General features: G+C 40.3%; 7 protein-coding genes and 1 long non-coding RNA gene across 16 annotated transcripts in view; 4 read left to right on the top strand and 4 right to left on the bottom strand.

Annotated features, from left to right (window-relative positions):
- Window positions 1–17,406: 17,406 nt before the first annotated feature.
- Window positions 17,407–19,635, top strand: LOC133469313 (uncharacterized). Its single transcript, XR_009785669.1, has 4 exons — window positions 17,407–17,535; window positions 17,640–18,329; window positions 18,442–18,565; window positions 19,503–19,635. It is a non-coding gene; the product is annotated as an uncharacterized LOC133469313 (long non-coding RNA).
- On the bottom strand, window positions 17,445–21,918 carry LOC133469312 (5'(3')-deoxyribonucleotidase, mitochondrial-like). Its single transcript, XM_061756211.1, has 5 exons — window positions 21,152–21,918; window positions 20,455–20,555; window positions 18,584–18,644; window positions 18,378–18,492; window positions 17,445–17,594 (listed from the first exon to the last, which is right to left on the bottom strand). Exons 1-5 carry the CDS (start codon window positions 21,413–21,415, stop codon window positions 17,455–17,457), a joined length of 681 nt encoding a protein of 226 aa, XP_061612195.1. The 5' UTR covers window positions 21,416–21,918; the 3' UTR covers window positions 17,445–17,454.
- A 739-nt stretch (window positions 21,919–22,657) lies between these two features.
- On the top strand, window positions 22,658–39,519 carry cops3 (COP9 signalosome subunit 3). 3 transcript variants are annotated; one of them, XM_061756209.1, is made up of 12 exons: window positions 22,658–22,846; window positions 24,709–24,838; window positions 27,739–27,851; window positions 28,057–28,106; window positions 29,508–29,600; window positions 33,094–33,273; window positions 35,161–35,283; window positions 35,958–36,131; window positions 37,427–37,513; window positions 37,648–37,761; window positions 37,842–37,922; window positions 38,715–39,519. In XM_061756209.1, exons 1-12 carry the CDS (start codon window positions 22,792–22,794, stop codon window positions 38,766–38,768), a joined length of 1,254 nt encoding a protein of 417 aa, XP_061612193.1. In that variant the 5' UTR covers window positions 22,658–22,791; the 3' UTR covers window positions 38,769–39,519. The 3 variants fall into 3 exon arrangements, with proteins under 3 accessions (XP_061612193.1, XP_061612192.1, XP_061612194.1); XM_061756208.1 differs by having other exon boundaries at window positions 22,659–22,846; window positions 35,161–35,301; XM_061756210.1 differs by lacking the exons at window positions 22,658–22,846; window positions 24,709–24,838; window positions 27,739–27,851; window positions 28,057–28,106 and adding an exon at window positions 28,194–28,749 and having other exon boundaries at window positions 35,161–35,301.
- A 238-nt stretch (window positions 39,520–39,757) lies between these two features.
- Window positions 39,758–67,160, top strand: usp22 (ubiquitin specific peptidase 22). The gene is made up of 13 exons (XM_061756409.1): window positions 39,758–40,251; window positions 42,889–43,021; window positions 48,325–48,438; window positions 49,198–49,299; window positions 54,414–54,580; window positions 54,692–54,839; window positions 56,357–56,459; window positions 57,852–58,010; window positions 61,155–61,281; window positions 61,355–61,446; window positions 61,598–61,660; window positions 63,877–64,026; window positions 65,186–67,160. The coding sequence occupies exons 1-13, from the start codon at window positions 40,132–40,134 to the stop codon at window positions 65,226–65,228; spliced, it is 1,521 nt and encodes a 506-aa protein (XP_061612393.1). The 5' UTR covers window positions 39,758–40,131; the 3' UTR covers window positions 65,229–67,160.
- LOC133469401 (tumor necrosis factor receptor superfamily member 13B) lies at window positions 67,130–74,666 on the bottom strand. 3 transcript variants are annotated; one of them, XM_061756411.1, is made up of 6 exons: window positions 74,549–74,666; window positions 71,235–71,362; window positions 70,757–70,873; window positions 69,340–69,585; window positions 69,025–69,271; window positions 67,130–68,482 (listed from the first exon to the last, which is right to left on the bottom strand). In XM_061756411.1, exons 2-5 carry the CDS (start codon window positions 71,347–71,349, stop codon window positions 69,036–69,038), a joined length of 714 nt encoding a protein of 237 aa, XP_061612395.1. In that variant the 5' UTR covers window positions 71,350–71,362; window positions 74,549–74,666; the 3' UTR covers window positions 67,130–68,482; window positions 69,025–69,035. The 3 variants fall into 3 exon arrangements, with proteins under 3 accessions (XP_061612395.1, XP_061612396.1, XP_061612394.1); XM_061756412.1 differs by having other exon boundaries at window positions 67,130–69,271; window positions 69,340–69,525; XM_061756410.1 differs by having other exon boundaries at window positions 67,130–69,271.
- Window positions 74,667–82,056: 7,390 nt separating this feature from the next.
- sstr2a (somatostatin receptor 2a) lies at window positions 82,057–93,722 on the bottom strand. Its single transcript, XM_061756629.1, has 4 exons — window positions 93,481–93,722; window positions 91,619–92,088; window positions 90,451–90,776; window positions 82,057–88,613 (listed from the first exon to the last, which is right to left on the bottom strand). Exons 2-4 carry the CDS (start codon window positions 92,007–92,009, stop codon window positions 88,182–88,184), a joined length of 1,149 nt encoding a protein of 382 aa, XP_061612613.1. The 5' UTR covers window positions 92,010–92,088; window positions 93,481–93,722; the 3' UTR covers window positions 82,057–88,181.
- An 18,120-nt stretch (window positions 93,723–111,842) lies between these two features.
- Window positions 111,843–114,181, bottom strand: LOC133469653 (somatostatin receptor type 5). Its single transcript, XM_061756950.1, has one exon. The coding sequence runs from the start codon at window positions 113,782–113,784 to the stop codon at window positions 112,786–112,788; it is 999 nt and encodes a 332-aa protein (XP_061612934.1). The 5' UTR covers window positions 113,785–114,181; the 3' UTR covers window positions 111,843–112,785.
- A 7,948-nt stretch (window positions 114,182–122,129) lies between these two features.
- Window positions 122,130–144,179, top strand: part of LOC133469206 (zinc transporter ZIP11-like) — an 85,215-nt gene continuing 63,165 nt past the window's right edge. For 2 of the 5 annotated variants that reach the window (XM_061755985.1, XM_061755987.1), the window contains exons 1-4: window positions 122,130–122,195; window positions 123,424–123,541; window positions 125,814–125,852; window positions 141,982–142,140. In XM_061755985.1, coding sequence (XP_061611969.1) covers window positions 123,434–123,541; window positions 125,814–125,852; window positions 141,982–142,140 — 306 coding nt within the window. In that variant the 5' untranslated portion in view covers window positions 122,130–122,195; window positions 123,424–123,433. Of the gene's footprint in view, window positions 122,196–122,243; window positions 122,265–123,423; window positions 123,542–125,813; window positions 125,853–141,981; window positions 142,141–144,179 lie in introns of those variants that run through there. The other 3 variants (XM_061755988.1, XM_061755989.1, XM_061755986.1) reach the window with 2 other exon arrangements.

The raw sequence follows: 144,179 nt of genomic DNA on the forward strand, positions 1-144,179 counted from the left end.
CCCACACCACATAGAAAGAATGAGCTACTGCACATCTCGCCCCATGACGACTGGTTGTGGAGTTAGGAGAATGAATAGGCAAGCAAGCAATTTATAATTGCCCAGAGTGTAAGAAAAAAAAAGTGAGTGCACGTAAAGAAAAGAGAATAATTTTTACTCGTGGAAACAGCAGTTCATAGAGTACACTGTGTGTATGTGGCAGGTGGGCACATTGGCAATCACAAATATGTGGATGTGCCTCACCACATCTTCAGAGATGGGTAGCTAACAAAAGATTTACTTGGTTGCTTCATTTCACATTTCATGGCACTATTTGGATACAAACAAAAAGGAAAATGTCTTTTTTAAAAATCTTGTTCTCAATTTTAACACAGTTGTGTAGCTATTTTATATGCATTGCATCTTGTGTTCAATATTATTCAAAATGCATTAATATGGGAAGAGATATGTCTCAAAATTATTTCCACGTGCTTTTCAAATCCACAAAGATATCCGCGATTCACACGTGTTTTGCAAATCCACAAATATATCTGCAATCACGTTTTTCAAATCCACAAATAATTTGCATGTGTTTTTTCAAATTCAGAAATATATCCGCGACTCACATGTGTGTTTTGCAAATCCACAAATATAGCCGCGATTTAAACGTGTTTTTAAATATTGTGTGTGCATTTATCATGACTTATCATTTGTAAATATTCAATTTTGCTTGTGAATTGTTGAAGGTGAGGATCAGCTGGCACATGCATTTATTTTTAAAACAAACGTAATGCAGATTAGATTCACACGTGTAGGAAGGCCCGCCCTCCATCCGCTAGGTGGCAGTGTTTCTGTCTCCGTTGATGACTTGACTGCAAGTCACTTTTATAAGAATCCAAGAGTCTATAGTCCGACCCTGCCGAATCCCAAATAAATTGACTATGGCTGAACAAGGTGGACAACCAGCAGCCCCGTCATTAGGAAGTCAATTATAAAGAAATCACCTTCATTATCTGTCAGCAAGATACAAAAAACAACTTATTGTTACAGTGTTTAAATAATAACAGTGGCTCGCTCTCAAATATATATATATATATATATATATATATATATATATATATATATATATATATATATATATATATATATATATATATATAGTCTATGCTCTGAACGCAGACATCAACACTGCCGCCTAGCGGATGGAGGGAGGACCTTCCCACACGTGATTATTTTTTGCAACTCGAAACTGTGTTACGTTTGTCTCCAAAATAAATGCGCGTGCTCGCTGATCCACGAACGCCCCTTCAACAATTCACAAGCAAAGCTGAATATTTATAAATGATAAGTCATGATAAATGCACACAATATTAAAAAAAAAAAAAAAAAGTGTAAATCATGGATATATTTGTGGATTTTAAAAACGTGCAAATTATTTGTGGATTTGAAAAACACGTGAAAATAATTTTGAGACATATCTCTTCCCATACATTAAGCTCTTTTTAATGTTTCATGATTCCTGGAACTCTACCCTCAAGGATATCCTTGTGAAAATGCCACCCACTCAGTAAATCCTGGAAGACTTAACATTTTCACGGAATGGATGATAAAACTTATTTCGAAGATTAGAGATAAAAATACAAATCTAAATCTCAAACGTGAAGGGGCTTTGTCACTTTCAAGTGAGTCAAGCGTGGATCTATCCCACAGCATCCTCTTTCTGACACACGTGATGACACGTTTGCGTCAAATTGCTATTCCCATTGTGCTGATGTATGTTGCCTCTATTTTGCCTCTTGTGCTTCTTGCATTATTTAACATATTTCATGGAGGGTGGTCATTGGAAAATCTAATCTAGATTCTCCCATTTTTTCCTATATTTGTGTACATTTTCTCATGTATCATTTTATTCAGGATATTTTCATGAGTTTAAAATCCCTCCCAACCTTTATTGATCCAAAACATATATTTTACAGTACAAAAATATCACACCACACTAAGCAAACATTTCACAAAAGGTATACTGTTGTTTTTCAAAGGTGTAATCCCTTGCAAGTCAAACCAAAAGACAAAAGGGAAAAAAACCAAATGAACAAAATATGGTCAAAATGTGTCCTCTGTAAGTTGAATTTAATTTATTTTATTTTAAATTGTTGTGAAAAACGTTTCCCACCTTTAATGTGAACTATAAGGTGAACAATTCAATTGAAAAACAAACCTTAGCCTGTGTCAACCCGCAATAAACCACTCTAAAAATCTACTCCCTCTGCCTCAGTCTGCTCTTGGGTCCAATCCAACTCACATCAGACTTCGCATCGTGACATAATGCACGTAGTGCATAAGAATAAACATAGTTGTTTTTTTTCATGCATTTAATATGACCCTTTGAAAACTTCATAAAAAGTAAAATGAGTTGATAGCAAAAAGGGTCACCACCCTTGGCCATGATAAGTTTCATTCTCTTTGCATTGGAATTGATTACTTCCAGCCACTTAAAGCATTTCATGCATCTTTTCTGTCACTTCTGGATGCATAGCGCACATATACTACACAAAATGTTCTCTGATTTGAGGCCTTGTGTACGAGATTCGAAGCCGTCTTGAGTCTTTATTTCCTTTTCCATTGTCAATATGACTTCCATGTGGACACAGGCCAGCAGCTCCTCAAAGTTCAAAATGTCCATCACTGAAAGAGCACGAGTCGGAACATTTTTACGATTTAGGGCTCGCCACTTGGAAATATAACCAAAACATTGTTGTACCTAAACAGTTCAATTTGGATAAATTGCTGGTGTGTGAAGGAATATAACAGACAGACTATTGAGCCCGGTTATTTGTGGTTATGTTTCAGTTCAAATACAATTAGCGTGTTCTTTTCATAAATTATTGGATGGGCAGCGCAGACGTACAAGTACGTGTGCAAGACGTCACCGACACTAATGGGAAAATGTTCCAGCTTAGTTTCACCGCACACGTCGACAGCAGTCCCTGCACATTTAGTCAAGATAAATGGCAGAGAGATAGGGTGGCCTTTGGAAATTTACCAACTTTGGCCAAATACACACACACACACACACAGTCAGAGACACACCTAGTAGGTGAATGAAGCGCAGACAAACAAACAGCTTGTGCTCTTCTTTCCTTTTACTGAATAGATTGTAAATGAATCATGATAAAGCAATACAAACAGCTTGCACTGGCTTAGAGTGTGTTTCCTCTTTGTTCTTTTTCCATTGCGTCTGAAAATAAAAAAATCCAATAACTATGAAATCATCTTCTCAAGTTCCCCCTCACATCCCTCATCTGCCTTTCCTTAAAAAAAGATTAAGCCGTAACGGGAGTTGAATGACGTTTCCTGAGATCTTCAACGGAACGCTTCCTGATCATCAAATTTAGTGTTGTAAATTCAGTGTTTCTTGTGGTCTGGCATAAATTTCCACTTTCACTGTCTTTTGCAAGCTAAATGTGTGAGTCATAGTTATCCCATTTAACCATTGTGCAATTTGTTTAATATGCAAGTACAGTCAATTTGAAGGTAGAAAAATGCAAGCGGAAAGACAAAAATCTGGTTAAATGTCACCTAAACAATAACAATACAATAACAAAATAATAAACAATACAAAAACAATAATTTTGTACATACTTGGCGTCTTAGGTCACAAACAAAAACTACAAAACAATAATTTTGTACTGTACGGTAATATGGGTGCACAAGTGCTGCAATGTAATGGAAAATTGGCTATATCGGATGAGCCCCCCCGCCTCCCACCCCCAAAAAATTATATTTTTATTAATTATTTATTAATTCAGCTTTTGCCTCCATGTTCAATGTGGCAACAATCTGCCACAATCTTTTCTAATGAAAAGTACAAAAAAAAGGTTAACAAACCCAGGTTGACCCAAAAAGCCCAGATCAGATTGCCTCAGGCTTGAAAAAAAATGGAAATCAAATAGAACTATACTGATAAAAGAAAACAATTCCCATAAATCCGATGCGGCGGACAGCGCAAATATGTGCCAGGGGCGGGTTGATAATTTTGTGGAAGAGTGCAGACCGGTGGATCTGCAGGTGGGCAGGCTTCGCCACCGTGGGAGTGTCTACAGCCTTCAGTTGCCGCCAATTAAAGCGGCTCCTCTCATTCCCTTTAAATGCGGCGCACTCACAGTCTCACATGGAGACGGACTGAAAAGAACGATGCGAAATTGCAGCGATCTGATTGTGAGTGGAGCATTGTCAGTGTTCTAGCCATGGTGCAGCAACAGACAATTGTCTGCATGTGCCCTGATAAAATTCACCAAAATCGCGGTCGACCAGCCGGCCAGTATTTACACGTGGTGTGAACAGGTATAAATTTAGCTCGACTTTTTGTTACGAAGTCAGGCGCATCTCCAAGGACACACCCCGCTGCATGGAATGGAATAAATTGCCAACAGAATTGTTTTTTTTCTCATGCTTTTTAGAGCATTTCCACTTTTAAATAACATTTCTTGCACAGTACGTTGTTTTAATTGTAATTATAATTTTATTTTATTTTATTTCTCTTTGTTTTAAATGTTTATAAGCTGTTTTTTCCTTTGTTTTCAATTGCTTTTAATCATGTAAAGCACACTGAGTTACCTTGTGTATGAACTGCGCTATATAAATAAACTTTACTTTGCTTTGCTTTGCTTTTCTTAACCAATTGTAATAGTAATAGAGAGCTTGCCAGCTTTAAAGGGGCAGTAGCTACTCCTTGTGGAAAAATGACTGGGTAAGGTTAAACTGAAAATAACAACCATCATCATCATCATCATCATCATCATCATCATCGATTTCTACACATCTTTGGAGGCCCCTCAAGGACACTGTACAGTCTCAATTGTAAGGGAATGTCGCAGTTCACTTTTGCCCAGGGAGCTGTATGTGCATGCTAGCATCGTAGGCTTGTTTGTTTTGTGTTATTTTCTTGTATCATTGTGGTATCCATCCATCCATCCATTATCTGAGCCGCTTATCCTCACAAGGGTCGCGGGAGCGCTGGAGCCTATCCCAGCTATCATCGGGAAGGAGGCGCGGTAGACCCTGAACTGCCAATCACAGGGCACATACAAACAAACACAAGCACTCACATTCACACCTACGTGCAATTTAGAGTCTTCAATTAATACATGTTTTTGGGATGTGGGGAAACCGGAGTACCTGGAGAAAAGGCACGGGGAGAACATGCAAACTCCACACAGGCAGGGGCGGGGATTGAACCCTGGTCCTCAAAACTGTTTGGCAGATGCTTTAACCAGACGTCCACCGTGCCGCCCTCATTGTGGTATTGTGGATTCAAAAGTTTAATGCAAACACCACCATCCGTGCCCAAGCTGCATCATCCCTGTGTTCCAGCATCCCTCTACAGCAGTTGTTAGCAAACAGACCAACAGTAATGTTATGTGCTTGAATTATACAAACACCAAAAACATGATCTAATTCATAACATATAAATGGAAACAGAAACATGCAGGTGGATGACTTGTAGGTGATTGTGTTCTGTAATCACTTGGAGCTGATCGGTGTATTATATACTGTCGACGAGCGTCGGTGTGTTTGTTCAGTAATTACTTACTTTGTTTGACTAACACCCACAGTGCTAGAGCTCAGCAAAAACACAGAGTCCTGTTCCTGCATGCACACACATTTATGGAGAGAGATGACAGATGCGCAGACAAACAGACAGTCGTGGCGGCATAAAGCCAGGCCAGCAGACTGTCAGAAATGTGCTAATGTATGACTCATCTGCTGCAACAATGGAACACAAACAAGCTGCAAAACTGGCTCAGATCTAACAAGTCAGCATGCACGTGCACTCATAAAAGAAGTATAACTCTAATCAACTAACTAGTACAGTAATTAGAGGCTTGGTAATTAATTCCATAATATGCATATTTTTCACAATTTGGATAAATAATATTTTTGAATTTATGAAAAAGCAGCTGCGAAGAATAAAGTTTTCAAGACAGAATAAAATCTTGACTTTGTGCAGAACTCAGGTGTTCAGGAATTTTTAATGGGGTGGGGGAGGGGGTGGGGTTTGGGGGAGCCGATTGTCCATTATATTGAAGCCTTTTTTGTGGCAGTACAATACAGTACAATATTATTGTTTTGTACTTTTTTCATGTTATTTCAGGTCATAGTACAGTACAAAGTTATTGTAAATAAATATAAAAAAGCTTGAAACTATTTGAAGTTTGAAATGTTATCCTAATTTACCATGCTGGTGTGGTTGTTGTCGTAGTGACTTGTGGCAAGTAGAGGTGGAGACTAGGAGGAGGTGGGAATTAGTGTGCTTCCTATTTCCAAAATCAGTTAAGATTAGATGCCATAGATGAACGGCTTGACAAAAAAAAAACGTTATTGTACCAAAAATAGCATGTTCCAGACTCCAGAGACTTGTGTGTCGTATTCCTCTCAAACACTGTGGCCATGCATGCTCTCTCTACGCAGAGCTCGATGCGCCAATGGATAGCACTCCTGCCATCATGGCCGCACCGTCAATGCCTTGTTGAATCTCGCCACATTCAACATGGCCACCATATGTCAATGCGTTGCCTTTGATGGAATGTTGCCACATTCAACATGGCCGCAACAAATGGAAACCATTTTTATATATATTTATATCAAGGTTCCACTGTATAAGCTATTTCTTGTCATGCTGTAATTAGCTCGTTCTCGGGGAAGTTCTGTCTCATACAAGTGATCCAGGCCTCATCCTGCCCCATATACTGCTGGGTGTGTCCAGCTATCATTACCATGACAACCGGGGGCAGAACCTGAGGTTCGCAAGCTGCCTCTTGTCATCTTACCGAGAAGTGTATGCTTTACAGTGGGCTGGATCTCACCTGTCTACCAACTGCCGTTTGGAGAGCCCGTAAAGACAATTAAAGCATTTTAACTCATGGAGGCAGCAGTTCATACACTCTTGCTCTTGCCTGAAAGTGGCTCTAGATCTTCCCCCAGCCTAGCTGGTGATGTCGTGGGCGGCTAAACTCGGTGTGGAGGCCATTATTATTATTATTATTATTATGTACATTAGCCTACGTAACACTAGAGTGGAAATGTAGAAAAAATAGGCAGATAAAAGATTTACGTGGTTGTTTAAAAAATGAATTAAGAATATTGTTCAATGAAAATATTTGACAAGCTCTGTTTTTCAATATAAATACATTTTTGTTGATCAATAGACGTACAATTTTTGAACTTTTAACAGTAATTACTGTGCCATGTAGAATAAGTCCTGTATGTATCTGTAGCATCCATCCATCCATCCATTTTCTGAGCTTCTTCTCCTCACTAGGGTCGCGGGCGTGCTGGAGCCTATCCCAGCTATCATCAGGCAGGAGGCGGGGTACACCCTGAACTGGTTGCCAGCCAATCGCAGGGCACATACAAACAAACAACCATTCGCACTCACATCCACACCAATGGGCAATTTAGAGTCTCCAATTCATGCATGTTTTTGGGATGTGGGAGGAAACCGGAGTGCCCGGAGAAAACCCACGCAGGCACGGGGAGAACATGCAAACTCCACACAGGCGGGGCCGGGGATTGAACCCCTGTCCTCAGAACTGTGAGGCTGTCGCTCTAACCAGTCGTTTTCTGATACGTCGCAGCTCGAGTGAAGTGGAAAATACGAGAGTCACTTTCATCGACGTACTTTCAGCTGTTCATTGAATGGCCCCAACAGTCAGACACACAAACACAAAATGAGAACACTACTAATGTTCCTGACGTCACCCACTATGCCATGCCCCTTAAAGGCACACAGCTCAGGCACACTATTGTTGTGATTTCCGGCATACAATACAGTGGTATTTTTCTTTATTAAAAACAAACAAACAAAAATAAATGTGGTGGTTTTTGAGGGCTGGAACAGATTTATGAAATTTCAGTTCATTTCAATGGGGAATATTGATTTGTCGTACAAGTACATTGAGTTACGAGCCTGGTCACACAACAAATTTAAGTCAAAGGTACCACTGTAGTGTTTCAACACCAAAGCGATGTGCCTCTCTCAACTGTGTGCCTTCATCTGAGCCGTAAACCCAAAGAAAGAGACACACGACTCCCTTTGTAACATGTGCAGTGAGTGTAAAATGGCTTGTACAGTATCACGGTCGACTATGTTTCTCATCTTTCAGCTAGTTGCTGAGACAAACCAGCATTGTTCATACTAGAGCAGTTATTTTTGGCTACGGTGTCCGTGCTCATTGCGACATGCTCTGCATTAAGGTTCTCCACGTTTCCATCTGGCTGTTCTTCAGTTTATAAAAATGATATGTCACTCACTCCACTGCATGTGTTATCTGTTTGCCAAGAAATAGGGCAACGAGAAAAGTTCAGTAACAAGATGATGAAGTGTGATTTTTATGTATTATTTTAATATAATTGGTTTGCGCGGTGAACAACTGGTTAGCACATCTGCCAGTTCTGAGGACCCGGGTTCAAATCCGGCCTCACCTGTGTGGCGTTTGCATGTTCTCTCTGTTTTCCTCCCACATCCCAAAAACATGCATGGATGATTGAAGAATCTAAATTGCCCATAGGTGTGAATGTGAGTGTGAATGTTTGTTTATATATGCCCTGTGATTGGCTGGCGACCAGTTCAGGGTGTACCCCGCCTCTCATCCAAAGCCAGCTGGGATAGGCGCCAGCACACCCGCGGCCCTAGTGAGGATAAGCGGTTAAGAGAATAGATGAATGGGTTTTAATATACTGTAATTAATACATTAATCTAAAATAACTCATTGGCAAAGAATAAGCTTAGCATGGACCCAAAACACTATTTTTCTTCGGGGCAGAGAGAAGATGCATGAAACCTCAGTCAGTTTACAACCTTCCCACTACCTTTTTTCTACTTTACTATTGTACTTACTGTGTTTTCATTCATTCCTTGTTTTGTTTCTTTCATTGTTTGTTTGTTTGCTTGTCTTTTTTAATTCTTTCTCTTGGTTTCTTACTTGTTTGCTTTCTTCCTTTCTTTCTTTTATTTTTAAGGGCCAGTTGAGAACTTGAGCGCAAGCTCTCTTTTCCAATGATGCCCTGATTCCGAACAATTCATTGCAAGGTGGGAACATAAATCATATATACAAAAACAAAAATTCCAATAGGTACATTTACAATACATGCTGTCCACGATAAAATACTTATAGGAGATCAAGTGTCCACCTGGAGCTTTGATAAAAGATTGTTCAAATTGAATGGTGCAAAATACTCACAATTTTCCAACCTCAGTCCTAACGTTAATAATAATAAAGTTGGATATTAAGAACCGAGGGATGGAGTAACTGAATAAGTTAAAGCTAATGATACTTGCTAAACAGGCTTTTAGATTGTGAAGAAAGGCCTTATAAATAAACAATAAACAGTGTTGCTTTCTTCTCAGAGCAAGTAGGTCCAGCTGACCTTCGGGCACAGTTGACAGTGATAGGTCATAAGCCCATCACCACTAATAAATCTAATTGCAGAATGATAAACTGTATCAAGAAGTTTTATGTAGAGGGGGAACCATGCATATACAGCTATTTGCTTTCTACAATACTGTGGAAGACAAGATTTATTAAAAGACAGCTAATAAATGTTTCAAGTTGTTTAAAAGTTCTGCTAGATGTGTTTCACAGTAAAAAACAACAACAATTTGTTATCAATCCAGATGCCCAAATACATATAACAGGAAGCCCTTTCCAAAGTATAGTCCCGTCAACAATAGTAGTCGTAGTAGATTTTTGTGAAGATGGTATATTTCAATTTGCTTGGCTTTAACACCAATTTGAAATTAGCAAAAGTGCTTTTGATTACACCTAAATACGACTGCATGTTTTGCTAAGCTAAGTAAGATCTAGAAATTGAGTGTATAACTGAGTCATCCTTATACAGATGAGTTAAACTGTTTTTGATGCCAATTTTGAAGTCATTCATACATAGAGAACATTTCAGGGGTCCTAAAACAGGCCCTTGCGGCATTTACTATTCATTTGCGTCTTGATATGCATGAGAAAACCCAAAAGATGCTAACTGAGACTCTGAGAACTGAGAGGTCTCCTGCAGCCATGTACAGGTATATCTGGTTTTATGTTCATTTGAAAGTGTTTATAATCTGTTAGTCCCACTGCTGGTCAAAAGCATAATATACACCCGTAACAGGACTTCCTGGCAAGCTGGAAAAACAGAAAAATACCACCTCTGTAATGACCATATGTGAAAATGATATTACAACATGCTCTGTGTGTCTCTTTCCATTGCTGCCGTAAAACAATTGGATGGAGAAGAGTGTGAGAGATGAGGGGGAGTGCGGGCAAAGGAAAGGAACACAACAAATGTCAATGGGAAAGAGTATCAGTAGCATGTGGTTAACCATAATGTTTGGTCTTCTCATATGCTGAGTGTAACCACCAGTGCTGACATCTGCTTTGTGTTTTGGTCTGGTTTTGGCTTTGTTTTGTGTTCCTGCATTTCCTGTTTTTGCTCGTCTGCCTCTCTGTCATGTCTTTGTCTCCACCTGGTTTTGTCAGTTCTGCTCCTTGTGTATCAGTCAATCAGCTTTCTCCATCCCCTCATGACTTGTCCAGTCCATCTGTCTGTGGTCATTGTTCTTTGTCACGTCATGTCGCCTGTCGTTTGTGGAGATGAGACTGTTCCTGCACTTCTTCGTTCATGTAGTTTCTCAGGTTTTGGATTTTGCCTTGACATCTTTTTTGCGCTTCTATCAACGGGCCTTTCGACTGCTCTCTGTTCATGTTTCTCTATGATATTTTTTTCTCTTCACCCTCTGTTTTACCTTGTGACGCTGGTGCAGGGCATTGGGATGCGGCTGGCGACTCGGGTTCTGTTCCCTGGTTCTGGTGATCTGCTTTTCTGCCCTGCCTGTCCTCCAGTTTAAATGCACTACATACACACATCATACGGGGGTTGCGCCCTTATTGTGTAAACTTTATGTCCTCTGGTTTGCACTCACTTTAAAAGTGTTTTGGCACTGCAGAGCCAGTTCCATCACACACCGAAAGTAATGCCCAGCTCACTACCTCTGTCCTTTCCTGCCCTTCCCTGGTACTAGCTGGGGGGCGGGGGTGCGGGCGTAAACCGTGGCACCAGTCACATGTCCATGTTCTGACGGGGCGAGTGGAGCCGCCGCGCCAGTCACCTACTTTGGTGGAACACATCCTGCAGACGCCCTGCTTCGGCATTTTGTTTTAATCGCGGTTTGCTTTTGTTTTGTGTTCCTGTATCACATGCCACTTGTAATGTCTTTGTCTCTCCACCCGTTCGGAACTTATCCAGTCCGTTTGTCTCTGGTCATTGTCTTTAGTCGCTTCATGTCGCCCGTCGTCTGTGATGGTGAGACTGACAGAATGTGTTTAATTAGATTTTTCTATCCTGCTACTCAAGATTTTTGTTTACGTTTTTTTTGGGTGAATAAATACCTTTTTTAGATGTCCCTGCACACCTGCCTTTCCCTGTTTGCTTCCCTGCGTGGTACACCTGCCTTGCACCTGCACTCCACCCTGATGCATGTGACGTGAAATTACTGGTACTAAAACAATCACAAACTACACTGCTGTCAAACAACATCCATAGATCTATTTTCCGTACCGCTTATCCTCACTCGGGTCGCGGGTGTGCTGGAGCTGACTGGTCGCCAGCCAATCGCAGGGCACAAACGAACTGTAAAACAACATTCATAACAAAACAAAACAAATAATAATGCTTAGTATTCATTTTTGAAATACAATGCGCTGTAATAATGATTATTGTTAATTGTAGTAGTGGTATGTAAACTCTTATGATTATGATGATTTTACTATTTTTATGAATGTATTATTATTATTATTATAATAAATGTGGGAGGAAACCCACACACGCACGGGGAGAACATGCAAACTCCACACATGAAGGCCAGAGCCCAGATTTGAACCACCAACCTCAGAATTCTGAAGCAGATGTGCTAACCAGTCAGCCACTGTCATGCCAAAACACAATGTGATTTTAAAAATCAATGTTTCATTTGTCTGGAGAAATCGGATTTGTTTGTAATAAGTGCAAGGCATCACACCAATAACTGCTTCTTTGGCATTTTTGTTTGTTTGTTTCTTCAATCTGTCTTTCCAATGATGGCTTTACTCAGAAGTTGAAAGTCCACGAAAAGTTTGAAATGTGCTCAATCTGAAAAAAAGCAGTTAAGATGAATACCTCATTTAAACCATGATTTCTTTGTGATTACAATATTTCCAAACATTGCCATAAATGAATCCAATCAGTGTGTAATCGCCATCTGACAACAACAAGACTGGTTGTCTGTAATCTTCTTCAAATCTTCTCAGGTTTCCCCTTATGTGATGTAAAGGTTGATTACATGATGTTTATTCTGGGCCAAATTTACTCTCATGTGATTCATGACCACGCAGGCTATCCAAAAACAAGCGGAACACAAAATCCAGCGAAAAACCCATTTTTCAGTGTAGAGCCGCCATGCATTTATTTTGTTCAAAGCACTTCTCAACCACAGCGCTGGCTTTGTTTATAATTGGGAGGACGTGATACAAGTAAAGCATCTGTGGCTAGCCTAGGTTTTAGTTTAAGCTAACTTTTTAAATTAGCCTAGCGCAGACGTACAGTGGTGATTTATCTCCTGGACCATGCTGGACAAAAACACAGAGCACACCTACGTCAAGCACTGTACATGCCATCACATCCTCCAGACATCTTCTGAGATATGAAAGCAGAAAATAGATTACCACCGGTCACATGACCACAAAATACGGCAGCTGTCACGTGTGGGGAGTAGCTGGACCCAAGAGCAGGCGGAGGCAGATGAAAAATGATGCTTATTAAATGACAGTTTATTGAGGAACGGTTATGGAGGTGGTCCTGGATGTGCTGGCGGGCGGCGGCGTGGACAGAACAGGCAGCTGGCTTGGTGGCAGGAATGACGTGGGTCAGGAACACAGCGGAGCACTGGGAACGAGGAGACACAAGAGTTCACATGGGAACAAGGAGTTAGGTGGTTTACTTGAGTATGGTGGGCCGTGGTACCGCTAGGAGAGGCTGCAATACTTTCTGGGAACAGGCAGGCTTATATACACCGGTGGTGATGAGGCTGATTGAAGACAGGTGTGCCACAAAATACAAACCTGGCATGAATTTGGGTCATTGTAATGATGAAGATGTACATGAATTGATTAGCGTTGTAAAAGGGAAGATGCATCAGGGAACTGTGGTCAGGCCTGGTCAGATATGTGAGCAAGTTCACACAGAGTAGAAATAGCGAGTTACAAAGTTCAGACAACAAACAGAGATTTCCAAGAATCGCTGACGAAGAACAGGATAAGACATGAAACGTCAGCACCATATTCACCTTACCAAAATAGCAACCCTTCCCGCTGCTTCCCGCGGCTCCTCAAAAGGATGGACATGGAGCAGTATGCACAAACGAAAGACATTCAAGGTACTGTAACGCTTGCCGATGCAAGCACATTGATATCAAGTACCACTAGATATGGGAGACTGTAAACGTTGGAAAAATGCTCTTGTCCTGCTGAGCAAATGCTTGCCGATATAATGACAAAACCATCTACTAAGGTCAAATGTTTGGGACATAAAAAAAACTGTTTAGACCTATGCATATTGAGGTCTAATGTGTTTGTAATCGTTGCAATGTTCTCAGGAAACCCAACAAGCGAAAAGCGCGTGGGGGTGTTAAATGTCGCGTTATAGGAACACTTTTCCCCATTGAGTTATGTACAGTCATTTTTAATTTTGTTAAGTGCTGTGGGAAGCGCATTCGAAAACGAGGCAATTGGTCGGCCTGTGTGAAGAGAAGCCATGTTATGTGGATAAATAAATGCTTTATAAATAAATATGTCTTATGGCTAAAGAGACCCAGTGTGTTTACCCCTAGTTGCAAGACAGAGTTTATACACGACTCTTTGACAATGCCCCACGTCTTATGTACTGTCCCCGCACGTTTCGTTGTCGGGTTGGGGTGAGTACAAGTGCAGCACACAAATATTATGATTCATAACTTTCTCATGTAACTAATTGCGGTAACCTACGTTATAACTCTCAAATGTAAGGCATCAGTGTTCGACACCCCTGTAACCACAATAATAAACTAAATATTGTTCTCTGACAGTGCCACAAAAATTGAGCATTATTAACTTTGCAGAATTTTGGATATCATATTACATGTATGTATATATCACATACAGTGTATGTGAAATGTGCTTGCTTTTCTCGTTCATGTCTGCACTTGTTATAAACACTTTTAATGCTAAAAAAGAAAAAGGAAATAAAACCAATTATAAGTCAATAGCTGTCCTTACTAAACTTTGTTGGGCTTCTGTTCTCCACTAGCACATACACTAGCCCCTACAAATATTACAAAAGTAGTGTATATGCATGGCCTGTTGCTTTATCTGCTATCTTCTCGTCCTCAGATGACCACAGACAATTAGGCTGATTGAAACATCATCCATTGCCAGATGCTGTTCTTAAGTGGTTACCAGCAAAAATGATGCTGTAATGCAATGATTCTCAAAGTGTGGTCCGTTGGACCACTGCTGCTACGCAGGCTCTCTCTAGTGGTATGTGGAAGAATCACTGCTTATGTAAGTTCCGTTATACTGGATTGAACTTCAATTCACTACATTTAAATCTTTGACCAAAAACGGTGACACGCGTGGGCTGTTTGTCCAAGAGTTAACTCAGCTTCCTCGTGTCCACAACCCGGCCATTGGGAAAGCGCTCGGTTGGAACGATGCACTTCCGACGACTTCCTTCCACAGTTTGCCTAGTTGGCCAGCTTTTTGACCACACCACAAAATACAGTGCCTACGCATGTCAGTAGTTCTTTTGTTTTGTTTGTAATTTAGCAGAATCAATTATGTCAGCTGTAATGTCTAGCAACTGAAATGATGGAGAGAAAATAAAGAGTGAAAAATTGCTATATAATTGTGGTATGTGGTATAGTAATTGATAAAGCCAAGTAGAATAACAATTGATAGAGCTACGCTGGTTGGCAATATAGTAACAAATCAAATTGATTATAAAATAGCAAAGCGGCGCCCGTGTGAACTTTTCATGTTCTCGAGCTTCACCTCTCACATCCCAATAACATGCATGCTCGGTTCTCTTTAAATTCACTTGGGATAGACTCCAGCTCACCTCTGACCCCAATGAAGACAAGCCGGACAGAAAATGGATGAATGGATGCCGGAATGGATGTTAATTTCATTTTCACTGCTGAAGTGATAAATGCACCGTGCTTTAAATAGGACAAGTGTTCAGAGTGCAGCTTTTCTTTGGGAGTTTGCTACCATGAATGTTCTGGGTGGCCTTGCCATGACAAATAAAATAAGTGCATGTTAGGCTATTGCGAGTGATAAGTCCGCAACCCATTTAATTTCTTCCAAGAATCGGTTCCCTGCTCATAAAAAACCAAAACGTGCCTTATATATATTAATAAGTAAGACTCAATGTCCAAATCCGATGATTTATAATGACTTTTTTGTGCTAATAAGTGGAACAGCTATTCATAGTTCATATTCATACACTTTCCCTTCGATGTGTATTGTGCCAGCTGTATTCCTGTGATGCCAGGCTATTTGATTAATGCATCAATAAAATAAGATCAAATAAAATATCAGTGGCATGCATATTGTGGATAGTATAAAAAATAAACCAATCCAAGAGAACTACCCCCCAAAATGTTGTTTTAATCACTCAAAATGTATAAGCTTTGCTGATTATGTTCTAAATACGTTTGTGTGCAAGCGTGTGAGACTGGTATTAAGCAATATTATACTGCATAGAACAAAAAAACAAACAAGGCAAAAACAAAAACAAAACTAAACAAATGATTTATAAGACACTATACATGCCTTCAAAGGAAATTGTAATTTCACTCTGCTGTCATTCCGAACCACCCGCACAAAAGGTGAAATCCACGAAGGAGTGACCACATATTTTTGATTATACATATTTTAAAGCTGTATGTACCTCCCCGGACCTTTATTAATCTTCCCAGCACTCCTATTAACCTCTGTCATATTCTTATAAACACTTTCTGTCCTCTTTAACACCGACTCTTAAACATACAGTAATGCACAAGAGTCCTGTACACCATATACATTTTATTTCTTGTAACGTGTGATAAGGAATGTTTCTTTTCTTTTTTTTTTTTTTTTACAGTTTTAGGCTAGAAAGCATTTATTTGACCACAAAAAAATTACAACATACACTCCAAATTCTGCGATACGGCAAATTTTGCGCATTATGAATATGAAAACAAACCTGCACTGCAGTTTGGAAAATAATGAAAATAGCAGTAGCAAAAATAAAGCACTGCATACATTATAGGACAATATCCAGACAAACTAAAGACGCAACACAGACAGAAAACTGCAACAGGGCTAAAATGTGGACTTATTGTAGACAATCTTCAGTAAAGACATTTTTGACATAAACACAATAACAAAGGTCTTTGTGAAGGTATTTTACCAGTCAATGGTAAATCATATTAGAAATAACCTAATATGGTTCTTGTAATGGAAGACATGTTACAGTACTTTGATGTTTGAAGTAAAACTCAAAAACACAATAAGAACAGTACATTTCAGCATGTAAATGTAAAGCACAGGAGGAAAACATCCTCGTTTCGAAACAAACAAAACAAATTAGTATTAGTAATATTAGTTGATTTGAAGCTGATTTGGTATCATTAGTGCATTAAATATCAAACGCTGAAAAATAATCAGTCCTTATTTGAACTGCCTCTTATTCTAAACTAACACGCGTTCCTGGATGCAACTCTTTATCTCAACAAAAGAAAATGATGCCGCTTATTCTGTTCAGTGTCCCGAAACTAGACCGGAGAACTGCTTGGATGTGAGGCCAAATAACAATCAACAAAATGTACCTTTTCAGCTAAATGCATAGATGTGCCAGCTAAAAAACAGGCAAAGTAGCACCAAAAAGAAAAGAAAATCATCTCTCGCATCTATTTACACACTGAATAAAATCGAAAAACAGGTATAAATTGTTATGTTTGTGTATTGTATACACTTATTGGTGCCTTTAAAATCCTAAGCCGAATACTGGTAGGTAGCGCGGTGCTTCTTGTAAGTCCAGTGGCTCATTCATGCACCTCTGCAAAAATCTGTTAACTTATAAACCATTTTTCTTATACGAGCACATGCATTTGACATTTAGCGGCTAAAAGTGAGTTCATTCTGGTCTATCTCTTACAGTACAGCATTTTGTTTTTGGCTTGGTCAAAACATGCTTCGGTCTTAAGAGTGCCCATTTGTGGTCTACTAAGGTGAGACATGTTAACGTGTGTGGTTCGTGTGGACTCTGTTCTAGGCTCAGTGTAAACTTGCCTAATTGAACCTCGGCACCCGGCTATAAGGCGACGCTGCTGGTGATTTCGGGCCCTGGAGCTTGTAGTTAAGGGCGTCACTGCCTTTTGCTGTCCAGGATGGCCCTCCAGTCATCAGACCAGGACAGCAAGCGTCTCTGCGAGGGGCTGACAGGAAGGTGCTTGTTGTGGCAGGCGGTGAACAAAATGTGTTCCCAGGTCGGTGTGGGCTCCACACCTGCACATTGAATGCGGTCACTTATTCAATACTCTATTACGTTAGAACGCACAAGCTGTGGTCTGCGTTATGCTGGCTGCCTAAGAAGACACCAAGATGATGGAGCAGCTGTCTTTAAAAGGTGCTGGTGAATCACTTGAAACACCCACACGGCATTACACGAGCAGCATTATGAAATAATTCTCTTTTGTTTTTGTTTTTTCATCCCCTTAGAACGCATTGCTGAATCCCTTTCATGTTTGAGACAAACATTTACATTTGTGACTCAAAAAGGATCTACACCCCTGTTCAAACGCCAAATTTTTGTAATATAAAAACACATTGACAGATAAATGTGAACAAAGACCTTTCTTTCTGACGCACATGATAATTTGCCAATGTGTCAAACCGCCGCAGTATAGCGCCAACTACTGGTGAGAAGGACTGACTCTGTCAGATTTCTTTGCTCAAAGTATCGGAGGGTGGTATTGGCAGCCTTCACGTGTACCCGATACCTTGATGTAAGGCCGGTATCGGTCTGATACATATACCTGGTATTCATTAATTTTACAACATGAAGACTAATTAATTTTGCCTGCCTAGGACATGTAGTTACTCACACCCTGTATTGCAAATACTATTATTACAGTAGTCTTGGTTTGGTTTCAAGGTTTCTTTCTATTACAGGAGCTTTTCCATGCATCTGTGGCCAAAGTGTTTGTGAATATGGGGAATTGATAATTATGTTAAAATGAGGTTTGTTCCACTTTGGTTCTATATCAGGGAAATGAATGAAAATTTCACCTAAAATGTCAGGCTTGTCGTCGATAAGGATGTCTCCGCTGACCACCGTCTTGTCTCTGGTTAGGATAACCTGCTCCAGAAAGTCATGACCCAAATGCTTTTCCACCCACGCATACTGGAAGAGGACAAACACACGAGAGGAAATGCCATGCCGTAATAATTGCTCAAGGGAAGAAAATGAGACATTGGTGAGCAAGCGAGCGTACCTTTTCGTACGGGCAGTGCTTGAAATGCTTGATCGGGCTGGTGCAAATAAAAACATCTGTGCTGTAGAATGACAGAATGGGGTTGGGGGGGGGTAAATGACATAAAACGCCAGTATTTGTACTTACGCTATTTTGAAGTTTTCGTTAAGCTGATGACCCACAGAAAGTGGAGTGAACATTGATAATGCTGCGGTTACCCTATTAAGAAATGCAGAAGGCTCATTCTCAGAATAATATCGACCAAATCATTTACTGTATACAATTATATGTAATCTAAAAATTATGCTTCATAACTTCATTGATGGTGGCACTATGGGCGACTGCTTAGCACATCTGCCTCACAGTTCTGAGGACCCGGGTTCAAATCCGGCCCCGCCTGTGTGGAGTTTGCATGTTCTCCCCGTGCCTGCGTGGATTTTCCTCCAGGTACTCCAGTTTCCTCCCACATGCACGCTAGGTTAATCGAGGGCTCTAACTCCCCCGTAGGTGTGAATGTGAGTGCGAATGGTTCTTTCTTTCTATGTGCCCTGGGATTGTCTGCCGAGCAGTTGAGGGTGTACCCCGCCTCTCGCCCGAATATTGCTGGGACAGGCTCCAGCAACCCCACCAGCCGAGTGAGGATAAGCAGTACGGAAAATGAAGTAACTTTATTTTTTTTTTATGTTAGTCGCAATCGTGGTCTGTTTTATTTTATTTTTTTAATTAACTGATCCTTCCCCAAAATTTTGTTTTCTGGGAGGGAAAAAGTCACCTGCACAGGGAAGAAATAGAAATTCCCTTGGAAATAGTTTGGGATGTTGAGAGAGTAAGCACATTTTAGATGTGTGGACAGTACAGCGCAACTTGATTGGACATTTAAAGTGTGTGTTCTTTGACTGAGTCAGAGTCAAGTTATGCAAATATGGTTCAATATTTACAGCTACACCCTGGAATTCCACAAGATGGCAGCAGATAAGCATGAACATTCATGAAGATGCAAGCTCCTTTTACACAGCCTCGTCAAGCAGATCTTCCCACCCCTCCACTTATTTTTTTTTCAGGTTGCTTCTCTGCACAGAAGGCACAGATATGCAAGTACCTTGAATATTTTGATGGTAAAGAAAATTCAGTGTTGCTAATTCAGATTCAAAAGCTGATGGCACAGATATACACTACTTCCATACCATAAACAGTCCCAAAATGAGGGGATCAAAGATGCTTTTTCTTCCGATTCCCACTGAATTGCCGCGATTGTGTTGTTTCACAGAGAAATGGAAAACTTACTTTTTAATGACTTGTCAACAAGTAGTCCCTCCATTAATAAAAAAAAATATCCTATCTCTACATAACAGTGGGGCTAATGTACATAATAACTGCCCCCACACCGAGTTTCTCTGCCCATGACAGGATCAGTTAAGAGACAGACTAATTTTTGCAATACGTATGGTGTGTAAAATGTACTAAAATAGTTGTATACAGTGGTCCTAACTTTTGCATTGTCTTGCAAGCCAAAATTTGAGTAACAGGCAAACAAAATAAGCCGTCGTTCGAGTGAAATGGGTAAAAAAGATGGTGCTGTAATGCCCTCGCATGTGGGCAAGGACGGCCGCGGTTGATGATTCCCTTTCAGTCGTTTATTGACAGGCATTTGTCGGGACAAACTGTCAAACGCACAAATACAAAATGAGCACACACGCATTGGGCTGGTGTAGACACAATTGCTACTCGCTAGGGCACACATCCAACACACATATACTACAGTATGTACAGTAATTACACCTTAAAACATCAGTTTATTCATTTTATGGTTTTTTTTATACAATACAGTGGTACTTTTCCTTATTTAAAAAAAACAAATAAAATAACCTGAGCACACCAAGCGTGAAACCTACTCTTCCATTTTGGCCATCTGCTTGACTGCCTCTACCCCACCAGGGAGGGGCTCCAGCTCTCCGAAGAAGTCCTTGGACTCCCAGATGCTTATGGCTTTCTCCTAAAGATAAAGGACACGTGCATGCTGTTTATTATCAGGAGATAACATTAACTGCGTACACTTAGACCAGATTTCCCTCGTGCTCGTTATGCACAATTCCTATGGTGCAAAACCCTTGGCTGAGCTCTTCTTACAATGTGGTCAACTGCGAAATCCGATTTGATTCTATTTATATTGTATTCTATTCCACGTTTTACTTGGTTTATTATGGTGGTTGTTGGTGTACAACTGCAGCAACCAATGCAAATGTACAGCACTATAATAATAAACATTTGCTATACTGTAGATATGATACAGTATGCGCACGAGTGTGCTTTATCAGTCATGCGTTATGTATTACATTGCATAGCTATTCCTATATCTACTCTTGACAGCGTAATATCACGTGTCAATGTAGAACCTGGATGGATTTCTGGATTTTGAAAGTTGAACTTGTGGATAAATGTTCAATAAACAACACTTGCTTTGCAGACCGAGATGTTTCAGGTGATGGGGAGGATGTTCTTCATCGTCTCCATCAATCTGTCAACATTATTGGATGGAAGCCAAGTGTTAAGCGATGAACAGTAACTAACGCAGCATGTCGCTTCACTTACAGAGAGGTCACTCCGAAGTCGTCCGTACTGCGTGGACACCCAGAAGCCTCTCCTGTCCTCCAGGTTGATGTACGGCTCGTCTGGGTACCTGGCCCGGTACTTCTTCAAGAAGCCCCCCTCAAAGTCGGCCAGGACGCCGTCCATGTCGACCAGAACTCGCAGTCTCTTACCGGTTACGGAGCTGAGCGTCATGTCCTGCTTCAATTGCTTAGGGAGTAACGCTTTTCTTCTGCCCAGGAGACGGCTTGTGGTCGTCCGTAACATTATAGCGGACTGAGGGGCACCGCTGAACTCTCGTCAAGTAGCGAGTGGGGAAAAGTCCGCATGGAAGACAAGGTTTTTGTTGTTGTTGTTTTTTTTTTATGCACGTTGCATGGTTTGCATTCGTCTTCTGTTGAGGTTTTGTATCCGCATAATGTTTAAACGTCTCTCCGTGTCATGTGCACAGCTCGGATGCTATGTTGACGTTAGCTTTGAAGCAGCGGACAAGTCAAATGCGGCAGGCCTGTGCTGCTGCTGCTGTTTGCAATTGTCCGACAGCTCCCCATAACCTAGCAAGTCGTCAGCCTTGGAGAAACTTGCTGGTTTGGGGCTGCCCGAAGAAAGGAACACAGTAGACTACTGCATTGTACACACTACGGTCACAGTACATGAGGAAACACCACAGTGATGCTGAACGAGGGACAAACTGTATTGTATTGGAATGCCGAGAACAAAGATATTCTATATAACGACGATGACTCACTATGCGTTGCCTCTGCTCTCCCAAACCAAACAAACGTGACAAAGTGGCAAAACCTATTATTGATGAATCTATATTTATCTATATTTACCTACCAGTATTCGGCTTAGGATTTTAAAGAAAATTGTTAATTTCCATCAATTTATTAAAAAAATAGGACTATTTACATTCTATGTATGTATGCATATATGTGTGTGTATGTTGGATTATTTCAAATTTATAATGCAGAAAATTCTGAAATGCAGTAACAAAAGCAATTGTGCATTGATATTTATGTCTCATTCAAAACACTGTTTCACAGGAGCATGAAACACCAGTAAACTGCATTTATCTTGAGGCTTTTCATTTTCTTTTAGAATTTAACGATCAAATCTATTAACAGGGAGTTTTCTGTTTGTTGTTTATTGTTTTGCATCCTGTAAAACGCAGCACAGTAGTGAACTTGAAATTCGTTGCACAGGAGTCCTTCAATTTTTTTTATACGATCTTTGTCCTAACCCTAGTAGACATGACGTCAATTCCTGTTTTTCTAATGCCTGAAAAAATTAATGCGATAGCGAAGATTAAAAGCCAAAATAGTCCTGTGTGGTCCCTTACACTATAGGTACATATTGGATGTGTTAATATTTCACACGGTGAAAGATGTTCCGAGAGCGACAGAAACTATTGTTCTGTGTGAATAGTATAATGGTCTCGAAGTGCAAATGATGGCCCTTTAAAAAAAAAAAAATTATTGCTTGCTTGACAAATCTCGCTGCGGTTCGTTAACTTCATAGGATCTCGCGAGAATTGCACCCCAGTGGCGGCTGTGTGGCCCCTGTCTCAGTGCGGACGGAATAGTTTCTGACGTTTGAATGAAAAACAGTGAAACTTACCTCCACATTGGATCCATGATATAATGGCTTCAGCCTTGGAGCAATTTGTGAACAATGTGCGGCAGCTTTCCGCTCAAGGTAGGCTTTCTTAACTCATTCGTATGGGAAATACAAGCTAGGTTAGCCTGCATGCTACCCTATGCTTTGCCGATAGCCCAGTCACACACTTCTTTTTGCCTCATCATGTAAACACATCGCTAAAGACTCTTTCGCTGGCAAAAAGAGTATGTGAAGTATAACCACTGTGTGTGTTGGGGACATTTGATGAGCGTGGGGACTTAGTAGCTATTTAATCAAAATGTCAAACTGATACTTTTCGTTTGGATCTGGAAAATATTTTCTGGGCACTGTCTACAGGAAGTCCCACCCTGCCTTTGCCTGATTGGCTGTCGGACGGAATCGACCCTTTTGTTTGGGTGTAGGGCCCTGTCAATCTCTCTTCAGTTGCCGTTTTGCTCAGGCCTTGACAGGACAGTTGACCGATGGACTGGTTTATAATTTTATCGACCTACTTAATCACAACACAAAGGTTCTAAACAGCTTTGTAAGTCAAATAAGGGGCTCCCGGTCTGTTGTTTAATGATAACTTAAATTGTGTTCATGATTCAACGACATTAACACAATGTATGCATTCCCCTCTCCTGCCTTGAAGTCATAAGTTCATTTAATTCTGGGTGTCACACTTTTTCATCTCAAGAGATCCTGGTAAAAACTTTAAAAAGAACATACAGTATTGCCATAAACATTGACAGATACTAAAAGGATAAAGAACACATGATTTTACCCAAATTAAAAATGAATTAAATGTAAATACACACTTCCTATTATAATTCAATAGTTAAATGCATTTTGAGATGACTAGGGATGCACTGGTATTGGTATCTACTGATACTTTGTCTTTACTCGTACTCTTAAAAAATATTGAGATACTATGACACTGTTACCATTTAGCCAGCCTGACATATGTTGTGGTCAGGTGGAGTAGGAGCCATGTCAGCCATGTAGAGATACTTTAAAGTAAGAACAGATGACAACACTGTTAGTCAACTGCTAATTATGCTCTACAAAACTGATGATTAACTCTGTCTGCTTGGGCAGCGACGGAGGGGGCTGCTCTGTTAGTTGCGACGTCTGGCCATTCGACAAGCACCAATGTTCTCAACCCCCGTTGCCTTCTATGCTATTCACTGCTTGGCTCTGACTGAGTCAGTCGTAATATCACGAAGCCGTGGTGGACGCCACGCTGCACCTTGATAGTTTTAGGAAGCAATGGTGGGGTAAAGAATCACTGAAGTTCTCCTGTCACAGTTTTATTTTATAACTTGTGGTATTCTCAATAAGCAGTCTTCTAATTCATTTTACGTACTTTATTCTGTGGGTAACAGACCGCGGTAACATGGCATTCCTACTTAAATATCCACCTGACTATGTTCTGTGTCTCTTATGTATGTACGCCTTTTACATCGTGCCACTAGTGTTAGACTGAGACACCACATAACTGAAATACCTTGTGCTACAGGTTACATTTTAACTCGGAGGGCTGGCAGTTAAGTTTTAAGTGAATTATAGGGCAAGACAGTTGGATGTTAAAATGTCAGCAATGACAGGGTGTTACTCTAAAAAGTGTGGTATTTGAGTGAAACTCTGCAAGAAGCCGTTTTCAAGAGATTTTTCTTTCTTGGTGTTTTTGAACAATATTTGATTAACACAAAGTACATTTTCATCACAACTGCCAGCATTATCAAGTATTGGTACTTGGTATTGGCGATTACTCAAATGTAAGTACTTGTACTCGGTCTAAAAAAACACAAAAGAAGTGGTATCAATGCATCCCTACAGATAACTGTTATTTTCTAAGAGCTCATTATTACATGTAAAGATCCAACATGGGTTAAGTTTCTCTGTTATTGTACTTGTCACAGTCATTTCTTCCTCTTTAGGCCAGATGACTCAGCTGTGCGAGTTGATTAACAAGAGCGGGGAGCTGTTGGCCAAGAACCTGTCGCACCTGGACACAGTGCTGGGGGCCTTGGACATTCAGGAGCACTCCCTCGGCGTGCTGGCCGTGCTGTAAGTGCTCGCTGTGCAAGTCGTGACTCATTCATTGTCCCCAGGGAGGTCTGCTGTTGGTTTAATGCAACAAATAGTACAGTATTATGCTCACCTGTCATGCCTTCACATTCCATCCTGTTCTTGCTCTTCTTACTGTTTACACTCTAGTGATGATTTTTTTTTCCTTCTAGTAGTATAAAGATGGTAGGGCTATATTTGTTCTCATATAGGCTTGGAATTAGTGTCACTTTCACATTCTCAAAAGTATTTCTTTTAAAATGACCCTTTAAGCAATGAGACATAAGTGCCTCATTTCCCTAAATACTGGCCTCCCAACTAATGGATGCCGTGCCCCAATTAGTCTCTGTGTGCATCATCCCCGCAAGGCAAATAATCCCCACCCTCAAATAAACAACTCCCTTTCCCCAATCAAACTGTACGGTGGTAACTGTACACACCACAACACCACAGATGCTATCGTTTACACACGGACACCAAAGAGTTAACCGCAGAGCCCATTGTAACTTTGTTGCTAACCAAAACAGGAGTACCTACTGAGGGACGTAAACAGTCGCACATGAGATAAAATGTGGTGTCCCAGTACCACGTTATAACGAGTTCTATCTTCAGTATTAAAGGACTTACACACATCTTTAATGACGACTCATTTTCCAGTAGGCTCTGACGTGATCCATGTTAATTTTCTGCAGAGCCACACGACTTCTTATTTTTATTATTTTAAACTCTAGTTTCCCTTGATATAAACTGGAATATACTGGTAATGTTGTTCCAAAATTGCAGATATACAAATAAAGGCCTCCCGCCATCTGCAGTTACAGTGGTGTGAAAAAGTGTTTGCCCCCTCCCTGATTACTTTTTTTTGTATTTTTTATTTTTTTTATATTTGTCACACTTAAATGTTTCCCATCATCAAACAAATTTAAATATCAGTAAAAGACCACACAAGTAAACCCAAAATGCTGTTTTTTAAATGAAGGGAGAAAAAAAATCCAAACCTACATGGTCCAGTGTGAAAAAGTGATTGACCCCCTCCCACCCGCCACCCCCTTTCAAACATAACTGTGGTTTATCATACCTGACTTCAATTTCTCTAGCCACACCCAGGCCTGATGATGCCACACCTGTTCTCAATCAAAAATCACTTAAATAGGACCTGCCTGACAAAGTGAAGTAGATCAAAAGATCTTCAAAAGCTAGAAGACATCATGCTGAGAGCTAAAGAAATTCAGGAACAAATGAAAACGAAAGTAATTGAGCTCCATCAGTTTGGAAAAGGTGATAAAGCTATTTCTAAAGCTTTGGGACTCCAGCGAACCACAGTGAGAGCCATTATCGACAAATGGTGAAACCATAGAACTGTTGTGAACCTTCCCAGGAGTGGTACGCTTCATACTGCGCCACACATTTTCAAAGGGAGACAGGTCTGGACTGCAGGCAGGCCAGTCTAGTACCCGCACTCTTTTACTACGAAGCCACGTTGTTGTAACAAGTGTAAAATGTGGTTTGGCATTGTCTTGCTGAAATAAGCAGGGACGTCCACGAAAAAGACGTTTCTTGGATAGAAGCATATGTTTCTCCAAAACCTGTATGTACCTTTCAGCATTAATGGTGCCTTCGCAGACGTGTAAGTTACCCATGCCATTGGCACTAACACAGCCCCATACCATCACAGATTCTGGCTTTTGAACTTCTCGGGCCCAGAGAAGCCGGCGGGTTTTCTGGGTCTTGTTGATAAATGGCTTTTGCTTTGCATAGTAGAGTTTCAAGTTGCCCTGAAGTGTGTGAAGTTCTGAAGTGTTCCTGAGCCCATGTAGGGATATCCTTTACACATTGATGTCGGTTTTTGATGCAGTGCCGCCTGAGGGATCGAAGGTCACCGGCATTCAATGTTGGTTTTCGGCCTTGTCGCTTACATGCAGTGATTTTTCCAGATTCTCTGAACCTTTTGATGATGATATGGACCGTAGATGATGAAATCCCTAAATTCCTTGCAATTGTACGTTGAGGAACATTGTCCGTAAACTGTTCGACTATTTTCTCACGCACTTGTTCACAAAGAGGTGAACCTCGCCCTATCTTTGCTTGTGAATGACTGAGCAGTTCAGGGAAGCTCCTTTTATACTCGATCATGGCACCCACCTGTTCCCAATTAGCCTGTTAACCTGTGGGATGTTCAGAACAGGTGTTTGATGAGCATTCCTCAACTTTCTCAGTCTTTTTTGCCATCTTTCCCAGCTTTTTTGAAACGTGTTGCAGCCATAAAATTCTAAGTGAATGATTATTTGTTAAAAACAATAAAGTTTATCAGTTTGAACATTAAATATCTTGTCTTTGTAGTGTGTTCAATTAAATATAGGTCGAACGTGATTTGCAAATCATTGTATTCTGTTTTTATGTTTAACAAAACGTCCCAACTTCATTGGAATTGGAGTTGTATGTATTTAATGTTCTAGGCTAGCTAATATATTTTACTGGGTTATATTTTACCTTTACATTTATATATCTTATTTCAATTTTTGTTTTGTATTACATGAATGTATCTGAAATTGTATTAAAATCTCTGCTAGATTTTGGTTCTTTATTACTAGAAAGGCACTCAGTCATCTGAATTATACTATACATCTGAATAAAAAGTTAATGCAATAACGTAAGTACCTCAAACAAATTTAAACAAATATCTTGTTTGTAATTAACTTTGCTTATGTTGCTCATTATAACACTATGAAGAATGTGGTATTTCACCATGAGCGTATAATGCTGTACTAGCTGATTGATTAGGAATGCAAATTTTGTAATTAGTACTTAGCATAAAGTTATTAAACATAATCATGAATGCTCCTTGTGTTCTCCTTTGTCTGTTTTTGTTGTGCTCATCTTTCACTCCAACTGTGTTGCAGATTTGTAAAGTTCTCCATGCCAAACATCCCTGACTTTGAGACGCTCTTTTCCCAAGTCCAGCTCTTCATCAGTACTTGCAATGGCGAGCACATTAGATATGCAACAGACACTTGTAAGTTCTGTCAACCAAACATTCACACTCATCAGTTTAAGTACTAACTATGTTAGCAGTTTTGGATTATATAGTACCTCCCAAATTTATACCTACGTTTATTTGCTATTATCATGATGTTCTAGACGTAAGCTTGAACTTTTAATAAAAGACCTACTAGATTATATAAACTAAAAATATCACTCCTTTTTGGGTCCTCCCACAGTTGCTGGTCTCTGCCACCAGTTGACAAATGCCCTTGTAGAGCGTAAACAGGTAAGCCTGCAGATTTACACTGTCATACAGAAAATAGTAATTATTGAATTATAACATTGACTATAAATCTAGCTTTCAAAAAATATTGTCCTAAAGGCTGCACAATTCAACACATATTTTTATTTTAAACTAAAGGACTTAAGCCAATAGTGTTGATAGTTACATTTATTATATCTGAGTGAAATATTTTTGCAACACTGTTTTCTTTCCTATTTTATAATAAATGATCTAAATGTAATAATACACCGTTTTACCATGGCTATTAACTCATTCACTGCCAGTGGTTTTCAAAGCAGTTCCCCATATTGCCAGCCATCTTAGAGCATTTTTACTGATTTTTCAAGACTTTTGTGACAGTATAAGCACCGAGTCTACCAAAGGAAAAAGTAGACCCTTTCTTTCAACAGACAAAAAAAAAATGTTTTTCGCTTTTTCCATTCTTCAGTAATTAGCAGTAGAACATGGGTTGGTCTCACCAAAACACCAGTTTCTGACTAAAAAGCAGAGAAAATTAGCTTTATGTGAAAAGAAACATGTCAAGCAGAACAGTGACTGTGACGCTAATATTTTTTGCTTTTGTGACACCTCAAACTATGAAACATGCCCTGAGCGACACTGACTCACCGCATGGCTCGAGTTGAACGTGAGTGGCTCTTTAAACATGGCGTTCGTCATTCATTCCATGAATTGTCATCTTTTCTTACGATTGCAACACAGACTTTGTACTATCACGATACATACTCTGTTATACTTTACGTATTTGTGGTCTGTTCGAGTGTCAGGTGCTTAAACTTGTCTGACTTCCAACATTTTGGCATTTCTCGCCCTTATAAGCAACGTGACAAGCAGAGATTCACCCCCTAATCTTTTTATACTCAAACGCTGTGGTGATTTCAAATCAAAGCGATGCAATACTACCATCTACTGCCGTCTGTTCGTCATCAGTTATGTGGAACTTTGAATTTCACAAACAAGCTGGGTGAGACTCTCTTCTGCGCTCACTGTTAAAATACATATATATAATATTCGTCACTGGCAGTAAACAATTGGATTCCAGTTGACGAATGTAAACGTCCACGCCAGTGAATGAGTTAATATGCGCAAAAGCGGATGTATGCTGTTGTTAAATGCACTGTAAGTCTTACCATGTCTGTCATTGTATTTTGGAATAACCTTAGCAATGATGTCTCTGTTGTTTGTTTTGTATGCATTTTATATATTGTCGCTCACAATAACTTTACTGATGCTCTAGTTTCTGTCTTTGAGTCATTACATAACGAGAATCATATTTTTCTCCCCTCACTGCTAAATATTTTAATACATTTAACATACAAGTGTGGCCCTCATTTGGTCAGTTTTAATATTTAAGTAGCATTTCTTTGCTTCTCCCCCTTGTGACAGCCATTGAGGGGTGTCGTCATACTAAAACAGGCAGTAGACAAAATGCAGATGAACACAAACCAACTTACCTCAGTTCATGCGGACCTGTGTCAGGTGAGTCACTGGCCCTCATATATCTCAAACCACTATAACCACAATCACATCATGTGACTTAAATTAGTGATGCACCGAAATGTTACAGAAATGTAATTGCATTTTCGGTTTTGGACCGAAAGGTTTTTGTCAGCGAGATAAAACAGCCGAAACATGATGCTGTTATGACACAAGGAATAACTTCCTCCAGTGCGCAGTCATGTACACTATATTGTGTTAAAAAAACAAAAAACAAAAAACGGCACATCCACATGGAACAGCTGCCCAACCTTGTTGCTTTCCGCTGTTTAGGTACTAAGGGGGAATCCTTCTGGCACGCTATTTTGCACCACCCTGTCTACCTACGAGCTACAGCTAACGCAGCTAAATACGATGCCGAACCATTGAAGACCAACGTTCGCTTCACGTCTGCTGTCAACGCAGCATAAGTCACCAATCGTCCCCTACATGGCAGCAAATAAGCCACACTCCAAGTTCTGACAATTCACGACGGGAGGACAGAAGTAATTTAACAGGGGAAAGAGGGGGACACCATGCTAATTGCCAAGCCGGAAAACACCCAAGCAAGTGATTGGGTAATACAGTACACTTGTCACATAGGTCTGGCTGGAACCATGTTATAGCAGACAGTAATCCACTTTGATGAGCAAAACAGGAGGCAAATTAATTCGTCTCTAGAGAGAAAATACTATAATACACAATAACTCTAGACAGCCACACAGGGACCGAAACCAGAAATGAATTAGTACGTCACCGTTAGTTCGCTATGGCACTTGAGAAAATGGGCCTATAAAGTACATGAATATCATAAATATTTATAAGATAACATTTATTAGCCCCACAATGGGGAAATTTGCATCATTTCAGCAGCAACAGTGGATACACGCAATACAAAAATAGCATGCAAGAGAAGACTTTTGGCTGCAAATTCATCCATTATTACAAGGTTGATGCAATAAATACATTAAAATAACATACTGAAGCCATCATTTATTAACAATTATGATTATAGAGTTATGTTTGTTGTGCAGTTGAACAGTATGCAGGATTATTTTGATCCTATTACATAATGTACTGCAATAACTGCCCCGCATTAATGTTCTTGACATAAGTTTAAAATATGTAAATTCAGACAAATTGTTCTGGAAGTTAATTTCTATAGGTTGGCAGCTCTGCAGTCATAGCCATGAATGCAATTTAACTAATAATTGGCATAGTCATTTCTGTGTTTTGGCTTTCTGCCTTGGGTTCCTCATTTCCTGTTTTTGGTTTCGGTCAAGGGAGGCACGGTTAGCACATCTGCCTCACAGTTCTGAGGACCGGGGTTCAAATGCCGGCCTCTCCTGTGTGGAGTTTGCATGTTCTCCCCGTGCCTGCGTGGGTTATCTCCGGGTACTGCGGTTTCCTCCCACATCCCAAAAACGTGTGGTAGGTTGATTGAAGACTCTAAATTGCCCGTAGGTGTGACTGTGAGTGGGAATGGTTGTTTCTTTGCCCTGGGAGCAGCTAGCGACCAGTTCAGGATGTACCCCGTCTTTCGCCCGAAGATAGCTGGGATAGGCTCCAGCACGTCCGTGACCCCAGTGCGGATAAGCAGTACAGAAAATGGATGGATGGACTGATTGGTTTGGTCAAGAATTTTCATTTCGTTGAATCACTAGTTAAAATCCATCCATCCATCCATCTATCCATCCATTTCTGTACCGCTTTTCCTCACTCAGGTCGCGGGGGTGCTAGAGCCCATCCCAGCTATCTTCGGGCAAGAGGCGGGGTACACCCTGAACTGGTCGCCAGCCAGTCGCAGGGCACATATAAACAAACAACCATTCGCACTCACATTCACACCTACCGGCAATTTAGAGTCGTCAATTAACCTACCATGCATGTTTTTGGGATGTGGGAGCAAACCGGAGTGCCTGGAAACAACCCACGCAGGCACAGGGAGAACATGCAAACTCCACGTAGGCGGGGCCAGGATTCGAATTCCGGTCCTCAGAATGTGAGGCGGATGTCCTCGCCACTGTGGACTAGCTTAAATCACACTTTCTAAATAGAATGTGAGAATTTGTTTACTGTATTCATCTATGACTAGTGGTACTTTTTTCTTGCTCAGCATTCCCATCTACCTAGCTATCTAATATCCTATCTGAATTTACATGTACGTTTCAAGTGACATACTATACATTATATCTCCAATATGGCTCTTTATACTGTTCACACTGGCATAACACATAAAAACAACCTGCAGATGCCAAATGGCACACAAATAACTCAACACTGGGTAGTGACAGCAGAAGTATATATAGGTATGAAAATAATTCATATATTAACCATGCATCCATCTTCTACTGCTTACCTGAGGTTGGGTCACGGGGCAGCAACTTAAACAGGGAAACCCAGACGTGCCTCTCCCCAGCTACTTCGTCCAACTCTTATGGGGGGATCCTGAGCCGTCCCCAAGCCAACCCGGAAACATAGTCTCTCCAGCATGTCCTGGGTCTTCCCCGGGGCCACCTCCCAAAGGGACGTGCCTGGAACACCTCAGGAGGAAGGTGTCCAGGGGGCATCCTCACGAGATGCCCGAGCCACCTCATCTGGCTCGTCTCCATGTGGAAGAGTAGTGGCTTGACTCTGAGCCCCTTCCAGATGATCAAGCTTCTCACCCTATCTCTAAGAAAGAGCCCCTGACACCCTGCGGAGAAAACTCATTTCGGACGCTTGTAGCCGCGATCTTCTTCTTTCAGTCACGACCCACAGCTTGTGACCATATGTGAGGGTAGGAGCGTAGATCGACCGATAAATAGAGAGCTTCGCCTTTCGGCTCAGGTATTTCTTCACCGAAACACACCGATACAGACCATCTGTCGATTTCCCGCTCCATTATTCTTCCACCTGGGGTAGGATCTCACTCCTGACCTGGACTGAGCACGCCACCCTTTTTCAACCGAGTGGTATTATCTCAGATTTGGAGGTGTTGATTCTCATCCCAACCGCTTCATACTCGCTGCAAACCGCTCCAGTGAGAGTTGAAGATTGTGGCTTGATGAAGGAAACGGAACCACATCATCTGCAAAAAGCAGAGGCATAATACAGAGGCTACCAAACCAGACTTCCTCAACGCCCAGGCTGCGCCTAGAAATTCTCTCCATGAAGATTATAAAGAAAATCCGTGACAAAGGGCAGCCTTGGTGGAGTCCAACCCTCACTGGAAACAAACCCAGCTTACTGTTGACAGTGCGGCAATGCATACATTACAAGTATGTAACATACCATTTAGTTGGCCTGGGGTGACTCTTTGCCCCATCGATTTAAATGCGGGTTACCTCCAAATTACTTCGCTGGCGGCCGTCAGCAATTATTTTGTTTAATTAATAAATGACACACTTTTGTCTGTATTTGAGATATTTTAGCAATTAATTGTATCCTCATATTACTATTATTTTTAATAAGAATAACATTTCTTCAATCTTTTCCTGTTCCATGTCCTGTCCAGCTGTGCTTGTTAGCAAAGTGCTTCAAGCCGGCCCTGCCCTTCCTGGAGCTTGACATGATGGACATCTGCAAGGAGAACGGAGCTTACGACGCAAAGCACTTTTTATGTTACTACTACTATGGTGGCATGATCTACATGGGCCTCAAAAATTTCGATAGAGCACTGTATTTTTATGAACAGGTGTGTCTTCTGCCTTATTTAATCCAAAGCACTGTATGTTTGATAACTAGTGATGATAAATACAACCACAATTGAGTCTTACTGCTTTTAATGTGAGATAACTTTCCCATAGAAAACAATGGAATGAGAAGTGGTCTGTTCCAGGGTCAAACTATCCCTGCAGCTATCATAAAATCTTGTTTAAAGTAGTATTTGAACAATTAAAGTTAATAATGTAAAAACAATTAAACACTCAGTCTTGACTTGACGAAGGTTTTCCTCGGGTGAGTTTGACGTTAAATTTTCAATTGTCACGCAAGTGTAAAAAGTATTCTACAGTCACAAAATGCACAAACATCAAAACAATCAACTTTAATTTAAATTAAAAAAAGAAGGAGCATATGGTAGCTAACATCTTCTCTTAACATCATTTGTTCAGACTGGTCCCTTTTTTTGGAATAAGTGTTGTGATAAGCCAAAGAAAAAGCAAAACATAATGCCCAGAGGTTATCATTTGATGCTCACTGACTTGATCTTTTGTGAGTCTTTAAAAGTGTATTTTTTTTATATTTTATTTTGTTTGTTTAAATTTAGAATTGTACAACTTCAAGGATTGACTTTGAAAATCCGCCATTTTGAGTAACGAGCAAAGTAACACATTACTTTTCCCGGGAAAGTAATAAAACTACCATTACTTCTTCAAATCAACAATAGTTACTTTGACATGATCAATGTTTCTCACATAACATTCATTTGTAGCTGGTGATTCAAACAAAACGCAATCCAGCCGTGCAGAAGCACTCTCTTTTTCAACAAATAGAGGATAGTGATTGGGAAGTGATTGTTTATTACACAATGCACAGTGATGGTGCAGTACCATAAAAGTGCAAAGAAATGCACGATTTCACTGTCGCTACACTATTTTTGTCATTTTCCTTAGTAAAAAGTGTATTTGATTGTTGTTACTTTTTTTATTTACACATTAAGAATACAATTTTACTGGAGTGTTAAACGCATTGGTGGGCGCAATGGTGTGTGTGTGTGTGTGTCATGTTTACGCACGCACACATCAGCAGTGTACTGAGAATGGTGTGCTTGTTCACGTTGAGGAACTTACTGTATCGTGTTGTCATGTCAAGTCTGCACTAAGTTCCTGATTTAATGTGGCTTCATCTACACCAATATTTAAGTTAGTGGTTCATTTTGATGACATCATTCTGTAACTTGTGTGGCATACATTACTAAGATAATGCTTTTTTTGTACTGTGGATAAGTGATGTTAATGGCACTTGGCAGCTGCTGAAAGTAACTAAAAAGTTACTTTTTTTCTAATTTAGTTACTTTTTTGACTGGCTGACTGGTTAGAGCGTCTTCCTCACAGTTCTGAGGACCGGGGTTCAATCCCTGGACCCGCCTGTGTTAGCTGCACTCCTCTTGTGAGGAAAAGCGGCTCAGAAAATAGATGGATGGTTAGTTTTTAAATCATCCATCACTAGGGTCGCTGGCGTGCTGGAGCCTATCCCAGCTATCATCGGGCAGGAGGCAAGGTACACACTGAACTGTTTGGCAGCCAATCGCAGGGCACATACAAAACAAACAAGCATTCGCACTCACATTCACACCTATGGGCAATTTAGAGTTGTCAATCAAACCATGCATGTTTTTTGGGATGTGGGAGGAAAACGGAGTGCCCGGAGAAAACCCACACAGGCAGGGCCGGGGATTGAACCCCGGTCCTCAGAACTGTGAGGCAGACGCTCTAACCAGTCGTACACCGTGCCGCCCTTTTTAAATCAAGTAATCAATAAAGTAACTAAGGTACTTTTAAGCTCAAGTAATCAGAATAGCAACTAAGGCAACACTGATCACCATTTGTATTTTTTTTTTTTTTTTTTTTAACCACTTCAGGCAATAACCACTCCAGCCATGGCAGTGAGCCACATCATGTTGGAAGCCTACAAGAAATACATCCTGGTCTCACTCATTCTCCATGGCAAAGTGCAACAGCTGCCCAAATACACCTCACAAATCGTAGGAAGGTTTATCAAGGTAAGTACCGTAATTTCTCGTGTATAATGCGCACCCATCTATAATACGCACCCCCAAAGTTGACCTAAAAATTCTGGAAAACCCTTTTAAGCACTTCAGAAAAGCATTATCATGAAACAAAACATAACCATAAAAAAATTAATGATGGTTATTGTTCAGTCATCAGTCATATTAAAAAAAAAAAAAAAAAAAAAAAAACATTTCAAAAATTCTGCCAGGGTATGTAAACTTATGAGCACAACTGTACATATATGTAGTCGTACCACTGTCGTATTGGAATGAAAGTGTAGGCTACACCTTTTTTATAACCACTAGGTGGCGATGGCATATTAGAATGAAAGTGTACACCTTTCTTATAACCTCTAGGTGGCAGTGGCATTTTGGAGTGAAAGTGTACAGCTTTTTCATAACCACTAGATGGCGGCATACATTTATAAAATCCGAAAGATTTTTTCCATTTGCCCCTATACCTATGTATAATGCGCACTATTGACTTTTTTTGGGGGGAAAAAATGCTCATTATACAAGAGAAATTACGGTATTATCTTTCCAGGCCGACTTAACAAAATCTCGTAACTGGAATTTAAAAAAAGATAGCATTAACTTGGAGATCATACACTTTGGTTGTTTATTTCCTTCAAATTGCTTTTCCTCAGCCCTTGAGCAATGCCTACCACGAGCTGGCTCAGATTTACACCACCAACAACCCGACCGAATTGCGCAGCGTAGTCAACAAACACAGCGAGACGTTCACCCGAGACAACAACACGGGCCTGGTCAAACAGTGCCTCTCCTCCCTCTACAAAAAGAACATCCAAAGGCTAACAAAGGTGTGTGTGTGTGTGTGTGTGTGGCATAAAGATGTGTATAATATGTGTATATTTGGTTCAATTGGTAAAATGTCAGATTACCATTAACAAGTCAATGTTATTGTATAGCTATGGATATTGGTAATATACCACTCCATTTCCAAAATGTGACTTCCCCCAAATAAAGCTATATGCTGATTATCATGAACTCAGGACACTCATTGAAATGTCTTAATAGTGATATGAGATTGTGACAGTGCCCAATTTTATTTGGTCACACTGAGATTACAAATGGTTCTCCTCTCACGAAAAAAAAAACATCTATCTAATGAGGTGGTTTCTTGTTTCATCCATTCATTGGGCCATAAAATAACTGTTTTATTAAAGGTAAGCAACCTGCAAGGTTTACATTTAAAAATTTAAAAAGGAAAAAAAAAAAGTAAATAATAAAACAGTTCCAACCAGAATGGCTCTACATCGACTGGATAGCTCCACAAAGGCAGAACAATCTGAAACGTATCCTGTCTGATTAGAAAAATCATGCCAGGTGATACTGTACAAATGCCCGGAATGCGCATTAGAAAGTGGGTTCCAACTGCTCTAAACAACACGCTTTTTCACTGCAGCTCCATTTGTTGGTTCACTGCCAGGCTCAGTCCCGAAACAAGCACACTAATAGTGAAAAGTGAGCAGTCATTCTTTGATCAGCACCTTTATCCAGATCTACACCAAAATGAAATGGGTTCTTTATCGGCTGATGTCCTTAGTCCTCTACAAAGTATTTGCATAATCCTGCTAACAAACCAACAAATTGACCAACAAATGGTAATGAAATCAAGTAAAAAAATTACCAGTGATTAATGTTATCGATAGCACCTCAAGAGCCTTGAAACCTGATTGGAATATTCATGTTGAATTACGCTTAAACAATAGAATGAGTGTGGGAGCAGACAGATTGCAATATTGGCAGTAGTATGCATGACCAAGGCTGGAATTAGATCCCACAGACAGAAAGGCCCTAAAAAAACACCAAGTTACAGGTCCTCAATTTTCTTAGCAGCATGGCTCAGGCAGCAACCCTTGGTTCCATGTTGAAGTGGTAGAAAGTCTCAAAGCTGTCAGTGTGACCAGGTGATAGTGGGGCAAATGCTGTTAAAATGACAAAATAAAAAAGGGTGGCTTATCTGGACTTGAGACCTATGAGTTTTATTTGTCCAAGAAAATCAACCCAGTATTCTGTTATTCAGATAAAAATGTTATGAAATTTGTTTTCTGCTGTGGTGTTTTTGTTTATATCCATTGGCATCTCCCTGCAGACTTTCCTGACACTGTCTTTGCAAGACATGGCAAGTCGGGTGCAGCTTTCAGGGCCTCAGGAGGCAGAGAAATACGTCTTACACATGGTGAGGTGGTCCACAATAACAACAGCAATGCGCAGATGTATTACTACGTTTTTCAACATTTAGTTTTGTGCAACCTTTTATTAATTGACCTCTGTTTTAATCCTGTTGCGGATTTCGTGCGTGTTTCTGAGCAGATCGAAGATGGTGAGATTTATGCTAGCATTAACCAAAAGGATGGCATGGTGTGCTTCCACGACAACCCGGAAAAATACAACAATCCAGCAATGCTACACAAAATTGACCAAGAGGTGAGTGTTTCTAAAGTGTAGCCGTCAAAAATAGTTGAATAGTCCCTTCATAAAACCTATCGCCATGCTTTATCTTTCAGATGTTGAAATGTATAGAACTGGATGAGAAACTAAAGTCAATGGATCAAGAAATTACAGTAAACCCGCAATTTGTGCAGAAGGTGAGACTAAATTCACAATATTGTTGTCTGTGGCATAGATTTACAGTATGGCACAAATGTCATGTGCCACCACTAGTTTACTTGGTCTAATGTTTTTGCAGTCATTTTATACAAGCTAAAATGGTAATTAGTCGGTCAATGAGGAAATAATTTTTACATTGTTCTTTTTTCCACTTTAATTCTGTTTGTTTTGAGATAATAGTTAACTTTGCCATGTACAATTTTAGAGATGGTTCTGAGGTACATTTTATGGCATGCTAAACAAATATGTACAGAGGGGTCTTGGTTTACGAAAGCCATGCAATGAACTAGTTTGTGCTGCGGTGTATTAATACGACATCACTCTGCACGGGAAAAAATGCTCAGTTACCACCGTACTTAATATTTTTCATTTGATTAGATTTGTATATTTATGGCCTAGAAGTGTTTTTCATAGAATGATTTACTGTCATGACTAATTAGGACTGTACTCGTGCATTAGTGTACGTTAGTAATAGACTAGAAGGGACAGTACGCTATTGAACGCTACTGAGCACCTTCTGTATTATGATAAAAGTTTAGTGTAAAAGGAGGTGACACTAAATATCTTGCGACTTTAGCCTCCATCAATTGGGTTGCCTAAATTAATGTATAAACTGCTTTTTAACCCATTAAAATGCAACAAGTACTATACCAGTTCTTTTACTCTATGAAGCATTTATAAAATTTTAAGAATCAATACAGTCTGTATATGGAGTTGTGAAAAGAATTTGGCCAGACATTTCTAACATGTGACTTGTATTTTCATTTAAGAGTATGGGAACGCAGGAGGATGATGTTGGCAGCAAAACATCAAGTTATTCCTGAGGGGCCTCAGACTGCTGGAAAATGCTGCAAGCCCCCCAACCCCCCCACCCCCCAATACATTCTTCCATGGATGCGTTGGATGTTTTTTAAAAAGAGGAAAAAAAAAACAAATAACAAATATTCTATTGCATAAGGACTTTGGTAAAGGAAAATCTAATTGTGTGGAATGATGTTGAATTTGCTTACTCTTTCGTCACACTTTCTGAAGGATAACAAAACGATCTTTACAGAAATGGAAAAAGATTCTGATTTTGTCAGTGTTTTATTTATCAATGTTCAGGTTGGAGTGACACTGCTACGTTATCACAAAACACAATAATAAAAACTGGATTTGTTTGTTCCACGCATTTGTGAATAATCTCACCGTTCTGCTGCATGATGGCTGTAACCAGAAGGTATTACGAGGTAATACATTTATGGCTCGCAAGGAATAAATTTGACTATAATCTACATTTGTAACGACTACAATGTTCGTTTCCCTCTGGCTTTTGGTTAGAATGAAGATGATCACTAGCGAATCTGTACACACAAGCATGTCCTTCACCAAACCGGGTGCTAAGAGTCACAATCTGGTGCACTGTATTGTTTTCCTTTTTTTAAATAGGTCAGATCCACTAGAGGTCACTATAGCACTGTACAGAAAATCTTTTGACAGCTTGTTATTTCAAGAGGCGAAGTCAACGGATATAACCAAACCGTCATGTCATTTGGTATTGCAGTTGTGGATCTGAAATAAATTGTTTAAGAATTGGTTTCATGCTTTTATTAAGTATGTATTGTTAAACGAATGTCCGATTTTACGTGGTAATATTGTTTATCCATACAACGAAGGTGATTTACAATTTAAACCAATGAGTTCCTTCACACAGGCGGATGTAGCCTCTGGGAAGATTGGACCAATCGTGGCGCAGTATCCGCTTCGAAGAGGCGGGACTTAACCGCTGGAACAGTTGGCATACGCCAATCCTGAGTAGTAATCGCCTCCGATTGGTCCGCCGTTATGAACGGGGTAGCTCCACACTCACCGTGTAAGCTACTGTTGAAATTTCTACGCTAACCAACTTTAGCCAGCTTGCTAACATGTAATTAAGCGGAATGTGGGTTAACTGCATTCATGGTACTATAATGGGTTCGAACTGACAGGTAATATGCTGGTTCCGAAAACGGAATACCGAAATATTTGGCGGTGTTCTGTACGTGTCGCCGCAACTACACGCAGAACATGTCCAGTTAGCTATAACGCGGCGATTGGTGGATAACGAATCTGGCAAGCTAGCCAGTCGGTCCGGTGTTTGGACTGGGTGGAGGGTTTTGTACAGGTTTCCTCGCCCAGTGGACAGCCGAGCCGGATGCAGCGATTATCATGAGTCCCGCGGGCTGCCCCCATGTCAACTGCTTCAAAGTGGACAACTGGAAGCAGAACCTGAGGGCTATTTATCAGTGTTTCGTATGGAGCGGTTCGGCCGAGACCAGGAAACGCAAGGTAACAAGAGACTGAGAAACGTAGTGGGCTCACCTAACGGAAGAGATGCGCGCATGTGTGTGTGTGTGCGCGCGTGCGTGTGTGTGTAAGAATGTGAAAGGTCTCTCGCGTGTGCGTGCTTGTGGGCAGTTACCTCTTCCACGCAAAACACGCTCGACAGTGCCAAAATGTCAAACAAGACCTCCCTAAAACACTACAATAAAAAGAGTACTGCGTGTCCGACAACACGTCTTTGCCCTCAGCACTGCGCCTTCTTCAAGCCATCTGTTCCCCGCAACAGCATATACTGATGAGTCTTCCCTCGTTTTTCTGCCCATTCATAAGCTTTTAAATCAACCATGCAACGAATCACCCACTTCCTACAACCTAAGTCTTGATCACATCTCTTGATTGCAGTCATCAATCATCATCCTCCCGTTGACCCATTTTTGTGTCTGTGACTCACTCGTGTAGATCACTCACAATCACTTTTTGTATCCAATCCTTGTGTGTGTGTTTTTTGCATGCACCCCCGCATCCATGGTGCTGGAGAGAAAACCCCCATTCCTGGCTGCTTATCTGGTTGGAATCAGAAGGGAAGTAGGAAACAGGCATGCGTACTAAAATAAGCAGAATAATTATTTTTGGATGTGGCCCTCATCCCATAATTGCCCATTTCTTTACTTGTGCCGTCACCCCACCCAAGGAGCAGACGAGCTCGGTACTCTATGTGCTGCTTGTGTTACAACCCTTGCAGACACAATTGTATGCGTGTGTGGCGGGGGCACTATGTTTTTTATTACATTTGAAGACATGGGTGATGCATTATTTAGTAGGCATTGGCAACTTCGTGCACTTTTATGTCTGTATTATACCAGGACCAATGGTGCATGTTTCATTTGCATATTCAAATTTGAAGAATTTTGAATGTCAAAACAAGTGGGTTAACCGAACATCATTTGCTACATTTTGACCAGGACAAACAAACATTTTATTTGGTCATTGTAATTAGTAAAATTTTCAATTTGACATTACACACAACAGTGTGGTGAGTTGGTGGTGGTTACCACGTCCACCTCACAGTTCTGGGATTCCGGTTTCTTATCTCAGCTCCGGCGTTCCAGTGTGGAGTTTGCATTTTTCCCGGTGCTTGTGTGAGTTTTCTGGGGGTACTGCGGCTTCCACATTCCCAGAACATGCATGTTAGGTTAATTGAAGAGTAGACTCAGACTAAATTTGCTGCTGTGTGAGTGTAAATGGTAGTCTGTCTTTATATGGATGTACATCACCTCTTGCCCGTGACCCTAAAGAAGACAAATGGACAAGCGCTGTAGAAATGGTTGGATGGATATTTGTATTTATTGTATTACAACCTCCATCACTCATGGAATGGTAGCTGTCCCCTTTTGTTTGTCTCACATGGATTCATGCATTGCCTTAGTAAGATTAAAAGACCATCAGTATTTGTTGATGCTGTCAAACCTCTGATTTGACCTGAAAATAACCTTGAGCTATGACTGTTCTTTTTTTTTTTTTTTTTTTCTTTCTTTTCCCCCTCCTTGTCTTTCTCTCTCTCATGCTTCAAACACTCTCCATCCACTGTCATGCCCATCACATGATGTATCTTCAACACAACTGCAGCACATCATTGGTCATATAACAAAGTGCTAGATGACTAAATGATTACAGAAATCGTACAAGACTGCAGGTCCCACACTTCCCTCCATTCTGTTCATTCATTCTTTGACTCATTTTCCTCACATGCAGCCATAAAATACACAGGAAAAAGTTACTGTACAAGAATGTGCTTCATTCTCCAATTAGTATTCAGCACAGGATAGGAAAGGGAAAAGATCACTGTATGCATCAGTAGTGCTACTAAAATGACAGTTATTGAGATAAAAGTGTGTGGATATTGTCTTAGATATGCCATTCCTTTAGCAAACAAACATGCAATATGTAGACATTGGACCAGCAAATCCGGATATACCTGCATTTCATAATTGGTGACACTATGGAACGTTAGTCAAAAGAAGACTGATGATGAAAATCTAATACTAAAATTATACATGCATCTATCCAGTTATAATGGGTGTGGGGGTGGGAGGATGGCAAGGGTTAAAACAAATTCTAAGGGTTTCTGTTCATATTTCAAATACATTTCTACATTTTTGTAATGGTCAACATTTTATACATTATATTGTATTGGAAATTAAAGACATTAAATCAATGCATTGATACAATTTAATAAAATGTCTGATCATGTTTCACATTTTAACTAATTGGCAGACTGTAATGCATTAATAGTCTAAATCATAAATTTATATCTCAAATATTAATTCATGTAATTTAGATTTATTCAATTATAAAAACGGTTAAAGTTTTGAAGCGTTTGAATGGAAGCATAATTGTGGTCCTCATTCTATTGAGATTGTCCATAAAATCGAATGTCAACTGAACGTGAGGAGAGTTGCACTTTAGTCATTAATAAGTCAGAATTAGTGTTTTCTATTTAATTACAGAAATTGGACAAGCCACTGCACTAGTATTAATCCAGCTGCCCTCCAAGAGCACATTCGGAACTAGCATTTAACTGATCATATTGTGTATGTTGTTTTTACCCCACCCTCTTTACCCCTGACTCCACGCCCTTTTCAGGCCAAGTCATGCATCTGCCACATGTGCGGTGCTCACCTCAGCAGACTCCACTCCTGCCTTTACTGCGTCTTCTTCGCCTGCTTTGCCAAAAAACACATCCATGAGCATGCCAAGAGCAAACGACATAACCTAGGTATGGTGAACACACTCCGGCACACGGAATTCATACATCCAATGTAGCAGCTGTGTTGGCACGGTGTACATCTCAGCCTCCTAACATGCAAATAAAGTCCCCTTCATTCCAATTAGATAAACGTGTGTCCTTGCATCCCTGTCAATAGTGCTACTCTGTCAATCTAGACATGTTGAATGACTAATTATACAGCTCAGAGACATGCAGTTTTCTTTCACTATTTAAAACCATTCTCAGATGTCTTAACATGAACGTAAGATAAAATATGTTTGATAAGGAATCTATGGACTATTTTTATCAATATATTTGAATTGGTTTGAATATCATAACATTATGAAATGAACCCCCTGTATTTTCACTATTGGAGGCAGCACTTCATCACCAGGGCGACAAATTACACTTGTCAATTTGTGAGCGCATCCATGTAAGTGGTACACGTGGTGGTCGCTTCGCCCAACAAATATCACCCCCGCCCCCAATCCCTCCCCACCACCACTATGTGGACAATTTAACATAACATGTATGTTCCACTTATCAGAAGCTCATGCTGATAACGCTGTTAACTGACGCTAATATGTGCTTCCAACACTGTCACTGAAGCCAATTTTGACTTCAAATGATACCTCAGAGGAGTTTCGTTCATCCAAGGAAGTATAATCCGACGGATTGGTGATGAGGCGCTGCCTTTACAATTTAAGTGAAATTGCAACCATTACTGTTTTTATGGGAGCTTGCACGCGCGTCACAGTTTACACTCCCTTATTTAGTTTTAGACGCTGAGATCAACAAGTAGCCACCCACTAAATCATTTGCATGAGATGGGACTGTCCCCTTAAAACAGGCTAATTTCAGCGAGGTCTCAAAAGAGAGGGTGTTAAATGTAATGTAGTTCTTGATACTTGGGCTATTTTGACGAAAGCATGTCTCCTTTAAAATGTTTTGAAAAAGACGTGTGAAATGCAGCTCCGACATGAATTACCTTCTCTTTACGCCTTAATTTTTCATTGAAGTTCATATTGAGTGTCGTATTTAGGGCTGTCAATATTGGCTATTTGTACAATCGATCAATCTATTGATTTTTCCCATCGATTAATTGTACAATTGGATGCAAAAATATTTTGCATTACTTATGCAAAAACATTATTTTCCGATTCGTGTTTATTACTGATTATTGTTCTTCATTTGGTATTGTTTAATGATTAAACAAAACCAAAACAAAGATTGTTTTCGTAATAGATTCAACTATTACTACTTTTTATTTATTTATTTTTTTTAACATAAATTAATTATGATTCACTCACTGGCTTGGTTGTTAACATGTCAGAAAATAGGGAAACATGTTGATTATTGTTTTCCAGAGTAAAAATAAATGTTTGCAAAAGTCGTATTTTGATTAAACAAAAGATAAGGCACGGTGGAAGACTGGTTAGAGCGTCTGCCTCACAGCTATGAGGACCGGGGTTCAAATCCCGGCCCCGCCTGTGTGGAGTTTGCATATTCTCGTGCCTGCGTGGGTTTTCTCCGGGCACTCCGGTTTCCTCCCACATCCCAAAAACATGCATGGTAGTTTAATTGAAGACTAAATTTGCCGTAGGTGTGACTGTGAGTGTGAATGGTTGTTTGTTTATGTGTGCCCTGCGATTGGTTGGCAACCAGTTCAGGGTGTAGATGATAGCTGGGATAGGCTCCAGCACTCCCGCGAGCCTTGTGAGGAGAAGTGGCTCAGAAAATGGATGGATGGACAAAAGATAATCTGTGTGCTTTCATGGAGGGCCACAGAAATCAGAGAATATTTACAGGTGAGAGGCTGAAATCATAGGATTTGGACAATTTCAAGTTAATGTTTTTAAATTAATTAATTAATTAATTATCAAAATGGGCACGGTGGCCGACTGGTTAGAGCGTCAGCCTCACATTTCTGAGGACTCCTGTGTGGAGTTTGCATGTTCTCCCCGTGCCTGTGTGGGTTTTCTCCGGGCACTGCGGTTTCCTCCCACATCCCAAAAACATGCATGAATTGGAGACTCTAAATTGCCCGTAGGCATGACCGTGAGCACAAATGGTTGTTTGTTTCTATGTGCCCTGCGATAGGCTGGCAACCAGTTCAGGGTGTACCCCGCCTCCTGCCCGATGACAGCTGGGATAGGCTCCAGCAGGCCCGCGACCCTAGTGAGGAGAAGCTGCTCAGAGAATGGATGGATGGATGGATAATTATCAAAATAGTTGTCAATTAATTTGATGAGCGATTGTCAATTAATCGATGAATTGTGACACCTGTTTTACTTGCATTGCAGTTAAAAACTGTAAAATGTTGCAAACTTATAGTTTACACTGTCTAAATGTCAATAATTGCCAGGTACATTATGCCCTCCTTTTCCGGGATGCAATATTATTCCCAATGTGTGCAAGACAGGGCAATGCTGTAGATAAACATGCAGAGAAATTTAGGAGACTAAATGGTGCTCAGGACATTGTTTTTGGGGGTCAAACTGTAAAAGAAAAAAAAAAGATCATGTACAATAGCACAGAGAATGTCACCATTCGTCTGAATGTTGTATCCCCGGCTGTACCCCTGGTGGCTCTCTCTCCACATAACGGAAATAGGCTTTTTCAGCTGTGAGTTAAGACCATCATACTGCGGTGTTGGGGGAGTGGGTGTTGTTCGGGTGCCGCAGCAGCGACACCTCGGGTGTGCATGATAAAGCACCACTTTGGCAGATGTTCAGAAGCATTTGGAAGCTTCCTTTTCTCTTCCTTATCCTTTTGGCTCAGAACCTTCACCACCCCACCCCACCCCTACTGGTGTGTTTGTGTGTTTCCCACGTGTGTAATTGGGGAGGTGGTATTGTGGGCTAATTAGGTTAGCTGCTGCTGACAAAAAAAAAAAGTACAACAGAGAAGAGAAAATGGGAGGAGGGCAGATCCCTGTAGACGGTTGAGGAGGTAATTAAGTCATCTTTAACAAACCCAGTGGAATTAGCCTCCATTAAACAAAGCCCCTCCTCCCCCTCCTTACTGCTAGCTTCCGCTTTTCCTTTTTCCACAGTATGAAGAAGAAGAAGAATCACCTTTTATTGTCATGAACATGCATGCATGCATGCACACGAAATTTGTTCTCTGCATTTAACCCATCACAGTGACCACATACACATGTTAGTGGAACACACTGGAGCAGGGGGCAGCTGAAGAACACAATCCATTGATGCTATTCGTGATACTTTGTTCTAGTTGTCTTTCAAAATTACATTTTCCTGTTGTTATACTTTGAAAAATCTGTTCCAGGCACCATGGTGCCTAGTGGTTAGCGCCTCCATCACACAGTTCTGAGTTTTAGGGTCTAAATCTCAGCTTTGAGTTTACATGTTCTTCCCATGTTTGTGTTTTTCTGTTTTGTTTTGATATTTTCCCAGATACTCCAGCTTCCTCCCACATCCCCAATACAGGAATTAAACTTGAATTGTTAGGTTAATTGAAGAATCTAAATTGTTGTTTGACCTGAATGTGAGTGTCAATGTTTGTTTGTCTTGATTGGCTTGTGACTTTTCCAAGGTGTTCCTAGGCCTCTCGCCCAAAGTCAGCAGAGGCGAGCTCACCCACCATGAACCTAACAAAGACAAGCGCTATAGAAAATGGAAGAATAATTTGTTCCACGGCCCAAGCCGTCATCATCATAACCCTTTATTTACTGTATAGCCAATGTTTTAATTAAAATGTTAACATTATTAACTGACATTCTTTGTGTTGTGTTGCCGTTCCATGTAAGCACTGAAAACCGGAATGCGACTACAACGTGCGAAGTAGATTTACTAGGGCATTACTTTACCACGTTAACGTCTTCATTCACATATCACAGAGGTGTCAGTTGTGTGCGACACATCATATTATTGCGTGATTTGTCCATGCATATAATTATTTCTTTACCAACAAATCTGATTTCAGATCACCATCCATGTATTTTTTTCTTCCGCTTATCCTCATTAGTTTTACAGACGAGGGTGAGGTTCAACTTGGACTGGTCGACAGCCTATCTCAAGAAATCAGATGTCAAGGAGACATTTGGCGCTAATTTGTTTCATATTTGCATGCGTCGACAAAGGTTAACCAAAATGTTGTGGCCATACATATTACAGCTGTACAGCATTTTCGGAGGTCTGTGAGAACCGAGGTCGTTTTGACAACGTTGTCATTTGTGCCTTAACACTGAGACAAATATTAGCCAGTTTTCACTAGGCCTTCCATCTATTCCCTCAACTCCCTGCATCAGAGCAGTGTTTCACATCAGGTGACTTCTTTGGAGAGGTAGGGGACTGGGGGGGGGGGGGGGGGGGGGGGTCTGTCCTACTTTGCGCAAGGGTGGCAAACACATTTTGCCAGATCTCTTTGATAGTTAGACGGATGAAAGGCTTTCATTTGTCTTCCCGTTTATACCATAAGCATCAATATCACTTTTCACTTTCACTTAAGAGGTTTTCCTGAACAATGTGTGTACTATTGCGGTTGCAGCTCGCAGTGGTGTAAAACTGCACTGTTTCTGTACTATATTTAGTTGTGAGTGGGGCAAAATATTAGAAACACTCTCTGTATGATTCATTGGAGTTGTATATTACTGTAAATTCTAACCACAACAATAAACTATAGTTAAAATATTACCTCTTTGGCAGTGTCAATCAAGCATTATTATCATTGTAAAGACAATCTTTGAGACTGCTCTTGTGTTTGAGCTATTTGATATGACTTTTTATAGTGGCTGTACTTCGTCCTCTCCCTCCTGCCCTCAGCCATTCATCCTCTGTTCCCTCCACACCTGCAAAGGATTACAACATCAGCCAAAGGAAGCTGAAGGCCAGGTTGTCATGGTGACGGCAAACCGGTAGCTTAAGGGCTGTGTTTGGAAGCACAGGTTCGGTTCGGCATTTGTGAAACCCTGACAGTGAGCGAGAGAGAGAAAAGACACTTCCTCCTCTTTTACCTCTCTCTTCACCTTTGACTCCTCTTTGCTCTCGCCACCTCTGCCATTACTGGGTGGTGTTAACAGATATTAGTGTTAGGAGATATGTCGGCTGATAAGCCCATGCGCCTTGACAGTGCAACACCATAGCAACGTTGCCTTAATAGGAAAAGACAGCGATGAATCATCTAGCGGCTCATACAGCTTGTAGTGACTCAGAGCCCTCCATTACCCTCTGACAAACAAAATAGATGAACTGTGAGAGGAACCCTGAAGTTCAATAAAAAAAACTCTCCCTTGTGCATTTTCCTCTTTTGGCTTCTTTTCTCACCCTCTCCTTGTCTTGACTTTGCAGCTATTGACTTGCTGTATGGGGGGATTTACTGCTTCATGTGCCAAGACTACATTTACGACAAAGACATGGAACAGATTGCCAAAGAGGAACAAAGGAAAGCCTGGAAAATGCAAGGTCTGAAAGCATTTTAACCCCAATTTTTACCCAGCTCTTTGTGAAAGGATCACAGACAAAAAATGTCCGTTAGCTTCTACATTGTGTTTATACATGTATGATTTTGGTTGTAAAATTTCAATAAATGTGAATTTTAGATTTTCTGGGAATTTTTTCCACGTGCTGTCTCTCGTCTATTTAGATCACTGATGTGAAGGGGTTGCATTCACAGATTAGTCTAATTAACGGGGCAACATCTTAAGGAGGTTGTTCAGCATTATTATCAAGTCCAAAAAAAAATAAAAATAAATTACCATTGAACCTTTAGCTGCTATCTGTATAAAGTTATAAAAACCCATGGTATGACCACCATCCTGTGTTGTCAAACCGTTGAGAAGATATGGAGCATCCTGAAAAGGAAGATCTATCTATCTAGCTACCTCCAGATGCCAACTCTGGACAAATCATGCATCCTCAAATTTGATACAGGCAGAAACTATCCATAGGCTTACAAGATCTAGAGATATGTGCATGGTTAAGGTTATATTGAAGAGCAGCGTATGTCAACTTGGAAGTTGATCAGTTAAGATGTTTTTTTTTTTTTTTTTTTTTTTTTTTTCCCGACTTCTATTTGTTTTTTAGATAAAAAAAATGACATTGTGGTTTGGGTAATTCAATTAGAAGCTAATAAAATGGTTGATGATCAAGAAATGTTATTTAGTGGATAGCATACTGGCAGTTTAGAAAATGACTTAGTGTATGCCTATGTGGTGATTCCAGGCATAGGTGAGAAGTACTCAACATGGGAGCCAACCAAGAGGGAGCTGGAGCTTCTCCGCCACAATCCCAAGAGGAGGAGAATCACCTCCAACTGTACTATTGGTAAGCGACCCTCTCAATATGTACAGACAAAGTGTGTACGGAGTCACCCACTTTCTCACTCTTTTTTGTTTTTACCTCAGACAAAATGCTATTTATGCTGCATTAGGTAAATCAGAATTTGCACTAATGTTATCTTGTATTTAAAAAAAAAAACAACAACCAAAAAAAAAAAAAATTTTTCTAGTGTTTTATAGCATTGAAATTTCTTAAACGATCCAAGCTCAATTAGAGAAGTCGGTCCTGATAAAATTGAACTTTATATTTGGAAAAAGGCCATGGGCAGATGTAATCACTGTGAAATCATAGAAACTCCAGTCCAATAAGATTGTTCTGTCACCTCCATACTACTCACTACCACTAAGAACTATATTTTACTATACCTGGGGATTACTACGGGATATCATGATAATCAGTTTATAATTAATCAACGCTTTGACTAGCAATGTGACAAGATTTCCCCAAAATAACAGCCTGTCAAAGTGTTAAGTCTGGTTGGAATGGCCCCTTCAACCTGAGTAGAACGCACTGAGAATATTTGTGTCGGGAAAAAAAATTGTCTTTTAGGGGAGCGTTTTTGTGTGACATCACCTATAGAAAATCTCGTCAAAAAATTAGAGTGAAACAGTATAACTCAACATACTGTATATCCTCGACCCTTTGGTTTTGTCTGATGCAAGGAGAATCCCTTCTCCGATTGGCTGACCATTTTCAGTTAAAAATGTATACCAAGAAGCTTGTATGGGTCGAAATTTGAGGTTGGCACGTCAAAATTACTATGACGTTTCAAACAGCATCACTTGCCCGAAAAAATTGACTTAAATAGCACAATTGGAACATTATTCGTGAGAAGAGCAATTTAGGCAGTTGAATTGATTTTATTTATTTATTTATTTTTATTGATTTTTGGGACCGAACACCAATCAGCAAGTTTAAAAAAAAAAAAAAAAAAAAAAACAATAACCGATCACAAGATGGAGATGAATCAATCTTCTAAATGACATCGCAAAGGTTGTTTTTCTTTTTTTGGGGGGCTCAAAATGATAAAAAATAGATGACCTGTACTGATTACAGTAAAAACAGATGTATAGATGCTGTCAATATTCTTTTTTTTTTTTTTTTTTTTTTAAATATCAATAATTGTTGGCACGTTGTCTCGACAATAGCAGCAGGAAGAAATAATTATAGAAATCCTCCTGGTTTGAATCGCACTGAAACAAACAGCCGGCAGCAGCCAGAAATAGCAGCCTGAGGCAAACAAGCAGCGAATCCACTGTGACTCTGGCCAATTAGCAAATCCAACAAGCCCCTGGAACCCACCCTCGAGCAACGGGTTGTCTTTGGGCTGTCTTTAGGTGGGGTGAGTTTGAGAGGTTCAGTCGAGAATCGAGAAGACTGGACCATTGATGAGTCAGATTGTCAAGATAGTGTGCTGTTTAAGCCGACTTTCCAGTAATAGGGCTGCTGTTTAGTTTGGAGTGATGAGAGGGTAAGTGGGAGTCAGCTGAGTATGTGCCATTAGAAACCAAATATATTGATTTAAAAGGAAAACCAACCAGCAAGCTAAAATACCACTTAAGATGGGTATACAAAAATGCACTCTTAACATCTTAACTGAGTTTTAAATGGGACTCTCCACATGATGAGGAAAAAATTGTCATTTGTCTTTTTACTGTTCTTATAGTGTGTGGTGTACTTGAGATGACCAACACCATATACCACTTGCGTAATCATATCTCATGGAGTCCATGGATTAGCCAAACTGTTGATTTTTGGGGAATCGATCATAATGTGATGAAAGTTGAGTCAAAGTCGATTAATTGATGATGTTCTAAAAATTTTTTTCAACAAAGTACAGTGGCACCTAACATTTTCTGCGCCACCGACCGGATTCACATAGACATATATGACAAACTGGCATTGAAAGAAATAAAAAACAAATGACAACTTACCAGTTACACTGAATGTAATTGTCGTAATGAGTGGGAGTCCTGCACATGATTCTCCTCATCGAGCCGACTGGTCTCGTCTTGTGTCCCATAGCATAGCATGTTGTAAGAAATTGGAGCCAAGGTCCAAAAAATGAAGATAGCTCTGTTTCACAGTTTCCATTTCACGTGTGCTTATATTATCTTTGAGGATAGACTTTTTGCAAGTGACCGTGCTTCCAGTCTCATTTTTGGTAAAACATTTTTACACCCTTGTAGCATATTACGGCCGTATGCCGTACTGCAACAATTGTGACGACACAGTGTCATAAAGCCACACAGGTGTCGTGATGGTGTGTGGTGTGATATGAATAAAGTTCTTGTTATCACAAAGTTGTTGCCCACGTATTATTGGATATAACATTTTGGTGACAAAGACAAAGCTTCACTTTAGGTTTCTGCCCTCGTTCCTTGCTGCCAGTCCTGTGGTCCCGCTAGTATGAATATTAAAATTTTATATTAGCATAGCCAAAGTTTGCAAGGTTTTTTTGTTTTTATTTTATTTTTTTTGTCCTGTTCGCCTGTTAGGTCAAGCAGAATGGAAAATCTGTATCCCTTTTATGTCGGAACAGTTTTACTGTGTCACAGTGGAGTTTTTTAAGCTTCTACTGCGGTTTCTTAGTATTATAATTGAGGTTTATTGAGATTCAGACTTGATCAGTTGAACAGAACAAAGTTTCTAGAAGCGAGAGAGAAGCAAAGAAAAAGCACTCGTTGTAAATAGGATGAGAGAAGTAAATTCTTAAATTATCTACAACAATGAAACATTAAAAATGAGTGTTCCATGGGAATGTAGTACTACACCCTGTGATGGAAGGACAGGACAAGATAGAACAGGACAAGGACAGGAGAAGAAGCATGCGGGACAAGGGTCGTGAAGCCGGCTGTACAACAGAAGTGTGGTGGCATTAATTATGTAAATTATAAAACTCTACAGGATGAGAGTATTAGTGAGGGGATACGCAAGCGATTTGCATATTCATGAGTTATTTGTCGCAGTAAGTGCGTGACCCCACACCCAATGAAAGAGTCCTAGGGGTGTGTGCCTGCGGATATATATAAGGGAATTGACACTGTTTTACATGCACAAAGACTGACAGAAGTGTCCTGTAATTGCTGTGGCCGCACCCAATCAATCGAGGGGCGGGATCAGGCCCAGGGGTCCACCGAGGCGGCCCGACAACGAAGTTTGCAAGGCTATTCTCATCCACCACCAACTTTTTTTCGTACTCTCTGATCAGCACAGATCTAGGAATACTTTGCCTTTTTGGCCAGACATTTCGCTGCTCTGTACAGCGTTATTTAGTCTGGCGACGGCAGCAGACGGGCGAGTCGAAGGTCCTCTGTAAATTGGCCAATTAGAAGACAAGATGTCAAAAACGTGATTAGCGATTAGCCGACTTCAAGCTTTAAACATCAATGCGGAGTAGTAAAGTCGACTCAACCCCTGATTTATCGATTCAACCCCAAGTGTTTACCGTTTGCGATTGTTGGCCTGACTGTTACACGCAAATCAGGGAGAAAAATATCACTATAAACACAACTTAGACCACAGTATAATCACAATAATAATTTAGAGCCATCCGATAATCGTCAGGAGGGAATTGTGGTCAAATTCAGCCCAATCGTCAGTATATATGTACCAGACTTTAGGATTAGTAAAACTAGAGTAGCTCACAGACCACCAAGTTAAACAATCCTAATTTGGATCAGTACCAAATTGTACGCATTTATTGGTCAAACAAACCAAAAGTCTAAAAAAAAATGTAAAATAAATAAAATAAAAAATGGAGGTTCAACTGGGCGGCACGGTGGCCGACTGGTTAGAGCGTCAGCCTCACAGTTCTGAGGTGCGGGGTTCAATCCCCGTCCCCGCCTGTGTGGAGTTTGCATGTTCTCCCCGTGCCTGCGTGGGTTTTCTCCGGGCACTCCGGTTTCCTCCCACATCCCAAAAACATGCATTAATTGGAGACTCTAAATTGCCCGTAGGCATGACTGTGAGTGCGAATGGTTGTTAGTTTCTATGTGCCCTGCGATTGGCTGGCAACCAGTTCAGGGTGTACCCCGCCTCCTGCCCGATGACAGCTGGGATAGGCTCCAGCACGCCCGCGACCCTAGTGAGGAGAAGCGGCTCAGAAAATGGATGGATGGATGGATGGAGGTTCAACTGTTCAACCAAAAATTTCAGGTAAAGTGGGCCTCAAAGTGAAAGAAAACCTGGGAGCTTGAACCATTATATGTGGCATAACTCAGTTGGTTTTATGTGCATTTGTGTGATGCCGAAGAGAACAACTATGATAAAGATCATAGAGCCAGAAACTGCAACGTAATGTGATGTAGGAAAGGCACTGGCTGCTTTTTTCCTTCTTTTTTCTGTTTCTGGAGCAGAGCGGTAGACGCAGCTCAACTAGTGTTGTGTCGTTTGCGGACAAGTTGTTCACATGCACAAATCTTTTGAGTGAGCATACTGAGTGGAATCCCTTTGTGAACCGATTCGTTCCTTTCTCAGTTCAGTTAAGCTCGGCTGCAAGCGTGCGCCGACCGAGAAACTCCCCCGCTATCAGGTACCCTCGTGGGGCCGCGATGGGGGTCGAGTGCTGAAGGACCGCCAACAAGTCGGACAGCTTTGTGGGCCTCGGTGGTCCGTCAGAATATGATTTTACGTTCCACCGGTCTGTGGTGCAAATAATATTGGGGACCGCTGCCCCAAACAAATGAAACCAAATCAGCTGATCAGAAGGTCCCATACTGTTGAGTCTTTAAGTTCATCCAGTAAGGTGGGCGAGTCTGGGAAAAAAATGAGGACCAAGCAACAACCTTTGGTGCTCCTTTTAGAACCAGACCAAATTTGGTATGTGCACCCATGATTGTACAGTGGTTAATTAATTTCTCTCTCGCTCTCTTTGTTGGTGGCTTTTTTTTAACACATTACTGTAAACAATGCATACTATGTTCATTTCACTTACTGATTTTTTTTTTGCGAGTCATGCATCACAGAACACACGACTGTATATGGTGATTGCAAATGACAATGGATCATTTGTGTATCTTTCTGTGATATGGCCATCATTTAGAGCACTGCAGCCCGTTGATGCAGTCTCTCATTCTGTCTCTCTCCTCTGTTTCCAGGTCTACGCGGTCTAATCAACCTTGGCAACACGTGCTTTATGAACTGCATCGTGCAGGCACTAACGCATACACCGCTGCTGCGGGACTTCTTCCTGTCTGACAGACACAAATGTGAAATGCAGAGCAACTCCTGCTTAGTGTGTGAGATGTCGCAACTCTTCCAAGAGGTGCCTTTAAAAAAAAAAAAAATAAATTTAAATCTACCTCAGCAAAGAAATGATTTGGAGATTTTGAGGAGCATGTCACTATTGCTAACATTGTTCATGGTGTATCACTAGTTCTACTCAGGCCATCGTTCACCTCACATCCCGTTCCGTCTGCTCCACCTGGTGTGGACTCACGCTCGTCACCTGGCTGGCTACGAGCAGCAGGACGCACACGAGTTCCTCATCGCTGCACTGGATGTTTTACACAGACACTGCAAAGGTCAGACTAATTATTGTTAAAAGGTATTTTATGAACCTTGTTTCATATAATTAGGATGTACAAAATATAAAGGACAATCAGTGACCTGATTGCGTGCAGTTGTAAAGTCAGTTAAAGTGCCCAATTCATATTTGATGACTATATCCAAATTTTTGGACTATGTTTCCATGGCTGTGTTCGGAAACATTCACTTACTCCATACTCCCTAATCACAATATAAATATTTTGATATTGTGGACAATGTACTGTATGCTGAGATTTGTTGTTCAATTAAAACACAACTTCACTCAATCAAGCAATCAATCAAACTTTATTTGTAAGTGCTTTTCAGACAAAAAAATAATGCAACTCAAAGCTCTTTACATGAATAAAAAAAAATAAAAAATGATCCAATCAATCAACCCTGCCCGCCACTTGTCCACAGTACACAGACACACATACAGGTTAAAAATAATACTGTTATGACCTAATAACCCGAGGCTAAGTACAGAGCAACCAGGTGAGAAAACGCCATTTCAGGGAGCCATCTGCACCAGGACTAGACCAAAGGCCGCGGCCCCCGGTGAAGCAGCGCAGCGAGAGCCTGCACGCATGGCGACTGGAGGACCCCATGAGGCAGGATCACGGTCACGGCCCGCCACAGCTTCCAGTGCTAGTGTCCTTTGAGGAAACACTGGAAACAGTAAAATGTTACTAAAAGATATTTTTCAAATCTAAAAATGTATAGACTAGAATGATAAACACATAAAATAACAGACCTAAAAAGCTAAAAGCAGCATAAGGACGAATACAATAAATATTAATGAAAGAATGGAAGAAAAAGTAAACTAAAAGCTTGTATGCGTAAAAGAAAGTAGTTACAATAAATATATATTAGTTAAAAGCAAAATGGTGAGCCTGTTCTCAAAAACAAGAACATTCTGTGGACCTCTGAGGTTCTCCGGCAAAGCTGTTCCACAAACGGGGGCCGTAAAACTCAAACGCTCCCTTGCCGCTAGTGCATGCCCCGACTTTAGGAATAACTAAAAGACCAGAGCCATAGGACCGCAGTGCTCGCAAGGCTTTGTATGCGAAAAGGAGTTCTAAGCGATGGAAAGGCCCAAGATGCACTTCACAAATGAATACAAAAGTTCTGAATGTTAGCATAAGAAGATTACCGTCATCTGTCAGTATTTTCTCTTTTAGTATAAATCATCAAAGAATTCTGTGGCAAATGTGAGACGGTTTAAACTGTGATTCGCTCCTGCTGTCTGCGGCACTTAGAATCAAATCAAAGGTTTCTACAAGCATAAAGGATATGATAAAACACACAATAAATCATCCTGACAATTGTGAAAAAGAAACAGATGCAGAACAAATATGAGAGAGAAGATGGAGGATAAGGTGTGCACATGAAAGAGGTAGGGAATCCGTGTGACAGTTTATAAGACTCATGTTGCTTTCTGTGTGTGTGTGTTTGTTTGTGTCCAGTTTATAAGATGCATTTGACTTGTCTGTGTTTGTGTGTGTTCGCACAGATGACAACGGGAAAAAAGCCAACAACCCAAACCATTGTAATTGCATCATTGACCAAATCTTCACAGGGGGCCTGCAGTCTGATGTCACCTGTCAAGTCTGCCAGTAAGTATGTGCACATGTAGTTCTCCCTCAGTCGCATGTTCCTCATCGACAAATAAATCCACTGCAGCAGCAAGAGTAAACGAAAATCTGTCCAATGGATCTGTAGCGCCACCTGGTGGTCAGCAATGATACAGGATATTTTCTTTATTCAGACGGCATTTATATACATTTATTTTTATTCTGCTGTGCATTTTATATGGTAGAGCATTTGGATGTTATTGCTCTTTTTAAATACAAATTCTAAGGATTAATCATGTTAAACTGCAACTCTGGTCTGAACCAATCTGGACTCAAATATGTAGTTTGTGTTTAATCTGTCATCCAGTTTCTCTATTACAGCAGAGTACTCTATTTATTGGACATCAAATAAAATATGACAAACCTCAGCTTTAAATGTGATTGTAGGTTTCTCATTAAAAAGCACAGGGTAAAAATAAAAAATAAATTATCAAAAGAATGTTTAAGTATGCTCTGTAATAATGTATTGTTAAGAGACATGACATATTGAGCCATTAGGAAAAGATTCTGATTCTCTGATGGCATCAACAAGTCCTCGCTCAGATTCAGAACAAACTCTTTGAAGTGACACAGTTTTCAATAATGGCATATCATACAGTATGTTAATTCTACAGTTTGCTATCTAGATGCCTGCAAAATCATATGGAAGCAAAGTATGCACCTGTATGCTGGGAATCAGAATGTTGGCATATGGGGAATTTTGTTTTCATCTTTGCTCCTGTTCTTTAGCCTGATTTTTTTGGGTGTCAATAAAATGGTCTGTCTTTTGGTGTTGAACATTTTAAAGTCCAGAAGAGAACGCTGGAATCTGGCAAAGTTGAGTCCAACAAGCTTTTTGACCTTGTGGAGTTAAGAAGACTGTTAGTCTTGCAAGAAAAACTGAATTTTATCGGTCAGTACTTTGCCTTAAATACTCTTTCAGATGGGCATAAAGATGCCCACTATAGGTGTGGGGATTCCCAGTCAGTCAGGATGTCTTATTTCTCTTTGGCTATTATAATTTTTATAAGGGTATCATGTTGTATCCTACCCCTACTCACGTTTGGTGTGCTTTTAAAATATTGTCAGGTGTATCCATACATCACCCTCAAGTTTCCCCCAACTGCGCACACAAAAAAAACAACCTCTGCAGTACCAGAGTGCTTCCCTATGGCTCCCTCAACTTGAGTGCAGGCAAATATCTGTTCATACTGGCGTTCCAAGCTAGTGGTCATTGAAAAAATGCCCAGTTACCCACTGCAAACAGAGCACTGAGGAAAGGCCTGTCAAATACTTCATTAAATCCCTTTAAAAAAAAAAAAAACGAAGATGAACAAGAGCTTAGAGGGATCTGTGATATAGGTACCAATCTATGTGTCTCCACCCACCTCCCAGCGGTGTCTCAACTACCATTGACCCATTCTGGGACATCAGTCTGGACCTGCCGGGCTCCTCCACTCCCTTCTGGCCGCTAAGTCCTGGTGGAGATGGTTCAACACTAAACGGAGAGAGTCACACCACTGGAGCCACAACACTGACAGACTGCCTACGAAGGTAGCATGACTGTGGTTTGTTTATTTATTTGTTTGTTTTGGTGATGTTTAACACATAAACTAGTACAAAACTTTGCACAGATCAGTGATAGTGTCACGGTTCACTCAGATGACTTCAGTGCAAGCAACATGGGTTAAGTTCTCAATTGCAGTGTGAATAGTTATGTCTCTGTAATGTACCCTGCCATTGGCTGACAACCAGTCACCCCACCTCTCGCACACAGTCAATTGGGATAAGCTTCAGCTCCCCATAACCCTGAACAGCATAAGCGGTATAGACAATGAATGGATCCAGTATGGGTCTCTTGATTGCAATCAGGCTCACGAGCAGATTACAGATCTAAGATGGGGCAAAAGCTCTTACAATCAAATACTGAAATGGCACTGACCTCCACTAAGGCCAAACTATCCTAATTTGGATTTGCAGTTAATTGTACACCTTACACGAATGTCAAGCTCATTTCCATCGTGGGTCACATTGTAGTTATGGGTTCCCTCAGAAGAGCTGTTTTGACTGTGAAAAACATAAATATCGTGTATAGTATACACAATTACCCATGCATTTAGTTGTGATACATATTTTGAACAAAGAATTGAATTTGAAATCAGAAGTCTAAAAAATTGTGAAAACCAAATATTTAAGTATACAATTATTTGTCACTAATCAGTTTATGTAAATCACCTAATAGATAGTAGTAGTAGGGGTGGATGCGTCCCACATCTGAGATACACAAAAATTAGCAGGGACACATAAAGTACGATCAATCTGCGTCTTCTGACGCAGAGCTATGGTTTAATACTCTGACGTGGTGCTAGAAATCTGGCGTATGATTATTATTATTATTTTTTCTATCATAGTGGAAAGCACAGACCCTCTGTGGGTTTCGTCATGTGCATGGCCCTGTGCATGTCTGTGTGCGTGTGCACTCGCGCGTGACTGTGTGCGTGTGTTCGAAATGCGGGCGCTCGCGTACACGAAGCTAAGTTTGCTGACAGAGCGCTGGTAGCTGCAGTTACTGAAAATTGAGTGTTCGCGTACACAAAGCTAAGTTTTCTGACGGCTTCAGTTACATAAAATTGAGCGGCATAAATGGAATTAGTTCCAAAGCCTAAAGCCACCGCGATGATGTAGGAACATTTTGGATTCAAGCCAATTGAACGCAGCCATCCCGCTAACACCAACAAGCGGGTATGTCGAATTTGTGTGAATTCGCAACAAAGACAACACAAAACCACAAGGTGACTAAATCCATTTTTCAAATCATCCCACCCAATTTCTTCAGCTGGGAACAAGAAACACGGTGGGACATTTCCCGTTTCCCGCCTGCTTGCAATTATGGAACCCTTTGCCCAAAAATGCAAATACAAATGTGAATATGGCGTACGTATGCTCACGTTATATACAGGATAGCATTACTATTGTAAAAGATGCATCCATTGAACATGCTGACAAAGCAGTAAAGAAAGGCTGCAGACTTTGAAACAGTCGTACACATCTTGAATCAAAACAGGTGGCTTTGATCTACTTGTTGTGATGTTATTAATGATCCTGCTTGGCACTTTTTCTTAACCAACTGGAAACCTGATTGGCAGTATATTGCCTGTTAAGGCATTAATGACTATTTATACCTCAGTGCCAAATTTTAACATTTGTTGAAGTGTATTTTTTGGCAACAGAGACTGTGTCTGTTATAGTCATATTTTTTTATCCAACATTTTATTTATTGTTCCACATTACAATATCAACCTTCACATTCTTAGAATTACCACTACCATCATTCTACTACTGCTATCATTATATCGGCGGCATAAAAAACATCGAAACAATCATTTGTCATGACAGTTTTTGGGAAAATCTATTGTCCTAGAAAATATATATAAATAAATATACATAGAACAAACAGTATAGAGTAACAACTGTAATAAAAATCTGCAATATAATGGGACCGCAAAGCAAGAACCATGATATAGTGGAGGATTACTTTATCGGTATTCTGTGATGATAAGTTGCAGAGCCTCATTGTTCCTGGGATGGGACTCATTGTTTCCATGACATGTGCATCCTGGGGCTCACATACCGTAATTTCTCGTGTATAATACGCACCCCCAAAGTTGACCTCAAAATTCTGGAAAACCCTTCTACCTATGTATAATGCATTTTTACAATGCATGATTTTGCTTCTACCCGTATGATCAAAACATCAAGTATTATCTGTATTTTGTTAGTTTTTTCAAACAATTCTGAAGTTAAGCACTTTATTAGAGCACATAAAACTTTATTTTTATTTACTTGCTCTTATTTTGAAATTCACAGCCCTACTTTTATTTAGTAAATGAGAAAACACAGTTGTGCTCACGTGTTTGATTACCCAGGCAGAATTTGTAAGATGGGTACAATTCTTTAAAGAAAACATGAAGGGTCAGGCGAAACACATTTATTTTATTTTAATGGGATTCAAATTAAACTGTCAAGCATTTCAGAAAAGCATTATTATTAAACAAAACATAACCATAAAGAAATTAATGATGGTTGTTGTTCAGTCATCAGTCGTATTTATAAAAATAAATAAATAAATAAATAATAATAATATTTCACAAATTCTGCCTGGGTATGTAAACTTAGGAGGACAATTGTACATATATGCAGTCATATGTACCACTGTCATATTGGAATGAAAGTGTAGGCTACACCTTTTTCATAACCTCTAGATGGCATACGAGAATGAAAGTGTACAACTTTTTCATAACCTCTAGGAGACGGTGGGATATTGCAATGAAAGTGTACAGCTTTTACATAACCTCTAGATGGCGGCATACATTTATAAAATGGGAAAGTCTTTTTCATTTTCCCCAATACCTATGTATAATGTGCACTATTGACTTTTGACAATTTTTTTTTGGGGGGGGGGGGGAAATGGGCATTATACACGAGAAATTACAGTAATCTCAAGTGTAAAATGATCTATGTTGTTATCTTACTGTACTGTGTCGATGTCAATATGCCTGAAAGTCTTTTATGGCATTATATACAGTAGATACACAAACAGTTTCATTCATTAAATTCAGATACTTCCAGAGAGTACAATCATCATCTAGCCAGCACGCCTGTACCAACAGGCTTTAAGTTTCCCTTTTGTCCGTTTAGGTTCACCAGACCAGAGCACCTCGGCAGCAGCGCTAAGATCAAGTGCAGCGGTTGCCATAGTTACCAGGAGTCTACCAAGCAGCTGACCATGAAGAAGTTGCCCATTGTGGCCTGCTTTCACCTCAAAGTAGGAGTTGTGCTTTTTCAACATGGTCTTCAACTGTTTGTCATCCTGTTTGTAACATTGTGTGTGTTTGTAGCGATTCGAGCATTCTGCCAAACTTCGGAGGAAGATCACGACGTACGTCTCTTTCCCTTTGGAGTTGGACATGACGCCCTTTATGGCGTCCAGGTAAGAACAGTCAAATTCAAATGACTTGAAATGGATAGCATGGCACATTATGAAGCACCAAATTATACGCCTTCACAGGTACCTCCCATCTCTTAATGCATTAAGATTCACTAAGAAACCCTGAATAAATATGTTGCGTTGTGTGTTTCAGTAAAGAGAGCAGGATGAACGGCCAGTACCAGCAGACCTTGGAGCCCTTCAACAACGACAACAAGTAGGCTATTGGCTGGCTCATTCACGGCAATCTGCAAATATCCCAAATATTACCACCTTCATTAGGATCTATTGCCATGACAGTGTGGCTCATTAAGATCATATCTGTCACTAATCGGACTGGGAGACCTTATTTACATTCCCGCTCATTTAATTCTCATCATGTTTGTGAATGGTTGAATGGACATTAACAATAACTCCTGTGGGAAATGGAGAGTGAGTATGTTAGGAGCGCCATGTTAGCAGAGGAATGGCTAGCGTTGGCCACCAGCTGATAGCTGGCCAGCTTGACAGCGAACAGCAGCGTGATGGAAGAATCCAGTAGAGGTCAGACAGGCAGGCGAGACTCCTTGTTGAATTGACGCTGACGAAAAAGGAGGATGGTAAATATTTGTCAAAATGTCCGGAAATCGGATAAAGCGGACAGTCAGGACTGAATAATTTGTCCAAAAATAGTTTCCATTTGTCACTTAAACTGCCGTTGACAAAGGCCGCTGTTGTTTACTGGCACTGTGGCGCAAAGCAGGCAGAGAATGGGCCTGATGTAGATATACCCCCACCCAAAAATAGATCCAATTGCAAAAGATGTGCCTGAATGTTGGGCATTGACGTTGCGGCCATCTCATGATGAAAAAGGCTATTGTCTATAGTACATAGAGTCACAGAGAGAGAGCGAGAGACACAGAGCTGGCATGGCGGCAGTGTTAACTCTGCAACATCGGGACATCGGGGACAGTGCCTCTGCGTTGGCAGACTGGGTGGAGGTTCCCCTTTTTAAGAAGGGGACCGGAGCGTGTGTTGCAACTACAGGGGGATCACACTCCTCAGTCTTCCTGGTAAGGTCTATTCAGGGGTGCTGGAGAGGCGGGTCCGTCGGGAACTCGACTCTCAGATTCAGGAGGAGCAGTGTGGTTTTCGTCCTGGCCGTGGAACAGTGGATCAGCTCTACACCCTCGGCAGGGTCCTCGAGGGTGCATGGGAGTTCGCCCAACCAGTCTGCATGTGTTTTGTGGACTTGGAGAAGGTGTTCGACCGTGTCCCTCGGGGGGTCCTGTGGGGGATGCTTTGGGAGTATGGGGTACTGAACCCCCTGATACGGGCTGTTCGGTCCCTGTACGACCGGCGTCAGAGTTTGGTCCGTATATCCTGCAGTAAGTCGGACTCGTTTCCGGTGAGGGTTGGACCTTTGGCTGTCCTTTGTCACCGATTCTGTTCATAAATCTTATGGACAGAACTTCGAGGCGCGTAGACGGGTTCCGGTTTGGTGGCCTCAGTATTGCATCTCTGCTTTTTGCAGATGATGTGGTTCTGTTGGCTTCATCAAGCCATGATCTCCAACTATCACTGGAGCAATTCGCAGCTGAGTGTGAAGCGGCTGGGATGAGAATCAGCACCTCCAAATCTGAGACCGTGGTCCTAAGTCGGAAAAGGGTGGCGTGCCCTCTCCAGGTCGGGGATGAGATCTTGCCCCAAGTGGAGGAGTTCAAGTATCTTGGGGTCTTGTTCACGAGGGAAGAATGGAACGGGAGATCGACAGGCGGATCGGATCGCTGCAGCGTCTGGAGTGATGCGGACTTTGTATCGGTCCGTTGTGGTAAAGAAGGAGCTAAGCCGAAAGGCGAAACTCTCGATTTACAGGTCGATATGCGTTCCTACCCTCACCTATGGTCACGAGCTGTGGGTCGTGACCGAATGAAAAAGATCCCGGATACAAGCGGCCGAGATGAGTTTCCTCCGCAGGGTGTCCGGGCTCTCCCTTAGAGATAGGGTGAGAAGCTCGGTCAACCGGGAGGATCTCAGAGTAGAGCCGCTGCTCCTCCACATCGAGAGGAGCCAGATGAGGTGGCTGGGGCATCTGATTCGGATGCCTCTCGGGCTGGTGAGGTGTTCCGGGCAGGTCCCACCGGGAGGAGACCCCGGGGACGACCCAAGACACGCTGGAGAGACTATGTCTTTCGGCTGGCCTGGGAACGCCTCGGGATCCCCCCGGAAGAGCTGGATGAAGTGGCTGGGGAGAGGGAAGTCTGGGCGTCACTGCTAAAGCTACTGCCCCCGTGACCTGACCTCGGATAACCGGTAGAAAATGGATTGATGGATGGATATTTTTCCCCACTTTCTAAAATATTTATTCTTTTGCCACAGATCCCTCTGTTGCTTACCGACTATAGATTTTGGTGCTACAGATCTGACGATTCTCCCTCTTCGTGTCTCAATCAGATACAGCCTGTTTGCTGTTGTTAACCACCAGGGAACACTAGAGAGCGGCCACTACACCACCTTCATCAGACAGCACAAGGACCAGTGGTTCAAATGTGATGACGCCATCATCACCAAGGCCAGCATCGAGGCCGTGCTGGACAGTGAAGGGTGAGCCATCCACTGATTGACCACATAGCAGCATTCTATTAACACGTCTGTCATATTTTATTTGAATACAGTGAATCCCCTCATATTTGTGGTTCGGGATTCTCAAACTGGTCTATTAGAAGTTTTTAGGGGGAATCCCAGGCCCCGTCATTCTCCGAAAACTCACCAATTAGCTGTTTTTGTGGTCAGGCCAAAGCCTTGTCTAATAGAAAAATGTGCTTTGCCACCATCTTGTGGCACCAATAGGCAATTACAAGCGTCTTTGGGGGAGTATCAGTTACTGATGGATTTCTGCTCTATACAATCATAGTAACGGTAAATACATGCAATAGTTCCAACACGTTCACAAAAGCATGCACATCTTGGAAATAACATCATTTATTTTGCTGTCTTCAATTGTGTGAATGCAAAATGGCGACATCATCCTGACACTTCATCTCACAGATCCCTCTGGTGTATAATGAGCCTTTTTTCCAGTGGCATTAATGGTAAATACAGCATGAGTGACAAAAACAGACCATTTGTAAAAGAAACAAATAGAGGAACTCTGAAGACACCAAGATGTATTTGTGTTAGTTTTCATGGAAAAGTCATATTAAGCAATAGAAGAAAAATCCTATATATCCAAAAATGCAATTAGCATCTTCAGACAACATGTTGCAAAGAATTTGGGACACACAACGGTAAAGACATTTTGGTATTCAAAGTTTGAAAAATATTGTTTTTGAATTGGAAAAATTATTGCTGTTAAGCTGCCAGTAATTCAAATAATCACATCAGTAACATTAATTGATTTTTCAAAAAAGAAATGAAATGCTTCATTATCCGTTATTGATCAAATTATATGAAAATGACCCACGTATTTATGTTGCTCACCACAGAGAACTTGACAACACATGCTTATTCTCTTCCTGCACTTAAAAGTGTCTTATTAGTGTTTACTATGTGATGAAACCCAGTTTAGGGAGCCCTTTGGTTATGACCAGTTTAAGACACTCATGCAATCATATGCTTTCTTCTGCACTAAATTGAAAGAAGTGAGCCTTGTTTCAATATCCGAAATCTTTTACTTCACCTGATGGATAATGAGAGCAAAAACAAGTGTTTTGCGTAATCCAAATTGAATGCATGGCATTCATTGTGTTGTTTTGCTCCCTAGGTACCTTTTGTTTTACCATAAACAGTTCCTGGAGTACGAATAGTGCAGCCCTCATCACAACGCATACGAGCCCTGACGCACTACTGCAACTTGGAAAACATAACATTTCCACTGGAATTCAGGACGCACACAACAACGATCTACTGGTTGTAAATCTGCTAAGCCAGTCTGCGCGTGGAGGTCGAAATTGACTCGTGGCCCGTCATCATGCTAACTTTGACTTCTGGCTTTCTCATTTTCAGACAGACAGAAGCGAAGGTTTTCTGTTTAAACCCAAATTAAGGCGGGGGATTGGTTGATCATGAATGCTGTTCTTTATCAATATCCTTCTTGAGCCGGCCGGGTTGGGGAAACCTATTGTCTGTTGGCTCTACTGGGCTCTGGACTGCTATGCAATTGTAAAAACACATGGAACCTCTGAGAAACTCATAAAAACACCAAGCCGTCGAAATACGCTTGTCAATTAGTGTAGCGGCGAGGCCCATTACAACTTTTCCTTGGTGGTGTAATTTCACACCTGATGGGTGGGCAGGCACTCCAGAGACCCAACTGTTTGTGTCAATTTTCCATAATACAAATATGTCCCTTTTAAAAGTTGAAAAAGATTCCCCACCCCTGTGCTAAATTCTTGTAAAGCTGAGCACCGCTACAAGCTGCTTCTATCTGAAGACAAGGTTCATTTGTTTGAATGTTTACTTTCGCAACAAAGGAAGTAATTAGAATTCACAAGCACACCATGTGTCACATAGTAGCCTATACACACACTCTCAAAATGACCAAATATTGTAAATATTGTGATGCATTTTTCACTGCACTGCAGAAGAAGGAGTAAATCAAGAAGCAAACATCTCCTCACAAGTTGTATGATAAACATTATACATATTTACTCACTACTTGTGAGTGTGTTGTCGGTCAACGACATTGGAAGCTTCGGCTCAAGTCACCCCCGAGTGTGGCGGATGTTTCCGCCTCTATTGCTGCTTCCAACTGTTGCAGGGGCGGACTTTACTCAGTAAATATTATATTTTTATAAATACTGTAATTCTAAAATGATTCGTTTACAGTCTTTTGCATTCACTCTCACATCGTCTGTCCATGTTACATTGTGCTGTGTTGTTTTATCGACGCAAAAAGCTGACCACACCCACCTGAAAATGCTGCTATTGCAGCTTAATGTTTGGTTATATTAGCTGTGTTTATTTATATATATATATATATATATATATATATATATATATATATATATATATATATAAATATATAAATAATTTTGGGTTTTGTGTGAAGTTTTATTTTTAAGTACATAAGTCTGTGGCAGTTTAGAAACATACTGTATATTCATGTTCAAGGTATGTGTTTGTGGTTAAATGCAAAAATAAGAGCCAATCTGGGATGTATCCTCAGAATAGTGCAGTATGTGCGAAGGATCACAAGCTTGATTCTGCTGTGTATTATTGTTGGCTGCATGTCTGTGTGTGTTTGTGTGCGTGTGTGTGTGTAAGCAGAAAAAGACAGTGGGGAAAATAACTGGTTGTTAAAAAAAAAGTGTTCTTGTGTGTAAAAAAACAAAACAAAAGTATGTATGTGATAAGGTTCGTATGCACGTGTGATGCGCGTGCATATGCTGTGTGTGTTTGTGTACTGAATCAGTACTTGAGTTCAGCATGCCGCCCAAGCTGAATATTACAGTTTTTCTTTTCTGTTGTTTTTTAAATTTTTTATTTGTTTTTCCCACATGTTGAAGATGTATGTAAAGTATATAATTGTACAGTTTGTACGTAAGAGACAAATGGTGAAACCTCCATATCGATTTTTGTTCTATATAACGCCGGATTTGGCCACGGGATTCGTCATGGTGTCTTGACCTCTTAAGTCATTCCTCCAGTGCAAAATGAATGCACAGACTGGGACACACAGTGATGGCGAGACACTCAAATAAAGAACAAAAAATAAATAAATTTCGATCTGTAACTGACTTTGTCTTACTGATTTTGTATCCTGTCAGCAGTGTTGAAAGATTACTTTGGAAATGTAGTTGGTTACAATGAGTTATTCTGTTAAAAGTGTAAATCGTGTAACTAGTTCAGTTACTTTTGCAAAGTAATAATAATTGCATTATAATACGTATTGATTACTTTTCATCTCGAAAGAAAGCGTCAACAGGACCCTTAGATGTTTCCCCCCTAAAAAAAAAAAGTTATTAACCATATATTTTTTTGTTCTCAACACAAATGATAAACATAACGAAACTTAATAAAATCTAAATCCAAAAGTGTTTGTCGCGTTCCATGTGTACAGCATGTGGAACACCACCATGTTGACATAATGACAAATGTGCACAATTGAGATGTTCTTAATCTAGCAAACCAGATAAGTGAATGTGTTATTAAAAAAAAAAAGTCAAAAATTATCAAGATGAAAATGTTCAGAAGTGGAACTGAGTCGAACCTTTTCAAAATCTCAGACAAATGAATAGGTTGTACCACAAGGTGGCGCTTCTAAGTGATACAAAAAATTGGAGAGAAAAAACAAAACTGTCATGTTTGAGGCGAAGGCAGACTGGCACATGACCAGAGAGAGCCAATCACAAGCATCGGCTTTAGAAGGTGGAAGTAATATAGAAACAACATCTGAGCTTTTGTTTTACAGTTACATTTTTCAAAAGTTCACAAAAATTTTAGCCATGGAAATTTCCAAAAGAAACTGTGATTTAATTACACAGTTTCTCCCAGTAGTGTAACTGACTACAATTACGTACATTTTGGAATTCAATTATCTCATCTTGTTCCATGCAATAAGCTACTCCCCAACTCTGCTCACCTGTGACGCGAATGAGGACAAGCAGAATAGAAAATGGATGGATAAACTGAAGTCTAGCCATGTCACTAAAGCACATTACAGTTCCTCCTCCAGAGGGTGAAAGAAACCGAGTCCTATATGACGCCCAACCAAAAATGCTTGGAATCGGCTCTAGATTCCACAAGATGGCGCTCGAACAATATTTTTATATTAGACAGGGCTTTGGCCTGAGCACAAAAATTGCAAATAGATGAGTTTTCAGCAAATAACAAAGGCTAGGCTCTTCCAAAAATCAGCGAATTGATGAATCAGTGATTATGCGGGGGTTCCACAGCCCAAGTCCAATTTTCTGTCACACTCAGATAGTGTTGTGGTTAATTTAAAATTCTATTTTTTCCATCCGTGTGACTGGTTGATTGTCAATATGTGCCTTGAGATTGACTGGCAACCATTATCCCACCTTTTGCTCAGTCAGCTGGAATAGGCTCCAGCTCAACCCTAAAGAGGACAAAAAAGAAAATGGGTGGTACATTACTGTATTATACTTTGAGGAACACAATTGTACGTTTGTTTTGAATTTACCCTTATTAAATGTTATTTTTTTTCAGTATGCATTCATCACAAAAATCACAGTCCTATTGTAATTGCATATTTTCTGGCAGAAGTGTAATGGGTGCCGTTTGTAAAGCGGCTCACACTGAAAATAACAGCGTGAATGGTGTGAATTTAACATTTATGTTTAGGTGCATATTTCTTCTTAAGATTCATATATTTAACATTTAAATTTGACATTAAGGTGTAAGATTTAATATTTGGCATAATCTATAAAGTTGACAAATATTGTTCTAAATGTGCAGAAAAGTGACTCGGAAATTCACTCCGTTTTTTTTTGGGGCACGTTTTGATGCTAAATGTGACAAAATGCTGCTGGTATTTTTTGGCGTGAGCAGCTTGACAAACGGCGCCCCATAGAAGTGGTCCCATTGTTGCTGGTTGTTAATGTTAATACTAAACTATGACGTGAACAAGCATCATCCCACCGGTTGACTCATCATGCACCTCCAGTCTGGAGATGTGAGACATCTGGGTCCACAAGGAGACTTTGATTTCGCATCCGGGCATGGTGAAGCACAGCTTTGTGATCATAATTCATTGGTGCTCGGGAAGGCCCCTCGTTGTTGCCACCCATTGTTGCGAGATCAGGATAGCAGTGGACACACACGCAGGTCTCGGTGGGGCTGGACTCGTCTGATGGCTCAGTAGCACGGCTCGCGTGTAACATGAAATCTGTTGATATGAGTTGATCAATAAATCGCACCCAAAAGAAACCTCGTTAGTCTCAGCACCACACTAACCTGCGGAGCTCGGACCCGGCTGGCCTCCTCGATGACAATCTCCCTGACGCTGCTCGACGACCATTTGGTTAGGGTTCGTTTCGGCTCCGCTTCTCCTCCTGAGGAATACGACCAAGGCGAGGGACAGGCTGGACAGCAGCAGCCCAATGCACAGCGCCAGGAGGACGTAGAGGAGGACGGTAGAATCTACCAAGGCCGTGTGGACAGAGGTAACTTTTACAAGGAGCTTTTTAGAGGTCACTGGAGCTGATAGAGATAAAGGGCAAGAAAGTCAAAACTTGTGTATTAAAGGGAACATATGGAAAAATAAACTTCTTAAAAGCTTGTACATTGGTAGCATGACTCACGAGTTTAATTTGTTCCGTGACCAAGCTCCATTTTCCCCATCAAAATGAATTGAAATGCCATTAATGTGGTCCAGCCCACCTCAAAACCACATTTTCTTTTGGTAACGTATTTTAAATAAAGAAAAATAGCACTGCATTGTATGAAACATAATCAAACAGAATGTAAAGAAATAAACCTCCAACTTATTTAGCATCGTGTACTTGCTTGATAACTTGCCTCATAACCAGTTTTAATTTCTGTAGCATTGTCGCATGGAAGTCTCTTAACTATTATAGATCATTTGTGGAGAATGGATCTCCTCAGTCAATGTCTACCTTGGTCTAATCTAAACTACTGACATGCATATAAGAAAAAAGTACATTGTATATTATACATGCATAATAGACAACGTATATATCATTCTTATATTTGAAATTATAGTAATGAAATAACTTTAAATGCCGCTTTAGTTTTAGATTCAGTGCACGTCGTGATCAGCTTGCCGTTAGGCATACGTGTGCCGGCAAGATGACGAGAGGCAGCCCGCAATGCCTCTGTCGTCGCAAAGTTCGGGCTCATCGTGGTAACACTTGACACTTAACCCACATTTCCCACGAATGAATGTGGTTGGATGTTTGGTGGTGGTCGGAGGGGCCGTAGGCGCAGAATGGCAGCCACGCTTCCGTCAGACTGCTCCAGGGCAGCTGTGGCTACACTAGTAGATTACCTCCGGCAGGGTGTGACTGAGGAGTGAATGAATAATGTGTGAAATTGTAAAGCGTCTTTGAGTGTCTAGAAAAGCATTGTAGAAGTGCAATGCATTATTATTATTATTATTATTATTATTATTATTATATCAAAAGCAGGACTTTAAGACTCAGCAGTATATGAGGCGCACAGAGCAGCCTTCTCAAAGCAAGACAAGAAACGACGTATGCAAAGCGCGCTATATTTGTCAGGTATTTTGGCGAAAGCATGTTACAGACATGTTTTTAAGACACCAGGGAAACATCTCATTTAAATGAGTAATACACAGGATAGTCATTGCAAAATGAGTGTTTTTCAAGCCAAAGATAAACTCAGTACTCACTGCTGCAGTGTTGGGTGCACTCTGCTGGATGCCTTCCGCATACATCAGCACACCTCACGCATTCCCTTAGAAGCGCATCATAGTAGTGGCCGGGCAGTGTTTTACAATCCGCTAACACTAACACAGGTAGATGCACAAAGCAAATAAGAAGAGGCGTGTTTGAAGTTAACGACCTCATAAGGACCTTAAAAAGAACAGCTTGAAAATCATTTGGATGGTGCACTTGTTTATATCAAGGAAACTAGTGGAGCTTACATTTTTACGGCAGGTTTTATTGTTGTATTTCACTAATGGACCCGCCAGAACATCTGTTGTGCTGTGTTAGCTTTAACAATGGCATTTCTTATTTCAAGACATGACCCTGCAGTGATTTAACAGTGATTGAAAGTAAACCGCCCTTCGGAACCCTACTGTAGGATAAATAACAAACCCGCCAAATTTCTTCCTGTTCACTTGAATGCACATTTGATTTACTTACCGCAATATTTGGTGCATTTGGAGATGATCAGCGGTTGTCGACACGTTAGTTTGCATTGCATACATTTTTTAATCAAACTGTCCCAGTGCTGACCTGCAGGGCAGTTGGCACCCATTGGGGCTCATTACCTAACAGTGACAGACACAGGCACAAATACACAGCATACGGATGGTTAAAATATATATTTATAGAGAACTGGTCGATGAAAGCGGTTGAGATCTTTCATTTATTATTTTTTATTTTCCCTCGTGGAATCGTTTGAATTTATTGTTCTATTGATCGTTGTTTGTGTTATTTTAGATTTGAGACCCCACACATGTTAAAATTAGAATGTGTGTGCTTACTTCCCTAACAATGTGTCATGGTCTACTCAAGATGACCAGCACAGCACACCACACACAAAGCAATTTCTCCACAGACAATCGTGAGTCTTCTCCCAGATAGCCGTAGTACCAAGACTGACCTGTGAGAGGCAGCATGGTGCCACAGGGCATCCAGACTGCTGGAAAATGCTGAGAAGAAGAAAGTAGGAGAAAAAAAAAAAAAAAAAAAAAAGAGAAGCAAGTGCTAGAAGAAGAAATGGAAGAAGCTAAGTGCTAACTGTTAGCTTGTCTGGTAAGTGCTTGTCATTTTTATTGTGGTGAATAACGTGGGTGACACGTGGGTTATACAGTGAACCTCAGCTATTTGTGGGGGATAGGGATTTGAGTACTGATGTGAATAGATGCGACCCGATGGCGAATAGGTGAGTTTTTCAGCGACTAGTGGATGATAGGTTACCAAAAACTCAAAACAAAAGCGCAAACCACAACAGCGCAGGCTTCAGTTTGCTTCCTAATTGGTTCGTCTTCACATCGCAATCACTGTGTTGAAAGCAGATAACAGGGAGAAAAAAATTGCTCAGGTTTATCGCTCAGAGACATCCAATAATCAGGCTTTTGGTGACGTTAATTGGAAATTGGGTTGGGGGGCATGGTGACATTGACTGGAAAGGGTCGGGGGCAGGGATGAACTGGGCCCAAAATTCAGCCCAGGAATTTAAGGGAGTCTTCTAAAATGCTGAATGTGAAAAATCTTCATATCGCTTAATGTCCGAAAACTGGGGTTAATTCGTCACCAAAATGTATGTGGACATTTCTACCTGTGCCCATTTCAACCTCTAAAAATGTTAAAACAATCAGCCAATTTTTGGGGGATTCTCTGGACATTAGGTGTTTTCCTCTCCATTGTTGCTCACTATACAGAAACAAGCTTAACATGTCAAAACTATCATCATCAATCATCTCTCCTCATGCCCACTTCTACCTCTGAAAAGATTAGAATGATCAGCCCAATATTTTGGATGTTTGTTTGCATTTTCCTCTCCATAGGGACTGTAGAGAAAAACCTTGGTGTTGCTTAATCTCTGAAAACTAGCTTCAATCATTACCAAAATATAGGTGGACATCTGTCCTTGTGCCCACTTCAATCTCTGAAAATATTGAAACAATTGGCCCAATATTTTGAACTTTATGGACGTTAAGCTCCATAGACGCTAACTATAAAGAAAAAGCTTAACGTTGCTTAATGAGGAATAAGCTTAATGTCCATAAAATCCATAATAATTGGGGCTGTTGTTCTGATATTTTCAGAGGTGCGAGGGGGCATAAGTAGAAATGGCCACATACATTTCGGTGACGATTGATGATAATTTTCTGACATTAAGCTACGTTACGCGTTTTAGACTGTCCCTGACCAAAGGCCCAATTTTATTGTATTTTTTCCTCCTGCCGCACGTATTCCCGACTACTAACCAATAAGCGGTGACTGTGATTTTAGGTCTCATCATTTTTTTGGTATACTATGCATAATACAGTTGGCTACTCAGTGCCCTATCCTGAGACACTGCATCTGTACCGGTCTGGTTATTACTGATTCCTGCTCAATTCTCTTCCTTCTCCTCCTTTTCCCCCAAGAAGACCACCACATATTTTCCCTCCTCCTCCAAAAATCAGCAGCACCTCCTCACTGCCACTGCCATGACTGGGATCACCCATTCTATCAATAACCCCTCTGCGAGTGACCTTCACCGCTGATGTTCCCGTGCTGGTAAGAACAATAATAATCACAAGTACACGGTGTATTGTTGGACTGGACCATCCTAAAGGTGTAGAATTTTCTTTATTTTATTTTTTTTAAATATATATATATATATATTTTGTTTTATTCCTTCAGAAATATGTCATAATGTTCTCAAGCACAGTTCTCTTCGCTCTAGTAAACACGGAGTCAGCCAGCTGTGAAAGACCCCCCCCCCCCCCCCCCCCCGCCTTCACTTCTGTCACTGTCTCCTAAGCCCCGTTTGTTCTTGTGCATATGAGTCGCAACGTGAGAAAAAAAACCACAACTGCTTTTCTGAAGTTTTGTAGAGTAATAGACAATGTCAGCCTTCCATGATTACTCAACAGCCTGATAGGATGGGCAGAAAATGTGCCACTGACGGAATTAATTTGAAATGCTCCAACCTTGTGCTGATGTTCAGATTGAATTTAGCTGTTCGACATGATAAATATGTGATATATGTGTGATTCTGTCGTAGGGTAGAGACTTTTTGTGTTCTTTAACTGGATATACAGCAATCATTGTTACCATTGATCTATTTACAGTTGGGCTCTTCTAATGTTCTCTTTCGGGATGTTTTTTTTTTCTCTCCCACTATTGTACACGTGTAGTACAAAACAACTCAACAGACGATAGGTTATAAGATAAATGAAAAACAAAAGGAAGGCAGCTGTCGATTTGGTCCTTTGATACAAATGTACATTTTCAAGGAATATGTTCAATAAAGAGAAAAGAAATGCTGAAAATTCATGTAAAAAAAAAAAAAGCAACTAAACTGTAGTGTAAACAGATCATGTTTGATGAAAATTTAAAAAAAGACAGTTATTCATGTAACTTTACAAGGTTTTCATAATTAGTATACATGGTCCTTTGGATAGATATAGATACTATAGTAATCCCAAAAGGGAAATTAAGCTGTCACAGTAGCAACATTTACACGTATATAGGCCTATTAATAATATATGCACAAGAAACAAAGAACAAACAAAAAATCATTTCAATTCAAATAAATGTGAAATGTGATCTTATAAACACCCAGAAGAAGGAAGATGTTGCAAATTGGTACAAGGTAAGTAATACATGTAGTTTAATTATGCTACAGTAATATTGGTACACTGAGTGCAAAGTGGAAAGTATAATATTAACAGTGTTATACTGTTACTTTACTTTACTTTAGTTGTTGAGCATAAAATGATCACAATGTTTGGTCTTACCTGAGGAGATGAAGGTGACGCCAAATCCTTGTTTGAACATGTGGTTGGGACGAGTCTATCTTACCCTGGAAGCTGATTTGGGTATGGTCTCTCGGTGTAGGCTGGGACATCCCCTGTGTGTGAATACGTGTGAAGTCAGCAGCGCGGTGGGGGGGGGGGGGGGGGGGCCTAGTGGTTAGCACTTCCGCCTCAGAGTCAAGAGGCTTCGGGTTCCAGGCTCGGCTCTGGGCTTTCTTATGCGGAATTTGAGATTTCGCCGAGTACTCGGCCTTCCTCACACATTCCAAAAAATGTTAGGTTATTTTTGACAGATAAAGTGTCACAAAGAATAATGTGACTGTAGAGAAGTCACCTCTGCCATAGTCGCTAACCCCTGCTGATCATTGCACACATAAAGGAGCTGGTGTTCATTTATGAATATGAAGGATGCCCTTATGTTTATCATTGGTTGAACACTGTTTAACTTCTGTTATTATGCATTTTGTTTCTTTTTACTAAACCTAAAGAGACCACGTCCTCAAACACGTTTGGTCGTCGGTCATGATTCAGTCTAATATATTTTGACGATCAAAAATTTTTTAATTCAGGATGGACACTGGTGTATGTGGTTCCATAGTGGTCAAAAATAATATTGAAATCTCACATACACCAAAACAAAAACACAACAAAATTCTCACACCCCCCCCCCCCCCCCCCCCCCAAAAAAAACCCCTCAACATTCACATAAAAAAAAAAAATAAAATAAAATAAAATATATATATATATATATATATATATATATATATTCACTTTTTGGGTGTAGACGTGAGTTTATTTGTGAGTGTGAGAGGTTTGTGTAATTCCCTTTTTTTAAGTGTTCAACACGTGAGAGTTTTTTGTTGTTGTTGAATTTTGGGGGAAATTCCGCAACTTGTTTCTTTACTCTTTAGAGGACACTAAGCATGAGTCGTATCGCTGAATCACTTACTATAACTAGCGATGACAAGTCCACTCTGAGACCAGTAATAACTGTCACGTCATTGGTATAGTCACCAAAATGGTTCTAAATACACCACATCCAGTGTGTCTAGTCTAGGATGACAATATATAATGAATGCAAATTTCATTTAAAATGATGACTAATATAGAGAGACGTTTAAATAGGAGGTTCCTGTATCGACAGATTTTCACATAGTGTAGCCCAGCTGTTGAGAACAGACCGGAAAGTGTGCGGTGACAGGCTGCTAAAAGGTTAGTTTTGGTTTTTTACAGTAAACCACTCACTGGGAACAGCTGAATCGGTCATTGAATGAGTAAATACTGTATAAATACATCCCTTCAAATGGGGATGCACAAGATAGAAGCGCTCTGGTTGTGAGACAAGGACAACCATATTTGCCAGTTTATGGATAAGTCACGAAAAAGACCGAGGAACAAAATATACATATATACTGCTTTGATCAACAGTCTGGCTCTACTGCGATTTCTATACGTGGATACTAGTTTGAAAAGTATTTATTATAGTGCAATAAAGTAAACTATCATCAAAATAATGTTTAATATAATTTAGTATGTATCCATATATGGCAGCAAAACAGTGTAAATCAAAAGCGATGGTGTGCGTCGAAAGGCCCAATTTTATAAGCCTCTTTCAAAACCTGGAAATTCCAATTCTAAAAAAAAACTGCAGGTGGTTTGTTGAGATTGACTGTGCTGACAGTAAAAAAGAAGCCTGCTCATTACGGAAACAAATGCAAAAAAAAAAAAAAAAAAACACACCAGCAAATACCATGGTATATTGGGCAGACTACACGACTTCTACCAGCAGATGGAGACATCTTGCAGTGTTTAAAAATAACCTACTCATGTAAAGTCTACTTTAGTATGGCAATATTTAATACAAATCTCGTTATGGTAGTGGGCTTGTTTGCCTTAAATGTTTGTCATATAATGAGAATAAAGGCATCTTGATGAGTAACGGTGTAGTGCTGCAGATTAGCAGCAATTTCATATACAGTACATTGTGCTAGTAGATAGTGTGTCTGTGTGTGTGTGTGTGGAGGGGGGGTGCAAATAGTGAAGCCATGGGTGGGTACAGTGTGTACGGAAAGTTTTCAGACACCCTTAATTTTTTTTCACTCTTTGTTATATTGCAGCCATTTGTTAAAATCATTTAAGTTCTTTTTTTTTTTTTCAATGTCCACACAGCACCCCATATTGACAGAAAAACAAAACGTAATTGTTGAAATTTTTGCAAACCTATTGAAAAAGAGAAACTGAAATATCACACAGCCATAAGTATTCAGACCCTTTGCTGTGACACTCATATTTAACTTCTTCTGATCATCCTTGTGATGGTTCTACACCTTCATTGGAGTCCAGCTGTGTTTGATTATACTGATTGGACTTGATTAGGAAAGGCAAACATCTGTCTATATAAGACCTTACAGCTCACAGTGCATGTCAGAGCAAATGAGAATCATAAGGTCAAAGGAACTGCCTGAAGAGCTCAGAGACAGAATTGTGGCAAGGCACAACAGATCTGGCCAAGGTTACAAAAAAAAATTCTGCTGCACTTAAGGTTCCTAAGCGAACAGTGGCCTCCATAATCCTGAAATGAAAGACGTTTGGGACGATCAGAACCCTTCCTAGAGCTGGCCGTCCAGCCAAAATGAGCAATTGGGGGAGAAGACCCTTGGTGAGAGAGGTAAAGAAGAACCCAAAGATCACTGTGGCTGAGCTCCAGAGTTGCAGTCGTGATATGGGAGAATGTTCTAGAAAGTCAACCAGCAGCCCTCCACCAGTCGGGGCTTTAAGGCAGAGTGGCCTGACAGAAGGCTCTCCTCAGTGCAAGACACATGAAAGCCCGCATGGAGTTTGCTATAAAAAAAACCAAAAAAAAAAAACCTGAAGAACTCCAAGATTGTGAGAAATAAGATTCTCTGGTCTGATGAGACCAAGATAGAAATTATTGGCCTTAATTCTAAGTGGCATGTTTGGAGAAAACCAGGCATTACTCATCACCTGTCCAATACAGTCCCAACAGTGAAGCATGGTGGTGGCAGCATTATGCTGTGGGTGTGTTTTTCAGCAGCAGGGACAGGACGACTGGTTGCAATCGAAGGAAAGACTAATGCGGCCAAGTACAGGGATATCCTGGATGAAAACCTTCTCCAGAGTGCTCAGAACCTCAGACTGGGCCGAAGGTTCATCTTAAAAAAAGACAATGACCCTAAGCACACAGCTAAAATACCAAAGGCGTGGCTTCAGAACAACTCCGTGACTGTTTTTGTATGGCCGAGCCAGAGCCCTGACTTAAACCCTATTGAGCATCTCTGGAAAGACCTGAAAATGGCTGCCCACCAACGTTCACCATCCAACCTGACAGAACTGGAGAGGATCTGCAAGGCGGAATGGCAGATGATCCCCAAATCCAGATGTGAAAAATCTGGTGCATCATTCCCAAAAAGACTCATTGCTGTATTAGCTCAAAAGGGTGCTTCTACTAAATACTCAGCAAAGGCTCTGAATACTTATGGCTGTGTGATATTACAGTTTTTCTTTTTTAATAAATCTGAAAAAATCTCGGCGGCACGGTGGAAAACTGGTTAGAGCGTCAGCCTCACAGTTCTGAGGTGCGGGGTTCAATCCCTGTCCCCGCCTGTGTGGAGTTTGCATGTTCTCCCCGTGCCTGCGTGGGTTTTCTCCGGGCACTCCGGTTTCCTCCCACATCCCAAAAACATGCATTAATTGGAGACTCTAAATTGCCCGTAGGTGTGACTGTGAGTGCGAATGGTTGTTTGTTCCTATGTGCCCTGCGATTGGCTGGCAACCAGTTCAGGGTGTACCCCGCCTCCTGCCCGATGACAGCTGGGATAGGCTCCAGCACGCCCGCGACCCTAGTGAGGAGAAGCGGCTCAGAAAATGGATGGATGGATGAAAAACAACAATTCTGTTTTTTTCTGTCAATATGGGGTGCTGTGTGTACATTAATGTGTAAAAAATTAACTTAAATGATTTTAGCAAATAGCTGCATTTGCTAAAATTTAGACTATTAGCTTGATTGTGACATCACAAACTATTTGTATATAAGCATTAAAAATGCATTTTACCTGAACATTTCCCTTTTAACCTTGGCGATTGACCTTTGCAAATATACCAACTTGCCGCAATGAGAAAAATCTGACCCACTTTGTGTGTATATGTGTGTATATATATGTATACACGTACACTGCACGTACAATGTATATTAGGGCTGGGAGTCGATTAAATTTTTTTAATTAATTAGAAGCTTGGCAATTAATTTTTCTTGATTAGTACGTTTTGCACAATTTGTTCAAAACCACGCTAATCAAGGCTTCCCTGAGTCAGTCCTAGCAACCCTGTTTCATCCAATTCCTTCATTTTGATCGCCAAGCTCGTTTGACGTGTGCATCGGTGTAATTGGTGTACCAGGATATCGTACACTGACCAAGGTTTCGCGTTGTTTAGAACACAAAATGTGATTCAAATACGTTAGTTTTTTAAACTAATTAGTTTTTGGGAAATAATCGGAATTAATATTTTGAATCTCTCTCTAGCTCTCTCTCTCTCTCTCTCTCTTTCCCTGTCATTCATCGTACAGCCGCACATATATGGCAGGTGACGTCAAGAAGTAGGTTGTAAGCGGAGTGTTTGACGGGATGAAAGGTGTCTCAAATACTGGCATCAAGCATGTGCATGCGAGATCAAAGCACACAAAATCACACGCTGAGCATCTCCTCTTGATCACACGGCATCTTTTTCCCCCCACAAGGGCATCCGTGCTGGATCAAACAGACTGTTGTGTGCTGCTGCACGCCCATTTTTGGACACCAGCAACATAATGCCTTTGGAATAATCTGTTCTGTTTTCCAGCATGCAGGCGAACTTCAGTCATCAGGGGTGGTGGTGGACTTTTCTGGGACATATTTAGTATTGTCATCCTGCTTGCCAAGATCTGTTTGTTCCTCGTCATCCTATTTACAAAAGTGCACAATAGGCTTACAACACAGACGCGGTTGTTGCTGCTGTTAATCAATATGTTGAGTTGTAAGTGTGTCCATGACGACCAGGATGTAACTGCAGCTACTGTTTTTTTTTTGTTTGTTTTTTTTTCCTTCATCTGAAGTGAGACACTTAACGTGGGCGATATAAGTGTTATGTGGGCGATATAAGTGTTCATGGTCAGTACAGTTTCTATTTTAATATTGCGTAATTAAAATGAGTAGCAGTCACGAAGACAAACGTAAAGCTGTGGTGACAAAGGTGTTGTTTGAAAAAAAATAAAATAAAAAAGTATGATTCATTTTAGTGTGGAGGGTCTACCAGAAAATAGTGACAGAGAATAAACGATCTTGTTAGCCAGGCTGAGCAAAAATTCATTTTAATTAACACACAACATAACAGACAGGTTTGTTAAAATGTGTATACAGTGTTCCCCCACTATTGTGTGGTTTATTTTTCATATCCTGCTATAGTGCAGATTTTTAAGGCATTATTATGTTAAGGTTTTAGAGAACACATTAGAAAGAAAGTCAGGTCAGTGTAGTACCTTGTTGTGCTGCAAGCCTGCAACACGCCAGGCAGCAATGAGGTCTATTGGAAGAGATGCAGTATAATTAAGAGAAAGAAGAAGAGGCAAAGAAGGTGCCCAACTGACTTTGAGTTATAGTAGTTCTTCCCGCAAAGCAGAGAGATTATGTTATTGATTATTGTTTGAAGGTTTAGAATGACTGTGACGTCAATGCTAATTTCTGTTAGCCCACCTATCTTATTACACATTATGTGTTAGCATTAAGCTAGCAGACATTTGAGAAAATGACATGGTTTGATTGAACATTTTGGCCATTTGTTTCTCCATATTCGAGTCTAGTATTTTCTGTGACGGGCCGTTGGGGGAAGGGGCTGCCGAGTCCCAGAGGCTCAAAGGGGCACCATACGGTTTGGTCTGCGGTCTACCACCAATGCCAGTGCTTCCCTACCAGCATGTTTGTGGCACCGTCTGATTTGAATAAAGCTCCCGTGTTGGGCTCTCCAGGTTTAGCGTCTGAAGAGGAGTACGCATCGAACCTACCACTCAGTAAAAGTTTGTTTTCTGTCAAAAACTAATTCAGTAATTAATCTCTTGTACCAAATCATGCAATAGAGCCTGTTATTCACATAGACACTGCAGTGGGCTCGCGTTGCCAGCAAATTACTCTCTCAACATGACTTGCAATAAATGTAGTGCGCATCTTTGCTTGTGAGCTGTGATGGGGTTCCTGACATCATATTTCACTGCCACACACGAGCCTCTGACCTTTTCCTATTTGGACTTAAGAAGTTGTATTGAGAAGTTCAGTTTCATCTTTGACAACGTCAGCCTCGTCTCCAGCTACTCACCTGCTACGATCGAAGAGGACAGCCACGAGCGTGATATTCATTACCGCCAAACACTCGCTCGCTTTCCTGACGGCAGAAAGAGTTGTGAGTCATATTCATAGGAGCGACGCGGCATGAGAGAAAAGGGACCGGGCTTCACTGATGCATGTAACGTGTCAAACTGGATCACCTTCATGTACATGCCTGAGAATATCTGAAGTATGGATGCATCAAACCATGTAAAACATTCCATATTATCATTTCATCTCACGTTCCTTGTCGTGGCCAGTGGCAACAGGCATCTCTTTATTTGTACAAATGCATTTTTATCATGATATTGACTGAAAGTGATTATAAAGCAAAACGTGTGCTGTATATGCTATAAACGGGTGCATCTCAATATCATAGAACATTCATTTAGTTCCACTGAACCTACTTAATGTTTTACTGTTTTTTTACGTAAAATGAACATTTTAAAAGTGAAATATTTTACTCTGTATTTTGAATCTATAAAAATGGAGTTTTACACCACACGTCGCTATCAGTCTGGATCGCTACGTCTATCACGACTGCTGTCTTCTGATGTTCATCCACCACCTTTATGTCTCGCTGGTTGGCCATCACCTGTTTGTCAGTCTGGATCTGGAAGTCCCAGAGGATCTTGGCTTGATTGTTCTCAACCACCTTTCAGCCATCTTGATTCTGGGGCCTCCAGTCCATAATTGTTACAGATGGAAAAAAAAAAAACACTGCACCTATCAATCAATCAAGAAAGTGTGATGTGATAATTAATTTAAATGAATCATTTATCTTTGAAAGAGGGAGGGTCGTACGATTATAAGGTCTGTTAAGTCCATATAATTAATAGCAATGCTTCTACTTCTTCGTTGATGAGCCTATAAGTTTAAGGTCTGCTTCAAGAGGGATCTTAAAATATTTGTATGTCCATCAAGAGAAATATAATGTGTGCATGGCCCTTGATATGAATACATGAAAAAAAGTGCATTTCAAAGGATCGACAGTATCAAAGTACATGTTGAAAACACAATCAAGACATTGTTAGTCTGCCTCATTCATATCGTATTCAGCTCAAATTGTACATGTTAACCCAAACAAGTGAATCTCTTAATGTAAAAAGAAAACCAACATGGGGGCAGCAAGTGGCCTGTTTTTTAATCGCAGAAAAGGACATTAGATTGTCCAATACAATCAATGATTTTCTAATACAATATATGCCAACAATGTAGTCACAATTTACATACATAAACAACAACATAAACAATTTAATCTGGGGAAAATGACATGTATGTTTTGCTCATCCTGTCAATTGTACAAAGGCATTTGGGAAACAGTGTTGCTTGATGTACACTGATATTAAACATCATGATGAGTTACAAGGCACACTGAGTAAATACACTGCATGGAAAAGTACAGTGAAACCTCCAAAGTTGAACACAATCCATTCTGTAACCCTGGTTGACTTGTAATTCCTATAATAATCGTTCCCACAGTAAATCATTGAATGAGAAATAACTACTGTAAAATAGAATTAAAATTAGTCAAACTACTTGACCTATGAGGACACTCGACAGACACGAAAGATAAAAATGTGCACTTTGTTTGTTTGGTTTGGCAAGCTTCTTTGCTCATTTCCATGAAGCTAATGATATTTATGTTAGCTGCTGCTTGGTTAAAAAAAAAAGAATAATAAATAAATAGAAATTTCCCTCATTGATATTTAATTTTGTTTCTCATATTGTACTAAACAGTTGCCAGTTACCCGATCCCCACATGCTGCCCGATCTCGTCTGATCTCGGAAGCTACGCGGGGTCAGTCTTGGTTAGTACTTGAATGGGAGACCGCTTAGGAATACCGGGTGCTGGGGTTGGGCAGTGGGCCAATCACCTGCTCCTGTAAAAAACTACAGATTACTGAAACTGCAAATGCGGCCTAATGTGCCTCATGGCATTGAGAGCTCTAAGTAACTACACAGTTACACCTTTTCTGCTTTTTCTGGTTCTACATGTCTTCATCCCTGTTTTCCTCGTTGATTTCGGCGGTGGCATCATATATTGAGAAAAAGCTATAGTAAAAGCAAAACACACGTGTAGAGTTAACCCTTTCGATCAGGGGTAGCCATCATGTTGTCCGCGGGCGACTCATCGACCAGGTGCTCGGAGACTTTCATGGACGAGTGCAAGCACACCTGAACCGGTCGCCAGCCAATCGCAGGGCACATGGAAACCAACTATCATTCGCGCTCACATTCATACCTACGGGCAATTCAGAGTTTCCAATTAACATAGCATGCATGTTTTTGGGATGTGGGAGGAAACCGGAGCACCCGGAGAAAACCCACCCAGGCACGGGGAGAACACAGGCGGGGCCGGGGATTGAACCTGGGTCCTCAGAACTGTGAGGCAGATATGCTAACCAGTCGGCCAATGTGATCATTTTCCTGCCAATGTAATATGTATCTGTTGTACAAATAACAGCAATTTTATACATCCATCCAATTCTCTCTCCGCCAAGCACATCTCCAAGGACACGCCCTCCTTACGCCAATACGCCCAGCTTGTCGCAAACCGGTCTACCAAATTGGCACACACGCTTGCACAAAAATCAAGATATGGCACTTTTTCTGCTCAAACGCAGCTGTGCTGTCTAGAGCCCATTAAGTTGGAGACCCTTTGCTTCACCCTGTGTTTAATGAGCTGACGTTTTTTACGAGATTTGATGAGATCTTGCGGGATGTCGCACATGACAATGGTTTTAACAGCATATTTTTTCACAATTATTTTTGGTGAATTTCAAATTGTACCGCTTTTGCAGCGTTCCACTTAGTGAATCCTACAGTTTATTCATGAATTCAATGAAAAATTGCATCAAGCTACAAAGTCGGAAGTGTATGTAGCACACAGTGTTTGTGTAACTGTGATGTGTGTGGTGACACACAGGTTAAAATGTGCCACCCTTTCCCATGCAAGACGCAGCAAAGCTTTTTCATAAATACAATCCAGACTTAATATTGCACAGTGCATCATCTGTGCACATTGGAGCCCTTCACAAATAAGATGTATTTCAAAATAATAAAATTAAAAAAAAAAAATAGAAGGCGAAAAGGCCCTTAGCTTCTTCCTTACATTTTTACACTACACATTGGTAGCCAGACATCTAGACAAATGCCCTTTGCACATATGGTCTGGAAATGTGAAACAGTGGAGCAGAAGCACTACATGCCAATCCAAATGAATGGATGGAAAACTATTTTACAATGTGACCTCATTTTGAGATCTTTAGGACTTCTTTGCACGCACAAAAAAAAAAAAAGATCTGGGTGTCTACATGCAACATATCATTACGCTACATTTACATTAGTTTTGGTTCAAATAGCCTTGTCAAAGTCAATTAAACATCACAACGGCCCATTTAGGACATTATGTCCAAACATCCAATGGCATGGGAAAGTCTTGGTGTGTTCTTTTCAGTGTGGTTCACTGCAATTTCTCAACAAGACGTTCATTAGTTTACATTATTCTGTGCATGCAAAGCAAATGAGGAGTTGGACCTACAGAGGGGATTATAAGTAATCGTGAAATGATGATGGCGCTCACAAGAAAGTATGACTAAAAGAATTCGGTTTTATATACAGAATGGCATCCATCCGAAAAATTGTTCCACTCATACACAACCTTGAATTGTGTCATGGAGCATTTCAACACAAATGCACCCCCCCCCCCCCCCCCCCCCCCCCCCCCGAATGTCGAATGCCAATGCAGGAGTTTACATCTGCGCGATGCAATGGAGGGAGCCAGTCATTTTATCGTTGTATGCAGACATTATATGCAAACATGTGAGCGTTTGGTCCATTATGTAAAACCACTTACTAATCAGACCTAGCTGATTGAGCCCAAAAGTAGCTTCCCAGTGTGCAAACAATAGCAAAATTGGCTGAGATTCAAAAATACCCGTGATATCAAAGTCGTTCATAATTCAGATACCTTGTATTCATAGCTCTCGGGCCCCAGAAACATGCAAATGTGTGGCTAAGAGTACTTTTTGGGGGGGAGGGGGTTGCTATGAAATATCAGTTGGCGAGGACAATTATCTGTCACGTTTGTCATCAATGGACATAAGTCTGGTACAGTACATGATATAAATTGAATCATAAATTTCATTAATAAATGAAATCTCTTTTTTGCCAACTGATGGGTCCTGACTGAAGTAGCAATCTGCGACAAAGCCAACCCGACACGGCAGGATGACCTTGTTTTTCGACAGAGCCTCAGAAAACGTCCTGATTGACATTAAAACAAGGTCACGTTACACACAGCTTGCTAAAGCTAAAAGAGCAATCGTATTTCAGTGAGTAACTTTTTTTTTCCTCAAAATGCTCGGTGTGGTGGTGATTTAGAACAATATCGTTTGGGCGAAGGTTCCACTTCTAAATTATCAGTGGCATGGGCTAATATTGGTCCAGAATTGGTGATTTGGCAACATACTTGCAAAACAATTTCTATAGTGCTTTCATTTGAAGACCAGGCAGTGTTAAAATTACATTTTCTTATATTGAAAGAAATTTCACTTGACTTGTTTGTACTTTCATTGAATATCATGATACCTTTATAGTGGTCCTTGGGGAAGGGATGACCATCAGGTCAAAAACTATGCAGGGAACAACATGTTTTTCTCTCTAGTCACTGAAAAAACTGCCCTATGATGCCACAAGATGGTGCAGAAGCTCTTGCTAATAGGAAAGTAGTAATTGATATCAAGGAAGTATGTTGAAGTGCTAGAGCTCGAAAGTTGTAAGATCTTTGTATGTTGAGACGGGGCTAGTTTTAAAGTTACGGAGAGTGTTCGACACGTGTGTATGTTTTTGCTCTTTAATTGATAAGCTTAAGCTAACAAACGACGGAGATAAATTACTATTTTTACGGGTTGTGACTTGCAGACATACAAGGCAGCAAGCATCCTTTACTTTGGCCTCCGTGCACAAGCGGAAATCCTCGCAATGATGCATTTTAGACTAAAGCCTACAAAAAACGCCCTCAGCACTTTATATTGCCACAAAACACAGCAGTTCACAATAATTGTACAGTTCTTTACGACTCAGTACCAGGGAACAATACCGGCATAGCATTCATGGTTCCTTTTGAGTTACTTCGGAGTTTGAAAATGATCCATTTGATGAAATTTAGCACCAGCTATGAATTCTTGTAGAACTTGCCAAATGCAATAAAGGTAACATTAGCTGTGCCACCGTAAAGGGTTATACCCTTGAGAGGTCATTGTGATTACGCCACAACAAGGCTGTTTTAAATGCAGCAATTTTATCAGTATTTTTGCAGGATGCATATCCCAAGATTCTTTGTGTGCCACTGCTCCGTCTTTAAGAATAGCTGAAGTATATAGGCACAAATGTAAATCCAATATTAGGTTTGCAGTCATTTGAACATTTAACGTCAGCTATCTTAAACTTGTGACCCTTAAAACCTCTGCTAAATTTATGATATTATTAATCCTGCTCTTATGTTTTGTTGTTGTTGTTATTGTCTTTGTCAGGAACAGCAATAACGTTCCTGGATCAATTTGACTTGGGGCATGTTTCGGGTCAGAAACATCCCAATTGCCATTGTTTGTGTTTCCATGTGTTTCCTACATTACTAAACAGTTTCATACCCCCCAAAAAAATATTTCAACTTTATCTTTAATTGTATTTCTTCGACTTTCAAATGGGTCACTTTAAACCGGAACAGTTAAAGCGACTAGGAAATCTTGAAATCTCTCGCCGCATTAAACAAGGGTTGATGTGGCTTGGGGGGGGGGGGGGGGGGGCGCCAACATGCAGTAAGTAGGATGGGCATCCAGAGGATGCCACTCGGGAAATGAGACACAGCATTATATTCAGTACCTCATTAAGGCCCAATGAAACCGTTTCAATAGGGCATACAGATCAATGGTCAATTTGGTGATGGTAAATTTAGCAGTACATTTATGAGGTCCTGTAATTAGGAAATTATATGTACAGTCAGGTCACAATACAAATATGATGTACATAATTAGAGAATTTAATTAATAAGTGGATAAAAGAGGGGTTAGCAGGGGTGCCTTGATTCTTCAGTTGATCTGAATACTCCAGCATCCATATATTGTAATATATATAGTTACATACGGTAACATGTTTTACACATTGGCACGCACTCACTTTAAACTGAATTTCTGAAGGGTAAACCAATTGAGAGGCTGAGAGCGGTGATCACTGTAAAGAGGAACCTTTACATGTAATTTTTTATTTTATTGAATTTTTTTTAAATGAGCTCTGCATAAAAAAAGGGAATAGTGCACAATGACGTTAAGAAGCAGGATTTAGCAAAATGTCAAGTACATAGTAAAAGGTTCCAAAGACATGCCACAACAGGACAATATTTTACTGACCTTTTTGGTTGGCCCACCCATGTTTGCACATGCACCAGTTTGGCAAAAATCCTGTTCGTATTTACAAGCACAAGCTGTTTTGAATCAAGTCAGGTTGCCAATTTCTTTCACTATCCCACCATTGAGGAGTTTACAGATCAGTGTGGCGTCCCTCGGCAAGCCGCCAGCGTCCTTCGTCATTGGGAAATAACGTGGTGTTGTGAAGGGTTTGCCATTTGTTTCTCTGATAATCTTCTAAAGACAAGGCTGGTGTAACAGATCATTACCATATACCATTATTTCTTATTTATTTTTTCTAGGTTTGAGTTTTATCTTTCGAGGGTTGCTCCGTCGTCATCCACTAAACTGTTTGGCTTTGTCAGCATGTCTCCCTTTTAATGAAAACAGTGCCTAATGACATTGCGTTTCCAAACATCTCCCACGAGATGGGTGTCTCTCCCTCACACACTATTGAGCAGTAAAGTAGCCCTTCTATCAGCAGATCCAGAGAGCACAATTTGCCAGCACGAGCCAAAGTTAGGTCTTGTTTTCAAGTTAGTGACGTAAGCGTTGGTCCAACTTATGTTTGATTTCTGTCGAGCCACCTGCTGTGTGTTATTCAGCGCTCAGGGTCAATGAGATCAGGTTGCCTCATCCATTCAAACAGTTGTAAACTCGGGTCAATTCACCTTCTCTGGCCTCTGTTGTGAAATTGTTTAGATTTCACTTACTTCATGTGCCAGAGTCCATAGGACGGTCGGCTATTACATCAGCCCTCTGTATGTCCGAGTAGCGATCAGTGGTATAAGCAGACCCTTTCGTCTCTCAGGCTCTTGCGCTTCTGTTCCTCTGCTCTCAAATGCTGGTCTGCAGCTCTCCATTGAGCAGCGCTGCGTTGTGTGCCTCCAAGTTGGCGTTGATGATCAGCGCGTTGTTGACCATCCTGCTCCTGTCCACCCTGCTGTCACTGCGCTCGAGCTCATCAAGGCCTGCCACCTTTTTGAGACACAGCACCTTCTGGAAACTCTTCTTGAAGTTGTCTGACAGGAAAGCGTAGAGGATGGGGTTGGCGCAGCTGTTGGCGTAGCCCAGCACCACTACAAAGTCGAAGGTGCTCTTCACGGCAGACGTGGGGTTGATGGAGCTGGTGACCGAGGTGACGTTGAAGACGTAAAAGGGCAGCCAGCAAAGGACGAACACGGCGACCACGATGGAGACCATCCGCGTCACCTTACGTTCGGAACGTTTGCGCTTGGTTGAACCTACTCGCATGCCCGATGATTTCACCTGGGGAAGGGCAAACTGTTAGTTCATCAAAGTACTCATAGTGTTCATGCTATATGAACCATCAAATACTATTATTTAATATTATTACTATTAAATACTATTCATCCATCCATCCATCCCTAGCCTATACAATAAACCCTCATTTATCGTGGGGATGATGTACAAGAAAACCACCACCAAAAATGTTACGCAAAGTAGCAACCAATTATTATATAAATAATTTAATGTATGTCATTGAATGCCAATATGTGATATTTTAGAGAGGTGCAGAAATTTTATTTATCCACTTTTGGTCACCATCCACATAAGCACATGCACTTTGTGCTCTACTTGAATGGCGTGAACAATAACCCATGCAGACATGGTGTGAGCAGGTGATTAAGTGGCTTAAGCATTGCCACTGTTCCTCACATTGACGGTCCTGGCAATGTCATCAGCGAAAAGCATAATGGAACCCATAAATCACTATGGTAAAGTTCTTAACTACAGTACTGTAGTTGTCAAATCAAGCTAAACGTTGCTCTTTACTTGCATTTGTTCTTGTCTGCGTTGTTATGTGTGTGCCTTAGCAATTCGTCGCACTAAGGCTCGTGTGTGTTTGTGAAATTATTACATAAAACCCTGACTGCTGCTTGTGTTCTAAACAGTGACTTTCCAGTCATGTTCTTTGCATCCTCAAGGAATTTTGTAATCTACCAAAAAATTTAAATTAAGATTACTCAGTAAGGTTTCTTTTTCTGCTAAGAAAAAAGAGCCCTAATTGGTCTAGTGTAAATCATTGTTTCCTGTCACGTACGTGGTTAGGGCGAAGGCGAGGAACGCAAGGCAAGAGCATGGTGGACCCAATTGCAGGGAAGCAGGGAGGCAAGGCAGGAGTGCGGGAATCTCAAAATAATAATATTTAATTCCAAAAACAAATGAAAACAAAGGTCAGGAAAAAGTCTAAATGCTAAATTAACAAAGTCCAAAATCTAAACACAAAGTAACAAAGAAACACTTGAGTGAACCCAAAACAAGAAACAAGACATGGCTGGTGAAATACCTGAACGACAATGACATGGCAAGACGTGACAACGACAATGAACCGACAAGGACTGAAAGAAACCAGGGAACTAAATACAAACAAATTGACGAGACAACGAGGAACACTTGGACAAGACACGAGTGGCTGGAGAGAGCTGATTGGTCGACACAAAGTAGACGAGAACAGGTGGACACAACAACCTAATGAGCACACGACAAACATGGAACACAGGAAAACATGGAACAAAACTAAACACAACCCAAACCAAAACACAGACCATGACAGTTTCCACATTTCAGTTATATCAATCACAGAAGACAGAACATGGACGAACAACTATTTACATTCACCTCGATGGAAAATTTACAGTCTTCAATTAACCTAACCATGAATGTTTTTGGAATGTGCTGAAGATTGCTTTTCCTTCCTATATAGTGATTTGATTGTGAAATAATTGTTTTGTACATAAACACACACACATGGACAAACTCCCACACACAAGCTAGCACAGAAACAGACACGATATGATTTGTGATATTTCTCAATTTTCAGGTTGGAATGTAGCATTAGCGCGAAACACCTGTGAGGGCCACACAGGCTGATGCCATGATGCTTATTCTCAGAAGAGGAAATTCTAAATTTAGCTCATAGACTGATGTAGTGCCAATTCTGTACCGCAGACGTGTTCAATGAGGCAGCTCAATTGTAAACAGAGTTGGACCGCCGCAGCAGCTGGCTCAATAGTTTCGATTCCAAACACAATTCTAAGTTTGTTCAAGCAAAACTAATTTCAAGTAGTAAGCATATTCTTACCTTGACTATGATGAGCAGGTAACACAGACATATGACGGCCAGGGGCAGAAAGAATCCAATGAAGAAGGTATAAAATATGAAGGCGGTGTAATAGACATCCTGGGGCTCGGGCCAAACGATCCCACATACTGGTACCTTGTCCAGACCGCTGAAGAGCATAGTAGGTAGGATGACTAACAGTGACACGCCCCACACTGTCATGTTGATTAACTTGGCTACCCGGGGCTTCCGCCATTTTGTCGACTTAATAGGGTGAACCACGGCCAGGTATCGATCGATGCTCATAACCATGAGGCAAAATATGCTGGTGAATTGATTGAGAGAGTCTGGGGGAGAGAGAAGCAGATATAGTCAGTAATCACTAGTGCTTTTAATCAAACCAGGCGATAATTAACTGCAAATGAGGTTTAAATCAGTGGTGCCAAACATACGGTCCGTGGGCCAATACCGGCCCGCTAGAGGGAACAAGCGGGGCCACAGGATGAATTTGAAAGTGAAAAATGACATTGAGGTGGTGGGAAGTAAGGATAATTTTGAGAATTATTTTGCTCATGTAGAAGATGGAGGGGTAATAATTCCTAGGTCTTCATAAGTTAAAGTGTAATACTATATTTTTCAGTTCCAAATGCATGTGACTTCAGGGTTTGTGCCTTAAAATACAATCACTGTGATTAGTTACTGTGTACACATGTAGATGACAAATTGCAGCAAAATTTTCTCAAGAAATCTGACGTTGTTTTGTAAAATGATTTATAAAAATGTCATTGAATCTAAGGATTTTCCTTATGTACGGACCTTTCCACAAATCCAGAAATACATTTCTTATTTTTTAGTAGGCTTGGTTTGTTCAACCAAGTTCAACCCTCAATGTCATTAGCACTAACTCATCATGAGAATGAGTGACAGTGTGACAGGCCCCCACAAAAATTGAAGTTGTTATTTTAAGGTCAAACTATTAGATAATATGTATGCCCTGCGATTGGCTGGCAACCAAGACCATGGTGTACCCCGCCTCTTATCCAAATTCAGTTTGTATAGCGGACTCCCTAGCTTTGCTTCAGTTGCAAACCATTTCAGATCATGTTTTGCCTTTTGTGAAGCCTCAATGTGCCCGTTTGCTCAAACAAAGTATGGCTGCTCTGTGAAGCGTGCTCGGCTCTCCACCTACCTACAGTCATGATCACCCTGCACAGCGCCTCGCCAAATGGCCAGTGCACCAACGCCAGCTGCAAGGCAATGAACGGCAGGCTCATCATGCACAGCACGTCCGCCACTGCCAGGTTGAGGATGTATATGTTGGTCACCGTCTTCATTTTGGCGTAACGTAAGATGACGTAGATGACCAGGGCGTTGCCGCAGAGCCCCACAGCGCAAACCATGAAGTAGATGAAGGTGATGACGACGGAGCTGGTCTTGTCCTGGTGGGGTTCCCTCGTCTCCACTGTCAGGTTTAGGTCCAGGTCTGACTCGTTCCCCTGGAGGTAGCTGTCGTAGAGGAGAGGCTCGGGGATAGTCATGTTGGGTGGAGGTGAGAGGAAGGACCACTGATCCAACGCCATAATTGCTGAATCAAAGAGAGCTAAAATATGGCAGAGGGCTTTGCAGTGTATCACATCGCAGATGAAGGGAGAGATACATCTAGGAGGAGATACCAAAGTAAGAGTATTGTGAGTGACAGTAATGTAAGAGCATTGGCAACAGTTAATATATACGGTAACTACGGTCAGATCTGTCAGATGTGCATTATACTCGTCTCCCTGCGAGTTACCATTTTCTGCAATTTTCAACCACTTACAGCACAAATCACTTAAGTGCACGTCACCACTACGTCTCTTGCTGTCAAACCAAACCATGAACCCACCACCAGGAGTCAAATCATCCAGGGCGGGGGTTGATGTGTGTGTATGTGTGTCGTCGTGTGCATACATGCAAAAAGGCAAGTTCGGGAGAGGCAACGACGAGGGCGTTGTGCCGCTACCGAAGACAAATGTTTATTCAATCGATCTTGGGGACAAACAGCTCGTACACTGTGGGAGGATCTGTCATTCTAGTTGAGAGAGTATACTCCCAAATTTGGGTGCATCCATTAATCCATTCATACCACCTTTGGTTAAACCATTTATAACACGCATAACATAATGGGTGCAAGGCTTTATTGTTTTTAAACACACCATACAGAAAGAATTCCCTACATTTCACATTTATGGACAACTCAATTAACAACATGACAGAAAGACCAAATATCTTTTTTTTTTTTTTTTTTATTTAAAAAGAAAAATGCCACAGAAAGCGTTTTCAAATCAGTTTAACTAAAGAAAAAAAGAAAGAACATCAGTAAATAAATCTATTCAGAGGTAGAAATTAAGTTGCAAAGTAAGAACACGCTTGGTAATGTTCCAGTGCTTGAGCTTCAAGGGTGTCAATATAACATAATTTGCCTCAACCTCACCTCGCAAGCCACTAATGAATTGATCAGATTCTTCTCAGATAAAATTAGGAGGACATTCCGATTAAGCCCTCTTGGGCTCCAAAAGATTTGTTAGCAGACCTTTTTAGAAGCAACATTTCAGGAAAATCTAAGTAATAATGCAGTTTCTTATATTATTTCATATATTTTAGTTTTTTTCTACCTCCAAAGCCATCCTTGCCAGCCTTTGAGAGGCTGATATTGTGCCATAATTGGAAGCTCAGAAGGGAACACCCGGCAACATAATTAAATTAGCAGTCACACCATTCTTAATGTTTCTACATATATTTTTTGACCCAGGAGACTTTATCTATATGGCATCAGCTAATTGGGATGATGTTAGGTTTTAATATTAAAAAAAAGCAAAAAAAAAACAGCCACATCTTAGTCTACGCAGAACAATAGATGGTGATTAAAATATATAATGTACAACCACGGCTTCATGTCAACTCATAAATTCAGGACTTTCTGTTTTACATTAACATAATACAAAAAGGTTTTTTTTTTGCCCCATCTACTTGGCATGAGTAATTGTGTTTAATGTATGCACCATAAAGACTTACTTTGAAAAAGACAACGTCCTCCTCGTATCAAGTCCATCGTGCCTCGGTATCTTTACGCAGCGCGTCCATCTGTCTTTCCATCCACCAATCCACCTGCTCCTCCTCTGTTACGCGTGACTCCGGCGGATCAAGACGCCACTCGGCACCCTTGTCACAACCCGTGCGAGCTGTCTCTCAGCTCATTTTTACCGGCAACAAATGTTGTGGCCCCCCTCCCCACCCTCCCACCCCCCCTACAATTAATACCGAAATAAACCTAAGTGAGGAAAAGTGTTGGTGGGGAATCCAAACGACGAGTGCGTCACAGTGACAGAGCGTGCGTGAGACTGAGAGAGAGAGAGAGAGAGAGAGAGAGAGAGAGAGAGAGGGAGAGGGAGAGAGAGAGAGATTCACCAAAAGTCTTAAATGTGCGTGCAGTTCCAATTTAAAGACCCAAATTGTAAATACAGCGGAACGTTGGGTTATGAATTTTATTTGTTTCAAGGCCCCGTTCTCGAATGGAAACGTTCACAAACCGAGGTAATGTTCCCCAGTGAAATGAATAGCGTTGCGATGAATCCGTTCCGGTTGCAGAATGACAATCATATTTTGGCTTATTTTGATCATCGTGTGGTTAAAATTAAAAACTGTGCAATACAGAAATAGGTGAAAACAGAATTTATGATGATGAAATAACTGTGGATTTGCTAGAAAATCACTGAAGTGTCTTAGCCTTTTCAGGTACAGTAATGTTTCACCGTGGTTACTGCGAGCCCTAAATGTCCACCACCTCCCAGAAAGCAGTTCATCTTTTGCATTGCATTGTGGGATGTAGCTTCCATTTTATGCAAAAATTCTTTTAAAAAGTCTGTTCATAAGCAAAATTGTTTGTGAACCGGGTCGTACATTATATATAATAATTGCTGAAAAGATATGCAGGGTCTGAAAAAAAAATGTAGTACTGACTTGTTGAGCTATAAAGTCTTTTTCACCATGTCAGTTTTCCAGATTTTTTTGGGCGTGGCTAAAATGCAGTTCAATGACACACTTGACGTGTTAGTATGCCTTCCCCCGCTATTAAAAGATTGAGCACCTTCTTGCATCAGTGGTTTTGCTGCACAATTGTGAGTTACTTACCATTATTTTTATTACAAGGCCCATTTCTACCATTACAGCTCGCAGTTAGCGAGCAAGCCATGCTGAAAAATGCATCTTCCCCGGATGCCACAACAGCTCTGTGTTGCTGTTGTTTAACATCTCAAGTCTTATGTATTTTGTGTAGTTCGGGCGACTGTAGTATGTTGGAATTCAAAGCATTGTGCGGTTTATAACTACCAGTAAGTATGTGCTCAATTGTCTGTAGTGATACTACTCACGACACGACACCGAGGTGATGACGTAGTGGATGACACCGCCGCCGGTCCATGGCGTACGCAAGCCAGTTAGTCCGCGAGCTAGCTTGTGGCTAGCCCCTCTCATCCTGGCATGGAAAAATGATGGCTTTGTGCAGGGGTGTCAAGCTCATTTTTGTCACGGGCCACATCGTAGCTATGACTTCCCTCGGAGGGCCGCTACGACTGTGAACCCATATAAATAAAAGATTACCACATATATTCTAATTACATACAGTATACAAAACACATTGATGAATAACCAGTTTTGAAATCAGAAGCCTATAAAAACATGTTTTTCAACTATTACATTTCTTTTCAAAGGGGGATTGGTAACAAAAAAAAATGCTTGCAAATATCTCAATGGTATTACACCAGAACACAATGAGCAATTTTTATTTGCTTTCGCGGGCCACATACAATTATGTGGCGGGCCGGATCTGGCCCCCGGGCCACCAGTTTGACACCTGTGGTTTACTGGGATATATTCCAGCCAGTGGACCAGATTTGATATGGTGCCCCCCCCTTGATTTGCTATTTACATAATCTTACAAAAGAAGTCAAATAGGATAATTTTTAACATTGCCTTTAATTTTTTAAGCTCACGTCACCCAATTTAAAAAAGAAAACATTTTCTTCATGTCATTACTGTATCGTTACTGTCAAACTAATCATCTGAGTGACTTGCTGTTGCGACACCTGATGGGACAAACCAAAAGTAGTAACAACTTGACCTCTCCTTCTCCCATTTTCCCTCCTCTTTTTTTTTGTTTTAGACAGCTTTGGTTGCTTTGACATGTTTACAAAGTATTCTGGGGTCACATCAGTAAATTCGCCCCTCCCCGCAAAGAGGGCGAGCAGGTACCAATCAGTCGGAGGAGGGAATATTTGGTATTATCTTTTGTAACAAGATCAATTGGGCATCGCTTTAAATTTATGTTAGCTGTTACATTTCAAAAGTTAAGTTTGATATTACATCCAGAACTTTCATTCCTGCCATTAGTCACTGGCAATTAGGCACATTATGTTCATTTGCATTTGAATTAGATGTAGGATTGTGAGAAAAAAAGAATGTAAAAACTTCTTTGTCCCACTCTGTACTCATCATGGTGTTTGTTTACGCCACGTTTGCTGTTAGTTGTGGCTGGGTACATTGCTTTTTACACTCTGGGCAGGAACGCTGATTTCAAACTACTTCACCATGCTCCTCTTCGCATATTTAGTCATTTCTATGAATTTAATTCCATTCTCTTTCCTTTCCTTTCCTTACAGTGTGGTGGTTTGACATAATTCCCCCACGGAACTAAGGGTTTGCTGATGGGTTCCACACAGTCGAGTTAGTGTGCCGGACCTCTGTTTCTCATCCGAATTCTTTTGTAAGTTCGCGATTAATAAAAGCGTGTTCAGTGAAGAGCTAATTAGTAAGTAATAGTCTGACTTCCCTTCTTCGCCGCCACAATAGTAGAAAAACCTTTTGACTTAAAATGAAGCGTTAAAAGTAATAATTCATTTTAATATAATGATATCAAAGGTGAATTTTCAAGTTTGTGTAAGACTGAATTTACACCAAACGAACAAGTGACCAATTCCAATCCAATGCCTATATCCAATTTATTATTTTTTTTTTTTTACTTATTTCTATTCCCGTTTATCTTTATATTTTACAGACAATAAATATTTAGGCTGAGTAATATCTTGTTGTCCCCAATGACCAACATATTTCATTCTTTGAGCTCAAGTAAAGCTATTAAGCGCAATGCAACGAAGTGGGAGTATTATAATAAGAAGAAAAAGTGTGACGGCTGTATATAAAATTGTACCACTTTCATAACAGAATGTGACAAAAGAGGTAGGTTGCAACAACATTCGGATGCGGCAGTTTCAAGGAGAAATGGATCTCATCTGGGACACGTGCATCGCAATCAAATGTGTTCCGCTGTCTACTCTCTAAAACATATTTTCCTCTATCTGTATCATGCGAGAAGGAAGTGCATAGCCTATCGAGGGTGTCTTCTACGATTTGCGATATAGCTGCGTGAGAAAATCCCGTCCCTCGTAAGTGCTGCTATTTTTAATCCCGGACGATGTTGTATCCAAGTTCCATGCGTTATTTATGTCCAATGTGAATTTATTCCATATCACCAGGGATGGGGAATAGTTATCCAATACAAAAGGGAGGAGATATTGAAGGGTGCAGATATTGAGTGCACAACCCCCCCCCCCCCACTGTAAATCAGTAGCCAGTTTGCGAGGGTTATTCGTTCTGGGTCAAGTGAGGTCACTACTAGTCTACTAGCTGCTGAGAAGCAGCCAACGAGCTGGAACCATTCACCTTTTGATTTAAGTGTGTTCCACATCCTACTGATGTCAAATATGACTGAAGCTCTCAGGCGCAAATTCAGCTGTAGTTGAAGTAATAGCTGTAGTGCTCGTAATTTCAAAAAGCGATTTTACATTCCGGACTTGCAAAAGATGCCATAAAAACATCACCTGCCTCATGCTACTCATGGCAAGCTACATGGTGTCAGAGTCAGTTTTTTTGTTGTTTTCTTTTCAGGATGAAGTACAGAGTTTTCCGTTATAAAAGCTGTTGATTTGTGACTTCTCACTATTATTTGCCTTTCAGCTTTCCCACTGACGTGGTCAGTAGGGTAAAGTGGGGTAAATCTTCCGATCAAAGTCAGCAAAGACTTTTTGTTATTTTCATTTTGTAAAAAGTGTATTTGATTGTTGTTAACGTTTTTATTTACACATCAAGTATACAGTTTGACTGGCATGTTAAACGCGCAGCGCATTGTGGGTTAATTATTCATACCGAGTGCTCGTTCATCAATCGGTCGTGGAGGGTAAGGACTGACTCACTGAAGGACTCCCAATACTTAGCTTGAATAAGATTTCCAATGAAAAGTGAGAACTCTCAACTTCGTCTGTGAGCTGGTTGAATGCTTTTTTGTGTGTACTGTGGATAAGTGATAATCCTGCCACTTGGCAGCTGCTGAAAGTAACTAAAAAGTTACTTTTTTCTAACTCAGTTACTTTTGAAATCAAGTAATCAGTAAAGCAACTAAGTTACTTTTTCAAGGTAACCGTGGCAACACTGGTTAAGAATCATTTTACCTCCCCGATCTGTTCAGGAAAATGGTTGGGCTGACAATCATAAATATTCAACTGAAATGATCAATATGATCACAAATCCTCAACGATAGCCAGATAGTAAACGACTTCTGCTAAGTTTCTTTCTTTTTCTTTCTTTTCTTTCTCTAGCAGTCTGGATGACCAGTGGCACCATTCTGCCTCTCTCGGGTCAGTTTCGGTACTACAACAACCATCTGGTTTGGGGGAGGATCGAGGCTCGTGATTGTCTGTGGAGATATTGTTATCTACGGCGTGCTGCGTTGGTCACGCACACTATCAATGCAGTAAGCACACTCAGGCTGATTTTTTTTTTCCTCGTGTGTGGGGTCTCCCACAATTTGAAAATGTACGACTTTTAAAATCAGCATGTGTGTACGCCGCTTCAGGAGTAAGTAAAAGTGTAATTTTGGCTACCCAATGCTACTTTCAGTGAGACTAAGTTGCTGTCTTTAACAAAATGGCAATCACCTCCATATCACCGAACAACAGGGATATTTTTTTTGCTGTGAAGTGTTTTTTTTTTTTTTTCTTGCACTGTTCCACACTATTTAAAGGCAAACATCCATCCATCCATTTTCTATAAGCAAGGGGAGAAATTGAAAACCCACACAGGACGGCCGGAGTCCAGAGTCAGACCCCCAACCTCAGAACTGTGAGGCGGATGTACAAACCCCACTACCACTGTGCTGCCAAGAAGCAAACATCTGGAAAAACATTTTCTTTTTTTTTTTTTTTTTAAACTATCCAAGATGGATACCACTGGGGGATGTTGTCAACATTTGAGTCCATGAGAACAAAAGTTAGTTAAGCAAGGGCTGGCTTGATGATGCGTTGAAAAACCGACATGCACAGGAGACACTTTGACTCTGAAACTCCTGGTTTCGTGCCTTCCCCATGGCCCAAACTTGGCCCTAAACTTTTTGATACCTCTGAGTAAAGACAAAAGAGATTGAAGTGCAAGAAAGTCCATTTCGGATGCGGATGACAGGCTGACTCGATGAAAGCTTCTCGCACCTTCCTGGTGCGTTAGAAGAAGACGGTGCAACACAAATACGAAGCGCTGACAGAAAAACGATGGCAGCTCTCCTCAACATTCACTGTGAGAAAAATGACGGAGAGGCCTGCTTTCTATATTTTCTCTTTTTCCGTTTGGATACTTATTCCTTTGAATCACAGAGCGGCTGCTGTTGTACTGCTTGTAATCGTCGTCACTGTGCAGACAAGTTGTTACCAAGGAGGGGAACGACGACAGAAGAGCGTTGGGCCAAATGAGCCTCGCTTTGTGTTTCCAGCGTGACGAGTCACGTCTGTTTCGCCTGCGCCTTGAGTTCGCCTCTCGTCCCTCCTCTCGAGCAGCCTTTTGCACATTTCACGGCACTTGGCAAACTAAGCACAAAAGCGCAGGCTCAAAGTGTGACTGATACGATGCCGCTGCTGCAAAACCTTGACACTATGATTGTTGTGAAGGGTTCACCGGGACATGATATATCTGCAGTTCAGCACCTTGGCTCCAGGTGATGGCACAGCACGCTACCACGTACACACGCACACACACATTTTACCAACGTGCTCGTGCATGCAACAAAAACATAATGATGAGTCCCAAAAGGTCAAAAACATCTCATGGTTTCCTAACTTTTTATCTCATTGTCAATGTTATGAAATATTATTTCTACCAATGATTACGTAAGTGCTGTCCATGAAATAAAAAAGATATCATTTGAGGCTGGGCACATATAGAGGTGTTGGTATATTATTTTTCCGGTCTGCTATGGTCTTCCAAAATCTGATTTCCTTCCACTGTGACGATGGCACATGTGATAACGCGAGTGTGTATTGGAAGTCATTATGTTCTAATACAGTATATATGACCACAGAAGAGCCCATACATCCAATTTCCATTTCAAGAGCTTTCTGCCTTCTACTAAATCTTTAAAAAGAAAAGAAACTGTAACGTTTAAAATATGGGTGACAATGAAATGGCCACAGATGGACTATTTTGTTCTGATGCCAAGGCGTACTGCACTTCAGTTGGTCCGCATGAACCTTGAACGCCACGAGCGACCTCAAGGATCGGAACCAGCCTGAGGCAAATAAGCATGATGGGATTACACTGATCACGAGGTGTTGACAGTTATTCGAAAATGTTTAAAAATTCAAAATTATGTTAGGGGTGACATATCCTGTCCCTTTGCAATTTCTCGTTGAACAAAAACAAATATTGTATCTTGGATGCAACTTGAAACGCTTGCATTGACAAGTAGTATGAAGGCCACCATGGGGGCTATAAAGTAAAATTAGGAGAACAAAGTGAAAAATGAGACTGACTTTTGTCTACTATATACATAGGAATCCGTAAAGATTATCAAATGGTTGTTTAAAAAAGACATTGGCCACAGAAAACACTTAAGTGATCAAAGAAATCTAACTAAAGAGTCCATTTCAGCCTGTTCAGTTTTACCATAGCGATCACATTAAACAATAGCAGAGCTCCAGGCATGAACACAAATAAATGTGTGATCTCTTTATGTTTTTACTGTTCTAGTTCTCTTTTGTTCTAATAGAATTTAGAAACTTTTGAGTTTGACATCAAAATGATGATTATGAAACGTGAGATTCATATTTCTGCTTTTATTTCCTTGTGTTTCTGGATCAATTGCACAAATAACAGTGCAGCACGTATTACAGTAAAATGAAATGCACTATCATGTTTGGTTAGATTTGGTTAAGTGTCAACTCTGATTACTCCTGAGCTGTCAAACATAGAGCACACCATCTGCTTTATGTGAAACGTCATGTGACTAAACCCGGAAAACAGTTTCGCACAATTCTGGTGTAGCATAACTAAAAGCTGATGACATAATGGTTTGAACCTGAACTTTTCTTTATGCCTGGTGTTTTCATACAAAAGTGAAATACATGTACAGTTTATCATTTATTTATAGGCTACATATCTATATTAAGACATAAATAAACACGAACAAAGCCTGAACATCAGATATGGTCATCTTTGGTAGCTCTTGAAGACATCATGATTCTTGTGTAAAACAAAAGACAGGTTAGACGTTTAATATTTCTACAGTTGCTTTGTTCCGGTCTCCCATAGGGCTCCGCCAGTCACTTGAACTGAAAGCGCTTCGACCCATTTTGCCCAATGCAAAAGTTGTTTTTGCATGACCCCTATTGCATTAATAATCCTTGGTGTGTCAGATCATACTTTATGCTCATCACATGCCTTTAGATCGCCAGTCCCCAAACACCGGGCCGTGGACTTTTACCAGTCCGTGGGACATTTGGTACTGGGCCGCACGCAGAGACTGAACAAATAGTATTTATTTATTTTTTTTAACTTCTGTGGAAAGGAGAAAAAGCCAAATGATGAGAATGAAAAGGAAGTGCCTAGAACTTCTCAGCTGCATTTGAGAAAACATTGCACAAGTTGTACTTCAAATACACACACGCAAGCCATTGAAACGCACTTAAATACCTTTCCTCCATTTCCATCACCGTACCTTTGTGAAGCAGGATTTTTGTTTCGCAATGACCAAAATAGAATTATGCAGTACACCGCACGTAAGTAACCCTTTTTGTGTGTCATTGTCTCCCGTTCCCCCAAGATGGAACCATTGTTTCTATGCTGGTCCATCAAAACATTGCTTTACAGCTGGGGACCGCTGCTCTGGTTGCTTGTGAAGGGAATGGTGCAAGCAGGTGGATACAAATGGAGAAAAGCTGCAGACTAGACCTTTGAACTTTGGTGGCGCAACAGCCGGGCGGGGCTTTGATTCTTGTCACTTGAGGGCAGACTTTTGAATATAAGCCAAAGAAAAAGCACAGCATTTGTGCTTGAATGCTTTCTTCACTGATGACTTGTGCAAAGTTTTCGTGCAACTATAAAGGCACATTTGAGAAAATTCCAAATTGTACAACTTGGGGGCCATTTTGCTTCAGAGCTGAAACTAATTGGTCGTATTGTTGAGCACAATACCGAGACAAAAAAAAAAAAAAGTCTCAGAACACAAACATGAAAATAACTGCCCAAATAAATATAAGGTCAAAACGGAAAATCAACAGTCCTGTGATAAATGCTTCGATGTGAAATATCGTTCTGTGAATAATGAGCATAGTATCGTACTTGGCTAGATTTCATAAAAGACTGTCAAGAAAAATGACCTTAGAGCTTTTGGCTGACAGAATAAAATATCTACATTGGATTCATGGGAGATTTGCAGCTTTTTCCGCATTATTTCATCACATTGACATCTGCGTAAAAGTAAGTCTTTTTTTTTTTTTTTTTTTTTGCCTTTAGGTGTTAAAGCAATCACCAGTTTATTCTCACGAGAGCAGTACATCAAGGTAGGATTGGAGACTGAGGGCACATGAGCAAAATAAACAAGTTTTTCTTTTGTGACTGCAGGGGGAAAAGATGGTGTCTCTTGCTCTTCTGGTTGTAAATTGTTTGTAATCATTTATTTCAAATGCGACATAGTTCATAATTATGAGTGGTGAGACAGATTGTAATTACAGATGAGGTATTCGAATTTATAATTATGGCCAGAGGTGTTTTTTTTTTTTTTACATGAGGCACAAACCAATTTGGTAAACTCCCAGGCTAACGACAATATTTTCTGTTATTTATCAGCTCAGTAGTTAGTTTTGTTGTTGTTGTTGTTGCTTTTAGGTTTTACTGCCACATGAAGCGTTGTGTTTTCATCATTTGTCATTAGTTACATAATACATGAATATTATATAATGTAGTTATCGCTTGTATAACTGTTCACAATAGATAAATGTGACTTTAGCTTTGTGATAGAAGAATATTCAGTGCTTAACAAAATTAATTAAACCACCACCTTATGTAAGGTTTAGGCCACAACTGCCCTAAATTAACAGCATCAGTAATGTCCAAAATCTGTTTTCATGTTTCTGTAATGACCAATACATCGCTATGTAGAACATTTTGAATAACTAATAACACTCCTGCCTCACCATTCACATTGTCACATGGTAAGTGGGTCAAGGCAATTTTCTGTTGTTTTATATGTGACATATTCCGTTATATTATTACAATTAAAAACAGTTCCTAGTGTCTTAAAGTGTAGGCAAACAACTGTGTGCACCCGTGTAGTGTTTGTGGCGCGGCTGACACATTGTTGACAACTTCGCCGAGCAATGAAGTACAGTGGTACCTTGACTTACGAGGTACGTGCCCAAGGTGGTAACTCAATTTACCCTAACATCCAATTAGTTATTCTTAATTAAATGATTTGCAATGCCATTCATTTCAGCCCCCTGAGAACCAACACTGTTTTTTTGTTGTTGTTGTTGTTGTTTTTATCATGGCAGTGTAAAGACATAAACTGGTTTTATGAATTGTTATTACTGTATGTTGGGACAAGGATGGGAAATTCACAATTGTAGTGTTGGATGTGTGCCCTTAAGAGGCGGGGCCTAGTGAGCAACATCGGGAACTCAAGTCCAGTTTTCCCAACCTGGACGATTTTGTGTGTGAGTGTCTGCCTCGCACAAAACAAAACAAATGGTAATAATTGTTTGGGGGGGGGGAATTCAAAAGTAATCTTTTTCAAACTTTGAATGCCAAAATGTCTTTATCGTTAGGTGTCTGAAATGAAGTTTCATGATTTGCAACATGTTTTCTGAAGATGCTAATTATTCGCCTTTTCCATGAAAACGAACACAAATGCATCTTCGTGTCTTCAAAGTTCCTTTTTCTACTTCTTTTACAAACAGTCCTTCTTTTTCACTCAAGCTGTCTTTACCGTTAATGGCATGGGAGAACGCCTCATTATGTTGTTGCAGTAAACCAGAGGGATCTGTGAGCTGTAGTGCCAGGATGAGGCAGCCATTTTGCGTTCCAGTTATTACGATTGTATGAAGACAAGACTGTGATGGGTTTAATGCGTAGTTAAGATCATTTCTACACTTGTATCCACAGAGTTTGAAGAGCAACACATCTAAATTGTGCAACGCACACAATTTTTATGAAGCTGTTTATGTCTTTACCATTATGGACTGATGTTTTTACAATGATAAGAAGAAGTGTATTTCAATGGGCCACCACCATTTGCTCTGTCAATAAACATTGCCTTTAGTACCATTGTCTAAAATATGAAATCATCAATAACCTTTTTGAAAATAGGACTTTAAGCGTGGCTGTGTCAGCATGGGAGACATTTACTCATATCAAATCAAGGCGGCATAATAAGAGTGTCTTTACCCTTATTAATCAAATTATATGACAATGACCCATTTATAAGCACCCACAATATGTCCCCTTTCACATTTTACACTGGTTAATGTTTTACAGGTAGCCTATTTGGTTTGTCAAAAAGATCTATGTATTAGATTATGTAGTAAATGTCAAATGGTACGTCTTTGTTGCATGTTGGGGCTAAATAGGTACATCTATTACATCCATATCTTAACATTTTCACAATGCCAGTGTTCACACCTTGCTAAAACGTGCACCAAGTGACACCCTTGTCTCTTCTCGTTTGCAATAAACTCGTCCTCTCAAACTAGCGAGTTATCGGTTGCAATTGCCACGAGCATGCATTAGTTAATTAGCCAATAGCATAGAATAACACACACTTGTTCATTTTCCTCAACACGTGCCTCCACATGGGCTTTTACCTGACAGCGTGTAAATAACACAGGATGCTTTTAGCACACAAATGAGCTCACACTTAGCCTCTTAATGCGGCTCACAACTTATTTGCATTCACACCGCTGATGGGATCACTAAGTCATTCTTCTCTATTACTTGTTGATATCAGTTTACCCTAACATTTAATGGGAACAGATTGGATGGGAATATATATATATATATATATATATTTTTTTTTTTTTTCAGATGGATTTGTGAAGTATACTCACTGGTGAAACAAACCATCTGGTGTTCTGTTGACATCGGAAATATCTCTTCCATATACAGCATGAACTCGACACAACCCCATAATAATAATAATACACTATAGTGGAAAAACCCCCTCAGCTTGATTGAATTTGTTAATGTTTTTGTTTTCGCCATAGCTATCTCTATGCAGCAACAATAGCATTTTTATGGGTCCCCCTATTGAAGTCATTGAAAAGAACAGCCGAATAAAGCAAGATATTCTTGAATTTGAAATCTTATATATATATATATATATATATATTTGTTTTAGTCCATAAACAAACTAGTTACTTCACCATTTCATACATTCATACGTTCACTCATTGTGGGGCACGCTTTCACATCTTTAAGGTACAATTACTGTAATATGAGTGGCGGGAGTAAAAGTTGGTGTCCAGTATGTTCGAAGATTTCTAAATCACGTTTCATCCTCATGCAGATAAAAGCTCAAAACCCTCAAAAAAGGGCCAACATCTTCTCCATGTAGCAGCTGTCAAAAAATCTTATTCCTGGCGTTATCCTTTAGCCCCTCTCTTTTCAACAATGTAACGCTGAGCCAGACTTAAAATTTTATGCTCAGGCCATCTGTCAGCAGAGCATTACACAATTTGAATGTTGAATTTAAAAAAATGACAAAGTGGATTTGTGCAAATATGGTGAAAGGACGGCGGGAAGAAGAGGAGGGGGGAGTAGGTGGGGGAGGGGGAAATTGAAACACTGACACGAAGAAGGTCTCAAAGCGAGAGGATAATGGAAATGAACTGACTTTTAATAACGTGCCTCTAATCATGTTATGGCCAACTAATGACATTTATACACACTAATACACACATCTGACTGTGTCCCCTCACTCCTGCACCTCATCAATATTCTTCGTTGAGGACCCTCTCAGATACTTTCTCTCTGGTTGTTACTACTCAAAGAGCGTGCAGCAAACTAGGCGGAGGACCAATGAAAATAACTGCTGACTCCCAGAGCTTTGATTTGGACCAACACATAGTGTACCTGTAGACACATTTGAACAATGTTTCGTATTCAAGTGAGAAGCTGGCAGACTTCATTGATGGGTAGGGTCGCACAATTAATCGAATTTTAGTCGTGATCTCAATTTTGGCCGCCACGATTAAATGAACCTGATCAACGGCGATTTTCTTTTTTACATTTAAAATGCGGGCAGTGCTGCATATGTAAAGTGCTTCATTCGTAGCAGTGCCCGCAACATAGTCATCCAGCCACCAGGGGGCGAACGTATGGTTAGGTCTTCATTCATTTTAGGGCACCAACTTCAAAATAAAAGCCTAAATGGCATTGATGTCCAATGTAGTTATATGTTGGCCTTCTCAGCACGTTGGCGGAGAGGCGACGTGTCACAGTTTTAACAACGGTTGTAGCGGCTCCCTTGACTTCAACTTTTCGGCTGGCCTGACCACAATGGAAAAAAAACACCGCGAATAAATAGAGTGGGAAACCACAACTATTCTTTGCAATTTGTGACTGCGCATGACTGACCAATAGCAAGCAAGCAGAACAACGGCGCCGTATCGTCCTTGACAGTTCACTTTGTTGACGGGGATGATTACAGCCTATTGTTATTGCCTTTTCTGCATTCACTGTATTTGCTTCCATTAAGTTGCAATTTGTGATTGCACTTTGCAAAAGAATACTGTATTTATTCAGTTAGCCCTCGGTAAAGTAACATTTTTTTGGGGGGGTGCATTTATTTTTTTTATTATTATTATCTATCTATCTATCATTTATTCTTATTTACAGAATAATTTTGAACGGAACACTGTTACATATTGTTTGTTGAAAAGTAGTATTAAATTAGCTTTATCATGACAAACAAACTGATACAGCACAGAAAGCATTGCATTAAGTTTGATTTTGGATACAAAAAAAAAAAAATCAGCAACGCCATGCACTTTATGCTCATTCGGAGATGTAAACAGCAACAACTAAAATGAGTTTTTATGCATGTAAGACCGCAGGAAACATTGATACAGACTTTATCACAGACTTTGCTGCACATTTCCCTACATTCTCTGCATACGTAATTATCTAATCTATCTAATTAATTTCCCATTCTGCAGTTTTATACAAATTTAAATACGACCACACACCTGCCCTGGTGCTCTTTGTAAGTGAAAATTGATCACTGTCATCTGGGCTTATCTGTTTGCTATGGAGCACGCATTGGATGGGAAAAGCCGAAGGACAACTAACACTCTCAGAGACGCTAAATACATCGATAACAATAATTGAAACATTAACAACATTTTATTATGTTATATTGGTAATCCTTAAACCATTTAATCCCTAGCGGGGTTTGGGAATGGACAGATATGTTTATGCTTCGTCAGTAGATGAATAGACAGGCACGTTGAGGCTTTGTGTCTACAACAGTGATTGTACACGCACCACTTAAAATCAATGCCCAAATTCAATACATTCGCAGTTAATCTTTCAAAAAAATGTGTGTTTATACACATTCATTTAGGTACAAATGGTACATTTTCATTTTCATCCACTGTTTGCTGTTCCATCTCTTTTTATTTAGTTCTACGTACTGTATTTACAATAACTCGATTCAGTAGTGCTTTATTGTGAGATAATAATCAGATAGACATACAACCAATCAAGATAACCAAAAAGAAAGGGTTGGAGTTGGCTTCAAGCATACTTATAACCAAATAATGACAGCATCATATTAAAAGGAAAAGACCTTATTATTCCTTTTGGCTTGAAAGAAATTTACAGCAAATAAGTAAATGTACTCAAAATATAGTTCTACCTCCTTAGGTAGATTCTAGTTCAAGCATAATAACATCATGCTTAATTACATAATTGCCTAAATACCTTTTTCCTCATGTCACAATAGCAATAGAAAGCAACTGTGTACGTGCTAAAAAATAATAATCATAATATTCTTTTTCCTTTATGTTTGTGTAATCCACAAAGGTTGAACCAAGGTGACTGGACCCCTCTTGTTTGTGCAATTTCTTTTTCCTTCTTATTTCCTAAATACGTCCTATTTGCTATCAGGCTATATGTATCGTCAACATCCTAAATGTCAAAAGTTTAGCATCTATTGTTAACACCATCACTTTTCTCTGCGCTGTGTAGTTCAATTGATTACTTTATCCTTTTAATTAAAAGAATCGTATTTTTGGAATTTCCCGTATGGAGTGTAACAGCTGTAATTCTTCAGGTTGAACGCTGCTGCCTCCTTTAAAAAGCTGCAACATGCATTTGTATCAGACGAAAAACAGGGCTGCTTTATGAATTCATGCAAAGCAACTGCGCCTTAAAGATATTTGACACTGTCGCACCCTTAAGGAATGTGAACACGCTGTAAATTAGATGACGTTCAAAACCAGTGGTGGTTCTAGATTTTACTGGGGTGGGGTGGCGGACTGGGGCCACATGTTTTAAACACGCACGCACAACACACACACACAAAGACTAAGTTGATTCATTCATGGTATTTGTTAATTGTACTACTTAATTGTATTTTTTAAATTGTATTCAGTCCATTCTTTCATCGTATTCTAAGCCTGAAAAGGGACTAAGACTGCAAATTAGCTGAAGCTACACATTTTCAATGCATCACATGCTGTTTTTTTTTTTTTTATGATTATTATTATTTTTGTCACATTGTTGTACCATACGTGTAGGTTGTGCTCTGCGTAGTGACTCCTTGCTCATTTTCGTTGTGCGGTAAGTGCATAGTTATTGCATGAGTCTTACTACAGTCGGTGTAGTAACTGTATGGAGGTGGGGCATGAGCTTGTGTTTCATCTTCAATGTGTTTTGTCATAGTGTATTAGTAGTTTGTGTGTGTGTCCTGCTTACATTGTGCACTGAAGTTTCTGTCAACTCTCTGTTTAATCCGGTACATGCACAACCTACTTATGCATTTGGCAAAACAGGGGAAAGCACTTCCTCTCGGGACGGGTAAATGCAAAGCACCGTAGGAACTTTAAACCTCTACAATGTATTTTGTTTTATCACCACAGAGCCACCAAAGATTACAATATTCAATGTTTAAGCTTCATTCGTGTTTATATACTGTATATCATAGCATATGTGTATAAATAAATGATATACATATATTTAACTTTTGTCTGTAGACACCAGACATAAAGAAAACAAGAAAACAAAATTTTTGTTTGTTAGTTTAATTTTAGTTCGGCTTCAAACCATCATGTCATCAACCCGTAGTTATGCTTGTTAGTGGAGCATACATAGGGAGTCTGCTATCCTGTTTTCTGGGTTTGGTCATGTGATGTTCCACATATAGCAGAGTTCAAACCAAATGGTTTTTTTTAAAATTGATTTAATATACTCATTATTGAAAGAGGTGTGCAAAGAGTGCTGCACTAATTGAGCTGCTGTGGTGGGGACAATGCCTTCCTTGCTCAAGGGCATCTCTAAAGTATCCAGCAAACAGACTAGCATCCCTCCAACAACTTGTTGCCTTTTTTGTTTTACATTTCCCCCCCGTAGCGGGACCTAAATCCTTAAAGTCCTTACAGACTCACAACTTAATTTTAACAATCCTACGGGGAAGGGGAGTGGCTGCTTGTGTACTACTGTATATCTTGAATGGGCCGCCCCCTCTAAATTGTGGGCCGGTCTTTTAGAAAGAGAGTGGCCCCGTGGGTACTGTCAGCCCGCCTGGTAAATACTCAAAACTCTGATTGCCAGTTAACCCCGAAGCACACATTTTCATCTTGTGAATTGACAAAAAAAAAACTTAGTTATTATGTGTGTATCGCATTTACAGACAGCTTTGCATTGTGAGTGTAGGTGAATTGACAGATCGAGGATGTTGGTGCACCAGTCTAATTCTCTCGGCTGAGTCAAGCTTTTTTTTTTTTCATCATTTGCTTTGCTGAGCATTAGCAAAAAGTACTGTGACCTTTTAGGGTTAGAAACCCCCCCCCCCCAAAAAAATGCCATTTTGGAGGGATAAAATAAACTGGTGACCCCATCGTTACCTCAAGTCGTCTGAGTTTGTGAATGTGATTAATAATGAAAAATAGAGGTTCACAACTATTGTGGACCTTTACCACTTTCCTCAAATTGGGTAGAGCAGAATCCTTGATACAACGCAAGTATACACATTTTATGTATATTTAAACAGCAGTGTAGCAATAGGATTCATTACATGGATGTCATAAATACTTAAACAATGACAATATGTGAATGTTTTATTCATAATCTAAAAAAAAAATAAATAAAAGTCTGTCATCATGCATGAATCCACAAGAGGTTATTGTCATAGAAGAAAGCTTCTGAAAAGAAGCTTTGACATGATATACTGTAAACTTTCAAATGCATACTATCAGTGAACTTCCTGTTGGCGCACTGTAAGACTTTGAGATGTGGAAGAAAGGGTTCTTAGTAGTTTTAAAGAATACGCGTCTTTAAACAAGTGGGTCTCTACGGAAGCGTGTCGCATTCACTTGGTTAAAAAAAATAAAAAAAACTCCTGTTTTTCTGAGTAATTTTTTGGAGGGCTTTGTTTTTTGGAATATTTTTTTCTGTTTTTCTGAGTATATTTTTCGGTTTTCCTGAGTGTTTTTTTCTGTTTTTCTGACTAATTATTTTTCTCAGTTCTTCTGTCTAATTCCCCCCCCCCCACTGTTTTATGACTATTATTTCCCCTGTTTTTCTGAGTAATTCCCCCTCCCCCCCCCTGTTTTTCTATTTTTTTCTGTTTTTAATTTTTTTTTCTAATGACTAATAACAATACCATCTATGTGACTCAAAGACAGGAGTATCTCCAAGTGTCATCAAACCCATGTCAAAATAAAACTTGAACAAACTAAATAAGCTGGTCATGCTTATTTGCTTACTACGTAGTCCTCAAAGAGTCACTTGCAGTTCGCAGGTTCTCGCGTGAGTTCGATGTGTCCCGATAATTCAGGAAAAAAAAATTACTTGGAAAAACAGGTGGAAAAAAAATGAGACAGAAAAACGGGGGGGGGGGGGGGGGGGGAATTACTCAGAAAAACAGGAAAAACAAATTAAAAAACAGGCGGACAAAATTACTCAGAAAAACAGAAACAAATATTCCAAAAACCAAAGCCCTCAAAAAATTACTCAGTAAAACGATTTTTATTTATTTATTTATTTTTTAATCCACGTGAATGCAATACGCTTCCGTAGGTCTCGGCTCGCAGAATTTACGGAACACAGAGTGTCTCGAGGGGTAAGTACAAGAGCAGACGGTGATGAAGACCCTCAGCTTGCTTCTTCATACTGTAATGATGACTGTAAAGGGCGAAACCCACGCATATTTACCTTTTAAGAGCAGAGTCCATCATTCTCAACTAGTAATAGAAGAAGCTCTCAAATGGTGTAACCAAAACATAGCGAGAGAAAGGTGTCAGCATGACCTCCACCAAATATGTGTACTGCAGTTTATCATTATTATTATTATTGACTTTTTTAAAAGACTTCATAGAACTCAATAGCACCATTTCCATTAACTATGTGGAGGGTTCTCTTCCTGCTAAAGATGTGGTTATATAATTGGGTAAGCCATGAATATTAATGACAACATTCAGGCACATGATGGAGGTACAAGGTTTTGCCTTAAGCTAGTGGCCATGAGTCAAATAAATGTGTCAGAGGAAAATGAAATCTCGCTTGACTCCCTTTCGAAATGCAACTAATTAAACTTGAATCCTCCCATTCATTTTCTGTAATGCTTATTTGTATTGAAAATAGTAAAAGGGGTCTTACGCCATCAGTTTTAAACTGAGTCATTTACATGATGTACCGATGTGTATGAATTGATTGCAGTACTAAAGTAGAATCATTGTGCTCAAAGTAAGTACTGCCTGTGTACAGAAAACAATCATAATGATGCTTTGCAAGGAATATTTAGAAGCACAACCACAGGATAAAGAAAATCAACTATGCAAACTATGTGATGAGTTATTGAGAATATAAATTCCCACATATTTATTTACATCTTAATAAAACTCACATTTCATCCGATAACAATAGCAAACATTCCTACATCCATTTTATCGTTCAAAATAGTACAGATTGTCACTCACATACATTTTTCTTTCATTCATACAATGACCAAAACGCTTCTGTATTGCATGCTCTGTAAAAAATATGTCGTTAAATTTTCTCAAATATAATTAAAAAACGTGCGGGGAGATAAACAAAAGTGTTTTTAAGCAAAATGTCACAATGAGACCAAGTTCCGAATTTACAAGTGCATAAATGTATTCTGACAATAAGTTAGAATCTGGAGTTCACCTTTCTTATCCTTGTGCTGCTTTAGCCTTGAGCAACTGAGTCACATTCATCTGTTTACACACCAGCTGTCAACAAAAGTTGCAGTATAACAGGAGACGAAGCAGAGTGGGGTGCCCCTGGTGGATGGAATTATGAGAAGAATTTTTATATAGCAGATTATACAACGAGCCGGAGTCCAACAGAGCTCAAAATGGGATTATACAGATAAAGTGTTATAAATTCCTCAGTCAAATAGGAACATGATTTGTGTATTTTTTTTTTAACTATTCGTTAAATGACTCCTCAACTATATTTATAGAGCGCTTTAAAAAAAAAGAAAAAAACTGCAGCTGAAACAAAGTGCTGTACATGAATTCAAATCTAATGTAAAACAAACATTAATTGAACCTACATCCTGCAGATGAATTTGCTGCTTGAGACAACCCCTAAAATCCCCAAATCTCTGTTGACATAATAAACGCGAGCAGATGAGACTGCATGCGAATAAAATAAACAATGAGCATCTTCATTCTTGGAGGCAAATCTAAATGTGTATACTTCTTCCCAAATGTGTGTACAATTGTGCAATACAAGAAATGAAATAGTTTTGACATTGTCTCTCTATGCTAGAATGGTGACATCCTGCACTCCTGTGACATTTAGGTCATATCGCTCGGTGGTGCATTGCATGCTGGGAGAAGACTTAGCGGCTGAGCACAGGAGGACCCGGAAGTGCCTCCTGAAGGTGCCCGAGAAGCAGGTGTAGAGGATGGGGTTGGCGCAGCTCCACGAGTACGACAGCAAGACCAAGAACTCAAACACCCGGGCAAAAGTGAGGTTGCTTTGATATGTGGAGCAAAAGTTGACGGTATAAAACGGCAGCCAGCACATACCGAACACAACCACCACGGCGACCACCATTTTGGTGACCTGACGCTCCGGCCGGTGGTTCTCAAGGTCGGACACGGTAGCCTGGAGTCGCTGCGACCTCAGGGTGAGCAGCAAAGCCGTGTACGATGCCGTCATGATGGTGAACGGCAACGCAAAGCCCAAGATGAAGGTGTAAGACAGGACGCCCAGCCACCACATGTTGGAAACGAGATCCGGAATGCACAGGCCTCGGTCCGCGGAGAAGTGAAGCGCCATGGGGAGGATGGTGACGAGGGAGAAAAGCCACAGGAAGGCCGAAACGATCTTGGCGCAGCGCGGCGTCCTCCAGGAGGCGAACCTCAGCGGGTCGGCAAGCGCCATGTAGCGGTCGATGCTCATCGCCGTCAGACAGAAGACGCTGGTGAACTGGTTGATGCCGTCCAGCACCATGACCGCTTTACACGCCGCGCTGCCAAACAACCAGCGGCTCAGAACGTTCTGGCTCGCGATGAACGGGAGACCGACCATGAAGAGGCCGTCGGCTAGCGCCAGGTTGAAGATGTACACCGTGGTGGCCGATGACATTTTGTCCAGTTTCAAAATGGCGACTATGACCAGCGAGTTCCCAGTGAGTCCCACGATGCACACCACAAGGTAAAGAATTGCCATGAGGACACGGGAACCATCAATATGGTCCTCGAAGTCAAAGTGTTCATCCACGTAAGTCCAGTTGTCTATACCCACTTCCATTCTGCATGAAATGAAAACTAAATCACAGGCAGTTCTCCCGTTTAACTTTCTCTCACCTCTCGAAATAGAAAGTACTCAGATGGAAGGACCCAAAGAAAAAAAACGAAACATCAAACTCAGGCTTTGGCTACTCTCTAACATCCCCTCATCCCCTCAAACCTTTGATTTGTTAAAAAGAAGACGTGTCAAAGTATAGTCCGTTGCTCCTCTGCGACACGCATGGGCCTTTGCATGAACACCCTTCAAATGAACAGGACGGATGCTTGAGTGGCCGCTCTTTCTCCCTGGGAGCCCTTTTTATATATCTTCCCCCCATGGTGTGTGACGAGCGCTGCTGTGTGCTTGCTTGTGCGTGCCTGGAACTCGTCCACCCCCTTGTTCATCAGTCTCCAGAGACTGTGATAAAGTCCAGCTTCGCTAAAGCCCCTCCTGAGTACCCCCCCCCCCCCCCCCCCCAGGTTCTCTGCTGTAATGCTTGTTTCCAAGGTAAACCCCATCTGCTCCCATACTCTTGTTTTCATAACTTTTTTCCCCCCCCTTGTCCTCCCTCTGCTTCTGTTTACTTCACACACACCCTCCCTTCTATCTATTATGCCTCCACGCACTCCACCCCTTAAGCTCATAGTTGAGACTGGGGGTCACCACATACACAGATACCATCACTCGCTCACTTGAGTAAATCTCCACACAGGAAAGAAGTGTCTCACATCTGTTTTCTCAGGACTTTTGCTGTTGAGACATTTGACATGGGATGCTGTTTTCTTGCATCTTTGACCGCCCCATTTTGTTTTGCTTTGGGATGTTATAAAACAAGAAGATATAAGCAGCGAGGAAAAGGATGGAGCAATCAGGGGAAGCAAGGGCTAAGGGGGTGGTGGTTAAGATTAAAGACCATGGATGAGCGATGAGCTCCATCCTGTTGCCACTCTGACACGCATAGCTGGAATACCCCCAGAAATCCTCTGGAGTGTCCGGCCGCCTAAAATCCACAAAATAACCAAGCCAGCCAATTATTTCCCACACTGTCAGTGTTTATCCAGAATATGATGTGATTCCAAAGACACTTAACACTTCTCTCCACTGTCTTGGGGCTCATTCATCAGAAGATTTATGGAGACATACACTATTTCCAATCTGGCAACAAGTTCCAGTTAACTGAGGAAAAAAATGCTTTTGTAGTTGAAGCTGATTAGGCTGTGGCTCTTCTGCCAACACTTCATACGACGTGGCCCACCTCTACATCCTCTATTAATCATTCCACAAAACACCGTGGAGGTGCTTCATATTTCATGGGCAATATTTCACTTTGGTGTCATTCTGGCATTCATCTCATAACGCTTTTAGAGGAGTCTGCAGCAAAGGAACACGCCAGCAAACATTGAGATTAAAGTCTGTTTTATTAATCAAAGGCGAAAATGTTGCCTTGTAAGGTCACCTCCTCTCTTTCTATACATGACACATTTTGCAAATCATGGCTTATTAGAAAAACATTTTCAGAAAAAAAAGAGGGTTTTCCAATTATTTGGGGAATTTTTGAAATAATGAAAGGTGCACACTTTTCCTCCAAATCTAATCTGGTTTGAGTGTGAATAAAGGGGGTCCTTGGTTTCCAAGAGTGCAAGGTCAGGGTTACGAACGCCTCACAGTGAACGAGATTACGCAGTGATGTAAAAATACTTCATCACCCGGAACAAGAATGTGCACTTAGACACCGCCATACTGTTTTTCATTGGATTATTTTATATTCATGTCCCAGAAGAATTCTCCATGCATAGTTAGAAATAGATAGAAATTATAACTTTACTACTGTGTAAGAGAATACAGATGGTGGCGTGTTCTGACTTACGTAATTTTGGGTTATGTCACCTCCGCGGGAATTTATGGACGAGAACCCCGAGTAGTGGTGTTGTGCTCAAGACCGTACGATCCGAAACCAAGACTTGCCCGAGACCAGAACTCACTAAGACCAAGACTTTTGAGAGACCATACCGAGTCAAGACCAAAACCGTGACAAGCCGAGACCAAGACAAGACCAAGACTATAAAAATCAATGTGAAAAACCTTGACAAGGTTTAACAGTTAAAGAGCTTTCTCTCTTTAGTTTATATATATATAGTTTTAGTTTTCTTTTACAACCCAATTCCAATGAAGTTGGGACGTTGTGCTAAACATAAGTAAAAACATAATACAATGATTTGCAAATCATGTTCATCCATCCATCCATCCATCCATTTTCTGAGCCGCTTCTCCTCACAAGGGTCGCGGGCGTGCTGGAGCCTATTCCAGCTAACATCGGGCAGGAGGCGGGGTACACCCTGAACTGGTTGCCAGCCAATTGCAGGGCACATACAAACAAACAACCATTCGCACTCACAGTCACACCTACGGGCAATTTAGAGTCGTCAATTAACCTACTATGCATGTTTTGGGGATGTGGGAGGAAACCGGAGTGCCCGGAGAAAACCCACGCAGGCACGGGGAGAACATGCAAACTCCACACAGGCGGGGCCGGGGATTGAACCCGGGCCCTCAGAACTGTGAGGCAGACGCTCTAACCAGTCGTCCACTGTGCCGCCCAAATCATGTTCAACCTATATTTAATTAAATAGACTACAAAGACAAGATATTTAACGTTCAAACTGATAATCATTAACTTAGAATTTTATGGTTGCAACACGTTCCAAAAAAGCTGGGACAGGTGGCAAAAAAGTTGAAGAATGCTCATCAAACACCTGTTTGGAACATCCCACAGGTGAACACGCTAATTGGGAACAGGTGGTTGCCAAGATTGGGTATAAAATGAGCTTCTCTGAATTGCTCTGTCATTCACAAGCAAAGATGGAGCGAGGTTCGTCTCTTTGTGCGTGAGAAAATAGTTGAACAGTTTAAGGACAATATTCCTCAACGTACAATTGCAAGGAATTTAAGGATTTCATCACCTACGGTCATTGGAATTGGGGTTGTAAATACATTTGACAGCCATAAACAGTGTTTGCAACACTTTCAAAGCACAACATACAAACATTTTAAATCTTTATTTTTTTCACTAAATTCTTGCAAAAAAAAATAAAAAATACATCATTTAAAGAAGAGCTTGGTTTTATTTAACTAACATAATACAATGCAGGCTTTTGGGACCTAAACGTGCATGGTGAGGTGTCCTACGGTACAAAGAGCGAAATGTATTTTTATTTTTTGTTTAGTTATTTAATTTAGTTAATTTGTCATAAGATACAGAAATATTCATTTCAGAAAGACACAATTAGATTCACTGGTGTTGATTACAGTTAACGTTAGGTCACCTGTATTTGTTTTCTTTCAAGATACCGGCTGAAGTTTGATGTTGTTCCTGTCATTTCTTGCAAAATTTGCACACCCCTGAGTGTTTTCCTTTGCATGTTGTTTTACATATGAAGTCTTTGTGGCTGAGGAAGCCAAATTTAATTACTGTTGAGTTAGCGGACATGTCTTTCACAGGGCTCTCCTCGCTCAGTTTTGTACTCAGCCTACGTCTCGTACTTTTTTTCTTTGTGTGTGTGTGTGTCTGTGTGTTGGCCTGTGTACCTCAGTCACAACACCGCAAAAGTTGCAGTCATTACGGGGCTAGAGGGGGGTTAATAAAACATGGATTGATGGTATTAGTTGTTTTATCAAGTGTTTCTCCTTATTATCACATTAATGAAGTTGAAGGATAGCAGATAAGCGCTGGTCTCGACGGAACATCCCGCGTCTGGCCAGTCCGAGACTGCGACAAGACCAGGACTTCTCAGAGATGAGTACGAGACAAGACTAAGACCTTCAAAATGTGGTCTCGAGACCGGTCTCAAGATCAAGACCTCAAGTTTCAAGTGTTACAACACTACACAGTAGTATTAGTTTCCATTGACCAAAAACATAACTATTGGGTGTAATGAGTATATTCACATTGCCCCTCAAAGCCGTATTTTTCCTCATGCCACTGTTCTGTGTGAAGGTTATTGAAGTTGAAGGCTCAACTGAAGTCGGTAAACTAAAGGGAATTTGAGAACGTTAAGACCCGAGATTCACTTTTCTGCCTCGAAAAGCTTTTGTTGGTTTATACGTCACGGCCGATGCTGGCGCTGACGTTGCCATGCATCTCATTCTCTAGTTTGCGGGGAATCTGCGTCACTGTGTGATCTCGCACAAAGACTCAGCCATGTTGCGCTTCGCTGGGCTCTATGTGACAGAAGACAGGCGAATAAAAGCGTGGGGCTTGATTAACCCTCCGACACGCCCAATCCCACCCTCTCATAGGACTCCAACTGGAACTCATCAACATCCTCCTCCTCCTCAAAATCAAACTTGTTTTCATCTGTGGTGTCAATTACTTGGTTTGTTGGCTAATGTGCAAAAAAATACATCGATTGCCATTCAACAAAAACAATGATTTCAATGTGTGTTTTTTTTTTTTTTTTTTTTTGCAATATTACGATCCTATTCAATAATATGTGTTAAAAGAGCTTTTCACACTGTTTCTCAATAGCTGGATGTAGTCAATAAATTCCAGGGACATGCAGTTGGGGGACTGGTGAGAGCCTTACCTGAATCATGAAGAGTAAGAAAAACAACAACAAATAATTATTAAATAAAAATGAAATTAAAAGTTATGCTAAATACAATCTTCTCGAACTTTATTGGCCTTCTCCTTGTCTAATCCTTAAGCCCCCAAGGTTTCATCAAAATGTATCAACTTAATGTAATTTATGCATTATCGTAGCAGACACTAAAGATTTTGCTGTAAATGTTGGAATGGTGGTCTTTTTTATGAAGGCAAGCCACAATTAAATGTTGATTTAGATCTAAAGTAAGAATTCTGTCATTTATAACTAGTGTTATGTCTCCCTATGCGGAGACACAAGATGATCCAAGAAGTTGTTGGACTTTTTTTTTCCAGTGGTGAGCACATCTGGCTCACAGTTGAGAGGTCTCAGGTTCAAATCTCAAATCAGGTCATCATGTGTAATTTGCTTGGTCTCCCCTTGCTTGCATGGGTTCTCATCCTTTTCCCGCATTCCAAGAGCATGCATGTTAGGTTTAGGTTAACTTAAGCCTCCAAATTGTCCCAAGGTGAGTATTGTACGACTGTATTTTGTCTGTGTGCCCTGAGATTGATTGCTGACCAGTCCTGCCTCTTTCCCAAAATCATCAAGTCATCATAGATAGATAGATAGATGCATGGATACGATAATAATCCTGTTGGGTGGGAAATATATGCTGTATTATCACTAAATGTGTGAAATAAATGTGAAAGAAGGGTAAGAAAAATGATACGATAATCAGTTCAGTTGGACACAACATCTGTAACAATTGCACAAATGGTACATTTAATTGTACATACTCAGAGGACAAGTTAGAGGTCATCAAACTGAAGAGGATTCATCTGTGAAAATGGTCAATTCATCCTGCATTTGTTAAAGGATTTGCATCACCACCAACAAAAATCAGCGAAAATGAAATAAAATATTGGCGCGCTTTCTAAATCCCCCGAATGAATTCCTGATTTGTTTGTTGAGGGAAACATGTGCCCAGAAAGAAAATTTGCCGCCAACATTTAAAAAATTCAATAGTATTAATTTTTCCTTTGTGATGTTCGTAGTTGTTCTCTACATATCTTGAAGTGTGAGGAGGTCATAGAAATAAAACATGTAGAATGTTTTTATTTTGTGTATTTACTCTCCCAGCTGACTTTTTGCAAGAGGCAGGGTAGACCCTGGACTGGACGCCAGACAATTATAGGGTGCATAAAGAGTCACATTCACACCTTTTGTAAAATGTTGTGTCTTCAAATAACCTAACATGCATATTTTTGGAATATGGGAGAAAGCCGGAGTACTCAGAGAAAACCCACACAAGCACAGGGAGTATATGCAAACAGGAAGTTGGAACCAAACCCCGAATCTCCGCAATGTAAGACAGATGCGCTAAACACCCTGTTTCAAGACAGAATTAGCTTGTTATAAGCAATGGAAACACTGGGTAACCGGAAAGGTCAAATATAATCCATTCCAGGACACTGATTGACCTTCGTTCAATTAAAAAAATAAGTTAGATGAGGTGTCAGGTGAATCTCTTCACACAGCTTCCCTTGAGGTGTGCATTTTGCTCTTATCGCTGATGTGGACTTATTGTTGCTTTACCCACATTGCACGGAGCAGCCAAGAGAAAAATCACTTCAGTATGTTGCAATGTGTCCCAGTCTGATAATTGCCATACTATTTTTCCTCTCTGTCAGCACTGATGCCCTTTTGTGGTTGCCTGTTAATCGCTTAGATCCTCGCTAAAATAAAGTCTGACATGATACGCAATCTTGCTCACCACGTGATGGTGATTAGACCCAATTTTGTTCAAAAAATTCCCTCGTGATTTTGGCTAGTTTCCAAATCATACAACCTAAGAGGTGGAGTGGGATGGGCACAGTGCTCAGGGGGCCCTCTCAACAAAGAGGGGAACCATGCTCAAAAATTAAATACAGATCAATCATTCTAGTGATGAAAATGCTTCACTCCATTAACAAAATGTAGCACCAACAAAAATTTACGAGTTTCATGACATTGTACAAAACTATTTCGAAGAACAATTGTATTCCATTGAATTAACCATACAAACAAAAATTTTAATAAAAATCTCATAAGCAGAAAATATGGCACAGCAAAAGAAAACAATACTCGTCGGTAAAGTTCTGTTAAAAAAAAAAAAAAACCTACCTTTCCCAAAATAATGCATGATTATGCTACTAGCCCTCAATTGGCTGGCGACCAGTTCAGGGTGTACCCCGCCTCTCACCTGAAGATAGCTGAGATAGGCTCAGCACGCCTGCGATACTAGTGAGGATAAGCAGTATAGAAAATAGATGGATGGATATGCTACTACTATCCTCAGATAGGCACCACCCGGTGGAATAAACAAGGGGTGTGAAAACGTAAATAATCAAAGGAGCAAAGGGGCACATGAAAGGAAGATCAAAAAGTGGGGGCCCATGTGCCCACAGTGCCAACCTGGATCCTCTGCCTCTGCCTAGTGGGCATTCATATTTTGAGGTTCCACTTCAAGTCATCATCTGTATTTCATCATTTGGCGAATCAAGCAGTTCGAGACTGGGTGGTCCTGGTAATTCAGTCTTTCCGCCAAAGTTAGTGTTGGCCATAAAAGCCATATGAAAGGAACACACATTTAAAATTACTAATGCTGCAGGGGGAAAAACAAACAAACAACTGACTGGAGTCAAAACAAACTGTACTAGTTTTAAAACCTTTTATTGGTCCCCCCAAAGGGAAATTTAATTTTAATGGTAGATTCCTGGCGATATCAAAGGAGACCATTCAAAATGCTGTAGTGAGTGGTTTTGATGTTACATTAGCATAAAGCAGCAGGCATCTCAAACATCAATGCTAAACACATTTTTGATGTCAGCTCCTGAAATATTTAGGGCCGCTTTCTTGATAGGCCGTTTTGCATAGTTGGTCCGAAATCCACCGAGCACAGATATCCACTGAGATAATCATGTTAAGATCAATGCAAAAGGTAAGACATCACACGTGGACAGCGGTGCTGCGCTCGCTCCCACGCAAGATTCATTTCACTGTTGACACATTTTTAAAGCAATTTCATTTCCACATTTTTGGGAAAGTCTGTGACTAAACCATCAGTCTGAGCCACAGCAACAGAGAAATTGATTGGAATTAAAAAAATAAAAATAAAAAAAATCTGCAAAAATGTCAACGATTCCCTTTTTTTCCTGTCAATATGGGGTGCTGTGTGTACATTAATGAGGAAAAAAATGAACTTAAATTATTTTAGCAAATGGCTACAATATAACAAAAAGTGAAACATTTAAGGGGGTCTGAATACTTTCCGTACCCACTGTATTTGAAGTGCAATTCACTAAATGAAAAACCCATGAATAGAAATTATTATTTTTTGAATACTTTGAATAGCAACATGTGAACTTCTCTCTTTGCTCCCTCTCTCTGTGTGTCCTAAAAGGAAAAATGCCAGTAATGTTAATTGACTGCCACTCAGTAACCTATTCAGTACCACCTTGGCTTTAATATTATCACATGTACATGACACAACAACTAACTTCTCTCATTCCATTTCAAACAGGACAGTGGTACTGTCTGACCACCTGAAACGTTTACTAGCTAGAAAAATACGTCAACTAAGGCCTGGTACACGCATAAGGATTTTCAAATCTTAAAAGACTTTTCTTTTATTTGCTCCAGTGTGGCGTGTCGTGTCTTTAAAAGTTGGGCGTGGTCTTTGGCCTTCCGTCACAGGCCTTTGGCGAATCAAGTGCAATAGAGGGCGGGGCTACTTGTCATGGACACGTGTACCGGGAAGAAGGAAGTAAATTCTGCCAAGGGATAAGAAGTAAAATTGGAAGCTAGTAGGTGAGCTGTGTGCCTTTAAAGACAAAACTCACAATGATGTACATTTAGAGCTATAGCATGCGTTTTGGAGTAAGTGCCCATTGTCAGTAGTACGAGGAAGCCGATTTTTGACAGTATATAGTTATGATGTATAAAATATAACTTATTAGCTGATATTGATGTTTACTTTATATTTACCTACAAAGAATACATTACTTACAGTATACCGTGTGCTATACTTGTGCATTAGCGAAAGACTACATTATTGAAGCACACTGAATAGAGGATATTGTTTACCTTGTAAGAGTAGAAATATGAATGAAAACAAGACGTTGTTAAAAAAATTTAAGAAAATGGCACATGCAAATGGTAGCTTACGGTTTATGCTACACTTTATTTAGGCTAGTCTTGTCATGGTCAGCTGTCCCTTGATGCTGAAGCTCATTGTAATATACCTGTAGCAGCGTGAGATATATTTAGTATGCATCAGGCAAATGTGTGGATTTATTTTCAATAAGTCAGAAAGAGAAGGATTTTACCTCACAAAAAACATCTTTTGGGCTAACTATAGCAACTAACCTGCAGATAACACACTAATATAACATTTACTTTGATTTGTGGGTGGACATGGTCTTCTGTCAAAAATTTAATTTCATTTAATCGATACAACCGACAACGGTAAAAACTCTAAAACTAGTTTTGATGTTGTTGTTGATTCAGTAATCTTAATTAGATGTTCACTTGTGAGAGTCATTGTTGTAATCAGCACTAAATGAGTACAATTCAGTAGCTATTAAAATAAATTAAAATGGTATTTAGAGTATTCTCTTGAATCATTTGGATATCGGAGACTCCAATATCTGCTGATTGAGAAGCCATTATCCAATTGTAACTGGTTTGCCCATGGAAATGCAATTAAAAAAAAAAAAAGACAATAATATTGTAATCCACAGCAAACAGGGTTCACCCGCCTTTTAGTTCTGCTCTATGCAGAAACAAACAGACAAGCCACACCAAGCCTTAAAGGTATGTTGATTTAAGGTGAGTCGGGCCAACATCTTCGCAGTGTTTCGCATTAGGTATTTGTTCTCTGTGGGTACCAGTGACATAGTGCTGAGGTCTTAAAACTTTTGTTGCCTTTAATTGAGTGATCATGCTTGAAGCATCTTGTAGGCAGAGATTTTAATTTTTTTCCTTAAAAATGGGCACATATCTTAAGTGTGGTGTTTTGTTTTTTCTGTGTGTCCAGGTGTGGCACGATGATAGAAGGCTACTCCCCTGTAGCCCAGGCCCTGCTGGGGACTCTGTTTACCTGGGGTCTGACTGCTGCTGGGGCCGCCATGGTGTTCATTTTCTCTGGTCGACAGGTGGGTACAGTATTATTATCTGGCTCTCGCGATTTTATGTGCACGCCTTAACTTTTAAGTAAAGCAGGGTCCACGCATAAAAATAATAAAATGCGAGCGACCCTACACATAAAAAGGTAAAAATTGGCAAGTGTGTGCGTACTGTTCTTATAGTGCATAGTGTGCTGAAGCTGAGCAACACAACACATAAAAATATCGCTAGATACAAAATTGCAAGTCTCCGCCCCCAACCTCGATACCTATCTTAGTACCAAGGCTGACCTGTGAGGGGCAGCATGTTGCCGTAGGGTAGGGGTGTCAAACTCAAATTCACAGTGGGCCAAAATAAAAAAATTGGGACAACGCCGCGGGCCAAACTCAATATTTAATGAAAAATGACAGCGATGTGCATGTTTCCCTTCTCTGCAGAAATCTAGCGTTAAAGTTTATCATATGGCAACAAACTTAAATTTTGCTTAAACACCGAATCTGGAATAAACAAAGTTTAACATTATGGACAAATGAGAAATCAAATTTGCGATAAAAGACATCAGTGGTATTTGTTTGTTGTTTTGTCTTTAAATAGATAACATGAATTCTTCTGTCTCTCTATCTTCTATTTATTTATCTCCAACTACCTTTCTTTTTTCAAAGGCCAACAACAAAACAACCCAAAAAAATAAGAATGTCCTTCAATAAAAATCCAAACAAATTATTAACAGTCCCTGCCTAGAAGTTGATAAAAGGCATTGAAAAAACATGAATTAATTATTATTATTATAACATTAATGTTATATCCTTACAGCCACATTGCTCCGCACACGACAAACAGGTCTGTCTTTTACTTTAGTGAACAGATAATCTGCCTCCCACCTGACTTGGAAGTTAACTGTTTTTCATCTCTCGTTTGGCCATTTTTGGGAAGGGGAAGTGTAAATTTGCCCGCGGAGACTGGTAGCATAATTGCTAGCGACTGCAACAGAAAGAGAAGGGGCGCTCGCCGGTCTAGACTGATGGGCCAACACACTAGCAAAGCATTCTGGGATTTGTAATATTAGTGGCGCATATGCTATATACTGGCAGGCCAGCTTTAATACACATTTGATATGGTCTTGCGGGCCAAATATAATTACATTGCGGGCCAAATTTGGCCCCCAGGCCTGAGTTTGACATTTATGCCATAGGGTATCCAGACTGTGGGGAAAAAAAAAATACACTTACACAAAATTCACTTCAGAATAGGAGCACTTTGGCAAATAATGAACATTTCTTCAAAAAGAGGTTTCAAGGTGTTTAATAACACTCCCAGTTGAACTGCACTGTCAAACTAAACATCCAACTCGGACAAACAAAAACATAATGGGAAATGCGTATATAAGAAACCATTAAGCAACAGATATTTGAAGACAAATGGTACAGCAACACTTTTAGACATTCCCTGTAACAGTACTCACAGTCATATATTGTTTAGTACGAGCTGAGAGGAGCTGTGAGGTCTGTACTGTACAGACGGTCATGTACAGCAGTAGTCTCCCGGCCGCACGCCATTTGGTACTGGGCCGCGCTTCCTCTCCCCCTAATAAAAAATGAAAACAAAAAAATTAAGCTTCCAATTGGGAAGGTCAATGAGCCTTAAAACCTGATACATTGTGCCAGTTTTTCCGTTACTGATAATAATTTGACTGTGTTTTTCCCACAATTAGTATTTTTTTTTATTCCAAGAAGAAATTATATGCGCTAACAATGTGTAGAAATTCTGCTAATTGCAGCATGGTGGACACACAGTTGGCACAATTGGCCCACAGTCGATAGGTTCAGGTTTGAATCTCCTCTCAGGCCCTGCTGTGTGGAGTTTTCATGTTCAATCCATGCTTGCGTGTGTTTTCTCCGTGTATTTTCTCCCGCATTCCAAAGACATGTATGTTAGGTGAATTGAAGCCTCCAAATTGTCCATGGGTGTCATTGTGAGTGTGAATAGTTGCTTGTCTAATTGTTGCTGTGGCTGACTTGCGATCCTTCCAAGGTGTAGACCACCTCTCGCCCAAAGTTAGATAGGACAGGCTCCTACTCCCCTGTGACTGCAATGAGACCAAGTGGTAAAGAAAATGGATGGATGTAAATTCTACTTCTAATTTCTTGGCAAAAAAAAGACCCACGACAATGTACATAACATTACATGAAACTCTTTTCTGACAAGGCTATTTTAAATGTATAACATATTTTACAGTTTGTATTTATACACAGTGAGCATAAATGTAACTTCTTTTTAATCCCTCTTCTCTGCCCTTTACAGAAGCACATTTTGGATGGAAGTTTAGGTTTTGCAGCAGGGGTGAGTTCTCTATTCTCTTTACATGAAAGGGCAACTAAACCTGAGATGTCAAAACTTTCTGTTATATTTTAATTGTGCATCTTCTTTATTAGCTACTGTTTACTTAAATCTACAAAATATATATTAAAAGAATACTTTTAAAACATTGCACTTGCCCGCCATTTTTAGGTCTTTCACTCGTATAAGTGCGAATTAGCAATTCCTGCCCACTTTATTTATTAAGAAAACCATGCAGTTAATAAATGTTCAGCAACGGCCAGCTACTTGTTCAATTTTATTGCATGTACAACCCCAATTCCAGTGAAGTTGGGACGTTGTGTTAAACATAAAAACAGAATACAATGATTTGCAAATCATGTTCAACCTATATTTAATTGAATACACTACAAAGACAATTTATTTAATGTTCAAACTGATAAACTTTGTTTTTTAGCAAATAATCATTAGCTTAAAATTTTATGGCTGCAACACGTTCCAAAAAAACTGGGACAGGTGGCAAAAACGTTGAGGAATGCTCATCAAACACCTGTTTGGAACATCCCACAGGTGAACACGCTAATTGGGAACAGGTGGTTGCCAAGATTGGGTATAAAATGAGCTTCTCTGAATTGCTCAGTCATTCACAAGCAAAGATGGGGCGAGGTTCACCTCTTTGTGCATGAGAAAATAGTCGAACAGTTTAAGGACAATGTTCCTCAACGTACAATTTAAAGGAATTTAGGGATTTCATCATCTACGGTCCATAATATCATCAAAAGGTTCAGAGAATCTGGAAAAATCCCTGCATGTAAGCGGCAAGGCTGAAAACCAACATTGAATGCCTGTGACCTCGTGTCCAAATCTGAGACAATGGTCTTCAGTCGGAAAAGGGTGGCGTGCCTTTGTAATTTACATAATTAATGCCACCACACTTCAGTTGTACAGCCGGGTTCACGACCCTTGGCCTGCATGCTCCTTTTCCTGTGCTATCTTGTCCTGTCCTTCCCTCACAGGGTGTAGCACTGCAGCCCCATGTAACACTCATATTTAATGTTTCATTGTTGTAGATAATGTAATGATTTACTTCTCTCATCCTGTTTACAATTAGTGCTTTGTCTTTTGTCTTTGTTTCTCTCTCCCTTCTAGAAACTTTGTAATTTAAATGGGTGATTAAAGGGGAAAATGGACTTAATTGCTTGTATTCCATCCATCCATCAGTTTTCCGTTCAAATAGTTGTATCTCCGGAGGGCTTGACGACTCAATAAGTGTGAAATTACGCAGCCAAGTAAATGGTGGTGATGTTCTGTCTCCACGAGTTAGTTTTAAGTTGTGACAAAAAATAAATAAATAGAAATCTAAATATAAAATGTCTCTTTTGAAGCTTACGTTATTGTAATTTAACAAACATCATAAGAAACCCTTCAAAACATCAAAATAAACACAAAATAGTAAAAAAATTTACAATATTACACTTAGTGCTGGAGTTTCCTACAGTAATTTCTGCGGAGCACAATTTTCTCAGTTTCATCAAATATTTATCAGAAACCATAGGGTTTTTTTTTTTTTTTAATGTCAGAATTTCCTTGCAGTCACTTTTAAGACTAGTAAATGTGTATTTATGCGATTTATGCATGACAATTAAGGAAGTATACAGCCACTCACTGTACATCGTCTCGACAAATATTCCCAATATTTTGAATAAATCTTTAAAATAGAGACCCAATTTATGTTCAGCCCATAGTCCATGCGCACAGATCCCATCTCTTTCTCAAGAGATGCTCATTGATCTTGACTGACAGAAAGTACAAGGCTTAACTATTCACTTTCTACAAAGAAGCAGCATATAATACATGATTATACTGTCTTAAAGTCTTCCTTCAAGGCAGTAATGGTTAATTCTAAAACCATCCAATCCTTCCTCTTTTGTTTTTGCTGTTTGTAAATGCACAAAAGCCGAGTAAGAAAAGAAACCACAATAAGTCATTGTTTTACCCGTTAGCCTCTTTGATTATGGAGTATCATATCATAATTCACCTTGCTTATGGAAGGCAAGTTATCGTTAAAGGTACCATGTTTTTTGTTGTTCCTCTGTCTGGCTTTGGGAGGCTGAGTTTTTGCAAATTTGTATGGATGTCATTACCATCCCGGTCATCCCTGGAGCAGGCGCATAAATTTCATGTTAAAAAAAAAAAAAAAAAGAAAATGGTATACAATTGTCAACACCGCGCATCCTGATTCCGATCTGCAGCTATCCAATTTCATTAATTTTTCAAGACACATATTCGGACTGCCACTTGGGACCATTAAAAATAAGAATTGCCTCACATGGACCTTGTAGTGTAAATCTAAAATAATTTTTGGTACTAATACATGGCTCAATAGTGATACTTCTGCACTATTACAATTTTAAATAGCCTGTCTATGGCCAGCACTATTGCTTATTAATCTCTTGTTGACAAATGTTAACGGTGACGTATAGATTGAGGTTATTCATCAAAATAGGCAAAAGAGTTTCTTCCAGAGAGAGGTTTCAAAACTCTTAATTTGCTGGGGAAAGCTCCTAGTAGAGTTGATGCTCCCACTGCTACAGTGAATTACTCCTTCCAGTACAAATTCGATAGGATGTGCTGGTACTTGGGTTCATTTTCAAACTTGCATCTAACCTTTTTAATAAGTTAGTGTTATCATTTTTGTGGGGAAACTTAGATTGTAATTGCTAGCTGTGGTTCTTGTTCAATCATCCTGATTGTTGAATACTTGCTCAGATTACTTGTATGATAATGACAATAATGCCTGGCCGGTAATGAGAGAGTGGCTCTTAGTAAAATTTTAATTAACTTCTTATCCATTTTGCTTTTGATTACATCCTTGAATATGTACAATACACACCCATATACAGTATGTCATATAAGAATATAAAGTCTTGCAGTAATAAGTTTTTTCAGGGAGTGAAGCCCAATAACTAGGCTTGAACTCAATAAATTATTGATAAAAACTGTGACAGTCGGTTCCTTTAAAAAAACATCTGGTCGGCATAATCCAGTTTTACAGTGATTAATTTTAATAAGGAACTAAATTTTTCATGTGGTTCCTTGCATATTACATGTTATTTTGCAGTTTACATTTTTGGTAGCCGGTGGCAAAAAGAATGTTCCAATGCTGCTTATTTTGCTTTTGTCCCAGGGAAATTACTCTGCTTGGCCAAATAAGGTGTCACACTAGCATTTAATATTTAATCCACTTGCCATTAGGTTTGATTCCGAGAAGCTTATGCAACGTCATAACATTTATTTCCATCTAGAGTTTCATTAATCTTTGCCATGATGTTTTATTAAAAATTGGTGTGTCAGTGGGCATATAAAGTTTTCTTCAGCACACTATAAAGATTCACAACTGGATTAGGGTGTTGACTCTGTGATGGCCAATCACTGTGCAAAAATATTGTCTCATGCTCCCTGAACTACTCTTTCATGACTTGACCTCAATCATTCCTGCCATTGTCAGTTGGGAATGGCTTGATTACTCGTAATGTTGTAAATATAAACAGTGGCACTGCTAAGGTTAAACCCAATCTTTTGCAGGTCGCTGGTTGACCTCCACTTTGATCAGATTTCTGAACAATTTTTCCCAAAGGTAATAATGAATTGCAAGGTTAAACGGAAGCAACATGAAACGCTTAAGTAACATTTTCACATTCGTAACTGTCAAGTATAAAAATAAGTTAATCATTGTCCATATCCATCCATAGATCAAAATGTATTTTTTTTTACCGCTTATCATGTTCAGAGTCACTGGTGAGCCAAAGCCTATCTTAGCTCTCAATCAATCGCAAAGCACATAGATGAGCAGTCATTCACACTCACAGTCACACCTTTGGCCGATTTAGACTTTCCAATAGGGCTGGCTGCATGATGATGGCCAAAATAATTTCGATTATTATTACGATTATTTTGATCAATGATTGATTGATGATCATGATTACTAATCATAGTTATTCCTCATGTTAGGGAAAAATCTTTATTTTTATTGTGCTACTTTTTAACCAACGATATGTAACAGTTTTCAGTTCAAAATGAATCTTTAAATAAGAATAAATGATTGATAATAATTAAAACAAAATACATGTACTCAAAAAAATTTTAATTTTAGCAAGGGCTAGGTGAATTAATGTTATGACAACTTAATGGAAGCAAATAGAGTTATTGCATAGAAGGCAATACATTAGGCTGCGAGCACTTACTTTTCATTTGAAAATCCTCATCGTCAATATAGTGAATTCTCAAGGACGGTATGGCTCTGTTTTTCTGCTTGACCATTGGTCAGTCGTGCATGGTCTCAAACAGCAAAAAAACCTGAGAGTTGGGATTGCCCTCTCTATTTACTTACAGCGTTTTTTCATTGGGTCTGGCCAGCTGAAAAGTTTAACTCAAGGTAGTCGCTACAACAATTGTAAAGTGTCTTACCGTGATACTCTGCCTCTCTGCCAATGTGCTGCAAGGGAGAACTTTAAAATAAAAGCTTTGTATCGTACTACATTGGACATCAATGCCATTTTAAGCTTTTATTTTGAAGTTGGCCCCAGAGCATGGTGCCGGCCCCTAATGAAGCCATATATTTGCACCCAGGTGGCTGGCTGACAAGGTTGTGGGCACGTCTACAAATTAAGCACTTTTCATTTGCAGCAGTGCCTGTACTTATAATGTAAAAAATCACCAACTATCAGGCTCATTTCATCATGGCAGCCAAAATCAAGATCACGAATAAAATGTGATTAATTGTGCAGCCCTACTTTGCAATGACCGTAACATTCATGTTTTTTAAAAATGTGATAGAACACAATAAAACACTTGGTCTTGTGGCCAAGGTGAGTTTGTGTATCTCCATCCAGCCATCCATTTTCTACCGCTTATCTGGGTCGGGTCGCGGGGGCAGTAGCTTTAGCAGGGACGCCCAGACTTCCCTCTCCCCAGCCACTTCATCCAGCTCTTCCGGGGGGATACCGAGGCGTTCCCAGGCCAGCCGAAAGATGTAGTCTCTCCAGCGTGTTCTGGGTCGTCCCCGGGGTCTCCTCCTGGTCTGACGTGCCCGGAACACCTCACCAGGGAGGCCTCTGGGAGGCATCCGAATCAGATGCCCCAGCCACCTCATCTTGCTCATCTCGATGTGTAGGAGCGGTCGGCCACCTCAGCAATGGAGGCGCGGAACATGGTCCACTCGGACTCGATGTCCCCAGAAGTCCAATAACAGAACACCGCTCGGGTTCTGATCGGGGGGGCCGTTCCTCCCAGTCACGCCCTTCCAGGTCTCACTGTCATTGCCCACGTGAACATTGAAGTCCCCAAGCAGAACGATGGAGTCCCCAGTGGGAGCGCTCTCCAGCACGCCCTCCAAGGACTCCAAAAAGGGTGGGTACTCTGAACTGCTGTTTGGTGCATAGGCACAAACAACAGTCAGGACCCGTTCCCCCCACCCGAAGGCGGAGGGAGGCTACCCTCTTGTCCACCGGGGTGAACCCCAACGTACAAGCGCCAAGCCGGGGGGCAATAAGTATATCCACACCTGCTCGGCGCCTCTCACCGTGGGCAACTCCAGAGTGGAAGCGAGTCCAACCCCTCTCGAGAGGACTGGTACCAGAGCCCAAGCTGTGCGTGGAGGCGAGTCCGACTATATCTAGTCGGAACTTCTCGACCTCACACACCAGCTCGGGCTCCTTCCCTGCCATAGAGGTGAGATTCCACGTCCCGAGAGCCAGCTTCTGTAGCCGGGGATCGGATCGCCAAGGTCCCCGCCTTCGGCCACCGCCCAGCTCACACTGCACCCGACCCCAATGGCCCCTCCCACAGGTGGTGAGCCCATGGGAAGGGGGACCCACGTTACCCTTTCAGGCAGTGCCCGGCCAGGCCCCATGGGTGCAGGCACTCGCCTTCGAGCCCCACCACCAGGCCTGGCTCCAGTGGGGGGCCCCGGTGATGCGCGTCCGGGCAAGGGAAAACCAAGTCCATCGTTTGTCGTCATCATAAGTGGTCTTTGAGCCGTGCTTTGTCTGGTCCCTCACCTAGGACCTGTTTGTCATGGGTGACCCTGCCAGGGGCATAAAGCCCCAGACAACTGCTTTAAAGCTCCTCGGATCATTGGGACACACAAACCCCTCCACCACGATAAGGTGACGGCTCAAGGAGGGGTTTGTGTATCTGACTTTTTAAATTTAGTTGGCTATGACTTACTTATAATACGTAATAGACACAACTTGGAGATGGTCTGTAGTGTGGGGGGAGCTATTGTGTTCCCTGGCATCTCACACACTCTGCCTACAACTCAACTGAAACTAATTAATGTGTTTAATTTGCCTACAGTGCCAGGGGTGGCATATCTGTTTACAACAGTTAATGTTGAAAGGAAGGGAAGGAGTGAGAGGGAGGAAGAGAAAGAGACAGTCTCTGTCGCAAACACACTGCAGTATGAAAGTGAATGAACGCTTGTGTGTTTTGATACAAGCAATTGATAACTAAATTATTTGTTGACAGAAAACTAATATTGTCAAACATTTATTGAGAGTCAATATACATGTGACCATGATAGACCGTGAGAAAACTAGAATACAGAGGGGGAAAAAAGGTCTGTTGTAGCCACTTGGAACCCAACGTAAACGGAGACAGCAACAACAGACGATAGTGATGATAGAGACTTGCTACTTTGAATGTGAGTCTGCATACTTTTATTTTGTTATTTATTTAAAATATACTTTTTACTTTACCCATTTTACATTGTTGTTCTTTTCCTAGCAGTCCTTCAGGCCGGTCCAATGAAAAGCTAAATGAACAGAGTTAATTCACTGACAGCCAAGGATTAGTTGTTTAGAACACCGCCTACCACATAATTGGGAATCCCGGTTCATACCCACTGCTGTGGTGTCCTTGAGCAAGACATAGAGAGCTAAAAAAAAATAATAAAAATGCACAAGTTGCCCCTGCTCCCATGGACTCTACTACTCATGACTATAGGTGCCATGTCCTTTTTGAGTTTGTGTTACAAAAAGCCAAGAAAAAGTATACACTTGCCCAAGAAAGCATTTGATGCTTGCTGAAATGGTCTTCTGGCCACTTAAGGTGCCAGGATATTATCAGGGCTTCTGTTTGAGATTCAAATGCCAAAGCTTTGTGCGACACATTTTTCGCCCAAAGTTTCAAACTTCTGAATTGTATTACAGAGAAACCAACACAAATGGAGGACCAGTTAACTTTTGTAGGACTGACTTTTTTTTTTAACATTTCTTGTGCTTTGATTGCATTGTTCCTTAAAGAGTTCAGACACAATAGCCCTGCGACAAATACTGTGGGACTTTTAAGCGTGCAAAATAAAAAACGTTACAAACTCCTCATCGGAAACCGACTGAAACATTTAGCCTCTGTGGTATTTTTAGACAAACAGGGAACAAAATTGTCTTCCAAGGAAACATTTGACTTAATATAATTGCCACTTCATAGTTGAGATATCGTTTCTGGATGAAAACAAACCAACACTAATTCGTTGCCATTTTGTTGAATGCATCAATTAAAAAGGTACTCGTCACGGTGAAAGTGCTTCCAAGGCTTTTATAGCTTGTGCGTGTTGACCATTCACTTGCATTCAAACCACTCAAAACAAACCTGCTTGATTTAATGCCTATCAAGCAATTGTGCCAGACAGGAACTATATTTACGTTAGACAAATCAATGCCTGCTACCAGACTTGGCACAAATCCTACTTCTTGCCCCCTGTGCTTGGGTGTTTATTCAAGAGTGTGCACAGTGGAAGCCATTTGATCAATTGGGCCACTCGATGCTCCAGAGACACTGACCAACTAAACAAAATGTACACATGCAGTGCTGTCAAAAAGCTTTGCTTTAAATTGTAATTCAATATAATTTCAATTTTAAATTACCTTCAGGACTATAACAAGAATAAAAGTATGAATCTATCTTGACCATGATTGGAGGTTTTTCCACCATTATGTTGAATTAACATCAACTTCAAGAGTCAATACATTGGGTTAACAAGTATTTATATGTAAAATGAAGGGCTGCATTGTATTTGTCCTTGTTTACAGGTAGACCTGAGGACATTGTAAATGTAAAGTACAGTGTGTATGGAAAGTATTCAGACCAATTTTTTTTATATTGCAGCCTTTTGCTAAAATAATTAAAGTTCCTTTTTTTCCTCATTAATGTACACACAGCATCCCATATTGACAGAAAAAAAACGGAATTGTTGCGATTTTTTCAGATTTATTAAAAAAGAAAACCTGAACTATCACACAGCCATAAGTATTCAGACCCTTTGCTCAATATTTAGTAGAAGCACCCTTTTGAGCTAATACAGCCATGAGTCTTTTTGGGAATGATGAAACATGTTTTCACACCTGGATTTGGGGATCCTCTGCCCTTCCTCCTTGCAGATCCTCTCCAGTTCTGTCAGGGTGGATGGTGAATGTTGGTGAGCAGCCATTTTCTGGTCTTTCCAGAGATGCTCAATTGGGTTTAAGTCAGGGCTCTAGCTTGGCCAGTCAAAAACAGTCACAGAGTTGTTCTGTAGCCACACCTTCGGTATTTTAGCTGTGTGCTTAGGGTCATTTTCTTTTTTAAAGGCGAACCTTCGGCCCAGTCTGAGGTTCTGAGCACTCTGGAGAAGGTTTTCGTCCAGGATATTCCTGTACTTGGCCGCATTCATCTTTCCTTTGATTGCAAACAGTCTCCCTGTCCCTGCAGCTGAAGAACACACCCACAGCATGATACTGCCACCACAATGCTTCACTGTTGGGACTGTATTGGACAGGTGATGAGCAGTGCCTGGTTTTCTCCACACATGCCACTTAGAATTAAGGCCAACAATTTCTAACTTGGTCTCGTCAGACCATAGAATCTTATTTCTCATCATCTTGGAATCCTTCAGGTGTTTTTTTAGCAAACTCCATGCAGGCTTTCATGTGTCTTGCACTGAGTAGAGGCTTCCATCGGGCCACTCTGCTATAAAGCCCCGACTGGTGGAGGGCTGCAGTGATGGTTGACTTTCTAGAACTGCATCTCTGGAGCTCAGCCACAATAATCTTTGGGTTCTATTTTACCTCTCTCACCAAGGGTCTTCTCCCCCAATTGCTCAGTTTGGGCGGACGGCCAGCTCTAGGAAGGGTTCTGATCGTCCCAAACGTCTTAAATTTCAGGATTATGGAGGCCACTGTGCTTTTAGGAACCTTAAGTGCAGCAAAATTATTTTTGTAACCTTGGCCAGATAGGTGCCTTGCCACAACTCTGTCTCTGAGCTCCACAGGCAGTTCCTTTGACCTCATGATTCTCATTTCCTCTGACATGCACTGTGGGCTGTAAGGTCTTATATAGACAGGTGTCTGGCTTTCCTAATCAAGTCCAATCAGTATGATCAAACACAGCTGGACTCCAATGAAGGTGAAGATCCATTTTAAGGATGATCAGAAGAAATGGACAGCACCCGAGTTGAATATACGAATGTCACAGCAAAGGGTCTGAATACTTATGGCTGTGTGATTTTTCAGTTTTTCTTTTTCAATAAATCAGCAAAAATTTCAACAATTATGTTTTTTTCTGTCAATACGGGGTGCTGTGTGTACATTAATGAGGAAAAAACTGAACTCAAATGATTTTAACAAATGGCTGCAATATAACAAAGTGAAAATTTTAAGGGGTTTGGGTCTGAAAACTTTCCGTACCTACTGTATGTTTACAGAAGATTGAGGGAGGAAAGGTAACATGCAGAGGATTGGATGAATAAAGCAGTGAGCTCTATTGGCGTTTGAATAAAATATGTGATGAGTTAAAGTGAGATACACTGACTCGTAATATTTTTAATGGATTACATATCAAAGAGAAAAACTAATGACTATTTTGCTCTGATAAGGGAATGTATGCTGCTAGAAATGAGGTGTCACACTTGTAACAAAATGTTCTAAGTTTCAGCCAAATTTGTATCTTGGCATTCTCTCTTCGCATGTCTCATTTTGCTTTACTTGAAACCATTCCAGTGTGTACACTGCCTCTCACCCAAAGTCAGCTGGAATAGGCTTCAGCTCACCCATGACCCAAATGAGGTCAAGTGGTATAGAAAACAGATGCTGTTGTAGGAACAAAAATTCATTACCATAATATGCTATAAAGGTTTGCTGAATTACCCAGTGTATTTTAGTCTTAAAATATCAAAAATCTTGAAGTACAGTCTCAGAGACAACCGCGCCATAGTGGTCAGTATGGACATTCATTCGACAACCTAGCCTTTATTAACTAGAGGGTAAATGAATGATCAATTAATTGATAAAATACTACTTTTAAAGAAATTGCAGAATTTCTCTGACTTCATTTTTAAATGCCACTGTGCCTGCAGAAATTGCCATTTCATCGTTGTATCAACAGTGCCTATGCTGGCTGCAGCATGTAATGCTCTCTGTTTTTACTCAGTTGCTTCCAGATGGGATTAATCAACAATCTAATCTGAACAATCGATTGCTTCCAGATGCGATTAATCAACAATCTAATCTGAAAAATCATCTGTTATGCCCATGTTTAATTGTTAAGACACAAGGAGAAGTCATGTGATTACCAAAGGAAGTAGCCTTCATTTTGTGGCACACCTGAATGGATGGATGCTCTTTTCGTGACCAAAGTATTGCATGACCCCAACATTTTATAGGGTTGCGCTGGGTTGCTGTATGTTGTATTTTACATATTTTACATAAAAATATACATCCCTGCAATAAATGTGGAGAGAAATGCCACTTTACAGAAAAAGAATGATTATTTTTGCATAATTATCTAAAATGTTTTAGGTTACACCTGAAATGAAGACTTAATTAAACTCATGCTCATATATTGTAGTATATTTTTCATGTACTATTTTGCTTTTTGCATCATAAACATGGAAAAGGCATATGGTTTAGTTTGAAATTTCACTGAAATTCTTTCTATGCAGACTGATATACACACCTTCAGATTTGGGTTTGCACAGTTAGGTGAGTCTTTTTGCCGTGACTGCATTAATCAGCCACTTCTGCGCTCTTTGACTTGTTGCTAATTAACATTTAGATTACCACTGTGGCTCAGTTGGCATGAAAAGTGCTGCTATTCTTCAGACTACTTGTCTGAGCCACCCAGGAAAAACTCTTACCATGTCAGAATTTGACCCAAAAACTGTAGAAAACGGTTCAGCAGCTGAAACCATCAACGAGCTGTCTTGACTCAATACCATCTGACTTTTCCAAAGCTATTGCGAAGTCTGATTTGACTGATTTGCATCAACTAATCAATTGCTCACTTCAGTCAGGCAAGTTTCCTAAAGCTCTTAAAGTAGCTGCCATTAAGCCTCTGCTAAAAAATAGAGCGCTGGATGCTTCCATGTTAGCAATCTATAGACCCATCTCAAATCTCCCTTTCATAGCCAAGATTGTTGAGAAAGTTCTTTTTAATCAACGCCGCAATTTCTTGAACTTCAATGGACTTTTTGACAAATTTCAATCAGGGTTCCGAACTCATCACAGTACAGAATCTGCTCTTATCAAAGTGCTAAATGAAATAAGGTTGAATATTGACTCAGGAAAGGTGTCAATTCTGGTCTTGTTGGACCTCAGTGCGGCTTTTGATACGGTAGATCATAATATACTGCTGAACAGGTTGGAAACGTGGGTAGGACTAAATGGAACGGTCCTTAAATGATTCATCGTCCTACCTGGAGGAAAGGAGTTATTTTGTAACCATTGGAAGTGTTCAATCTCATCGAATGGCAATGACCTATGAGGTCCCTCAAGGGTCAGTTCTTGGACCCCTCCTGTTCAGCCTGTATATGCTACCCTTGGGTCAAATTCTTCATAACTTTAATTTTGAATATCATAGCTATGCAGATGACACACAGTTATATCAAGCAGTGTCTCCAGATGACTACAGTCAATTGAGGTGTTGTGCCACTGTCTAAAACAGATAAATATCTGGATGAGGCAACATTTTCTTCAATTAAACCACAACAAAACTGAGATAATTGTTTTTGGCAATAAAGAGAAGAGAATTTCTGTTAGTAAATACCTGGAGTCACTCTCTTTAAAAACCAAAGACCAAGTCTGAAACCTTGGTGTTCTGATAGATTCCGATCTGACTTTCAACAGTCATATCAAGTCAATTACTAAAACTGCCTTTTACCATCTGAAGAACATATCCAGAGTGAAGGCTTGCATTGTCAAGCAGACCAGGAGAAGCTCATCCATGCTTTTATCTCAAGTAGACTTGACTATTGTAATGTTCTTCTGAGTGGACTCCCTAAAAAGAACATTAAACAGCTGCAGCTCATTCAGAATGCTGCAGCTCGGGTTCTGACCAGAACAAAGAGATCAGAGCATATTACACCAGTTCTAAAGTCTTTACACTGGCTTCCAGTCAGCTTTAGAATAGATTTTAAAGTTCTGCTACTGGTCTATAAATCACTAAAAGGTTTAAGTGCTGAATACATGAATGAAATGCTAATGGAATATAAACCTAGTAGGGGTCTGGGATCGACAGACTCAGGTAAAATAGTGGAGCACAGAGTCCAAAGCAAACATGGTGAAGCAGCATTTGGCTATTATGCTGCACAAAAATGGAATAAGTTGCCAACAGAAGTGACATCAGCCCCATGTGTGCATGCTTTTAAGTCCAGGTTAAAAAACTCTTCTTTTTCCCCATGCTTTTTAGAGCATTTACACTTAAATATTTCTTGCACTGTATGCTTTTTTAATTGTTTTTATTTTATTTGTTCTCTCTTTGTTTTAAATGTTTATAAGCTGTTTTTTTTCTTTGTTTTTAAATGCTTTTAATCATGTAAAGCACATTGAGTTACCTTGTGTATGAAATGCGCTATATAAATAAATTTGCTTTGCTTTGCTTTGAGGTCCTGGACGTGGGTTGACTTCCAGGTTGTTGTCATTTAAAAAATGTTCCATCCATGTAATGCAAAGTGAATTATTTAGTTCTAGACATTACCAAAAATATTTTAGGAAACATTCTATTCGAACTGTTATGCACGTATAAAGAGACATTAACCACTGTAAAATAAAACTAAAATCAAGTTAAACTGCTCACCTGAGATGGTAAAGTCATTTTCATGCTCGTCATTATTCATTTATCTTTCGGCTACATATTATTTTGATTCGCATCTGATTAGGAGAAATGTGTAATTGGGGATCAGAGGATTGAAAAATATATATATTTAAAAAAAAAATCAAGATCAATATATGACTGTTTAGTAGTGAAAGAGTATTTACTTGTGCAATATGAAAATAACGTAAGTCAGTAGGAGTAAATGACTGTGTAGCTTAAGACATCCTCTTATCAGGAAGACTTCTGAAAAATGCTTCAATTTGCAAGGGAACATGAAGATTGGGTCACACAATGTCATGGTCTGATGAGTCTGCATTGACCTTGTTCAGCAGGAACACCAGGTTAAAAAGGGAGGTGGATGAAGTGGTGCAGTGTTGGATCAAACATGACCGTGGTTACCATACAAACCCTTTTACGATCTGAGTTTGCTTCAGTTGGTCTGTATTGGTTCAGCAATGTTACGTGTGAATACCGTGAATTATCAAGTTTGTCCTCATCACTAAATTATTTTATTTTGATTACACAAGAAAATTCTAAGATAACAATGCCAGGATTCCAAATTTGTTGGATAGGGTTCCATGATGGATGGATGGATGTGAAAGAAAGCCTGTTACCACCAGTCCAGAAGCTTTTAATGTTTTGCGATAATATGCAACTCTCACTAAATAATTGCATTGCAGAAGGTTATTACAAGTACTGTATATAAGATGTGGCACCTTACATTTTAGGCATCCTTGCCAGAATAACCTCTTCCAAAAACAATAAAAAGCAGAAGAAAAAAAAAATGAAGAACTGAAGCTGCCAGTGATCGCAATATGTCAGATGAATCATTCAGTCCGATACAAGTTTGTATTGTTTTCATTTAGCCAAAGAATCAGATTCTCAAATATTGCAGCTATTATAAATGTTACTTTCTTGCAAAAGTCTAATCTGCCTTTCATGTTCTTGTTTGTAGCAGTGCTTTTCACATTGTAAATCTGGAGGGTTTACAACATTCACAAGGGTGTCTTGTTTGTATATTTTGACAGTAATACATTTTCAAGGTAATTTATTACTTTTATTATTTATTACTTTTTGTTACTCTTGTAAAGTCCTTTTTTTCCCCACGAAGGAATGAATTCTGTGATTATCCACTTTAGTTGTATAGGCCTATTTTTGCATCATGTACATACTAAGACCTATGTTTTAAACACTGTAAACATCACTACAGTTATTATTATTATTATTCTTTTTTTTTTTTTTTTTTTTTACAATTCAGCAACGTTAGAATGAATGTTTACCAATTAACAAGACAGACATACTGGCTACTTTGAATCTAAATTTTACCCAAAAAGATAAAACATTTTTGTCAATAAACATGGCATCGGTGAGGAGTCAAATTGGAGGAAGCAGTGGTCTTTGAGGCAACACTTACACAGTTGTTTTTAGTTTTGTTTTCTTTGGGTAACCATTGTTGTTGGAAATTATTCACATCACATCTCAACAAGGCCCCCTACTGCTGTGCTTGGTCTTTATCCGTAAGCTAGCAGGAGATGGCCAGCAATACGGATGAAATATGGAAGGCTCAGTGCTTATCTTTATAGTCACATGACTTGCACTCGACTCAGACTCGAGCCCAATTCATGATTACTTGAGGCTCGACTTGACTGGGTTACAAGATTTGCAAATCGAATTGGACTTGAACAGCAATGATTCGTGACTTCACTTGGACTTAAACCCAATGACTTGAAAAGCTACTTTGACCAAAACACTGAGAAACCAAAATCTGTAGCTTCTATTTCTACAGGTACATGTGTCATTTAATGTTATACTACAGGAAAATATGAAAAGTGACAACATAATACTGCATATCTTTATAAGGTCAAAGTGTACCACGCTATTATTGCTATCGTTAATTCTTATATCTTTAGACAGTTAACACCTTGATAGGCACGCTCTTGTAAAGGAATTGACCAAGAGGTAATTCTTTCACACACTACCTAAAGTAATTCTTTCGTGGGGGGGAAAAAAGTGCAACATAAGCAATAAATGTGAAATTGCTTATGTTTCATTAAAATGTTAAATTTGGGGATCCTGTGCCATTCCCCCTTGCAGATCCTCTCCAGTTCTGTCAGGTTGGATGGTGAATGTTGGTGGGCAGCCATTTTCAGGTCTTTCCAGAGATGCTCAATTGGGTTTAAGTCAGGGCTCTGGCTGGGCCATTCAAAAACAGTCACGGAGTTGTTCTGAAGCCACTCCTTTGGTATTTTAGCTGTGTGCTTAGGGTCATTGTCATTTTTGAAGGTGAACCTTCGGCCCAGTCTGAGGTTCTGAGCACTCTGGAGAAGGTTTTTGTCCAGGATATCCCTGTACTTGGCCGCATTCATCTTTTCTTCGATTGCAACCAGTCTCCCTGTCCCTGCAGCTGAAAAACACCCCCACAGCATAATGCTGGCACCACCATGCTTCACTGTTGGGACTGTATTGGACAGGTGATGAGCAGTGCCTGGTTTTCTCCACACATGCAACTTAGAATTAAGGCCAACAATTTCTATCTTGTCTTATCAGACCAGAGAATAAGATTCTCACAATCTTGGAGTCCTTCAGGTGTTTTTTAGCAAACTCCATGCGGGCTTTCATGTGTCTTGCACTGAGGAGAGGCTTTCCGTCGGGCCACTCTGCCAAAAAGACCCGACTGATGGAGGGCTGCAGTGATGGTTGACTTTATAGAACTTTCTCCCATCTCCCGACTGCATCTCTGGAGCTCAGCCACAGTGATCTTTGGGTTCTTCTCTACCTCTCTCACCAAGGCTCTTCTCCCCCAATTGCTCTGTTTAGCTGGACGGCCAGCTGTAGGAAGGGTTCTGGTCGTCCCAAACGTCTTTCATTTAAGGATTATGGAGGCCACTGTATGTCATTAAATTTTGTAATCCGAACCATCAAAATCCTTTCAATTTAAATTCTTTGATTTCCAATCAATTATTTGTAAAGACTATAGTCTCGTCATATTTTTGTTGTTTTTTTACTTTGTCTTATTGTTCTTACTTAGGTGATGTTGGCTGCTTCCTATTGGTCATTGCTGGCGCCAGCGATCGACATGGCGGAGGGTTCTGGGAAGTATGGCTCATTTGCTTTTCTGCCTGTGGCCCTTGGCTTCACATTCGGCGCTGCTTTTGTTTACTTCGCTGACGTGGCCTTGCCCTTCATGGTAAGAATCTCATAACAGATGCATGCACTCAGAATGAATGAAAAGGTACACATCTGCAGCACATGTAAAACAAAACCAACACCTACTATTACCTTTTGTCAGTGTTGATTATTAAATGATTATGATTTCTATAAATGGGTGAAGTCTTTGCATTTTTTGTTGTAATGTTTTTCACGTTTACTGGCACAGTTAACTTATTGACTGTACACACCAGGATTGTTTTCTGAATCTCAGGCCTGTGAATGATTGTGAATTGCTCTTTAACAGATGTTGTCACAGCAGGCATGATAGCAAGCTGCGCACATGGAAAAACACATGTTGAGGTTCCCATTATTAATAGATAAAATGTGCCCCATGTTGTATACAAGCATCCTTGCTTGATATCTGTTTGGATATCATCCAGCTCCTCTGCAGTTTTGCTCTCATCCAGAAAAACACTCAACAGATCTGCATCCACTTGTTGTACAAATGTTCATTAATATGGCATGAATGCAAAAGAGGCAACTAAATTTTGACTATGGAGAAAATTTGTCATCAATCCATTTTATTTGGGGTGGGGGGGCTTGTTGCCATAAGTATTTTTCCATATACATGTTAATTAAAAGCATAATTGTTTTTTTCTTTTCTTTTTTTTTTTTTAGAAAATACCATGAAGTAAATTGCACGTTTTGTTGTAGTTTTGACTGTGCATACACATGCTCACACACAGCAACATCAGAAATTGCAGAATTTTCATTTTATTTTGTATTTTTTTTTATTTTTAATTGATGTTCATGCTGTGGTTAAACAATCAGAAGTTACTCAGTCCTTGAGTAATTTTTTCACAGTGTACTTTTTACTCTTACTCAAGTAATTTTTTGGAGGACTACGTTTTACTTTTACTTGAGTCACATTATTGTCAAGTAACAGTATTCTTACTTGAGTACAATATTTGTCTACTCTACCCACCTCTGGAGCGGACATCCTCTATTGCTACTCTTACGAGTTGAGCCGCTAATACATCTTGTATTAATTAGGAAACGCGCCTACATTTATCCAATTAGTTTACGGATGTTAAAGTTAAATGTATTAAGCAACGGAGCGGTGTTAGGTATTTTGTCACAACACAGAATGAACTAACTTAAAATTTAGCAATGGCCAATAAAAACAGAAAATATTGTACTTAATATTTTCCTGGAGGATGCATTTGGGATTAGCCTTTGAAGTTGGTAATAGTGAAAATGAAGTGAAACAGACAATGATTGTAGTCAATTATTTTCCAGAATGAGAGTGCTTAAAGAGGAGGATGCTAATCATGTGGCACAGCTAGAAGCAGGCATCAGGTGCAGGTGGACATGGGCTTGGTTCAAGTAGGAGGCCAAAACAAAAAAGCAAAGAAATGAGGCAAATTTAATTTTAATCCTAAATTTGAACATCAACACGTACTTGAGCGGTGTAAATAAATGTTTTTCTGCGTGAAGAAAATTTGTTTATTTTGCCTTATTGTACTCTTCAGACGGTGAGGGATGCCGTCAAGCTGAAGGAGTAGTCCTATCGGGCCTTTTTGTCCTGTGGGGCTCCTAAGGCAGCTGATGGGTATTGCCTGGCCAAGCGGAATGCAGCTTTGGTGGTCGCTGAAGCAAAAACTCGGGCATGGGAGGAGTTCGGTGAGGCCATGGAGAAAGACTTCCGGACGCTTCGAGGAAATTCTGGTCCACCATCCGGCATCTCAGGAGGGGGAAGCAGTGCACCATCAACACTGTGTATAGTGGGGATGGGGCGCTGCTGACCTCGACTCGGGACGTTGTGAGTCGGTGGGGAGAATACTTCGAAGACCTCCTCAATTCCACCGACACGCCTTCCCATGAGGGAGCAGAGTCTGGGTTCTCTGAGGCGGGCTCTCCTATCTCTGGGGTTGAGGTCACCGAGGTGGTTAAAAAGCTCCTCGGTGGAAAGGCCCCGGGAGTGGATGAGATTCGCCCGGAGTTCCTCAAGGCTCTGGATGTTGTAGGGCTGTCCTGGTTAACACCCCTCTGCAACATCACATGGACATCGGGGAC

This window comes from Phyllopteryx taeniolatus, chromosome 19 (assembly GCF_024500385.1).
Source record: "Phyllopteryx taeniolatus isolate TA_2022b chromosome 19, UOR_Ptae_1.2, whole genome shotgun sequence".
Taxonomy (NCBI): Eukaryota; Metazoa; Chordata; class Actinopteri; order Syngnathiformes; family Syngnathidae; genus Phyllopteryx; species Phyllopteryx taeniolatus.

Excerpts from the sequence above, each read along its gene's own strand:
- LOC133469312 (XM_061756211.1), bottom strand. The coding sequence starts at position 21,415 with ATGTTACGGACGACCACAAGCCGTCTCCTGGGCAGAAGAAAAGCGTTA. Across the intron at positions 18,493-18,583 it reads AGCACTGCCCGTACGAAAAG|TATGCGTGGGTGGAAAAGCA; the intron begins GTACGCTCGCTT and ends GTCCTCTTCCAG. Across the intron at positions 17,595-18,377 it reads CGACAAGCCTGACATTTTAG|GTGTGGAGCCCACACCGACC; the intron begins GTGAAATTTTCA and ends TTCAATGTGCAG.
- cops3 (XM_061756208.1), top strand. The coding sequence starts at position 22,792 with ATGGCTTCAGCCTTGGAGCAATTTGTGAACAATGTGCGGCAGCTTTCC. Across the intron at positions 33,274-35,160 it reads CACTGTATTTTTATGAACAG|GCAATAACCACTCCAGCCAT; the intron begins GTGTGTCTTCTG and ends TAACCACTTCAG. Across the intron at positions 37,514-37,647 it reads AGAAATACGTCTTACACATG|ATCGAAGATGGTGAGATTTA; the intron begins GTGAGGTGGTCC and ends GTTTCTGAGCAG.
- usp22 (XM_061756409.1), top strand. The coding sequence starts at position 40,132 with ATGAGTCCCGCGGGCTGCCCCCATGTCAACTGCTTCAAAGTGGACAAC. Across the intron at positions 48,439-49,197 it reads GAAAGCCTGGAAAATGCAAG|GCATAGGTGAGAAGTACTCA; the intron begins GTCTGAAAGCAT and ends TGGTGATTCCAG. Across the intron at positions 54,581-54,691 it reads TGTCGCAACTCTTCCAAGAG|TTCTACTCAGGCCATCGTTC; the intron begins GTGCCTTTAAAA and ends GTGTATCACTAG.
- LOC133469401 (XM_061756411.1), bottom strand. The coding sequence starts at position 71,349 with ATGGGTGCCAACTGCCCTGCAGGTCAGCACTGGGACAGTTTGATTAAA. Across the intron at positions 70,874-71,234 it reads CAAATGCACCAAATATTGCG|TGTTAGCGGATTGTAAAACA; the intron begins GTAAGTAAATCA and ends TACCTGTGTTAG. Across the intron at positions 69,272-69,339 it reads GCCGGGTCCGAGCTCCGCAG|ATTTCATGTTACACGCGAGC; the intron begins GTTAGTGTGGTG and ends TCATATCAACAG.
- sstr2a (XM_061756629.1), bottom strand. The coding sequence starts at position 92,009 with ATGGCGTTGGATCAGTGGTCCTTCCTCTCACCTCCACCCAACATGACT. Across the intron at positions 90,777-91,618 it reads CAGGGTGATCATGACTGTAG|ACTCTCTCAATCAATTCACC; the intron begins GTAGGTGGAGAG and ends TCTCTCCCCCAG. Across the intron at positions 88,614-90,450 it reads ACCTGCTCATCATAGTCAAG|GTGAAATCATCGGGCATGCG; the intron begins GTAAGAATATGC and ends GCCCTTCCCCAG.
- LOC133469653 (XM_061756950.1), bottom strand. The coding sequence starts at position 113,784 with ATGGAAGTGGGTATAGACAACTGGACTTACGTGGATGAACACTTTGAC.